Below are 144,179 nucleotides of genomic sequence, written 5' to 3'. Positions count from 1 at the left end.
ACAGTGGGATTGTTTGGGCATTATTTTTTCTTATTTTAAGATGAAGAAGCCTAGGCTTAAAGGGATAAAATCACTTGTCCAAGTTCCCAAAACTAGCAAAAACAAAGTCAGCATTCAAAAATAGATCGGCTAATTCCAAGTACCTTATTCTTTGGACAAATGTGCCTGAGATTATTGGAAAGACTTCTGATGCATTGTTGCATCAAATTAGACATTTGTAGCTTCCAATCTGAATTCTGTGAGGAATTTGGGGTCAAAGTTTGTGCTTGTTTTAGGTATTTTTTCTAAAGTTTTATCTTCTGACATAATTCTTTATTTCTCTTTATTTTTGACTATTTGGATAATATATTTTATTCTTCGCCAATGTATTTTAACCTTATATAATTTTTATTGCATCCTGTATCAAATTTTATAAATCTAATATTGGTCAGTAAATATTTGTCTTAAATTTTGTTCTCACAAGCCATATATAATAATTTATGATCTCTTTTTTTTTACTACCCATAATAGATCAGTATTGACAAAGATAACTCTTGATTTCAAACCAAATGAAACCTTAAAATAAATTAATTTTCTTTATATTTTATAATACATTAAACATTTTGGGGACATTTAAAGAAAATCACAATTTTTTCTAGGAATATTTTATTCCTCTTATACAATATGTGTTTCACGAATCTCAAAGTAACATAATATTTTGCTTCCTTTTATATCACATTATACAGTAACTGATTAGAAATATGAATACTAAAAATTTACCTATTTACCAGTGTTAACCATAATGGATTTTCCCCATTTCACATTGTAAAGAGATTTATGCTGTGAGAAAGAAATGCTTCAATGCAGTATGACTCTATTTCTCTTAAAGAGTCAAACTTAAATGTGCAGTCAGAAAAAAAAAAAAAAAAGAAACTGTAGTTATCAGCAAAGCCAAAACCATTCAGAGTTCACCCGTTTTTACATAATAATTGGAGTCATGACCTTAGCATAGAATAAGAGATAAATATATTGACTTTCATCCATAGAAAATGCTGGCTTCTAATATAGAATATTTCTAAGTAAGTATTGGCTATCTTTAAACGCTTGCCTTTCTCTATCAGTGACATTAGCCCTGCTAGAAGTCTTCCCTAATGTGGTCTAATTGACAGTCTGAATGTGAGGCCGAGACACCTCACCGCCCCTTATGCTAACCATCCGGGCCTCTGTCCCTGGACAGAGAACAGTTGACGGTTTCAATTATGCCAGGGTCAGAAGTTCATTGGCTCGTTACTTTTCAAATGCTCATGATCATATTTCCAAAAGTTCATTTTTATCATTTCATATGGAATGTCATCACTTACATAAAAGTAAGGCAAGAGAGTACTCGGTCTTTTTATGAAGCTAAAAATCTCCATAGAAACCATGAATTTGATGGATTTAAGCATCTGGAAATGCAGGAATCATGTGTTATCATCTGATATTTGAGGAAGCCCATATAGAGTTATATTTGAATAGGAAAACATATTTTAGCAGAAGTACATTCTTTTTTTTAAAGATTTTATTTATTTATTCATGAGACAGAGAGAGAGAGAGAGAGAGGCAGAGACACAGGCAGAGGGAGAAGCAGGCTCCATGCAGGAAGCTCGGCGAGGGACTCGATCCCGGGTCTCCAGGATCAGACCCTGGACTCAGCTCTAAACCACTGAGCCACCCGGGCTGCCTGAAGTACATTTATTTTTAAAGTTTCCATCTCATTTGTGTATCTATGGATACAAAAAGTAATGTTTAATAAGGTAGCTTTTTAAATGGTGACAAAATAATTTTAGATTTACAGAAATAAAGATGCTTTAAATATTTTTATATTTGTAGATATATATAAATTAAGTTCTAAAATGAAAAATTTAAGCAGAAAGTTTGAAAAGTCTGTAAGAAATATTTTTCAAAAGCCATAATATGTTCCTTATACTTTACCTTTTTTGTTCAATTATATTGGCAATCATTATTAAAAAAAAATAAGTATTGGTTTCCTTAGTTATTGCTGGTAGATGGTAGAAGAAATAGCAAGTCTGTAAATGGTGAGGGAAGTGGATTACTTATTTTGTATGATGAATTCTTTATAAAACACAAATTGAGTAGCTTCTAGTTGAACATATATTACAGTCTAAATTTAGAGTGCCATCTAGTGATGAATAAAAGTTTCATCATTAAAGAATTCAAGAAATATTAATGTTTGGATAATGTTAACTTCAACGTAGAATAGATTCATTCCATTGTTAATATGGTCAATATGATTAAGACTCTTCAGTATGAATCTAGCAGACAACACGATAATTTAAGAAACTTTATAAGAACTTTCAAACTTGAAAAGATTTAGAACTCTTTCCACATGTCTAAACTTAGTAACAGAAAAGTTATTTTTATGTAAATAAAAACTAAATAAGATACACCAACATTTGCCTTAAAACGTTTGCTGTTAATTAACACTAACTGACCATATTCAGGGTCTTTTTGGTACACAAATGGTCCTCAACAAATTCTTTTTTGATGGATTAAATCATAACAAATGAACAAATATTTCAAAACACATTGTTTAAAATGTCAGTTTATAAAATAGTAACAACAGTTTTAAAAATACAACTCCTCTTTTACAAAATTTGACAGCTTTGTATATTTTCTCCTTATTTTGAGTGACTAAGTACTTTTTCTAGGGTATGAAAATATGCATTGTCTTTGAGATTAAATATTAATAATTCTTGAAAAGAAAAACAGGGTAAACAAATAAAGAGGGTTAGCAAGAAAAGAAATAAAGGAAGAAAGAATGAAAAAAGAAAGATAGAAATGAGAACAAAAGAAAGATCAAGGAAGAGAGAGCAGGAAAAGACGAGGAGGGGAAGACAACTTTATCATGCTATGTGCCAGCTATTGTAACAAATGCTATATCACATATCACTCCGTTTCTTTCCACATCACAAAACTCATTTAAGTATGAAGGCAACTAAAATGTAGTCAGGTCAAGTAACTTTTTCACCTGCTTTACATGTTTATTTATTTCATTTAATTTTATTGTTCTTTGAAAATAAGGGTTGCATAATGCCCATAGTCAAAATCTGTACCATGAATATCAGTTAAAGAATTCAAGAAATATTAATTTTGCAAGTTTTACTCATTTAGAGGTCTAGATTCAGTTCCAGATTTGCATTCCGGTCTTGAGTTTATTATTTATTTTTCATGGGATTTTACCAAAGCATTGGTAAAGGTGACAGCTTTCAACCACGTGTCCATTTGTCCACCTTAGATTTAGTTTATAATGTTAATTTAGTATTTAAGCCCATTCCCTGTGGTCTGGGTGACCCCATGTTGCTTAATTATGATTTTTGTCTGTCAACAAACAGAATGATCCTTTTGCTATAGATTAAAATAATTAAGCCAATCAAAGAAACAAAAAAGCATGTGAACCATCCTGAAAAGTGTCAGGACTGATTTTCCTTCAAGTTACTTAAAGCTCTTCTTGTCATAAATGTCCTCCCTTTAAAATCACTCTGGTTACTATACAGTGAAAAAGCAACAGGTTTCAGAGGATTTCACAGGTCTCAAAGACTCAGTGGCCCCTTAATCTAACCTGACTCAGTAACTGTATCCTAAATCAATATGCTGCCACAATCACTGATATTAATGCTCTCCTATTATGCTCATTCATGGATTCTAACCAATATTAGGAGTGATTTTTCCTCAACAGGTTACTATTTTTCAAAACAAGTAACATGGGATTCATATCCCAAATGAAAGAATAAGCTTCTCTACTATTTTTAAAGAGTTCCTTAATCTGACCAAGTTAATGAAAGAATAATATAGTTGATGCTTTAGGGGCACTTTCTTGAATGGTACTGATATGAGATCTATTTTATGCCAGAAAAATGGTTTCAACTCCTATCAGGCCAAATAGCATTGTTCTAATTTAGTATCAAACTCAGTGTGATGATATTTCTGTGGAGATTTGCCAATAACCTGCTGTCATCATAGGAGTGACTTTGGCTCAGGCATTTAGTCAGTGAGCAAGTCACAGGGGACATTCCAAAATGAGCAAGGCAGTCTCTGCCTTCAAGGATATGGAGAATTTTCTGTACAGTATTACTTTATTCATTCCACCTTGAGAAAAAGAAATAAAAAAGGAAGGTCATGCTAAACATGTTTTGTTTTAGAATGCACTGTTTTCAGGAAATAAATTAGGGAAAACTTTTTACTTGTCAGTAAAAGCTGGCCTTGAGCAAATATTCTCTAGCAAAAGTTGATATTTGTTTTTCAGTTCCCATTTCTAACTCCACTTTATTTTTGGAAATCACTGCTTCCCAATTTGTGTAACTTTGATAGAGTTGTAAATCTAGCTGCCCATCCTACATGCAGAATCCTAGGGGAGTTCCTAGAAGGTCCCTTTATCTGATCAGTTTTTCCTAATCCCTTCTTCCACTGTCAAACTATAATTCATGTTTAGTTAATTTGATGCCCTTTTTAAGGATCTTAAATTTTTACAGTGCAACCATGGACAGAGGAAAATGTCCTGAGATCATGGTTCCCAAATAAGAAACTCTGAGCAAGCTTTTGGTCTCAACTGTATTAACATGATTCCTTGCTAATCACACAGAGCCAACATGAGGATTGAGATTTGGGAATGATGTTTTGTATTTCATTATTAATCACAAATGTTCACCAGAGCCCATAAAACCTCATTTTGAATAATCTGTGGCTTGCTCATAAAGTAGCAATGCATCTTCTAAGGGAAGGGAATGGGCATTAACATAAAATAATTTCAGATAGGTAGTCTTAAGAATTTCCTGCCAAATATTTCTGACTTCCAGACTCCAGAAAGACAGTATGACTGCACTCAGTTCCTTTAGAGTTGAATGGGGCCTTGTGGCTAAATAAGACTGAGTGTGAGCAGAAGAGATAAGTGCCATTTTTGGTCAACAATATTTAACTGCTAATGCAAGATCCTTCAGGACATTCTTTGCCTCTCACACAGTAACCAGCAAAACTAAAAGTGGTAGCTATTCTGTCCCACAGTTCCTTCAGGGACTATGTTGAACAGTGATCCCTGATATTCCATGACAGGTGTATAGCCTGAACAGAAGTAAGCTTTTATCATTTTGGCTACTGAGATTTGGGGATTCATATTTCAACATCGTAACATTACATAGGATACTCTGACAAATACAATTAGCTATCTTCACTGTTCAAGTATATGTCAAGGGCTCAGCTGAGCTGGAGAGAAAGAACGGAGCTGTCAGCTATCAATTAAAATGATAAGCCAAAATGAGAGTAGTGGTCAAGCCTTTAATCACTTACTGTGATAGTATAAATAAGAAATTAAGAGAATGCACTGAGTTCCTCTGTCCCATTTTCCCTCAATTGAGGATTAGCTGGATCAACCCAGTTATGGGTATGGTATCACTGCTGAGGGAGCCTCTAACAAAAGGCTCCCAGGGTTTTATGAATCCAGGTGCCGGGGGAAAGACAGTAGATGGCTAGGAGTAGAAAAATACTGAGAATTGAGTCAGAATGGAGAAAAATGTTTTCATATTTTCCTCTCCTTCTCCCTATTAGGACGTCTCCACAAAAGTACCTGAGGAAAGCCTTGTCCAAAGGACCTAGATAAGGAGGCTTCTGAATGAAGGCAATTGGATGAGGAAGGTGGTATGCCTAAGAGCAAGGCCTGCCTGGTGGTTCTGAGCCCCTTACTAAAATTCCTTTAGAGACTGCAATATAAAACACAAATTGAGTAGCTTCTAGTTGAACATATATTACAGTCTAAATTTAGAGGGCACTTGCTGTGCACTAAGTATGTTGTCACGAGGGCAGATTTCCTGTATGAAGCTGTCAGATAAAGACTTTGTAATTTCCTGTGGTCAAGCCTGAAACATCACACATGATTTTTTTGTCCAGGAGCTGGACGCCATACTGTAGACTCAGAACATCAAGAATATATCTGCTTTGACACTAGAGGTAGAAGATTGCTGGTGATTGATTGATTGGTTGATTTTTTTTTTTATTGGTTTCTTTCAGTTATCTATGATTGCAAAACAAACTGTCCCAGAACCTAGTGGCTTAAGCAACTATTTTTATTTGTTCACAATTGTAGGATAAGCAAATTAGAAAGGGCTAAGTTGAGCTCTTTTGGTATCATATGGACAGCTGTGACAGGTTGCCCTTCTAAGAAGCCTCTTCATTCGTTTATCTGTGGCCTCAGTATTTGTTAGTCTCTCTCTTTCTCTTTCTCTGAGTCTCTTTCCACAGTTAATCCCATGGTTTTATGGAATCTCATCTTCCAGAGTCTTTCCATGTGACTAGGGTTTCTCACAAATAAATTGTTCCAGGGTACATTACATTTCTTCTATGGTGGCTGGCTTCCAAGAGGCAGGAAGTAGGAGCTAACAGGTCAGATAAGGAGCACACCTAGATAGCACCACATCACTCCTGCCTTGTTTTGTTTTGTTTTGTTTTGTTTTTTTGTTTTGTTAGTGAGGTCATAAAACCCACTCAGTTTTAAGTGAGTAGGGAATTAAATTCTACTTCTTGCTGGAAGAGTGGCAAATCACACTGAAGTAGCACATATGGAATGGGAGATATTGTTGTGGTTATCTTTGGAAAACAAATCTGCCATATAGCCCATGTTGGTAAGTTTAGGAAGACTGGAATACAAACTAGCTCAAAGAACTTCTGTAGCAAGGTATTTATATGTCCTAAGGGTAAAGAATATATACAAATTACTTCAATGCAACATATACAGGTATGTTATGCAAGAAGGAAGAGGATAAAATATTTATTGTAAAAGGACAATATTTATTTCTAAGGAAGGCTTTATATTAGATTTTATTGCTGCTGTAAGAAATTTTCACAACCTTAGTGACCTAGAGGCCAATGCCTATTTTTTTTTATCTTACAGATCTGTAGGTCTGAAATACTAGTGGGTTTAGCTGGTTTCTCTGCTCCATGTCTTAAAACGTCAAAATCAAGGTAATCAAAGGTCTGGGTTTAGTGAAGGATTCTTTTCAAGCTCATTCATGTTGTTGACTGAATTAAGTTTTTTGGAGTTGGTCAGACTGAAGTCCCTGTTTCTTTGTTGGCTGTTAGTTGGGGGCCATTTTTTGATCCTAGAGGCTTCTCTTACTCCTTATGCTTTCCATGTGGATGCCTCCAGCAACAGAGTTGAGTCATTGTTATGCTACCAATGCCGCTTTTTTATTCTGTGTCATAGCTCTCTAAATTCAGGTGGAATGTGTTTAGCTTCTAAGGGCTCATGTGAATATAGTGCACCCACCCAGATAATCCAGAATAATCTCACTATTGTATCATTTGCAAATTTAACCACATTTTTAATACCCCTTTTAGCATGTAACATAACACAGACTGCAGAAATTGGGGCATGAGCATATTTAGAGGGATTTTCCGTCTACTACAGATTAACAAAAAATCTATTTTTTGACAGATGAAGAGGATATTTCAGAGCCACAGAAGGTGAAGATACAGCAGAATGTGGACTGTCTTGAATTTATGCTAAAAAGTTTAAATCTGCTTCTACTCGAGTTAATATCAGTAATACTGGGGGAGACAATAATACAATCTTTGTGTTTTTAAGAGGTAGATTTGGTGCAGATGTGAAAGAATCTTTAGATGCAGGTAGCTGGTTCAAGGTTTTTAAATTCCAGGAAGAGACAATAATGTTCTATATTGTGGCTTACTCATAGGACTGAGAATAGAAAAAGAATTTCAAGGGAGGGTTAGGAATGAAAGTATTTTGCAATCAGCATTTTCTCTTATAAAAGGGGCTTTATTGATTTTTAAAGTTTTTGTAAGTTTATTTAGAAACATGAGGGTGTTTTTTTTTTTCAAAATTGGGGAGAACATCGAAAATATTACTTTTGTTGGAAATACAATGATTTTGAGATGTGTTTACCTTAAGGAGATATTCTTGAGGTAACTAGATGTATTCACAGGTTAAGAATTCAAGAGAGATAAGAATATACAGACTGTTTTCTTTTAAATAATAGAAATAATAATTATGTTGATATTTGGTGGACCCATGTTTTCTAAAAGTCTATAAGGAAAATTTAGGAAACATCATGTATCTTGTTTTAGTCCGTTTGGGCTGCTATAAGAAAAAAATCACAGACTAGGCAGTTTATAAACATCAGAAATTTATTTCTCAGTTCTAGAGGCTAGGAAGTCCATGATTAGGGTGGCAGCATGATCTGGTGAGAGTCCTTTCCCTAATTTCACTGTGACCTCACAAGATGGAAGAAGCAAGGAAGAATTGTGGAATCTTTTTTTTTTTTTTTAAGCACTTATCCCTTATGAGTACTCCACTGTTGTGATTTAATTACTTCCCAATGGACTCCATCACTTTAGGATTTCAACTTATGAATTTTGAGGGGACACAAACATTCAAATCATACTACACCTTTTTCCCTAACATGCCCTAAGTGGCATGCTAAGTACTTTTCCTTATAATAATTGTTTTGATTTGGTTTGGTTGGTTTTAATAATGCTTGAACAAAAACATGTCTTGAAGTTTTTATAATTTATCTTTTTGGCATTTAAAGCTCCATCTTAATTGACAAGATTTTGACTATGAAATCGAAAATGTCCCTAGATGACTTATTTTGCTGCATAAAAGAAACTTGTTGTTTATTAGAATTGATCCCCAAATGGAATGAATAATGTTAAAATGCCTACGTGGGATAAGGTTAGATCTTCAGTACAGTTTGGGAGGTAAGTAAAATATCAAGAATTAAAATAAACTTTGATATTTATACTTAGTAACACACACAAACACACACACACGGACATGCTACTATTTGAATTTCAAATTGTGAAGAGGTAATGAAAAGTCACAGAATTAATGGTACAAATACAGTTATGTGGACAATAAAATTTTGCAGTGGTAAAATTCTTTTAACCCTTATTGCCTATCAAACTGTTCTCTGACATCACAGTTACTCAGCATAAATGCTCAAAAATAAATGTTCTAACCCAGGCTATTGAACTTATGTAACTAATAATGTTTCCATGTCCCATTACTCTGCTTGTCTGTTTCCACATTTGTGTAACAATTATGGGTTAGTTAAGCTTTTCTACAAGACTTTCTCTTTGAGAAGAGTATAATGCATAAAAAAATGATCTATGTCTAAGACTTAATATATAGTATGTATATAATATATATTTCATATTATATATTTTTTTTCTTGAACAACGTGGGTTTAAACTGCACGGTCCACTTATAAGTGATTTTTTAAAATATGGTATAGTTCTATAAATGAATTTTCTCTTCCTTAGTTTTTTTTAAACATAGCATTTTCTTTTCTCTAGCTTGTTTCATAAGAATATAGTATATAATTCCTATAACATACAAAATATATGTTAATTGACTGTTAATGTTATCATTAAAGCTTTTGGCTAATAAGAGACTATTAGTAGTTAAGTTTCAGGAGAGTTAAAAGTTATACAGGAATTTTTGACTATAGGGAGTGTTATATGTATCTATCTACCTATCTACCTAGCTACCTACCTATCATCTATCTCTCACCAATCTATATAAAGCAAGATTTGAGCCATTATTGGACAATTTTACCCTAGAAAACAGATAAAATATAACTATCATGGGAATTTTTTCATAGTGGGGACATTTGATTTTCTTTATTCCTGTTTAGTTTGGTAAATTCTCACATTATTTGAACATATTTGCTTTCTTTCTGATTTTTGGATGTTTTTGTTTTAGAAAATTACTATTTTGCCATGTGAAAAATTTCAGAAGAAATATTATGAAGCTTATAAACAACATTAAGTTACTTTATATACTTGCAAGTGTCTGAAAGTTAAATTAGTATTTACAAAATTGGGACTGAATAGATAAAGCCATTAGGGACCCAGAAAAAAAATAATGTGGGCATAAGCCCATCATTATTGATAATAGTCCTTGTTAAATGTCTCTAAATCTTAAGAGTCCCTGGAACAGACCTTCGATTTGGTCTACACCTGGGTTTTTTCATAAAAATACTGTAATATGTGAATATTGACTAATAGCAATGTGCTGGACACATTGTATGATTTTCTTATTTCTGATATTCACATAATGCTGCCTAATTTTGATAGGTTTTCAATTATTGACCAAATATAGACTGATTGAAAATACACCTTCAAAATTTTCCTACATTTTATTCTACAACATTAGGCTTTACTTTTACTTTTTGCCTCATTCTCTGAAAAAAGGGGGGAATAAAAATCAGATGACTTCTATCTCATAATAAAGGGGATTTTCCAACAAAAAGATCTAAAATTTATAAATATTTATACACTCAACAGAGCAGCACCCAAATACATGAAACAATTAATTAAAAAACATAAAGGAATTTAATTTATAATAACAATTCTAATAGAGGACTTTAATATCCCACTTACAGCAATGGAAAGGTCATCTAGATAGAAAATAAACAAGAAAACAATGGCTTTGAATGACACATTGGACCAGATGGACTTAACAGATACATTCAGAACATTCCATCCTAAAACAGTAGAATACACATTCTTTTCAAGTGCACATGGGATATTCTTCAGAGTATCACATATTAGCTCACAAATCAGAACTTAACAAATACAAAAAGACTGAAAGCATACCATGCAATAAATATGAAACTAAAATTCAACCACAAGAAAAAATTTAGGAAGACTACAAATACATGGAGATTAAATAGCATGGTACTAAATGATGGAAGACCTCAAATACATGGAGATTAAATAGCATGGTACTAAACAATGGATGGGTGAACCAGGAAATCAAAGTTGAAATTTAAAAAAAAAAAAAAGGAAACAAATGAAGATGGTCCAGAACTTTTGGGATGCAACAAAAGTGGTCCCAAGAAAGAAGTATATACACTACGGGTCTATCTCAAGCAAGAATATCTCAAAAAATTGTTTTAAAAATCTCAAATAAAAAGTCTAATCTTAAAATAGTTAGAAAAGGAATAACAAATGAAGCCTAAAGCCAGCAGAAGGAAGGGGATAAAGATTAGAGTAGAAATAAATAATACAGAAACTAAAACACAAAAACAAAAATTTTAAAAAAACCAATAGAACAGATCAATGAAACCTGAAACTCATTCTTTGAAAAAATTAGTAAAATTGATAAGCCTCTATCCAGACTTATCAAAAAGAAAAGAAAAGGGACCTAATTAAATAAAAATCACAAATGAGAGGATAAATAGCAACCAACACCACAGAAATGCAAGCAATTATAAGAGAATATTATGAAAAACTATATGCCAACAAATTGGACAACTAGAATAAATGGATAAATTCCTAGAACATATAAATTATCAAAACTGAAACAAGGAGAAATGGAAAACTCTAACAGACCAATGACCAGCAAAGAAATTGAATTATTAATCAAAACTCTCCTAATAAGCAAAAGACTAGAGTCAGATGGCCTCACGGGCAAATTCTACAACACATTTAAGGAAGAGTTAATACTTATTCTTTTCAAACTAATCCAAAAAATAGAAAAGGAAGGAAAACTTCCAAACTCATTCTATCAGGCTAGCATTACCCTGATACCAAAACCAGATAAAGACTCCACTAAAAGGAGAATTACAGACCAATATCCAGGATGAACATGGATGCAATAATTCTCAAAAAAACACTAGCAAACCAAATCCAACAATACATTAAAAAAAGTATCACTCACTGAAATCAAAGGGATTTATTCCTGGGTTGCAAGTATGCTTCAGTATTCATAAGTCAATCAACATGATGCACCACATTAATAAAAGAAAAATATAAGAACTATGTAATCATTTCAATAGATGCAGAAAAAAGCAGTTGATAAAGTACAACATTCCATCATGAAAAAATCCCTCAATACTGGAGGAGAGGTGAGTAGGGGAATGGAATAATTGGGTGATGGGCATTAAGGAAGGCACTTGATGTAATGAGCACTTGGTTTTATATGCAACTGATGAATCACTATATTCTACCCCTGAAACTAATAATACACTATATGTTAACCGAATTGATTTAAATTTAAAATAAATAAATAAAACAAAACAAAGTAAGTTTAGAGGGAGCATTCTTCCACACAATAAAGGCAATATATGAAAAACCCACAACTAATATCATCCTTAATGGGAAAAACTGAGAGCTTTTCTACTATAATCAGGAACAAGACAAGGATGTCCACTCTCACCACTGTTATTTAACATAGTACTAGAAGTACTAGCCACAGCAATCAGACAACAAAAAGAAATGAAAAGCATCCAAATCAGCAAAGAAGTCAATCTTCCATTATTTGCAGCTTATATTGATAGTCTGTATAGAAAACCCAAAAGACTCCACTAAAAAATTGCTAAAACTGATACCCAAATTCAGTGAAGGGTCAAGATATAAAATCAATGTAAAGAGATCTTTTGCACCATAATGAAGCAAGAGAAAGAGAAATCAAGGACTCAATCTTATTTATAATTGTACCAGAAACCATAAGATGCCTAGGAACAAACCTAACCAAAGAAGTGAAAGATCTGTAGTATGAAAACTATAAATAATCACTGATGAGGGGCACCTCAGTGGCTCAATCAGTTGAACATCAGACTTTGGTTTCTGCTCAGGTCATGAGCTCAGGGTTGTGAGAAGCAGCTCTGTGTCGGGTTCTGGCAGTAACAAGGAGTCTGTTTAGAGATTCTCTCCCTCTAAGTTGGCCACCCCCCTTTTCTTTTTCTCTAAAATGTAATTAATTAATTAATTACTTACTAAGTAAGTAAATAAATAATCTTTAAAAAAGAACACTAATGAAAGAAATTGAAGATGACACAAAGAAGTGGAAAGACATCCCATGCTCATGGATTGGAAGAGCAAATATTGTTAAAATATCTATAATCCCCAAAGCAATCTACACATTTAATGCAATCCGTATCAAAACACCACCAGAATTTTTCACAGAGCTAGAAAACAACAATCCTAAAATTTGTATGAAACCACAAAAGACCCTGAATAACCAAAGCAACCTTGAAAAAGAAAAGCACAGCTGGAGGCATCACAATTCCAGACTTCAAGTCATATTACAAATCTGTAGTAATCAAAACATTATACTATGGCACTATAATAGATATACAGATCAATAGAACAGAATAGAAAACCCAGATATGAACTCACAGTTATATGGTTAATTAATATTTGACAAGGCAGGAAAGACTATCCAGTGGGTAAAAGACAGTGTCTTCAACCAATGGCATTGGGAAAACTGCTTAGTCACAGGCAAAAGAATGAAACTGGACCACTTTCTTATGCCATACACAAAAATAAATTCAAAGTAGATTAAAGACCTAAATCTGAGACATGAAACCATTCAAATCCTAGGGAACATAGGCAACAACCTCTTTGGCATTGGCCATAGCAACTTCTTACTAGATATGACTCCTGAGACAAGGGAAATAGAAACAGAAGTAAACTATTAGAGCTTCATCGAAATAAAAGGCTTCTGCAGGGTGAAGGAAACAATAAACAAAACTAAAAAACAACCTATGAGATAGAAGATATTTGCAAATATGATAAAGGGTTAGTATACAAAATATATAAAGAATTTATAAACCTCAACACCCAAAAAACAAATAATCCAGTTAAAAAATGGGCAGAAGACATGAATAAACATATTTTCAAAGAAGACATGATGATGGCCAACAGACACATGAAAAGATGCTGAACATTACTCATCATCAGGGAAATGCAAATCAAAACTACAATGAAATACCACCTTACATCTGTCAGAATGGCTAAAATTAACAACATAGGAAACAACAGGTGTTGGCAAGGATGTGGAGAAAGGGAAACCCTCCTGTACTGTTGGTGGGAATGCAAACTGGTGAAGCCACTCTGAAAAATGTTCCTCAAAAAGTTAAAAATAGAACTACACTATGACCCAGCAATTGCACTACTAGGTATTTACCTAAAGAATGCAAGAATACTAATTCAAAAAGATACATGCACCTCAATACTTACAGTAGAATTATCTACTATAGCCAAATTATAGAAAGAGCCCAAGTGTCCATCAACTGATGAATGGATAAAGAAAATGTAGCATATATATGCAACAGAATATTACTGAGCCATAAGGAGAACAAAATCTTGCTGTTTGCAACAAAATGGCTGGAGAAACTATAATATTAAGCGAAATAAGTGAGTCAAAGACAAATTACAACTGATTTCACTCATATATGGAGTTTAAGAAATAAAACAAATGAGTAAAGGGGAAAAAGAAAGAGAGAGAGAGAGGCTAAGCTATGGAAAACAAACTGATGGTTACCAGTGGAAAGGTGGGTGAGTGCATAGGTTAAATAGGTGATGGGGATTAAGGAGTATACCTGTGATGAGCACTTGTATGGAAGTGTTGAATCACTATATTATATACCTGACACTAATATGACACTGTATTTTGACTAGAATAAATATAAACTTAAAAAATACAGGTGCCTGGTAAGCACCTGGTAATCAGGTAATCCTGCTTTCGTCTCTCATTCTTTAAACTGCACTTATTCACTATTTTTATAATCTCCTGAAAAAAGAGAGGTAACAGAGACAAAAATTAGTTGCATCACACTGATGTATTCATGTCACACTTGACATGTGACAGTTTATTTGATTTACTAATGGACACAAACAATGACATCAAAATACAGAGTATAAGAATTATTGGCAATATTGGCCATTATTTATACTGAACAAAAATGTTTAGAAGTTTGGGGAAAAAATCAATATCTTACTTGGAATTCAGTGGAATACATTAAATCTCTTTTTGTTTATTTTGGCAGTAAAAGTAAATTGCAGAGTAAAGAAAAAAACCCCGCAGTCAAACACTAATCTACTTGCTATCTAAACTTATACATATGCATATACACAGGCGCACAAATCAGTCACACATGTAAGATATCTAATGATTTTCTGTTGCTTAAAAGCTAGAATCTTATTTAATTCATAGAACATTAGAGCTGGGCAAACCTTAAACATTACATCATTTGAGCCTGTCTTTTTATTGCCAAGGTCATAGAGTGAAAGTGCTTAAAATGAGAGTCAATTCGTCTTCCAAGTCCAGTTTCCATTTTGCTGTAACACTTTGTCCCATCTATCTAGAAATCCCAGAAAGAATATAATAAAAGCACATTTCTAAAACCCCGAGATCATTTTAAGGGATAATGCCTTCTTCTACCTTCATGTTCCAGAAGCTTGTTATTCGATTTTTGATCCTCAACATATTAGAGGCTTTGCTAAAGGCTCTTTCCTGTGCTGAATCATCCAATATAAAAAAGTTTCTACATTTAGTGCATGAAAAGGTGAGAATGAGTTTGGAAACTTACATGCATCTGAGGAGAGTGACAGTTATTTGTTTAATATTTTTATTATAGACAAATTTATCTTAAAGGCTTTTATTTTCTATTGGTATTCCTAGACTAGGAACTACCAGTACTAATTGCTGAATTATGTGGTATAGGAAAGCCAATGATAAACAAGAGCAGTTCCATTTAGAGTATTATACTTAAAAAAAAAGTCTGATATAAGTCCATAAGGCTTTTAAATTATTCCATGATGTATATTGAAGTTAAGAAATTTAACTATGTTAGATGAACTCCATTTTCCATCATCCTATGATTCATTATTCATTCACTCATTAGTTTATTCAACACATATTTTTGAGTGCCTTTTATGTGTATGAACTTTTTTTTTTTTTAATTTATTTATTTACGATAGTCACACTCTTGGGAGTCACACTCCCAAGAGAGAGAGAGAGAGGCAGAGACACAGGCAGAGGGAGAAGCAGGCTCCATGCACCGGGAGCCCGATGTGGGATTCGATCCCGGGTCTCCAGGATCGCGCCCTGGGCCAAAGGCAGGCACCAAACCGCTGCGCCACCCAGGGATCCCTGTGTATGAACTTTTATGAGTCATTTTATCTATTGAATAAAACAACTGAACTCTTTCTGACTGAGGATTCTTAGACACTCAAACCTGTAGTTTTCATAAACTGAACAAGAGCTATAAATCTTTAAACGAAATGTGATTTGGGTCAATTTATTTTTTTTTCCAAAAGAGTACTCCATCTGACATAGGTAAATGAGTGTCATTTCCAAGTAATTGTACTAGTTTAGGGGACACAGAGTACAGCAATTAAAAATGAAGGCTCTAGATCTAATCTGCCTGGGTTCAAGGTCCAGGTCTTCCATACACTAGCTGTGTGACCTTGGCCAAGTTACCAATTTCTTAATTCTTAGTTGCTAATATGAAGGTTAAGATCATAATATTGAGTTAATTGATATAAAGACAATCAGATAAGAACCTTGCACACATACATATTAAGGTCCAAATTAGACACAACCACATTATAAATAGAAAAGGTCTCAGGGATTTCAAGGAAGAAACCATAAAGGAAGAATTTAGGGGATCTGGGTGGCTCAGTTGGTTAAGCCTCTGACTCTTGATTTTGGCTCAAGTCATGATCTTTGGGGTTGTGAGATCAAGTCCTGTGTTGGGCTGGGCACTCAGTGTGGAGTCTGCTTAATACTCTCTTTCCTTCTGCCCTTCTCTCAATTAATTCTCTCTCTCTCTCTCTCTCTCTCTCTCTCTCTCATTTATTTTTAAATCTTTAAAAAATAATTGTAGGATTAGGGGAGAAGAAACAGACTGACTTAGCACAACATTGAAAGAGACTCACTTTGGCACATAGTAATTCTTAGCTAACTACTGTATGCTCAGAAAAAGATGTCAAGAATACAGTCAAATACTCATGTGTAAAGCACTCAGAGGAATAGAGATTGTAAGTTTAAGATGCAAAAAGAAAAATGAGAAGAAACTGTCAAAGAAGCACCAAGATAATGAGGGCAAACAAAGAGAGTACAGACAAACAAGGGTCTAGAGTTCCGCAGTGCTGATAAAACCATAGAATGATACAGTTATACAAGGATAGAAATGCTTTTCATTAAATTTAGAACCTAGGAGGCTTATAATTTCTTTACAGAGAATATTTTGAATTCAGGCACAGAGAAAGAAATTAAATTGTTGCATTTTAAAATGTCAGTAATGAGATCCAGGAAAAGACTCAAAATAAGACATTTTCTGTAATTTGAATGAAAAGTGAAGGAGAAAGAATTTGAGGGTCAGAAGCATAGAGACATGTGTTCTATATTGTTGTCCTTGTTGTTACTGAAATGGGTACATACATGACAAATTGAGAGAGGATGAGAATTTAATAGAGATAGAAGTCTTTTCATGGAGCAATGTTCATGAGGAAATGGGTAATAACACTATCAAAAGCACATGCATCTAGAATAGGCTAATGGACAGAGGGGGTGACATCCCAAAGCAGATAATTTCAAACTTCTGGATTTATTCTCTTTCATGCTTCACATAATTATTGCTTCATAGATAAAATTCAGGATGCCTAGTGGCTCAGCGGTTGAGCATCTGTCTTTGGCTAAGGTCTTGATCCCAGAGTCCCGGGATCGAGTCCGGTATCAGGCTCCTACAGGGAACTGGCTTCTCCCTCTGCCTATGTCTCTGCCTCTCTCTGTGTCTCTCATGAATAAATAAGTAAGTCTTTAAAAATAGACAAAATTCAATTCCAATGAGGCTGTAAATCCTTCAGATTCTCATTCTTCTTCTATGGAGACATTAAATGTCTTGCCCAAAGCCTTATTTGTGCTTTGGGATTTCATTTAACTTTTGAGAAAATAGTGCCCTAACCATCTAGGTAATTTTTAAAAATTGCTTCAATATAACCAGTTTTCCTCCATCTTAATGTTATGCATCACCTGATTTTTTCTTGTTTTATCTCTCCATGACAAAGAAAAAATAATTGGACATTACTAAATGCTCTAAATAAAAAGTGATAGAGACCTAAAGCAGTCCAAAGATAAACATTGAATGCATGTTCATTGGAAGTATTTTTGAAATCGTTTCCAGTAAGCAAAATGGCTAAATATTCTCTCTCTTTCTCTTTTTTTTAATTTATTTTATTTTTTTTAATTTATTTATGATAGTCACAGAGAGAGAGGGAGAGGCAGAGACACAGGAGGAGGGAGAAGCAGGCTCCATGCCGGGAGCCTGACGTGGGACTCGATCCTGGGACTCCAGGATCGCGCCCTGGGCCAAAGGCAGGCGCCAAACCGCTGCGCCACCCAGGGTTCCCTCTCTCTCTTTCTCTTAAAAACAATTCCAGAAGACAAACCATATGACAAGCCTGGAATGTCTCAAGTAACAGTCTTAGAACTTCTCTATCAACATTCAATTTAGTTAACGTACTGCTACTTGCCTTAAACTTACAATACAGGTTTCAGAGTCCATCTTCATGGGAAACCAGCTCACACTAATGGGTTCCAGCTTGATCTTTCATGAGCTCCCCCACTTTATATCCAACTGTCTTTCTTGACTTGCCTGCCCTCTCTGCTTTTATTTCCAGCATCATACTTTATTAGAAGAGTTCTAGGGACTACTTAATTAGCACCCCAAATTGCTTAAAGCTCAAGTTCCTATAACCAAAAATAAAGGAATAAATGAATGAATGAAGTCTATATGTGTATATATGCAATACAATATATATCATGCTAATTGTTTTGCTTCTCTAACAAAGCCTTGATTGATGAATCCAGTTTTTATCTCGAGCATAAATTCTCCTCTGTAATCTATACTGATACACAAACTGCCTATTGCAATAACCACTTTAAATTTACCACACTTCATTTTTTAAAATTAATTATTTTAGAGAAACAGAGTGAGTAAGCACAGAAAGGGGACCCTGAGATCACGACCTGAGCTGAAACCAAGAGTTGGTCATCCAACCAATTGAAATACCCAGGCAGCCTTATCATACTTTAAATTTATCAAACTTGAAGCAAAACTTCTGAATTCCATTCCAAAAGTACTATTTCACATACATGCTCATATGAATAAACAGATATTACAGCCTGTTCAGTTGCTCAGATTGGGAACATCTTCTATATTGCTCTTTTTCTTACATTCACTATCCACCTATGACTTTTCTAAGAAATAAAATCTGAAGCTCATTCAGTAAGTTATTTCTCTTTATATGCTAATGGAACAATATATTAATTAATGTAATCCATAAATTTTGACTACAGAATGATCTTGTTTCCAATTGTATTTTTAAAACAATAAGACATAATAGTTCTCTTTACTATTTTAAAATCTAATTGTAGAAGAAAAGATCCAAATAAGAACAACAGCAACAACTATGGATCTTTGGAAGGCTGATGATGAGTCACCTTAATTACAGATGAAGGAGAAACACAAGAAGAAAAGATGGGAAAGAAAATAAAAAGAAGAACCATATTTGGGCACATTGACATAGAGCTGAATGAAAACAGGCTGGAGATTTAGAGGAGCATATTGTGGATTTTGAGATAAATTTTAAAGAACAAATATGGTTTAGATGAAAAGAAAGAGTGGGGATAGGCATACCATTCTAAAGTCCTCAGAAAAAAAAAAGTGCAAGAATAGCAAGTACTGCCAAATGTTTGCTAGTATGCAAGGTTAAGTGATTAAGTTGATATAACAGTAAAATCAAGGTGCTAAAGAGTACTTCAGTTCACGATGACCTCTAGTTACCACCTAATTTGTCATTAAGTTGATATTATTTTAGAGGGAATTATATATTAAAGGTTATTTCATTATTTATTTTATTATTATTATTATTTTAAAGATTTTATCTATTTACTCATGAGAGACACAGAGAGAGAGGCAGAGACACAGGCAGAGGGAGAAGCAGGCTCCATGCAGGGAGCCCAACGTGGGACTCGATCCCGGGACTCCAGGATCACACCCTGGGTCGAAGGCACCCGGGCTCCCCTATTTCATTATTTATTTTAAATGAGCTTTTTAAAATCAGTATATATATATATTTTAATTTTTGACAGTACTGCTTTTCAGGATATTATGGGGTATATTACTACATTGAAGATAATGTTTACATAATCATTCCAGATAGATTCAACATGATTATTTGGTTGATATATTTTAGATGTTCAGGGAATGGATATTTAAACAAAATAGAAAAGATTTTGAAGTTTATAAATTAATAGATTAGGCCTTTGTAATCATATAAAGGATCAGCTAAACTGATAAATTGGCTGAGAAAAAAAAGTATTTATATGTAAAGTTGTTGATATTTCAGTATGTTCACTAAAGAATTATTTTTAAAAATCACAATAAAACTTTAGAAAAGCATGCTTCTATAAATTAGAAAGCTGAATACAAATAGTAAAGTATTCAAAAAAAACTTTCTTTCATGCATACAGTTTCATTGATCCAAAGTTCACAAATTTGTAAGAAAATAGCTTGAGTTTTCCTAAATCTTATATTCATATTTGATGAAAGCAAAGATTTGCGATGGTTCCATTGGAGGAAAGAGATATCAGGTAGAAGACTTCTGGGACATAACCTGAACTTCCTATGAACAAATGAAGTATTTGTATATAGTGACTTTATGATCTTAGATTTCATTAAATGCTCAGTTTTCTGACCAGAATTAGTAAGAACTTTTATTTCTATTTGAGGTTTCAAAGCTGGTTTAGTGCACCTTCACAAAAATGTCCCAAATTAAGCTAGCAAAACTGTAGATAATATATATGACTGAGTAGACAGAGCCTTCCTGGCCAGGAGAAAGCTGGGCTTTCATAAAATATATGTTGTTAAAAATCCCCCCCTAAAAAAAAAAAAAAAAATCCCCCCAAAATTACTTATTTTTTATGTATGTTTGTGAGAAATATATTATCCATTCAAAATTTTATTTGTGAATTCATGCTTGACTAAATGATTAGTAATTATTATATTTTTAGTTAATAAATTTGTTTTTATTAGTAAATGGATTTTTAAAATAGGGATGGGGTTGAGATAAGAAAGAAGATGTGCAATTTAACAATAATTTACAAGCAAATGAGCTACCATTAACAACAGAATTAGAAAAGTGCCTTAATAATCTAAATAAAATGTCAGACTACAACTTTTCATGTTAGTAATGGGGGATGGTGAGAAGGAAGAAAACAGCAGTACAGTAGTGAAAAAGAAAGATAGAAGATAGAAGACTTATACTGTTGGTACTTAATATATGCCAAATATTTTATGCATATAAATCATTTCTTATTATTTATTACATTGATCTTTAAGTGCATATGTACAGTGGGACCTCTAAGTCAGTATGGCAAGAAAGCTATATAACAGTAGAGCTTAAGTCTAAACCTTGATTTGTTTGATGGAACTGTAATATGCTGAAGGATACTCAAAGAAGACATTAAAGGATCCTTCAAAGAAAATGAAAACAGGGGTACCTGGGTGGACCAGTGGTTCAGCATCTGCCTTTGGTTCAGGGCGTGATCCCAGGGTCCTGGGATAGAGTCCTGCATCGGGCTCCCTACAGGGAGCCTGCTTCTCCCTCTGCCTATGTAACTGCCTCTCTCTCTGTGTCTCTCATGAATCAATAAATATTTTTTTTTAAAAAAGAAAATGAAAACAAAATATATTCTTAATAAATTGGGAGATCAGAACCAAAACCATAAAGAAAGAAGAACAAAAGAGCATCTTCCTTCATTTTGTCCTATGCAATATACTTACAACATATAGACTGGACTAAAAATCATTAAAATGTTAAATTTAAACTTTTGTGCATAAAACATACATATATAAAATATATGTGTGTGTATGAGACAGACTAAAGCAGGATGACTGACATTTTCAATATTTCAACATTTTCTAAACATTTGTAATGAATTTAACAACATAATATTTGCAAAAATCTTTAAACAGCAGAAATCTTTAAACTAGTGTGTTTAGTGTGTTTTCTGTTTTACTAGGCAGCTCTTTCTAAATGTGCAATTAATATGCTATTTGTATATAGCTGAATACATTATTGTGAATCCTCTCAACTAGGTACTTCATACACAACGATAAAGGCTATAAGTCCCACTCAGACACTTAAAAAAAAAATGTTTGTTCCTTCCTATATTTATCTATGGGTTCTCTTTTTCACCTGCAATATCCCCTGTGCTCTGACTGATATTTCAGCCTCACACTATTTAAAATTGCACTTTGGCAAAGGGTCAAATTTGGGAAAATTAAAAGTTGAGTAATAGTCACCTGAAGTAGTATTTCCCTTCAAAAAAATTTATGAAATTTTTATTATTGCAACTTAAACTCTTTAAATGTATGTTTCTGAATTTTTATGTAACTTTTAAGAGAGGAAAAAAGAACACATTGTTCAGATTTGGGACATGATATCACTATAGAATTACTGTAAGAAATCTGACAAAAAAAAAGAGGCTTAAATCTGAAGGTATCTCTCAAGGGAAATATATCTGAAAGAAGTTAGGCCATGACAGTATTAGCAAATTTTTGCCATTTACTGTGTTCTACTTAGCTATCCACACATTCTACATTCTTGACTCATTTTACCTTTATTTTGGAAATACAGACATGCAAACAAAGATGAGTTTGTAAATTCCTCAAATAAGTCACAAATTTAACAAATGTTGGAAATCGGATTAACATCTAACCTCTAACGTATATATACTGTAATAGTTGCCTTTCAATGGGAATATGGTCACCAAGCCTATATATAGTATTATCCAAGTTGAAGATAATACTATCTTCCTATTTCTTCATTCTCCCTACCGCCACTCTTCCCAATCCCTGTTTTCCTGTTTTTATTTTGTCTTTCCAATTCACTGTAGGTCGAACAGCAATTAAAACTGTAGTGCAGAGTTATAATCTTCTGATTTCTGCTTTTAGAGTAACTAGAACTGTGAAAGTTTCCACTCTAATGAATACTTTAGTACAAGTCATAATGAAATGGAAAATAAAAGTCCTGTAAAGATACTGATTTCTCCCAATGAACATAAATTGTGGCAGGAAATAACGGGACATTGTCATTGTCTATATTGTCAATATCTAAATGGGGAGGAGTGTTTAAGTAAAAACAAGGCCAGTCTTTGTTATGTCTTCCACATGGCAAATTGCCATTACTTTTAGGTTTTGAAGTTCAGACAGGTAACAACCTGCTCTCCATTTAGGTAATTTAGTCCTTGTAAAAGGAAGATTGGCAGAAAGGGAAGAAAGTGAAGTACTCTGTTTATCCAAAGAAAAATAGATCCTGGGCATTAAGTGCACAATCTTCTATCATGTTATCCTGACAAGACACTTTTCTTTATACATAGAAAGAATCATTTACAGGACAAAGGGTAATTGAGATATTGACCTTAACCACTCCTTGATCTTAGAAACCTGTCCACTTGGTATACAATGCCAAGGCAGCTGTTGCTACTTTATCGTCCTTCCAAAAAAAAAAAAAAAAAAAAAAAAGTCCCTTCAAATTGTCAGAGATTGAATGTCTACACAATATAACATTTATAAATACATACTTAAATTCTGAACTAGCAATGATGACTGGCTTTTAACACATTTAGCAGATGTTGGAAATGAAGTAAAAGCAACATGGGGTTGCTACTTATGAAAAAGTTTCTTAAATCATTATCAAGTGATCTCTGATTCTTTTACTGTTTTTTTTTTTTATCACAAGGTAACAAAGGAGTGCAATTCTAGCATCATGTGGAAGTCCTTAAGAATAATTTAAAGATTGTTAGCCACTATAATACCACCATATAAAATTTTGTTTGCAACCCTGGATTAAAAGAAAAACATTCTATGGTATTTAAAATAGATTGCTCCCTCATTAAGTATATATTAGCTTAGAAAGAACAAAAACATACGAATTTATTATTTAAATATTAGACATGTGTCCATTTCTAAAAGACATGGATTTAAATTTGAGTTAATAGCTTGAGAGCATTCTTTAAAAAATCAGAAAAGAAAGCTATTTATAACAAAGATAGCATTCTAAGACCTTAATTATTTATGCAATATTTACAAGAAGATCAAATAAACTGTGTGTGTGTATCTATGTTTCGGTGGGTCTGGGAAAAGTGATTAATATAACTGTGGTTGTGGCTAATAAAATGGCAAAGGAAAACTATTGATTGAGCATTTACACCATGTGCTAAGAACTTGAATGGAATTTAATGTAGTTTGTTTATCCCTATTAAATCCTCACAGAAGACCAATGGGGGACTGCTTATTACCTGACTTTTATTAATAAGAAAATTGAGTCTGAAATATTAAATATATTTTCACACTTCACAGATCACTGAAATTGAAAACAAGAGACTCTCACTTGTAAGCCTATATTTCTTCTCTGGTCATGTATTATTGTTTAAGTTATAGATCTTTCATACCACTACTTAAGTCATATTCCTACATCATTTTTTCACTGGTCCAAATATTTGAGATAATATACTGTTAAGAAAACTGATGAAATTGTATTTCAATCCCATTTCCCTTACTGTAAAATGGAAGTAATTATCCATAACCTGCCAATATCATATGTCTCTTTAACAAGAACTATGATAACAGTTTGAGAAAGTGTATTTTACAAATTCTAAAATGATAGAAAGTGCAAGATATCATATGTAAATTGTTTCTATTCATATGTTGTAATATTTGAAATTATTTTTATTCCTTAACAGAATTACACAAATGCAATGTTGTGTGACTTGTGTTCCTGATTCATATTCATTCAAATCTTCTATGAGTAAGACATTACTTACAACAGAATAATAATAAATAAAAGGTATAAAGGATAAAATGGCTATTTGGTATTATCAACAAATATTAAACATTTTGAATGTATTATTTAGAATATATATCTTTAACTTACATTCCAATATGGCAAAATCAGCATAAAGATGATGGTTTTTTTTCTGCCTTTTCCCAGTATATGAGTATTTTTAGGCATGATATTTCTCTTTACTATTAGACTTCTATGTTATTGGATATAAGGAAAGGAGTTTTATTTATTTATTTTTAGTTTATTTTTTATTTATTTGAGAGAGAGTGTGGGGGAGAGCAGAGGGAAAGAGACTCCAAAGCCAACTCCATGCTGAGAGCAGAGCCTGAGACAAGGCTCAATCTCACAATTCTGAGATCATGACCTGAACTGAAACTAGAGTCCATCACTCAACTGACTCCACCACCCAGGCACCCCTCATGAAGGTGCATTTTAAATCTTACTTTTGCAAAGGATAAAACTCAAAAGTGTTTTGTTGATAGTATTTCTTACTCTACAAAGCCAAGTAGCATATTTCAGATAGCATATGAATTTTTGGCATCCCAGCTTCACACACAGCTTGTGACTTGTACTTCATTAGCCCAATATATTTTGAATATTTATGATTTATATTTTCTTTCTTCTCAGTTTTTGACTTATGTCCTGAAAAGTTGGTAACCATGTAATAATAATAATAATAATAATAAAATGAATGGGGTTGTTTTGGGTTGCTTTATATCCATTATTTTAGGGGGAGGGGAACTATGTGTAATCAGATGATGAAGATTATTCTGTTGTGACTATATTTTATACCTGCTTAAATCTGAGTCAATTTCTATGTTTAGAGATTAAAAAAATTAATGGAGAGATGTTGGTGAAATTCTGATAGGAGATAATGGCTTATAGCTGATGGAACTAGTATGGCTGTGTATTTTGGTGTAGACCTTTATGTGGAGGGCCACAAGTGATAAAATTTTGCAAACTGTCAGAAATAAATTCATCCTTCCTATCTCTCCATAGAAGTTATCAATGTTTGAGTTCTAAGAATACTTAGAAGTTTTTGTAACATCAGTAAAAATAGGCTGTGCATGAACTGTGCATGAATGCTAATATGCTAATAATGGACATCAGCAACAAGGAGGCTTCCAAAATAACTTTGTCACCAGTAGACACAAATAAGTAGAGTCAAAATGGGTGGGGGGGGGGGGAAGAAAGCAAACATTAAAGTGACACGGTTTGTTTTGGTTTGATTTTGTTTTTGAGCATCCATGAGATATTTCATTGGGAACTCTCATAAGAATGGAAAGAACACAATGAAGGATGTGTAATTCTCAGCAATAAAGTTCCAGAGGCCACCATAATTTGGGCACAAAAAGGGCAGGACATATGGCCTGGGTTTGTAGTCATAAGCTTGGGCATTCTAGCTAAAATTGCAATGATAAAAGAAATTATTGAGGCACTATTCCTAGTATTCAACATACACTTCCTGTTTTCCATCCTGACATTAATCATGTGATAGATATTACTATCACTGTTTTACAGATGAAAAATTTGAAATTCAAAGATGTTAAATAACTTTTCCAAGGTAATATAGCAAATGGATGGTAGTCAAGATTAAAATCAGTTGCTCTTACTCTAAACATCCTTTCAGTCAGCATTGCTCTAAAATTTGGACTCAATTGGTGCATTTTAACACACGAAAAGAACTTGTTTTATACATCAGTAAATACAGACTAAAACTGACAAGATGGAGTCTGAAACTGAAATAAAGTAGAATATGAAAATAATATTTATATATATCCTCTATCATTAGAAACTATGTTCGATCAACTAAATTTAAAAAAAAAGATTTTCACTTGTAGCTGTAATCAGTTTATATTTTGTTGTCCAGAACTATATCATACTCCTACTTACAAAGGAAAAGATGTATGTGAAATGCACTTTATTCCATGTAGCCACATTGGGAACTAGTACTCTCTCCTATATATTTAGTGCAAATGAAAAGTGGCAGGGGAGAGATATATGATAGATAGATAGATAGATAGATAGATAGATAGATAGATGATAGATAGATAGATAGATAGATAGATAGATAGATAGATACTGATAGATTCAGGAGCTATGGAGTATGACTACTTAATTAAAATATAGAGTTAAAAATAAATCAATAGATTAAGCAAAAAAAGTCATTATTTTTCTCTTATTAAGTTGCACATTTTCTATTTTTCTTGTTGCTATTGTTTGCTTTTTAGTTAAATTGTTGCTTGTTTGTTTAGATTATTCACTATTGGCTGAAGTTTAAGGACTAGTATTTCATATATTGTTGAAGAGAAGATGAATTGGTACAAGCATTGTCAATAAGGGAATTTGACAGTGTATGTCAAAAGCATAATTTATTCTGCATGGAATACAATTTCCATGGGGATAGAAACCCTGGCAGTATTGTGGCAGTGATCTGAGATGAATGCCAGCTCTTAATACAGACATACACTAAATATTGTTAGAATGAATTAGCTAAATACCCCTAATTCCAGTAATTGTGATACTAGGAAAGCATTTTAAAGAATAAAGCAGCTTAAAAAAAAAAGAATAAAGCAGCTTTGCATAAAATATATGTAAAAGAGTGCTAAATTTGACCTCTCCAAAACTAAAAATGGAAACAATATAGATGTCTTAAAATACCAGAATGACTAAATTATATTTTCTTTATACAACGGGATAGTAGACATTTATTAAAAACAGTAATAATTATGAATATAGGGAAATGCTCATGATAAATGAAATAGTTGCCAAATATTATACATAATAGGAGAATAAAGTGATAACAGCACACCATTTTACTGTTAATATAAAGCAAATGTCTATTGGGTGTTAAATAATATTCTCAAATTAATTTCAGACATCTTCAAGCCTATGAGGTCACTATTACTATTAAAATGTTAATTAATTATTTTTTGTCTCACATCAGCCCTATGAGATCAATACTATTTAATTCTCCTGGAAACTGGACCACAGGAAGCTTAATGACCTTGCTCTAGAATGCACATTAAAGTCTGGCAAAGAGGGTTTGAAGCCAGGGAATCAAGCTCCTGAGCCATTCATCTTAAACCTTCTATTCTATGCCTGAAGCCATATGCATTATAACATATTTGAATTTAATTTTGTGTGCCCAATTATAATATTTATTTATTTTCTTATAGTGAACACAATCAGAAAGCTTAAATAAAGAGGAAATGAAAAATTTTAAAAAAAGGAATAACGTAACGTAAAGACATTTGGGGGAGAAGACGAATAAATTGCACAACAGATTTCAAATGTCAAGGAATCAATACAATTACTAATATTAATACAGTCTGAGGCTGAGAGTGGTGAAGTATCGAGGGCATTCTCTCAAGGAGCTGAGGAGGAACATGAGAGGAGCTGTGGAGGACCATTGCTACTTTTGTGAGCTCTTATTCTATGGTTAATGTTTCAAGCTGTGATTTCCTTGACACTGTTTTTTTCCTTTCCATAGCCCAATAAAGAGCAGCTGACAAGATCAGAACTTAATAATTTATGTTTGATTTTAATGTAATTTTAAAAATAAAGTATGTAATTCATTCAAGGGTAAAAATATTTAAAATGCCCTGGTATATAAAAATAGAGAAAATGTTGAGAAATATATTTATTATGTTCACTGAAACTTTATTTAAATGTTGCCACATCAGAATGCAAAAATATTTGATTGGATGTCCTTAATGCCCTCTGGAGTCAATTTTTAAAAATCAAATTAAATGTTCTTTATATTTTATATTTCCCTGAGTTGTCATTATATTACACTAAAATTTAATTTATAAAGATACTTTGTATATAAATATAGACAAATTTTATATAAAATGTTGCATATTAAAAATTAGAAATCTAAATAACATTTATGAATGTTTCTATTAAAAACAGATTCATTTTCAATACTGATATTTTTCAGAGTCATTTTGCAACCCAACTCAGTGTTTTGTTAATATTACATTCTTATTTAGAAATCAAATTTCAACAAAGTATACTGTATTTGGCAATAAAATACTTATGATTAAAAAAAATCAGTTGCTCTGAAATTGGGATATTATTTGTATTTATTTCAGTTGTCACAGATACACCTTATTAGAGATTCTTTCCAAATGAAATACATGGAACTGTCTTTACGTTTCATAATAATTTAAGTGACAGGGACACCTGGGTGGCTCAGTGGTTGAGTGTTTGCCTATGGCTCAGGGCATGATCCTAGAGTCCCAGGATCGAGTGCAGCATCGGGCTCCCTGCATGGAGCCTGCTTCTCTCCCTGCCTGTGTCTCTGCCTCTCTCTCTGTGTGTCTCTCATGAATAAATAAATAAAATCTTTAAAATAAATACATACATACATACATACATAATTTAAATGACAGTAAAAAGCAAAATCCTCTTAATCTGTAACTTAAATAATGTCTCAGAGTTTACATTGGATGTAACAGAAAGGCAAGGTATTTCAGCAACTGAGAGGCATTTCCAGGCTTCATATATGTACATAAATTTTATATATAATAATTATTCAGATATTAACACACACATATATGAGTGACAGAACTAAACCTGAAAATATATCTCTCTATAAATTTTACATCTACTTATCTATTATCTATGTAGATAGATAAATATATATATATATTCGTCAAAGTCTTTTAAAGTCCCTGAAAATGTTATAGTTATTTCTACTCCTCCAGTGCAATGAACAGGAAGAAAAGCCATTCTCAGCTATTAGGTGGTTGAAAAGAGCACTTTGTTCAAATCTCAGTGGGGGAATGTGAAATTCTTTAATATCTAAGTTTGTAACAGCAAAGCAGCTTCAAATCTTCACAACAGTAACTGAGAACACAGAAGTTGAGTGTCTTTGTACTCTAAAATTATCAATAACAATATAAGAAAGATTTAAAATTAAAGGAGGAATTCTTACTCTATTGAGACAGAGAATAACCTAGAATCAACATAATAAGAAAATAAATAGGCCTTTGAAAGAAAAAAAAAGTGACGTTTTTCCTGATGCTATGTAGATAGAGTTCATGTTAGAGAATTTGCATTGTGATCACAATTTTTTTAGTTTAAATTTTGCTGCAAACAGTCATATGACAAAATAAGTTAATACATAGGTTAATACAACAGTATTCCTTTATTCATTCATTACTTAAAATGTATTTAGTTGTTTACAGGATGTTACAATAGTAAAAATTCCTTTTTTGGAATACTTATAATTTGCACTTAGTGAATAAGTGCAAGTACCAATCTTCTTGATCTTGGGACATCTTTACAATTTAAAAAATATTAGAAATTAAAAATTAAGATATTTCAAAATACTTTCTTATCAATTTATTTCTTAATAATAATTACAATAAGACTCCATTATATATTAATGCATTCGATTGAAAACAATATTATCCAAAATAAGTAATGAGAAGGATAGCATTACTTTTCACCTTAATAGAAAAGAGCTGAACTCTCATTTCTATTCCTGCATTCAATCTCTTATAGTAAGTTTTTCTGCTCAAAGAATATAAAGAAAAGTTGGCCTTACACAAAAATGATGTTGGAAAATATTAGAAGTATTTTAATAATCTTTCTTCAGATAATTGTGGCTGTTTTTGATACTATATTCCAACTTGACAAGTGGTAGCTTCTTAAAGACCAATATCATGTAGAATCTGAATCCATATCAATAAATCTTTTATACTTTAGTATTGTAAAATTCATTAGCTTATCTTTGAATGGATATTTTACTTATGTATGATTTTGTATCATATTGTTCAATGAATTATACAGATCTTCCCAATATTGACACATTTTATTTTTCATATTAAAAAGAAATTATAATTGTTAATATCTCCATCCTCATCAGAAAACCTCAGTGTTGGAAAGCAAGTTTTGGCAATTCTAATAGTTGCTTGAAACTGACATCTTTTTTTTTTTTTTTTTTTTTACTGTGTGTAATGATGAAGAAAGATGACAATTGGTATAGTTTGGTGATAAGAAACCAGAAGTGTTATTCACTATTGCTTTTGCATCAACAGTATAAGGTTCATACAATTATTCCAAGATAAAAACGACAACTCAAAAAGGGTTATTCAGCACTTTGTATATTTCAATACTACTTGTGTGTTTTTTTTTTTCCATAAACATTTCCATAAACTATCTTCTATGATGGTTAAGTGCACTTATTTTGGACTAATACAGGTAAATACTTATAACCACATCTGTATATTAGTGCATTTGTAAGTCAAAAGTACATCCTGAAAATAAGATGTTAATTCAGTCTCATGTTTTCAGCTAAATCATTAATTTGAAGATTTACTCTATAGTTTAAAGATATACTGACATGCCTTTTTTTTACTTTTCATTTAGCAGGCATTCACCAATGTCAACTGCACAAAGCCTTTTCAATTTCTTAGTCATCATGGACCCTTATCCAACCAATGAAATATCAAAATTTACCAAGCAGGAGGCTATGACTTTTTCAAATGACTTTCAGCTCAATATGAGACCATGTTTACCTTTAAAATATTCAGGATTTTTTTCTTTAAACTCAGAGTTATTAAAAATAATAAACTCAGAGTTATTGGTTTCAAAATGAAGCCACATTTTTACTGACACATACTACTATTTAAAATGTCTGTGGTATACAAAACAATGAGTCAAATGATTAACATAAAGCTGAGAGAAAGATGGTCTTTGTCATATTTTCCTTTCTTAGTTACAGCTGACCCAGTTTATTTGGACTAGTTTCCTTGTTCATGAGTCAGAGTACTCACTGAAATGTCAAATTCATCTTTTTCAGCAGCTATAATCATAGATGATGAAGCTGTGGGTTGAGACAACATGTTGACTCTTCCTTTTTTAGGCCAACATTCTAGCATTAACCATAAGAAAAATATATTGTAAACAAATTTTATTTTATTTCGGAGACAAAATATTTTTATTCTAAAATACATTTCAAATGAAATTTAAGCATTTGGAAAGGTTTTTAGGTAACATTTTGAAAAAGACAAATTCAAAACAGGAATCTGAAATGTGCTTAGTCATGTTTCCACATATTTACATTTACATGGTTACTCAACTATTTTGAGAAATTTCTAGCAACTTGCGATCTGCATTCTTTGTCTCGCCTTTTTCTAATAATATTTTACTCTTTCTATACTGTCTTATTTTTGAATGATTGAGATATTTTGGTGTTATTTTACCTTCCTTCTGATTCATTTATTGTTTGTTCTATTGTAGTTTAGATATTCGAAAAGAATCACTGGACCTTTTTCCCTCACTGGACTTTCTAGCATATACTCACAAAAGGCTTTTATTTAAACCAAAGTGATGGTTGTGGCAAGAGGAAGAGAGTGCAGGCAAGCACTGAAGACTAAGAAAAAGAACTGTAGAAGCTCTCAGGAAAGTGTAGGTTTGGGCAGATGTTACAGCTAGGTTCATTAAAGCAGTTAGGGCAGCAGCAAACCATTAGTAATGAAAGTGATCATCAGGGGATGTTTGGACCTTCAGTAGCAAATCATAGATAGATCCCAATGCCCTTATCTTGGCCAATAGTTAAAAACTGGACATCCAGACATCCTCACAGTTGAAAATAAGACTTTATCAGTCCATTTGTAAATAAACTCTCTATTTGCGTATGACTTGTTTAATTTGTTAATAGCTAACCTACTTTGTCCTTTCTATCTAATAGTATATAAACAATATCATCATTCTACTCTTGAAAAAATATTTTTCTTTTTTATTATAGCCTTATCCCCCATGTGTTTGGCACCATCACTGTTTTTTTTTTTTTTGTCATAGTAATTGCGATTTCATTTAATATAATATTTGGTTAACTATTTCTACAGTATATTTTCCATTCTATGATAGGTAAGCCATTTTCAAAAAATCAATTCTTCTTGAAATTATTCTTTTCTTCATTAAAAAAATTCTCCAGAAAATGCTGTTTTCACTCCAGTTTCTGTTGTTACAGTAAATTTTGTAAGTATTTCTAGAGAAATACGACAGAATAAGACCTTTTCTACTCGACTATAAGGTATATTTATTATCTTTATGAAGGTGTGGATATAAAAAAACATATCAGATATTTCTCCTATGCTTCTGATTTGTAAAGAAAAGCATTCATTTTATGCCTGATTAAACTGCCATTTAAAAATCAAAATTGTTTTCTACTTTTTTCCTACTTGTGAGTTTACTTAAACATCTACATTCATGCTTGAAACTTTTGAAATTCTAATTCATTATAATTCCCACCTTAATTTCCATTGTTATTCCAGGTTAATGTTTGATACAACATACTTTGTTTCATCAGTTATCTGCAAATACATCAAACTTGATTATATTTATTTACCTTAGTCAACTAGCCACTACTTGTATCTTCACACTGGTCATTTGTCAGATAATGGTATAACTAAAATCATTCAGAAATACTCATGTATAATCTTCTTTACATATAGATATGGTAAATAATTTAAAATATGATTTTTCAAGATTTGCCTTAGATTTAGTAAAACAAGTGGCCACAGATGTGTGTTATTTATGAAGTGCCAAAGCATTATAATAATCTTACTTTTATCTACATTATAAGCACATATCAATAAACTATGGAGCATAGTATTACCTGAAAACATTTCCGTTAGCTTGACATGGGCAGTAGGTACTTTCATGTGAAAGCTTTCTCCTTTCTCTTAGGCAATTAAAAAAATAAATAAATGGTGGAACTGTCAGGGCATATCTTGGATGGTTTGAATAGACTTGAACATGAGATACTCTTCTAAATTTTGTGCTCAGATAAATTAAATGTCAATAATTAATTTGAGTAAAAAATTTAAAAATCAAAATCATTGTATGACCAAGATCATACAATGAGCAGTTGACTAGAACTCAGGGGAACAAAAACACAGGTTGGGCTGTAAATTAATCAAAAGGCTTATGTGACTCTAAAACGTGGAAACTAGAGAGGACCTCTCATAACATCTTTGTGAAATGTATAGGTGATGGTAGGGTAATAATAATCTAGCCTTAGTTCCTTTTAAAAATCATTGAACTCTACTAATCATAGGGCCTTTGAGCTTTTCTGGCTATAGGAATTCACTGACTAAGTAGAATATATTTAACAAATATTCACTATTTAACTATGAGCCAGATAAAATTTCATAATTAAAACTGAAGTATGTAAAATTATAAATTTATTTTTCTAAAACATTATCTCATGTTCTAATCTTCTGATTCCAGTAATGAAGTTAATCATTGAAATATATCAATGAATTGAATAATTTTTCATTCATATGTTGTTTTAGCCTAATAAATATAGGATTATATCTATCTTCTACATATTATTACCCTTGTAACTTCTAATTTCCGGGTGGCATAATGTCTTATGTAGTATCCAGATTTTGGTGGGGAATAAGTAATAGGAATTTACTTGGTCTATTCATTTGCAACTGTTTTCAGAAATACACTTTACCTCATCTTGTTATTCATCATAAGCCCCTACCTTTGTTGCATTCTGATGAGAAGTGTTTATACTCATGAAACTTCTAGTCACCTAAGTAATTTAGATTATTTCAAGCACTAAAGTATTTTTCAGGCCCTCTTGATCATTATCAGATAGTTCTTTACAAATATTCAGATCAAAGGAGGGAATAATGCAAACTGAAATTGTCTCCAAAATTCTTTTGGGGTTGTTCCTAAGACACTTAGTTGGGGAGGGTTTCTTAAGCCTTATGCTTAAGTCTTATTCTGAAGTGCTTATTCTTACCACCATTTCTGCATTAAAGCTAGTTTACCATTCTCATATAGTGGATTTCCTTATGGATTTCATTGAGTTTAACCCCATCAGAAAGGGGTTACACTATAGGTAATCTTTAACAAGATTGCAGAGTCTAGGAGGTGCAGTTATCCTCTATTCTTGTTCATACTTCTTTTCTATGGCCAAAATATTAAGCTTGGGGTCCTTCAAAGCTTAGTCCTTTATTTTTTAAATGGCAGACCCTTGAAAATTAATTCCTTCATGTTGAGGTTGTTATCTCTGCCTTAATTGTAAAAATCTAATTTGAAACACAAAGCTAATTTTTCTGTTGTCTCTCAATTCATGAAATCCTCCCTTTACCTCATATTTTGGAAGTCAGTGACTGTTGCTGAACTAATTGCAGGAAGATGAAGGGGTGGGGATAGATTTTTGTTTTAGAGGTCCAAGTTTCATCTATTTTCATAATTAAAGTATTTTAATTTTAGGTACAATAAGTTATATAATTAAGATAGGTATCTTGGATATCTGCAGTTGAGATAGGTATTCTGGATGACACTTTCAAGGAAGTTCACTTAATCCAACTTAATGAAATCTATATCTTTCCTATACTGGCAAAAACATTGGCAGCACATATTGAGGCACATTTTTCTGGACCCGACTGTGCCAGTTTGAGTAGACATGGCACACATGAGAACTCTGGCCAAATTTCCTGGGATAGCTCCAGTAGAGCTGCTGGTGCTCCAGTGGAGCTACTGGTGACCCATCCTGCTCTCTCAGATGCAGTGAGGCAAAAGGTGGTCCAAATTTTATTATAGCATATTTCTTTTTTTTTTTAATTTTTTATTTTATTTTATTTATGATAGGCACACAGTGAGAGAGAGAGAGAGAGAGAGGCAGAGACACAGGCAGAGGGAGAAGCAGGCTCCATGCACCGGGAGCCCGATGTGGGATTCGATCCCAGGTCTCCAGGATCGCGCCCTGGGCCAAAGACAGGCGCTAAACCGCTGCGCCACCCAGGGATCCCTATTATAGCATACTTCTAATTGCACAAATTTTCTTATTTTTTTCAACTTAGCATAACACATATGCAGAGAATTTTGTATATTTCAAGTGTACATATAAAAATCCAAGCGAGTAAATGAGTATATCAAAAGCTGCCTGCATACCAAAGTTAACCACTATTATGATTTCCAAAATAGTAATCCAAATGCTCTTGTTTATGTCTGAGATTTATTTGAAATTTAATTTATGTTAAATTAATTGTATTAATTAATTAATTAATTATTAATTAGGTAGTCCTTCAGATTTTTCTTCTTTAGCATTGAAAAATACTACAGAATTTACCAAAAAGAAGTTACCAGAACTAAGTGAGTTTAGCAAGTTTGTAGGACACAAGGTTAATCTACAAAAATGCCTATGTATCCACCTTCATTCTTAAAAAGTATTTTTATGGAGTATATAATTCTGACAAACACATTTTTCAGTAGTATTCTGAACCAGTGGAGAGGATCCAAATAAACTACCAAGGCAGGAAGATATGCTTTATCATTGACAATATTTAGAAATGCCAGTGCATGATAATAATAGAAGGGAAAGCTGTCTCTACTCAGTTTCATTAGATATTTAAATTAAATACAAACAGTGAACCTACCTATTGCCTATGCTTGAGACAAAACTCCCTCTTGGGTGTTCCACTGGGTTTTCCATTATTACAAGGATATCATTCAATTTATTTCCAGCTTCCAAACTTTTTGCATAAATGTCAATTGCTATTCTTAATTATAAAGTATGATTATTTCTTCTTTGAAGATAAAATAAATCATTTCCCCATATTACTGGATGCTTTATGGATCTCCCTATATATTTGTTTTTAATGTGTGTCAATTACATTTTATATTTTCATTTTTCTCAGGTTTTGTGAGGGTTTGAAAATGTACAATTGATGTATTTCATGACTTTTTCTAGGTGTTCTCATTTTTTTCTTTATTCTGGCCTACCTTCAATTTGCCAATTTTTCTTCACTTATTTAATCTGGTGTCAAATTTACACATGGAGTTTTCAGTTTTGATACTTATATTTTTCAATTGTAGAAGTTGAATATTTTTTCAGATCTGCCATATAGATTTTTCAGATCTTACCACTTCCTATTCCAACTGTAAATATTCAATCTAGTCTTTTGTTTCCTCTAACATTTAAATCTTAGTTATTTAAAAATATAAATCTGAAAATTTCTTTATTTCTTTATTTCTTTTTATGCTTTACTGTCTGTATATCTTCTTTTCCCATGCACATATACACACATAAACAAAACCCAAAATCATTACATTAAAAACTTTCTTTCAATATTTTGAGAGCATATCTATGGAGAAAGAAAATAATCATAGTTCATTTTAACTAGAGAAAACAGAAAGCTATCTTCAGAGATTCAGAATTTAATATACAACTTTTTAACAACTCTTAAAAAACTATCAGTGTTTAATTTTAATAAACGAAATATTAGAAGAAGGTTGTGGTAGATGAAACAAACAAGATTAACTGTTTCATGGTGAACTTGGAAAAGGACTTATAATTAAAGAGAGGCATAATTTGCTGAAGAGTCTTGTTTTCTTCTTAAACTTTCCCTCATGTTTCTCTCTTCACGGGACACTGAAATAAAGTCTTTTTGCCAGGATGAAGACAGTAACCCTGAAAGTGAGACTACTCTGCTTTATGGTAGTTCTTGAGCTGCCAAGTTTCAAGGTAGTCAACTGGAACAATGAGACAAACTAAAAGTAATAATCAAGCTAATATACCAATACAGTTTTTCCTTGCACCTTACCCATTGTAATGTAAAAATATCATATGTCAATAATGCCTTTAATATATCTAACCTACCAAACAACACATCTTAACATAGCCTACCTTAAACATGCTCAGAAACTTGAATTGGCCTACAGTTGTACAAATTCCTCTAACATAAAACACATTTTATAATTAACAATTCAATATCTCATGCAATATGTTAGATACTGTACTGAAAAAAAAAATACAATGGTTATCAGTGTGTTGCTTTTTTATCCTTGTGATCATGTGGCTGGGTGGCAACTGCCACTGACCACCACCAGGAGAGAGGATCATACCATATATCAGGAGCCCAGGAAAAGAGCAAAATTAAAAATTCCAATTATGATTTCTATTGAATGTGAATCACTTTTGTACCATTGTAAAACTGAAAATTCATAAATTGAATCATTATAAGTCTGTATTGCAATAGTGCAAGTAAATAAGCAAAGAGTTAAGAAAAGTGATAGCTCTTTAATTTCCATGTTTTCCCCATAGAATGACCAGGGCCAGTGAGATGACATGCAGTGCAGTTGAGAAAAACCGAGAACTGAAGAGAACTGAACAAAAGGCTACCACTGGGGATTTTTTTTTTTAAGCCTTGCAATGTAACTGAAATTTTCCTGCTTGTTTTCAGACTTTCCTAGAACTTGAGACCCCCTTTTCTTCTATTTCTATTTTTTTGGAATGGAAATGTCTATCCTATATGACTGTCCCAACAATATATTTTATAAGTATTTAGCTTGTTTTCTAATTTCACAAGTCCACAGATGATGACAAATTTTGTCCTTGGGTGGACCATTGTTAGATTCTTACCATAACTAATTTAGATGAATTTGAGTTGATTATATTTAGATAAGGTCTGAGATGTTGAGTTGACACTGAAATGGATTAATAATCATTTTAAGGATGTTGGGATGGGGTGAATTTGTTTTGCATATGGGAAAGATATTAATTTAAGGGAGGGCAGAGGGTGCACTGTTATGAGTTGAATTGTGCCCCCCAGAAAGATATATTGAAGTCCTCAGATTAAAATACACTCATGGAAAAAAAAAACAATAAATAAATAAATAAATAAATAAATAAATAAATAAAAATACACTCATGGTTAAGCAGAAAGATGTAACAATGACTCTACAAAATGATTTTTGTTCTAGGGACACCTGGATGGCTCAGTGATTTAGCACCTGCCTTTGCCTTAGGGCATGATCCTGGGGTCTCGGGATCGAGTCCTGCATCAGGTTCCCTGCATGGAGCCTGCTTCTCTCTCTGCCTGTGTCTCGGCCTCTCTCTCTCTCTCTCTCTCTCTCTCTCATGAATCTCATGAATAAAGAAATAAAATCTTTAAAAACTATATTTTTGTTTTAAATTCAATATACTTGACTATCAGGTTCAATTAATGACAATGTTTGGTTTTTAATGTAAATCAAATTGCTATAGATGCTTGTTCATATCTATTCTGTTAATAAAACAGTCTCACTTCTAGAATAACTTAATTACAATAATTTATTAAGATAATTAAATAGTACGTTTTATTAACATAACTATTCAATTTGATCACAGAAACAAAGATACATTGACTGAAATCTTAAAATTACTATAGCTAGGATCATTTCACTCAAAAGTTCTTAGGATGTATCTGGTATATGTCCCATCTGCCAAATGTATAATCCTGTCATAAAGTAGGCATAAGTAAGAACAAAAGCTTCAATGTCTATTTGATATTTACAAATGGACTTTGTGCAATAACCTCCTTCAAGTGTATATGGATATGTTTACTATTGTCTCTATATATTTTTAGATGACCATAACGCTCCCTCTGCCAAATGGTAACTGCATTAACAACTAGAAAACAAAATGAAACAAAACAAACAACAACAGTCAGCCTCCTAAACTGTACTTTCAAGTTGGTTTATTTATGACTAAGCTTTTTATCTAGAAATCAAAGTGCCTATTTTACAGGAAATGTAATCAAGTAGCTACACATGGTACTGTTCATCATTCAGAAATTCGATCATCTTTATCATCCTGTATCAGTAGCAAAAAATACAAGAACAAATAAAGTTTGGACAATTATTTGAAGGAATAGCTGCCATGACCTAAGGAAACCTTAACTTCCTCAGCTATTAAAAAATTCACTGAGTCGTTATCATTCTCTCAACTCTCATCTGATGAGGTCAGCAATTACTTGTACAAGAACTTACAACCACCTTTTAAACATTTATTTAAATATTCAAAAGTTTATAACTAATAAATTTAGGCAGATTTACCAAAGGAAAACCTCAAAAACAACATAAGGATGGTCTCACACTTCATTGGAAAAGATGGAATCAGGTCGAGCTAATCCAGTAGTTATCTTTGAATGCGCGAATTCTTGGATTTACATTTCCAAATTCACAATACATCACTCCCATGACCTGGATGTCCTTGATGCTTGCAAATGTAAAAACTGAGTCTTTGGAGATTATCTAGAAGCAGACAGCATCATAAATAATTCAACTTTTCCAAAAATTTTGATTATATAAAGAACTTTCAGACACAGATTCTGAATGCAAAAAGCCACTAATTGTTCCTTCTCCTCAATTTCTTTTTTTTTAAATCATAACTATCTTGAAGCCATTTTTTGTAGTTTAAAATTACAGATTTTTAATTATCAAGGATGATAAATTTAAGACTTTTCATTTTATTTCTAATATTTTTAAAAATAGCTAATCCCTGGTATTTGACAACACTTAACTGATAGCCTAAAGAACTAAACAGAATGATGTGAAAACTTGGAAACCTGGCCACTATGCCACTTCCCAAGTTGGGAAATTCAGATGTAGGACTTTTCTTTCCCCCATGACTAGGACTAAGAAGAGTCAATGTTGCTTAAGAAAGCACTTCAAGTTGTAGTAATAATTCTCATGTTCCTTAACATCACAATTCTATATTGTATCTTGCCCAGAGCCATAGGTACTTTTGTATAGCCACTATCTGATGAATGAGTTCATAAGAAAGAACAATCACACAGAAAACGGGTTATCTACTTAAAACTCAAATGTTTCCTGTGCTGTTAGATTTCACTGATCTTCAGACTTGGAAATCTGTATAGTGGTTAGAGTCTGGACTCTGATATTCAGCATAAGGATGCTTTCCTGAGGCAAATGATGGTAAAGAATAATGACTATAAAAGTCCCTAAAATATTAAAAATGTTTTACTATAACCCTTGAAAAACTTGCCTCCAACTATTCCTCCTCACCTAAATTTTCTTAAACTCAAGTTGATCACCCAATTAATAGCTGATAAACTACAACCACCATTTTGCTACTTTACCATCCTATCCTATAACTAATGTCACAGAGTTTCCACAAATACTGAGAATTTCTATAATGTATACTCTTGGAATAAAATTAAAATTTGGCTGATCTTGTTCCATTTGTCATATGACATAATTAAACATCTTGTTTCATTCCCTAACATTCATGCCAAAGTTGGTTTCATTTAGCAACATTTTAAAAATAGTTTATTTATTTGGAGAGCTAGGGGAGAAGAGGGAAAAGGAGGAAGAAAAATTCTCAAGCAGACACTGTACTGGGTGTGGAGCCTGAGTTGGGGCTCCATCTCTTGACTCTGAAATCATAACTGAGCCAAAACCAAGAGTCAGACACTTAACTAAGTCGCCCAGGTGCTCCTACAATATTTTAATTTAAAGCTTGAGATAATGAGTTGGCTCTTTTTTTTTCTTTCCACAATTTGTAATGAGCACTTGAGATTGTTACTAGGAAAAACAATAATAGAAAAATGAACAAGAAACATGAATATGATTTGTAGAGCAAGATAGATGTTTCATTAACAATTGTCCAAAGTAGATGGCCTAAAATAAGCAAATGTAAGATATGCATTCTGTTTCTTCAATTTTATCAAGAACATCAAACCTAAATCCAGAAAACATTGTGTGATTTGAAGTTTATCATAATAGGCCATGGAACTGGTTCTGCTTTGTGTGGGTTTGAAAAACATATATTAATTATTTATAGATCAAAACAAGGAAATAATATAATGGTGGGTGAAATTCTTATTGTAGTTATGCTTAGAGCTAAATCATAGAAAAAATTAGAGTGATGTTAATTATTATGATTTTTTTTCTTAGAAGCAATTTAAAACAGTAAGCTTTTTTAAAGAACTAAAGCTTACTTAGCTATACAGATAATTTTGGGAAAAAGTAAATGATAGGTTGGAAATATTTTAGAAGTAAATAGTTTAGGGGAAGATGATGTATACATGCTTAGGATAGCATTTCAACGAACTGGCAGTTTCCTATACTCTAAATTTGAGACATAGCAGAGATCACAAAAAAGTATTCCAGAATCGTGGCTGAGAATGTTTCCTTCCCTTTGCAAAGGGGCTTATCCCTGTTGTTAAGAAACAGTGATAAAATCAAATGAAACTAATCCTCATATTTTAGACAAGTATTTCTTGAGGTTTTGGGGTAAAGGGCAAATCCAGCCCTCATTCTCACATCATATTGAGTTATAGAAGAGTTGTTTGAAACCAAACAAGGAATCAAGTGCCATTTTGTGTGTGTATAAAATGCGTTGTCACACATATATTTTAAGTTGGGAGATGCATCCCCATTCCTTTTTTAAAGAAGATTTTATTTATTTATTCATGAGAGACACACAGAGAGAGGCAGAGACACAAGTAGAGGGAGAAGCAGGCTCCCTGCTAGGAGCCCCGTGTGGGAATCGATCTTGGGTACCGGGATCATACCCTGAGCCAAAGGTAGACGCTCAACCACGGAGCAATGCATCCCTCTATCCCCATTCCTATCATTTATGTTGCTACTTCTTAGCCTGAGAAAGCTACTTTGTTTTGTTGGCTTGTTTAAGTTAGGACTTTGTACTCTCTGCTTTATTTATTCAGGTTTAATAGCCTCAGTAAATGTCTATTTGGCCAGTATCTGTTGCTTAGATACTGTTCCATCTCTTTTCTTCCCTTTAAAACAAACCCCATTTGCTAATTTATTTTCTAGCTATCATATATGATTTAAGATAGCACATAGTTTACCTGGTGTATTTGTTAATGCACCAGCTTTTGCGAAATACTGAGGCCTTAAATCAAAACAATGAGTCTTAATCATGTGTAAGTTACACAACAATCAGCTTTAAATTTTATTTTAGTATTGTACTTACTAGCTTTGAGATCACTATCAGTGATAGGATAATCTATTTGATTTGGTTTCATCATTTATATAGTGGGAATAACTTGATATGTATGTATGCCATAATATGTTTTATAGTTTAGAAAAAATGTACAGTAACGAATACTACTGTTTAAATTTTTTACTATATGCTTTTTTGTTTTGTTTTCTTTGTTCTTGCATATACAGTTGACCTTTGAACAACATGAGAGTTAGGGGCACTGATCCCTGTGCAGTGAAAAATCCATATATAACTTGTGACACCCTAAAAACTTAACTGATAGCTTACTGTTGATCAGAAGCCTTAACAACATAAACATTCAGTTAATACATATTTTGTATCTCGTAAGTATTGTATATTGTATTCTCACCATTAAGTAAGCTAGAGAGAAGAAAATAACAAGAAAATTATAAAATATATTTACAGTACTATACCGTATCAGTTGAAAAAAAAATCCTCATATAACTGGACTCAGATAGTTCAAGCCCATTTTTGAGGGGTCAACTGTACCTATTATTCTCACTGTAATAAGCTTTTGCAACAATATAGAAAAATACTGGGTCTCTAAACCGAAAATCCATGTGTTCGGCTTTAAGTTGGTTCCAATATATCCTATATCTGGAATTATACAAGTTAGCCATATTCAGAAAATAATAAGTATGAAAATCCCCTCAAACTACTCCTTAAATAAATATGTACATTTTCACTTGGGTTTTAAGAGATTTTTGTTAATTATGATATGGTTTTTCTCTATATACACAATTTTTAATAGTATCACTTTTATATATATGTATTCACCATCTGTATTTCTTCCAGTTCCTAAAATATTTCTGACATATGTTTAAAAGTCATTATCTTCGTCACTACTTAGGGATTTAGGTCATTCTGCTTCGTTCTGCCTTTGGTGTCCTTTTACACTGAAAACTCCCACTGAAAATTTTAGGTCTTGTGGCTCTGTAAAAGTCCTATATAAATTTCATGCTGTGATATTCTTTTTAAGTTATAGCCAAAACACATGATAAAGATGGTGCAAGTAATGAGATACTTATTTATATAATAAGTATCAGTACTTAAAAAGAATAGTAAGGATAATAAAAAGAAAATATTAACCTAGATCACTTTTTAATAATGCTTTAGACAGATAACAAAGGGACAGAATATATTGTTTAATGAATAATCATAATGTGAATACTGTGTAAACACCACTCTAGTCAAGAAGTAATAAAACACCACCAGCAACTCATAGTCCTCTCCACTCACCTCATTATTTTTTTCAGTCACAAACTTAGCTATTTCCCAGAAGTCAGCACTATATTGACTTTTGTGATATTCTTATTACACTTGTCTCTTGTTTTCTCAACTATGTACACATCCTTAAAACAGTATAGTTTAATATTATCTGTTGTTGGACATTTTACATGTAAAATCCATGCTATACTTAGTGTTTTTCTTTGTTCTTTCACAAAGAACATTTCTTTGTTTCTTCACATATTTTTTAAGCTCTTCTAGAATCATTTTTATTAAAATATAGTCTTGCATTCTTGCTTTTAATGATCTTGCCATTTAGAATCAGTCAAAATTCATTTATTCATTTTATTGACCATTTTTTCCTCTACCATTGAGAATTCTGCTATAATCATTCCTGTGCATGCATTATGCTACCCTTGAATCTAAGTTTATTCTGAGGAGTGAAATAACTTAGTCTTAGGAAACATGTATGTCCACCTTTCCTAAATAAAACAAAACTGTTCTCCCTATACATTTCCATTAATAGTGCCTATATTTTGAACTATTTCTATTTCCTACTATTCTTGGATTAGTCAGTCTTTTATTTATTTACTTATGTGTTTGTTTGTTTGTTTGTTTTAGAGAGAGAGACAAGGCAGAGGAGCAGAGGGTAAGGAACAAGCAGGCTCTATGCTCGGTGCAGAGTCCAACATGGGTCTCGATCTCATGACCCTGAGGTCATCACTTGAGCTGAAATCAAAAATCAGATGCGTAACCAACTGAGTTACCCAAGTGCCCTTGACTAGTCAGTCTTTTAAAATTATTACCACAGTAAGTAAGTTGTATGAAAAGGAATTTTATGGTTTTCACTTGAATTTCTCTTATTACTAATTTGGTTAACTACATTTTGATATATTGGCAATTTTTTTTTTTTTACTTCAGAAATCCCGATTTAGTATTCTTCCCATTTTCCTATTAGATTGACATTATTTTTCTTAAAAATTTAGAGCAGTATATTTTCCTCATTTTTTAATAGCAAAGTGTATATACCATAAAATTTCACCATCTTAACCATTTTTAAGTGGCCTGTTTAGTGGTAGCAAGTTCATTCATATTTTTGTGTAGCCATCACCATCATCCATATCCAGAACACTTCATCTTGAAAACCTGAAGCTCTATACTCATTAAATAATAACTCAATTCTTTCCTCTCCCCAGTCACTGGCAACCACCGTTTTACTTTTTGTCTTTATGATTCTCACTACGCTAAGTAATTCATATAAGTGAAAATGTATAGCATTTGTCTTTTTCGTGACTAGCTTATTTCACTTAGCATCATGTCCTCAAGCTTTATCTCTATTATGACATATGTCAGAATTTGCTTTCTTTTTAAAGCTGAATAATATTCCACTGTATGTATGTAACACATTTTGCTTATCCATTCATCGGTTGATGGACATCTAAGTTTCTTCCACATTTTAACTATTGTGAATAATGTTGTTATGAACATAGGTCTATGAATATCTCTTCAAGACCTTGCTTTCAGTTTTTTGGTGGTATATATCCACAAGTGGAGTTTCTGCATAAATTGGTAATTATATTTTAAGTTTTATAAGGCTCTGTCATACTGTTTCCCAGAAGCTGTAACAGTTTACATTTACACCTTATTGTGTAAAAGTTCCAATTTCTCTACCTATTTACCAATATTTGTTACTTTCTTTCATTTTTCTCTTTTCTTAAACTTATGTATCTGAAATGGTATATCATTGTAGTTTTGATTTTCATTTCCCTAATGATTAATGATGTTGAACATTTTTTAATGTCCTTATTGGCCATTCACACATCTTCTTTGGAGAAATGTCTATTCAAGTCTTTTGTACATCTTTAAATCAGATTGTTAGTTTTTTTCTTGTTGGTTGTTACTGGGTTTTAGGAATCATATATATATTTTGGCAGGAGTTGCAATGAATATGTAGATCACTTTGTGAAGATTAGAAGTTTCAAAAAAATTAAGTCTTCCAATCTATTAATATGAGATGTCTTTCCATTTATTTATGTCTTCCTTAATTTCTTTCAGCAGTTTTGTAGTTTTCATTGTACAAGTCTTTCATCCTCTAAATTTTTTAAAAGATTTTATTTATTTATCCATGAGAGACACAGAGAGAGAGAGGCAGAGACACAAGTAGAGGAAGGAGCAGGCTACATGAAGGAAGCCTGATTCAGGACTCAATCCAGGGACTCTGGGATCATGCTCTGAGACAAAGGCAGACGCCCAACTGCTGAGCCACCAAGGCATCCCTCATCTTCTCAATTAAATTAAATTCTGAGTATTTTATTTCATTATTTTGGTGTTATTGTAAGTGGAATTGTTTTCTTAATTTCCTTTGGGATTATTCATTGTTAGCATATAAAAATAAAAATGATTTTTTATATGTTTTGTATCCTGCTACTTTCCTGAGTTTGTGGAATTTGGGGGGTTTTCTATATATAAGATTATATCATCTGTGAATAGATTTGATTTTACTTCTTTATTTCCAAATTGGATGTCTTTTATTTCATTTTCTTGTTTAACTGCTTTGGCTAGAACTTCCTATGTTGAATAGTGGTGGTAAAAGCAGGTATCCTGTCCTTGTTCCTTATCTTAGAGGAACAGGTTTCAGGCCTTACCCATTAGGTATGATCTTTGCTGGTGTGATTTTTCTTCTTTTCTTTTTAATATATGGTTTTTATTATGTTGAGGTAGTTTCTTCTATTCCTAGGTTTTTGAGCACTTTTATCATTAAAAGGTACTGAATTTTCTTTTTTTAACTTTTGTGTTTTAGCTTTACCATTGTCACTTTCTTTTCTTTTCTTTCTTTCTATCTCTTTCGAGAGAGAGAGAGAGAGAGAGAGAGAAAGAGAGAGAGGAGAGCAAGGGGCAGAAGGAGAGGGAGAGAGAGAATCTCAAGCAGACTCCCTGCTATGCATGGAGCCCAATGCAAGCCTTGATCTCATGACCGTGAGATCATTACCTGAGCCAAAAGCAAGAGTTAGCCACTTAACCTGATAAGCCACCCAAGTGCTCGTGGGTGTTGAATTTTCTTGAATGCTTATTTTCATTGATTGAGATGATCGTGCTTTTTTTTTTTTTTTGCTTTATTATGTTTCCTCTATGTGATGCAGTACATCACATTGATCATTTTCATATGTTTTTTTTAAAGAACCTCCACATGCAGTTAAGTTCTTTTTTTTATTTTTTTTTTATTGATTTATGATAGTCACACAGAGAGAGAGAGAGGCAGAGACATAGGCAGAGGGAGAAGCAGGCTCCATGCACTGGGAGCCTGACGTGGGATTCGATCCCGAGTCTCCAGGATCGTGCCCTGGGCCAAAGGCAGGCGCCAAACTGCTGAGCCACCCAGGGATCCCTCATTTTATATGCTGAATTGTCCTTGCATTCTTAGGATAAATCCCACCTGGTCGTGGGGTATTATTCTTAATATATTAGTGATTTTTACTGCTAGTATTTTGTTGAGGATTTTTGCTTTATTTATTTATTTACTTACTCATTATAAGGTATATCAGTCTATCAGTCCATAGTTTTCTTTTCTTGTAGTGTCTTTGTCTGGCTTTGGTATAAGAGTAATGATTTCCTCAAAGAATGAATTAGGAAGTAGTCTTTCATTTTAAATTTGTTGAAATACTTGAAAATAATTGGAGTTAGTTCTTTTTAAGATGTTTAGTAGAATTCACCAATGAAGTGATAAGTCCCAGAACTTTACTTTGTTGGGAGATTTTTGATTACTCATTTAATCTCCTTATTAGTTATAAATCTATTCAAATTTTCCATTTTATCATATTTCAGTCTTAGATGAAATGAACAAATTCCTAGAAACACAAAACTAAGTTACCCATTGGTTGACATATATATTTTTTTAATTTTTATTCAAATTCTAGTTAGTTAACATACAGTGCAATATTGGTCTGGGAAGTAGAATTCAATGATTCCTAACTTACATACAATACCCAGTGCTCCATAATATCCATCACCCATCTAGCCCATCTGCCAGCCACATCCCTCCATCACCCCTCAGATATACATTTTTTTAGAACACTGCCTTATAATTGTTCATTAATTATTCACAGTATTCCTTGTTACTTTCATAGAATAGTAATGACACTTCTTTTCTGATTTAAGGAATTTGAGTCTTTTTTTTTCTCAATCCATCAAGCTAATGGTTCATCAGTTTTTTTATCTTTTCAAAGAATCAACTTTTGTTTTCATTGATTATAGTTTTTCTAGCCTCTATTGTACATATTTCTGCTCTAATCCTTATCACTTCCTTTCTTCTGCTAGTTTTGGGTTTCATTTTTCTCTTCTTTTTTTAGTTCTTTAAATTGTACAGGCAGGTGGTTGACTTGATATTTTTCTTGTCTTTTGATGCAAGTGTTCATAGCTTGTATCTTCCCGTTAGTGCTGCTTTCTATCCCATATGTTTTGGAATGTTCTATTTTTTCACTCATTTCTATCTTCTCATTTCTCTTGAGATTTCTAATTTGATCCATTGATTCTTTAAGATGTGTTGTTTAATTTCTACGTATTTGTGCATTTTCCAGTTTTCCTTATATTATTTTAATCCCTTCTGCTATTTTATTTTCCTTTACAAATTTCTAATTTCATCTGTTGTGCTTGGAGAAAATACCTTTTAAAAATATTTTATTTATTTATTCATTCATGAGAGACACAGAAAGAGGGAGAGAGGCAGAGACACAGGCAGAAGGAAAAGAAGGCTCCATGCAGGGAGCCTGACATGGGACTCAGTCCTGGACTCCAGGATCACACCCTGAGCCGGAGGCATGCACTAAACTGCTGAGCCACCCAGGGATCCCCAGATACTTTGTATGATATCTAAATTTGTAAGTTATTGAGTCCTAATCTGTGGCCCAACAGATGATCTACCCTGGAAAATATTCCTTGTGCACTTTGAGAAAAGTGTGCATTCCATTGTTGTTAGGTAGTGTGTCCTGTATATACCTTCTAGATGTACTTTTTCATAGTGTTATTCAAGTACTCTATTTTACTATTTTTTTTTTGGTCTGGTTGTTAGAAGATGGAGTATCGAAATCTTCAACTATTTTTGTAGAACTGTCTATTTTTCTTCTGATTCTGTCAATTTTTGCTTCATATGTTTTAATAATCTGTTTTTAGGTATGTAAATATTTATATTTTCCTGCTGTTGAAGTTTTATTAATATATACTGTCTATCTTTGTGTCTTGTAAATTTTTTTGATTTAAAGTCTATTATTCCAGATATTATCATAAATGTTCTTATTTTCTTCTGATTATTATTTTCCTAGAACATATTTTTCTATGCTTTTACTTTCAGCCATTTATGTCTTTGGATCTAATGTGAGTCTCTTATAAACACTATATGGTTGAATTTTTATTTCTGTATTCTTCCAACTATGTCTTTTCATTGGAGAGTTTAAATCATTTACATTTAAGTAATTGCTGATAAGGAGGAGCTTAATTCTCTCATTTAGCCATTTATTTTTCTGTGCCTCATAGTTGTTATCCTTCATTTCCTGCAATGCTGTCTTGTGTGTAGCTAATTTTTGGTAGTGAAAGTTTCTAATTGCCTTCTCATTTCCTCATGTATATCCTCATGTATATATTCTATACTTATGAAATTTGAGTTATCACAGGAATTGCATATAACATCTTAAATCCATAAAATTCTAATTGAATATATACCAGATTAATTTCAATTATTTACAAAACTCTGCCTCTTTACATATCCTCACCAACCTCTTTCACATACCAATATTATCACATTTTAGATTATTTTCCTTCCTCCCTTGGTATTAACCAGCCCTGGCAACTGTCTCTCTTCTTATAAAATAATTGTGTGCAGTATAGAAATACAGTTCAGGAATAATTTTCTTTCAATATACTAAATATATTCCACTCTCTTTTCTCTCTCTTTTGTTATAGAGAAGTCAATGTAGAAGGTAGCTGATATTCCTGAAATAGTTTTTTTTTTTAAATCCTTCTAAGATATTCGTTGTGTTCTTCTTTTCGATCTTCAGATCACTTGCACTCTGAAAATGATATTCATCTTATTGGAAAAGTCACCTAACAATAAGCTGATAGCCAAGCTATTTGATGGAAATTCCATACTTCTCACCACTTCATCACCAGCAGACAATTGGTATTGTTAAATGTTGGAATAACTTCTTTATGAGTTAATTTAAAGAGATTTCTCCTTACCACTTCTTGTTTCTCAAACTAGAGCAGTTTGGTCATTGAATACAGCTCTTTTCAGAAAGAAATCATCTTCTTTCAGCAAGAGATGAATGAATAGATTCTACCCCACTCATTTTATTTCTGAAGATGATGCATATTTCTTTCACTACCAGTAACCTTAGGCCAGCCTGGTTGATACATTCTCTGTGTGATAATATAGTCAGAAGGGGGGAAATGTGGTTCAAAGTTACTTCCAATTAAGTTTTATGAAAATGCATTGTCTGTCTTGCACCTGAATCTTTTGACTGCAAGATCTATTTGCTAACAGTTTATTGGGGGGAAAATAAATCATAGCAATCAGAATGATTTTGAGATAATAAAGGAAACACAGTCTGGCATTTGGGGAAGGAATAAAATCAACCTGTTTGGTAGGAAGAAGGAGAAATATTAATGGACTTTGATTTCACAACCCCCTTTGAAGATTTCTTCCAGTATGAAAATGTCCTGGCATGGTTATCCAAAACTGTTGAAAGTACCTTGAACTAACTGCTAACTCTGAACTAACAGTTGAACTAACTGCTAACTCTGCTTTCCTTTGCCAGAGGTTCTGACCACAATTTTGTCACCTTTATCCTAAATATTACTTGTCTATTGGAGACAGCAAAAGATGGTTCAAACTCCTGTATGTCCCACAATAAATACTTTAGAATATTGTCCAAACCCCATTCTTAGACATTGTATGGCATGGACAGATGCTACTTAGCAAGTTTCTTAGATAAACATGGCAGATTAGACTCAATGATATTAGTCCCTCCAAAAACAAGAATTAATTATTAAAGTTGAAACCAGGTATCATAAAGATCACTAATTGGCTAGAAAGTTATGTTGGAGGAACTGTCAATCTGTGCCCTGACTTTGAGATCATGAGTCACATGCTCTACTAAATGAACCAGTCAGGCATCCCATGCAAATTACATTTTTTATATGTATCTGATAATTCCAATATGTATGATGACTGTGTGGGTATAATCCCTCTATCTAGTTCTTTCTGCTTTTTTTGTCTTTCTATTACTTGTGTGATTAGTTATTTCTAACTATGTTAATTATTATCCTTACAAAACTGCGGGAGCTCCTAAGCAGCTGAGATGAATATGCCTTCTCTAGAGAGATCTTGTGTTCTTTTCTGCCATGTATCTATGGTACTATGATTTAGACAAGTCCTCACCAAATTCAACAGTTGAATTTCCTTGGTCCTTCCAGAATATGTCCTTAGGGTGTTAAATTGCATGTTAGTCTATATTTGTCTTTAAGTTTTTGAGCCTGGGGCTGAGGTAGATTTAATTCTAGTTCGAATTTATCCTAAGAATTCAGCCTTCTATTTAGAGAACCTATATTTGAATACATCACCTTAGAAAGCCTTATGCTTTTACTTTTTTTCTTGTTGTATCAGATCCTCAAAGGTGAGATAGGGCTCTCAGATGCCAGTAGGCTGCTCACTACTAAATTCATGCTTTTTCCTAAGTTTTTGCCTAATAATTTTTTATTATTTTATCATCTCTTTGATGCTTCAGTAAAACTAGAAAGTATTTTATCCAGCATCTTTAGTTGTTTTCAAGAAAAGAGTTAGTCTGACTAACAGTGAAGGCCACTACAAGAAAGCTTTGGTGGAAGATATTTTACTTTGGATTTGTTTTATTATTGGTTTTAGCTTATATGGCCTAGACATTTGTCACATCAGTTATTAAAACTAAGTACCTGTTTTTAATCTTTGCAAAAACTGCAAAGAAAAACAAATTTGTGCAAGAAATTCATTACATATTAAATATGAAAATGTTATTTAAATTTCTCAGTTACTCATTTATCATAAGTATATATATGTGTATATATATATATATATATATATATATATATATATATACATATGCACATGTATATAAAGCACCAAATGGAGTATACATTTTGTGAAAAGTTCTTTCATTAGCCTGGAAAAAATAATATTTGGAGCTTTACTTATTAAAACTAGTGAAATAGCATATTCACATGTAATACTAATAAAGGCAGTAAGAAATAGCAAAATACAACATGTAGAAAAAGTGTGAAAATGGAAGTCACATTTTATGAAATGGAATCTCAGCTCCATTGTATACTTAACTGAAGCTTCATTCAAGTTACATAACATTTGTACACCCATTTTTCATCTATAGAAGGACAATAATAATATATTATATAAAGGACAATAATTGTTTTATATATTATATAGATAAAATGTTGATATGGTAGACAAAAATATAAAACAGATCCTGGCACACTGCAGTCAATAGTCTGGCCATTGAGGTTGTTACAATTGCTATTTTATTATTTAGAAATGACAATGAGTTGAGAGTCATATATTTATAATTAATTTTTGTCCAAACAATGTAAACATTGTGTTCAATAATGACTCTATCTGGGAGTAAATAATAATAATAAAAAAACTGTTGTAACCAATTGCCACTGGTTCATTACTACTAAAAATTTTTAAAAATTTGTCTGATAGGGATCCCTGGGAGGTGCAGCGGTTTGGCGCCTGCCTTTGGCCCAGGGCACGATCCTGGAGACCCGGGATCGAATCCCACGTCGGGCTCCCGGTGCATGGAGCCTGCTTCTCCCTCTGCCTATATCTCTGCCTCTCTCTCTCTCTGTGACTATCATAAATAAATAAAAATAAAAAAAAAAATTTGTCTGATAATCTGGGGTGCCTGGGTGGCTCATTTATGCATCTGCCTTTGGCTCAGGTCATGATCCCAGGGTCCTGGATCGAGCCCCATCCATTGGTGCTCACTGCTCAGAGGGGAGGCTTGCTTCTCCCTGTCCCTCTGCAGCTCCCCCTGCTTGTTCTATTTCTCTCTCTCTCAAATAAATAAATAAAATCCTTGAAAAGATTTTGATTGATACTCATGCTGTGCTGATCAAAACCAGGAAAGAATTCTAATTCACATAAGCTGAAGGTGAGGGACTTATATGAGGAAACATAACAAATGGCTTCTGTTGAAAAGGAACTAATGGGAAAAGTTTCTAAAAAAATATAACAACTATCCAAAGAATACAATTTGAATATTGAACCACTTTGCAAAACTGCAAAAAAACATGATCTTACCAAAAAACAAAACAAAAAAAGGAGATAATTAAAAAGAGAATGGTCACTCCTATGAAATGAATTAATGTCCAGAAGAACATGAGGAAGATATGGTTGTCAAAAGAATTAAACAAATGAGCAATAAAAACCACACAATTCTGAAGCATGAGTTCAAAGAAATGGAAATCATGACAAAAACAAAAGTCATTTGAAGGATAAATACAAAAGATGTATTACGTGAATAAAAATAATTTCACAAGACACATAGGTATAGAGTAATACTCTACAGAAAGACTTAAATCTGGTAACTGAATGGGTTAACCAAGTCTATGGCAAAACTAATGACAAAAAAGTAAAGACACACATATGCATCCTTTGAAATTCTTAAGTGTACAGGGTAAAGTGCAAAAGGAAAAGCATTTCCCACTTTTTTTTTTTTTAAACCTTGGAACAAAAGAGAATTAGCCTTTTTTCACTTAGAATTCACATTGGTAACCATGGAAAGAGAAATCAGTGGAATGATATTTAAAGATAAAAGTAAATGATTTTCAAGTTACTGTTCATGTTAAATGATAAAACAAGGTCTTTCCAAAAATACAAGGATTCATAGCATGATTTAATACCCATGTGCCGAATCTGAGGACAGTACGTGGCATGTTATATTGAAGAAGGGTCTATTGAAGGAGTATAGACATTTTTAAGAGGGAAGAAAAAACTTACTGGATCAGGAAACAACAGTGAGTACTGACTGTAGATGATGTTTTCATATATAAATTAGAACATACACACACACACACAACATTCTCAACACAAAGAAACATAAGAGATTTTTAAAAATTAATCTAAAATGATAGCTTAAAACCTATGCTAGCCTAAGCTGTGGTTTAAATAGGGGTTACAGTAGAAAAGTAAAAGCATTCTAGACTCCCTAGCCCAGAGCCTGCCTTATAGAAAATGTCAAATAAATTACAGCTATAAAAAAAAACAATCATCCAAAAAGTTTCTCTGTGGCAATAAGAGATACTTCATGGGTAAAGTGGGTGATCAGAGAATATATTGAAGGCAGAGGGAACTCTTGTTTTTGTTTGTTTGTTTTTACTTTGTGAGAAGTGGTCTCTACTGCTGTATATATGTTGCCTGGCATGGAGAATATCTGATCTTTAAGCTAATTTTCATTGGGATTCTAATTTAATATCAGTATTGAATTTGATGATTTAAAATGCTAACATCCATCAAGAGCAACAAGAGATGGATGTATCAATAGACAGTGGAGAGTCTGAATCCCAAAAATTCATTTTCAAGTTGTTTTTGTGTGGATTCATAAATACATCTTTGTAAATCAGTTTGCTAAATATAGCACTGACCAACACTGTATATTAATTGTAAGATATATTTTACGTATTTACACATATATACACATATATACGTACATATATACACATACAACATATGTTTTACATGTAATGTACATATTACTTACATAATATATATAACTCTATTGATTTTAAATATATATTTAATTTTTGCAGCTTTAATTCCCATGGTAAGAGTTTCATTATTGTAAATTCAATTTTTTCCAGCTTGGAGGTTAGAAAAATCCTGATAGATACATATATATGTTTATAGTATGGATCAATGTCAAAATTATAGAACTAAGTTTCTGATAATATTCAGTAAGTATTGGTTGGTAAACAAATGTCATCCTGAATAATATGCTATGCCCACTAAGTGTGTCATTTTTCACAAAATAATGTGAGCAAACTAACATTAAGGATAGTCATAATAAAGAGGAAAAAGGCAGAAAACAAAACTGACTTTTGTATGATTTAATTCAGAAATAGAGATTCAATAATAAATAATCAAACCAATATCTCTGAATAACTGCAATTCAGACACATTGCCACTAAAAATATCCCAGCTTCATCTTTATATTCTTATACCCAGAATTAAGCTAAAGTTTCTTTTCCCCTGTGGCCACTTTAGAGAAGAGCAGAGGAATCTTGTGACATACTAAGTGTCTCTTGAAAAGTCAGGATGTTTAATTAATTGATTTAATTTATTCTGTGATTCCTTTGAGTCCATTTTGATTAGGGATGAATATAAATAAATTATAATGAAAAGCAGATTCAGCTTGTTAACTCCAAATATATGTCTTGTGTTATTGGCGGAAAAGATGGAGCTGTGAATTAAAGGTAGGATTGAAAAATGTGCATTACGTGACCTGGAAGGCAACACTAATCAATCATTGGGCTTGTTTTCAATGAACATAAAAGACCCCAAATGATTCTCAAGATAGTGATTTTGGAGATCTCTATCAATTGACAAAAGATAACATGAGATTAACCTATTCACCATCATGATAACAGGTATTAATGGGTTTTTGATTTGGCATCATATTTAAAATCAATGCCATTCGTTTTTATTAGTTTGTTTTGCTTTTAAATTTCAAGAATTTAAAAGCGATGTAGATATTTATTTGTCTCATATAAAGCAAGTCTTAGTGCTTTTAAGTTCCATGGTCCCTTATCACAGGTATGTTATTTCCCATTCCAAACATCAAATTCTAAACATTCAATAAAACTCATTTTTAGAATGAGCTTCCCTTAAGAAAGATCTTCAGGTGCCTACTCTGTTCTATTGTGGTAGTACCAACCATTCAACATAAAAATAATTTATTCCTTCATGTTCCAAAATGTACCTATATTGTACTTATGGGAGATTATTTGTATGTATGTATGTTCATGTATGTATGCATTTGCCCCTACCGACATATATCCAATCTTAGAGATGACACATTTTGGAAAAAAATTCATATTTTTTAATTTATATATCAAGTGACCCTATAAACATCATTCATATATCAAGGAAGTGACCATATCAAATGCCTTTCATAGAAAAGATGTTTACTTATATTAAATTAATAGTATAGGAACTCTTGAAAGGAGTTTCGTCTGTTGATCTATGATGTATTTATATTATATTTGAAAAAAACATCATCAACATTTCATACCTAATGGACCCAGACAATGAAGAATATTTCAAATAAAAGAGAGTCAAATTTAAATATTTGAACATTTTCTGGCAAAATGGCCTTGGAATTATGCCTCAATTGAAAACTTTACATTACTTTAACTCAAAACATTACTTAACAAAAAAATTACTTAGAGGCAATATCTAGAAGAATATCTGAGCAGTTTAGAAAGAACAATTACTGAAAAATGCTTTTGTATCAGAGTTAGGAATTAAAGAGATTACAAGTATATGCCTTAATTGTTATGTAAGGATATTATCTTATTTTGGTTTTTTTTCCTTCTTTCCTTTCTTTCCTTTTTCTGTGGCTATATATCTATGGTTTGGTTTCTGACAAATATTCACGTTTTTAATAAAAAAGATGATTGCCCCGTGGAAATCTGACATTATATTTTCATCCTGTGAATAATATATTTTTAAAAAATAAAGCCTTCATAATTGTTACCTTTTCCTATAAATATAAAACCTCCGTGGCACCAATAAAATTGTATTACAAATATTATTATGCACATCACTTATTCTTTTAGGAAAAGGATATATAGTTCTCTGGTTTCCAAATCAGTCTCATCTCACCTGACCCTATTACAAACTCAGTGCAACAGATCTAAGCATAAAGAGCTGAAACATTCACATTGCTTTGGAAAGAATATATGCCCACATGGGGACAGAATAAGTGAGGTTTTTATAGCTCCAAATATGTTTTCTTATTGAATTTGCACCTGCTTAAAGCTCAGCCAAATTATGGTACATAGGCCAGTTCTATTTTCCATTTTCTTTGTGAATTAAAAGTAAAATAAATGTGCAATTGAGCTTAGACAGCAGATGGTCTGCAATAGGTATAAACATATTGTACCATATGTCTGAATGGCACTTTCAGAAAGTACTTGGCACTGCTAAAATATTTCATTTTCAATAGACATATGAATATACATATACTACTACAATTAAAGATAAAGTGACTGATTCACTCCTTACCATTTGGGAGAAGTATAGCTTGGGAATAGATTGTGTACTCCATCTGGAAAACAGCAGTTTCTTTTGCTGACCCCTGATGAGAGAGAGAAAAGCAAAGACAATGTACAGTGGTAAGTCTGTGGAGACTTTTTGTTTCTTTGATAGTCCACAAACAAGTACGTGCAAGGGAGGTTCTCTCTAGTTTTGAAAGTGTCTCTGGAGTACCTGGATATCCTGGGAAGAAAGCTGAATGTACCTGAAGCTCTTCTTTTTCTCTCTTCTGATTATCACCTATCCATGTGCAGATATTTTTTCTTTCCAATTTTCATTGCAAAAAGTAAGAATAAGGAAATTTTGAAGTGACAAAATCACTTCAGTTTAGTTAAACACTTTAACAGAGAGGAAAAACCAAAGTTCAAGAATATTATCTGCCTTGACTCAAAGGTCAATTTATTTCAGCCAAGCTGATGAAGGTTTTAAATCTCAAATTCAGAATGACACATATATTGTGCATACATTTTTAAAAGATACATAAAACATATACTACCTCTATATTAAGGAGTGTTTTTTTTTTTTCTTTTAGATGATAAACAAATGCACAGATATAGATTTATTCCTTCTGTGATTTTCCCCTTGGTGACTTTAACCAAGAGATTGGCCTCAGATGTCATCTCTATGCAATCCCCTATGAGCCAGACTAAATCTCCAACCAATGGTTACACATTCACATTCTAATAGCACATCTCACTAAGCTAATATGAAAACATCTCATTTTAACTACCAGGATTTTCTGATGACCCTTATTTCAATCTAGGCTTCTACAATATAGATTTTGGCTGTAATATGTGCATGAGTCATCAAAAAAAACTAGTCATTTTTGTCACTTACCTCTTTTCCAATTACCCATTCAATTTCTGGATAATTCCTTTGATATTATTGTAATGCCTTTCTAATGTTCATTTCCTTGGCACTCACACAGTGTTAGTTTCTGGCATTGCTTTAAACTTTTTACTTTATAATACAGAAATAACTAATTAATTTCCTAAATGTTTAATAATAATTTTACATATTGTGTTTTTTTTCAGGTTTAAATTTTGCCTCTGAATTTCATAAATAACAAAAGTAAATAAATCTGATTTAAAATATAAAAAATTAAAAGAGAATATGTGATTGCTTATTGTATATTTCTTTTTTTTTAAGATTTATTTATTTGAAAGACAGAGGGAGCACAGGCGGGAAGGAGGGAACAGAAGGAGAGGGAGAAAATTCTTCACTGAGCAGGGAGTTTGACATGGGACTCAATCCCAGGACACTGGGATCATGACCTGAGTTGAAGGCAGATGCTTAACCAATTGAGCCACCTAGGCACTCCTTGTACGTTTTTCAGGCATTTTAAAACTACATTTTCCAGGGATATTATTGTTCAAGATGGCAACATAGGGTAATTCTAAGTTCACCACCTCCCACTGACATAATCAATCTGCAGTTCAATATAGAATAGTTTCCTCTGGAAAAAAAAACAAAAAAAACAAAAACAACAACAACGACAAAAAAAGCTAAAAATTGCCTGAATGACTCCTATGCATTAAGCCAATGAGAGAAGGCCCATTGCAAAAAAAAAAAAAAAAATGTGGAAGCTGGGACACAATCCTGCCATAATCTCCAACCCCAACACAGCAACCCACAATCAGGAGGGAACTCCAAACCTGTAGGTTTTCACTGAAGAGCAAAGAATTTGAACTTCACATCAGGCACCCTAATTTTGAAGACCTGCACTTGAGAGGTGAGCTCACCAAACACCTAGGTTCAAAAACTAATGGGGCTGGAGTCCACACCACAGACTCCAACAACTTGAGAAACAACTCTTCAAGGGCTGTAAGCTCAGATTCACCTGCCAGGGTGCAGTGCCCAGACAGAAGATGGATACTTTATGTGAATGAGACTTATTTGCTAATCTTAAAGGATTGGCCTGAGAGGCAAGCATCTAATTTAACATACATCTAGAGGCTGGTGGGCCCATCATCAAGCTTTCCCTTGCCTTGCTACAGCTTGCTGGTATTTCTCAGAAAGAAGCTTACACAGTCATCCGGGGCCCCAATTTTAGCAATTACCACCAGGGGTCACCCCAGATCTCCGGGCTTTTGTAACCAGAGGGGTTCATGGTGAGATCCCAGAGGATTATTTGTATTGCATACTTTAAAGACTGTTGTCTGAAGGGCTAGCTTCCAATCAGCCCTATACTAGACGTTGACTAGACACTCCCTTTTGGGATACTAATATGTGGTGGCACATCCTCAACTCCTAGGAACCATTAAAAGTAAAATTGGCTGCTTGGACAATCACAAAGGTTTGAGAGACAGCCAAGAGTGAGGGCAGGTAAAGTTCATCTCCTACATGAGGCCACTCCTGTAAGTCTAGGAGAGGTGACTGTTTTATATAATCTTTAAAAACAGAGGGCCGGGCAGCCCCGGTGGCACAGCGGTTTGGCGCCGCCTGCAGCCCGGGGTGTGATCCTGAAGACCCGGGATCGAGTCCCGCGTCGGGCTCCCTGCATGGAGCCTGCTTCTCCCTCTGCCTGTGTCTCTGCCTCTCTCTCTCTCTCTCTGTCTCTCTCATAAATAAATAAATAAAATCTTTAAAAAAAAATTTTTTTAAATAAGAAAAAATAAAAATAAAAAATAAAAACAGAGGGCCAATCAAGACAATGAAATAGAGGACTATATCCCAAACAAAATAACACGATTAAACATCAAACTATTTTTTTGGTAGAACTAAATAGGATCAGGCAATAAATATGCATTCTGTGATTATCTTAACTCAATTAAAACTACACCACAGAGATATTTACACACCACAGATATTACATCACCACAGAGATATTTAAATTATATATTTGCGGTATTGGCAACACACAATTTAGTGACAAGAATATTTGAAAGATATAATACAGCACTACTTTTCTTTTCCACTGAATAAAAATAATTCAACAGGTGGTGATTCTGGCTATGGTTGGATAGCTACTGTTAGACCACTTTTCCCATAGATTAAAAAAAGTATTTATTTTGGTAAACAAAAATGTACCTGAAGGCATTAAGCATAACTAAAAGCACATAGATACTAGTGAATGAAAATCAAACTTGGAAGAAAAGATGGCACTAAGCAGAGTTCCCTCTTTAATAGACATTTTCTTGAAGCTGAACCCCAGGCTTTTCCAGCAGGTAAAGTTCAAACTCTATTAGAAAAGTCAATTTAAGTGGTAGATAATATGACTGATTGTCTAGAAAATAAGACAAGCAATAAAGACTGATCTGAAATGACCCAGTTAGGGAATCCACAAAGAAATAAAATTATAAGAAAGGAATTAAATTACTACAATTCTAGCATTGAAAAAAAAATATCTAAAAGATAAAATAATCTTCAGTGGATAGACTTGCAAATGAATGAAAATAGCAAAATAGGATTCATTGAACTAAATAAAGATCAATGATAATAATTCTTTCTGAAAAGCAGAGGGAAAAAGATATTTTGAAAAACTAAAAACTAAATACAGGCTTTTTAAAAAAATGAGATAATATAGTATGGACTGAATTGTGTTCCCTAAAACCATATGTTAAAGTCCTAACAAATAGATCAGTGGCAAGAAAATCTTTAAATCGTTGGAGCTTGACCACCTGGATTTTTAATTCATATATTACCTCAAAATAAATTTGAGATAAATAATATACATGAACACAAATTTTTAAAACTATAACTTTCTAGAAAGAAATAAAAGAAAATATGTCTACAGGTTTGGAGAATCAAAGGTTTCTTTGATAGATCCAGAAACAATTGCTTTAAAAAATATTGCAAATAATAAAAAAATTCTGTTTATCAAATTCAACATTAAAGAAATAAATGGGAAAGGCTTATTCCTAGAGAAAATATTTGTGATATAAATCTGGAAAAAGACTTGAACAAAAAGGTTTACAACAAACTGCTACAACTCAAAAATAAAATGACATACAATCCTATAAAAATGAACAAAAGATTAGAACAGATACTTTACAAAGAAAGATCAACACACGGCAAAATATACAGGGTAGGGGCAGAAAGAAAAGTATTCGAGGCATTAATCCTAATGGAAATATCAACTATAAAGATGGAATGTCACATCTCACTCACTAGATTGCTAAAATTCAAGATATTGGTGAAACCCAAAGTTGTTGAGAATGTAGAGAAAGTGAAATGTTTATGTATTCTTGTACATGGTACTTTTATTTGTGAATATAAAATGGTATACTCACTTAAAAAAACTCTCAAAATTTCTTATAAAACTAAATATACATCTATTCTATTGCCCCTAAATTATACTTGTGATTATTGACACATGTGAAATAAAAATGCATGTCTGTTAAAACATTTCTATAAGAATTGCACTGTTATTTTATTTATAATAATTCAATACTGGAGGAGATAAAGAGTACAATTATCATGATGAGCAATGAGTAATGTATAGAATTGTTGAATCACTACATTGTACATCTGAAACTAATTCCACGCTATATGTTAATTATACCGGAATTGAAATAAAAAATATTAAAAATCTTAAAAAGAACAATAATTCAATAATGAAAGTAGCTCAAGTGTTCCTCAGTAAGAGAATGGCTAAACAAACTGTGATATATTCATGCAGTTAAATAATATAAGCAATAAAACAAACTCCTGAGGGCAGCCTGGGTGGCTCGGCGGTTTAGCGCCTGCCTTCAGCTCAGTGTGTGATCCTGGAGACCCAGGATCGAGTCCCGCATCAGGCTCCCTGTATGGAGCCTGCTTCTCTCTGTGCCTGTGTCTCTGCCTCTCTTTCTCTGTGTCTCTCATGAAAAAATAAATAAAATCTTAAAAAAAACCCTCCTGAAACATGTGACAACATGGATAAATCACAGATTTTTATTTTACTGAATGAAAGTGTACTTACAAAAAGAAGTGTATGCTTCTATTCATGAAATATTTGTCTTTGAGGGCATAAGGAAATGGATAGACTGGGAATGAGCATGAAACAACCCTCAGAGGTGACGACAGTGTCTTCTATCTTGACAAGAATTTGGATTTACACAAATGTATGCATTAATTAGAACTCACAGAATGGTACCCTTAAGATTTTTGTCTTTTATTGTTGGTAATTTGACTCCAAAAAAAAAAAAAAAGAAGAAGTATTGAAAGTACCACAACCAATATGCAAACTAGTTGAAGATGTCCATGCTGAGATATTTAGAAGATGAAACTATTTAATGCAACTAAAGTTGAGAAGCACTACAAGATAATAACATGGACTGAGGAATAGATGGAGAGATAAAAGATGGATAGCATGTGATAAAAAAAAATAAGTACCCATGTAAGAGAAAAACTCTAAAATTCTAACAAAGGACATAATACAAAACCTGAATAAATTCCATTTTCATTGATAGGGTGATCTTATATAAATCAGCCTAAGATGGCCCTTGTATATTGCCTCCCTAGTTTTTCCTTTCTTCATAACAAGCCAAGAACTGTTAGCCCAAAAGCCACGAATGCCCATTTCAAATTTTTACAGATCCTTTCACTTTAAAGACAACACAAACGAGTATATTTTTAGTCTTTTAGGGACTGTGTGTGTTTTGCATACCCCTTGACAATATGCCCAATACCTACTACTGATAAGCTGGAAACTTGTATTTATAAGACCCTAAGCCACCATATGGAACTCTGACCTAAAGGCTCCTTACTTTGGTGCTGAGTGACATCACCTAGACACCTAATTCCTGTCCTCTCCTACTGAATGGTGGCTCCCTGGCCTAATACTCTGGACAGCCTCATTCTATGACAGAAATGCTTTCTCCTGCCACTATGTCCAAGTTCTACTTGAAGTCTTTTGTGTTACCAACTCTAGTGGTCATATATATTTTCCTTGATCAGCCCTCAAATCCTGTGAATCTCCTACATATTATTAATATTACAAAATAAAATGTCTTCTTCCCTTAATAAATCAAAAGTCAAAGCAATTATGATTGAACTTTAAACAGGAGTTTTCTGTATCAGGACAAAATAATTCTTAACTCTGTTTAGAAAAACATTTAAGTACAGTTAGGAAAACTTAGAAAATGTTGAACAATAGTGACCCCTGCCAAATCAGTTAATAGCTACTTACTTTCTGAAGCTTTCTTTTAGATTTAGTTCATTTCTTCAAAAGTTTTTTTATTCTATTTGAAAGTATCCTGGAATTTCTGAGTAGTGAATCTGAAAGACAGCAACTTTTACAAAGCTATAGACATATATTTAATTTCACATGTTACCTTTTAGGTGGCAATTTCAAGAAAATCCATATATCTGTCTACATATTACTGGGATACTGGGACACATTTTTCCCAAGGGCCTTTCCAGCCTATGGTACCTTTCGTATGTACCATTATATGATGAAAATGGCTATCTATTTTAGTGTATTAAACTAAACTGTTCAGGGATGCCTGGGTGGCTCAGTGGTTGGGCACCTGCCTTCGGCTCAGGTCATGATTCTTGGATTGGGGTCCTGCATCTGGCTCCTTACGAGGAGCTTGCTTCTCCCTCTGCCTATGTCTCTGCCTCTCTCTCTCTCTCTGTCTTTCATGAATAAATAAATAAATAAATCTTTAAAAAATTAAATATAAACTGTCCAGAAGACCTATCTAATCCTCGAATATTTCTATGCACTCATTTCTTTTTTTTAAGTTTTTCTGTATGCACTCATTTATTGATCTTAATGTTTTAGTCTTCATTTCTCTCATATATACATAACATTTCTAAAGTATTTTCCAATTTCAACTAAAACTACTAATAAAGCTATACCTGTGATTGATAAAGCAGAACCATTCTCTTTGTATATGGATTGCAGGAGTATTTTTCCCCCAGAATAGTAGAAAATTTCAGCTCTTATTGAAAGAAAGATTTTAGGGGCATCTGTGTGATTCAGTCAGTTAAGCATCTAACTCTTGATTTGGGCTTAGGTCATGTTCTCAGGCTCCTGCGATTGAGCCCTGCCTTGGGTTCCACACTCGGTGGGTAGTCAGCTTGAGATTCTCTCCCTGTGTCCCTCCCCCACTCAGGTGTGCTCCCTCTCTCTCTCTCAAATAAAAAATTAATTAAATCTAAAAAAAAATTTTAGTATTCCTATATCAATCACTACAATAGAGTGGGTAATTGTGATAGCATTCCTGTATCAATTACTATAAGGGAGTGGATAATTGTTACAAGTTGTAGATCACTGTAAGAGCACATATTTTGATTTAACAAATTCTTAGTAAAAAACATTCAATGCCTTCTCCATCTCTATAATTACTTTTGTCTTGTAAGTAAACCTATATCCTAGATTTCTGTAAACAAAGAACCTTTTTTTTTCATTAGTTATAAATCTGTTCATGAAAGATGTGAGTGAACTTCAGGGTATGTAATTCAATAACTCAACGATCTCAACAAATGTCATAGAAAACCCAGCCTCTTTCAGACTTTGCTTGGCCAACCACAGTGTGTGCTGACCACAATTTCAGGCTGGCTTCTTATTCACATAAAGATGGCTGAGATCCACATCTGGGGTAAGGTGATAATTCATTCTTACTCAGCAAAACTGAGAGATTGAGTTTTTTGTGGGTTTATTTATTTATTTATTTATTTATTTATTTATTTATTTATATTTTATTTATTTTTTCATGATAGACAGAGAGAGAGAGAGGCAGAGACACAGGCAGAGGGAGAAGCAGGCTCCATGCAGGGAGCCTGATGTGGGACTCGATCCCAGGACTTCAGGATCATGCCCTGGGCTGAAGGCAGGCGCTAAACCACTGAGCCACCCAGGGATCCCTGAGAGATTGAGTTTTTATAGATTTCCTTTAATAACTAAAACATTCCATTTTCAGAAGTCCTCACTAGACTTTCTTTGACTCATTGTTTGAGACTTTTCTTGGGGGGTGCACCTCTTAAAATAATAGTTTTAGATAAATCAGGTGTGTGTATTAGATGTCAGGAGTAAATCAATGCTTTAATAGATATCATAAAAAATATTTATGGTAATGATGTTCATTTGTCTTTCTAGCAAAGCAGACATGGAACAATGCCTTGTCTTAATTTCCTTAAACTCTAGAGCCTTAGTCATTGCATATAAATAATATCCCTTAATTTACTTTCAAAAGTAATTTGTACACATTTTGACAGTGAAAAATCTGCCTTTTTCTAAAATTTGTGGTATTATTTATAACACTATTCAGAAAGAGTCTAGAAGCAAGTGTTTACTTAGTTGTGCAAACCTTAAATGAAATAGGAACAGATTTTTATCAAATTCTACTTGAATCTGTCAGGAACTTGTATAGTTCAATGAGATATAAAAATAATATGGGATTTAGTAATAAATCTGAGATCAGTTAACTGCATGACCTTAAATTTTAGTTGTTATCTAACCTGTGCAAATCTGTTTTTCTCGCATATTTGAGGTTTCACTATAAATTTTGTTTCAGGTCTAAAATTCTGATTTTCTAAACACATACTTCTCCCTGGCTTTGTCTAGACACAGAAAAACACAGTCTTTTTGGATATCCAGTGCCACTATTAATTGGAGTACAGAGTCCAGGCTACACTTTAGAAATATCTTCATTTAAAATACACATTATCTTGGCAGCCCAGGTGGCTCAGCGGTTTAGTGCCGCCTTTTACCCAAAGCATGATCCTGGAGACCTGGGATTAAGTCCCACATCAGGCTCCCTGCATGGAGCCTGCTTCTCCCTCTACCTGTGTCTCTGTCTCTCTTTCTCTCTGTGTCTCTCCTGAATGAATGAATGAATGAATGAATGAATGAATAAATAAATAAATAAATAAATAAATAAAAACTTAAAAAAAATAAATGTTATCTACTATACTAGAGCCTAGGAGACCCATACAAGAAAAACTTCCAATTGCAGGAAAACACACATGATTCTTTCATGATTTGCTATTAGGCAAATCCATAGCAAAATTTAAAACAAAAACACCTAAAACCTGAGTACTATAGAAACACATAGACTATGAGTTTTAAATTGCTGATATCAAATTGTTGATTCTGATATTCTCATCATATGAGAATACTCTGCCCTTCATAAAGAACTTGTACATGTTTGTTTTATTTTGTGCATCTTAAATTTATGATTTATGAAATGTAAATGTTGTTATTTTATCTATTTCTATATGTAAGAAATGATTTTGAGATTGATGAAGTGAATAAATAACCTCCTCCCAATGAGTGATAGAGTTAAGACATTAACTGTTTCACTTTTAACTCTGATTTTTAATCTATTTATTCACTAAATGTGACTGGGTTTATTTATTGGTTTCTTTTTCTAATCATGTAAGTGAAATCTACAGTGTTCTTAATTCAGTAATGGAGAATATGCAGATCTATCTGATCATTTGTAAACAACACAACTAATGCCTACAGTAACTTTGAGATATTTATATGCAAAATATTGTTTTCACATTCTGTATATGACTGAAAAAGTATTGCATTTATTAGAAAAATTCAGCAGAATAAAGGGGAAAGGAGAGATAATAAGTGGGAAATATCAGTGAGGGTGACAGAACATGAGAGACTCCTAACTCTGGGAAACAAACAAGGGGTAGTGGAAAGGGAGGTGGGTAGGGGTTGGGGTGACTGGGTAATGGGCACTGAGGGTGGCACCTGACGGGATGAGCACTGGGTGATATGCTATCTGTTGGCAAATTAAACTCCAATAAAAAAAAAAGAAAACAAAAGAAAAGAAAAAGAAAAATTCAGCAGAACAGAAAGTGAGTGTAGAAAACCAGACTTAAACAAAAAAAAAAAAAAAAGAAAACCAGACTTAATCATACTTTGATAAAATAACCACTGTTATTAGTAAGTATTTTGAACAGCTTTCAAAATGGGATTTGTGGTAGTTGAGAAAGTTCTTTATCACAAAGTATTGAAGAGAGATGAAAATACACAGTTCCCATTTTATAGACATGGCCACCAAAACATATGTTCTTGAATGTCTGAACAAAATATTAATATAATCCAAGATTTAGAGTGGGGAAGAAAAGGTAGAAATGATAACTCGTGGCTGAGAATTGAAAAGCAAAATAAGCTAAATCATAATATGTCTTGAATAAAAGATCTACTTGTTATTGGGGGTGCAAAAGTAGTAAATGGTTTCATTATATACCTAACCCAGATCCCCTAGCTGTTAACACGTCATTTGCCATGTCAGTACCAATATATCTCTGTTACCCTATCATTTATCTATACTTTTGGTTTCTTTCCTCATTGAAAGTTGTTTGACATGATAATCTATTAGCCTGGATAAGTTAGTGTCTATTACCTATAAACAAGGATATCTCTCATATAACAAGTGTACAAACTTTAAAATTAAGAAACTAATATCAATACACTACTAGTAACAACCCCAAGGCCCCTTTAAGTTTTACCAATTGTTCAATTAAGTCCTCCATGGCAAGGGATCTAGCATTACACTGCATATTACATTTACTTGTCAACTCACTTCCGTCCCATTCAATCTGGAACAGTTTTGTAGTCTTTACATTCACAATCTTGATTTTGTTTTTTAGTACTACAGGGAATTATTTTATAAGATACCGCTTCAATTTGAGTTGATATATCATCACGGTTACAATCTACTTAGCTCTTTCAACAGGGATATCAGAGATGTGATGCATTATCTAATTCCATCAGGTCAGTTGGTGCATGATAAAAATATCTGGAGGTTTCGTCATTCCTTTTTTTTTCTTTTTTAAATTATGAGTATTTTATGAAGAGATGCTTCATGACTAAAGATTTACCATGTTTTTATCCACTACTTTCTGCATTCATTGATATTGGTCTGTATCAGTTATTGCCAGGAGAGTTACCAAATGGTGATTGTCTAATTTGATGGATTGTTCTGCATTTATTAATTGCCATGTAACTGTAAAGAAATGTTCTCTTCTACATATTTATTTATGTAGGTATCTATTTGTGAATTCTTATTTAAGCCATAGGTAATAATCTGTTACTATATTTTTGTATGTGTGTGCTTGCTTTTTGCTACCACAGATTTGCCCAGGGGAGCCACTTAAAGTTAGATCTCTTGCCCTTTTGGCAGGTCTCTTTAAGTCTTTGAGCATTTGCTTGTTTTCTGATAATAGAAAAATATTCCAAGCTCATATTATTCTTTGTTTTTCTCAGGTTTTGGTTGGCCATGTCTGTCTCTCTATATATGTGTACATACATACATATATATATTTTAAAGTTTGTACACATACATATATATAGTTTAAAGTTTATATATATAATGTTTTACATATACATATGTATTCATTATAGTAGGGAAAGATATTTAGAAACATTTCTATGTAATGTAAGATCTGAGAACTAGGTTTGTTCATTATTACTGGAGCGTCACTGTTTCTAGGCTTTCTCAGTGGATAGACAAAGGAAATCTATGAAGGGATACATATGCACAAACACCTATGTTTCCTTCTATATTTATCCTTATATACTAAAAACTGTTAGTTCACAAGAGACAACCAAGAGTTCTCACTTCACCAAAATTCCTATTTTATCCCAACACAAGATAGTTCATTTTCTTTGACCTTTCCCCTCTTTATACCTTCCTTCTCTGACAGTGGAAAGCCTCACTTAATTTTAATTCAAAATTTTTAACTTTTTGCTCAATCTCTATTTCCCAATTTTGCCAGGGTTAGTTCTTCACTCAGCCCTAATAATCAGGCTGCCATTTACTTGATTGTCAGTAAAGCTGCTGGGCCCTAAACATTGTTGGACTATGGCCTCACAGCTCTTGAGTCAGAAGGCCACCTCTAAAACATACCGTGGGATGCAAGGGACTATAATGACTTTTTGCTTCACTCTTTTTAAGTTTTTTGTAGCTATTAATTTTGATATTATTGTCCTTAACGTTTGCTTCATTTTGCTGTGATGTAGTACTTTTATAGATAACAATCAGAAAATTTGCTAGCAAAGAAGAAAGTGCCATCACTGATAACATATAACATATTCTATAGGAAGTTGGAATATGTTGATTTATTGAAATAATGTTTATATATATAAAGATATATTTTATAAATGAAATATTACATATAGTTATATAAGTATACATAGTTCTGAAAGTATATTTCTATATATATTTTGTATACATATATGTATGCATATATTTTATATAGGAACATATAATACAGTATATGTTTATATACATATATATAGAGAGAAAAAGACATATACATCATCTTCTAATTACCCACATCTGTGCTAATGTTTAAGCAAACAAAGGCAAGAGAAATGTAGCAGAAATGAAATTTCCTCACAACTTTTAGCCCACTGATAAATACCTGAGACATGCAGAGCATGACATTCCTCAAGGAACTCATGGCTGCCTTAATGTCGATCTTTTGCTATAGACTAAAAACAACCTTATCTTGACAATAGGCATCTCAGGGATCCTATAACTCTTCTTTAACTTGCAGAAATCCCTTTAGAGACTTAGGTTATCTCTAAACCTACCCCTCAAACTTAAAAATTACATAATCAGTCAATTCTCATAAACAGGGTAGCTCTTTCTGCCCACAGGTCCTGTTCCCATGCTATAATAAAAACACCTTTTTGCACCCAAAATGTCTTAAGAATTCTTTCTTGATCCTTGGCCTTGATAATCCCACATTACTAATACTTATAAAAAGACACATATCTTGCTTAATAATCAAAGAGCTAAGAGCAATCTCCTTAGATTTCAATATAAATATCATACTCTTAACTACTGCCCTATAATGTTTGAAAGTTTATGTATTTATAAATGATCTTTTTATAATATTTATTTTGATAATAATGAAGTTTTGGAATATAGGTGAGGTCCGGAGCTGAGGACCAAGAATGAATTCTTGAGACGTCTTTGGTGCAAAATGGTGGTTTTATTAAAGCACAGGCACAGTGCCCATGGGCTTGAAGAGCTGCTGCTCCAGGCCTGTGAGGGGTGACTGATTCTATACTTGCAGAGTTGGGGGAGATTTCAAAAGGATTTTCATATGCTATGGAGGACCTACAAGACACTGAAGGCCTTGCCATTGTTAAGTTAAAGATTGATTTTCCTTCTAGCAAGGCATTAGCATAAAGAAATTGGAAACTTCCTGAAGAATGTCACACATATCACACCCTGGGTGGGGGTTTGCGGGGATATCAGCTATGCTTTGTGCAGTTAGCCCTGTTTCCTCATCAATATTATTTATAATAGGGCGCCTGGGTGGCTTAGTGGTTGAGCATCTGCCTTCAGCTAAGGGCGTGATCCTGGAGTCCTGGGATCAAGTCCCACATTGGGCCCCTGCGTGGAGCCTGCTTCTTCCTCTGCTTGTGTCTCTCTCTCTCTCTCTCAATCTCTCTCTCTCTCTCTCTCTCTCTCTGTGTGTGTCTTGCATGAATAAATAAATAAAATCTTTAAAATAAACAAATAAAATATGTTTCTAATATTTATATTATAGTATAGATAATGATATTTATACCTTAATGTGCCTAAATTAATTCCTGGAATTGCTTTAAAACTGCAGTGAAGTAGAATTACTTCACTATTCAAAATATATTTGATTTTTAATGTGTTTGGTAAACAAAGGGACAAAATAAGAACAGAATTACTGTCTACTGTTGAGACAAACTAAAAAAAATAATTACAATAATGATAATAATAATCATTATAAAAATTTTAAATAAACAGGCTGTGTATTTGGTTGTTAATGGAAATGACCATGCTTATCTTTAGAAGAAATCTACTTAGAACCATTGTGTAGGAACACATAAGAATAGCTTATTGCTTTCCTGATTGTTCATTTCCTCTTTGAATAGGCACAGAATTGTTACCAATATAGAGCTCTGTCTTTGAAGATAATTTTAATCACCAATCACACATATAGTTTGCAAATTACCCTGAAGTACAATTCTACAATACATAAGAATTTAATAGGACTCACTAAGGCAGGTCCTTAGTGTCAGCTAAAATACAATACTTTCAGATGAAATTACTTTTTAAGCCATAGTTGAGGAAAGGCTAAGCAATTTTCTACAAACAATTATTATTGACTACTCTGATGGTAGCATGATGTTAAAAAGAAATTTATTACTCTATTTTAGGTTTCTGAATTTTTATTTTATAGTCTAACACCATGGCTATATCTGATTTCTATTAAGCTGGGAGATGAAGGGAATTGCATGTTTTCAGAGACCATTAAATAGGACTTTAGATTTTGTTGTTAATTCAGGCTTGATGTATTGCAATATGTATACTATGAATGGGAATTTATTTAGAATGTTTATTACACTTTGCTGTATCTTGTTTTTAATTTGGAGGAATTATGTTTTTTCTACTAATAATATTATGTAATTATGTAGTTTCTCATGTTAATGAAATGATAAATAAATGTCATTAAAAGAACTAGATATTATGGTCTATTATGCTCATAGATTTTTGAAATTTGTTGTTTGAAGACCAAATAGTGATCTGAAATTTTATAGCAGTTATTATAAATTATATTTTATAAAACATAAGTATAAAGTGATGGGGGAACACAGGGCTAGCTGAGGACAAGGCACAAGCCCAGGGCAGAACATTGACAAGTCCTTGAAACAGGCAAAGAGATATTCCTTTATGGACTCAACTGCCTCAATGTTCACACTTGGCTAAGGGCAAAAGGCAATCTTAGCCCGACCCCCAGGATCTTGTAAGTCCACTTTAACATATAAAAATTCCTTTAGAAATTTCCCTTTATCTCTAAACCTCCAAGATACATGTTGGCAATTATCCTCCAAGCACATGGCCCACCAATATACAACTGTAGGGTCTCATGACTCAGGTTTTATTAGACGGTAATAAGTGACATCTTCCCAACAACAGCTAGCCCCCTCAAGGTCCTGGAAACCTTCCGTCCAAAATTCCTTAGAGAGTTTGCTATCCTCAACCCCTCCCAACTCCCAGGTATATAATCAGCCGTCCCTCATGGGCCTGGGGCAGCAGCTCTTCCTGCCCAGGAGTCCTGTCCTCATGCTTTAATAAAACCACCATTTTGCACCAAAGACATCTCAAGAATTCTTTCTTGGTCATCGGCTCTGGACATCACCTATAATTCCAAAACTTCATCATATAATACATTTATTCCAAGGCATGTAATAAAATATAGTAATAACCAGGAATAATACTAGCAAATCAATAGATGAGTATCAGTTATTGATATTAATAATATGCCAGCCACTGTTCTAGCCCATTTTATAAGTATTTTGCTCATTTTGCAGAAAAGGAATCTTAGGCATACAGTTGGTAAATAACTTGTCTAAGGTCATACAACTAGATATAGTGGGGCTGTGATTCAAAAACAATGTGTTAACACAAATAAACATTATTGAATATATAGTTGTTTAGCACTTAACAAAGAAAGGTATATTTTTATATAATACAGTTATTCCTCAGATAATGTTTATGTTTTTGTTCTAGGTGGAAATTACATTCCTAAATTTTTTTGTTCCACTTAAAAGGACTTATTCTGATTAAATATATATATATATATATATCATATATTTATATATATATAATACATATATATATATCAGTTACCTATTGTAGTTTTGAAAATATTACCACAAATTTAGTGGCTTAAAGTAATGCAAATTTACTTTTATTTTCTTTCATATTTACCTTATAGTAATGGAGGACAAAAATCTTAAATAGTTTTCATTGCACTAAACTCTAAGGCTGTGTTCTTTTGATAGGCTCTAGGAGAGACTCTGCTCCCTTGGTCTTACTGGCTTCTAGAAGCTCACTCCCTCCCTTGGTTCATGGCCCTTTCCTCCACCTTCAGGTTAGAAATTATATCATTTGAACCTCTGCTTCCATTGTCCTATCCCATTCTCTAACTCTGACCCTCTTGATTCCATTTCAATAGGACCTTATGGGTACACTGAGCTCACCTAATTATCTAGGATAATCTCCCCATTATTCATGATTTATGTGCAAAGCCCCTTACTTGCATTAGTGGGAAGTCAAAGGTGATATCATTGCAATGTTGCAATGTACTGACTCAAAATAAAAACCCATAAATATAAAAAAATAAAAAATAAAAAATAAAAATAAAAATAAAAAATAAAACAAAATAAAAAAACCCATAAATATCATTGATGGAATTGATATACTTTCTAAATGTTCTAAGATTACAAATACATTTTTGGAAAATGTGATTCAAGCAAATTATAAAAATGTATTTTTTTCTAAAAGAATAACAGAAAAATAACTTTATTCTCTTAGAAATTTTGGTTGTTCTTATAGAACTTAAAAATGCAATTTTCCTATGGAGTATATTAGAAGTTTTAAGAATCACCAAATATAAACCAAACTTCCCAAAGAACACAGGATGACTCCCTGACCAATGAGTCAAGGAAGAATGAAAGGAGAGGGAATCATTAAAGGATTATTTAGTGTGAAAAACCTAAAGAAGTCCTGTATCTTACATTATGTGTCCATCCCCATTCAGGGAGGTAAGATGGCTGAAGATTTTCACAACTTCTGATATTAAGCATATACCTATTGAAGAGATTGATACATAGAGCTAATTCATATGCATAAAGCCCTATAATATAATCTGATTTCAAGGAAGAATCAACCAGATAAGGTTATCCTATATCTCATAGTTATTATTTTTCTCATTATAGACAATTAAACTTCAGTTCTGGTTTACAAGTCAATTATTTTTGAGGTTATTGGTGTGAGGTCATGCATAGGTGATATAGTCATTATCAATGTGTTTTGAAATTCAAGTCTTTAAGTTTACAACCCTGAAAGCCAGACTTTAAAATTTGTGAATTCATGATGGTAACACTTTGATTATTGTCTAGGAGATGATTTCTTCTGACATCATCTTTATTTTACCAGATATCTTTTATCAAATGTATATAACCTTTATGCATCATAAGTGGCAAAAATATATTTACATTAAATCTAGTGATCTCCCTTATTTACTTGTTGTTGTTGTTCAAAGGTTCATGCTATTATGAGGTAATGAGTTTAGGAAGAGTTTAGGAAGCAGGATGGAAGGGATAGGATTGTTTCAACTTTATATTTTCTGTTTTGATTATTTTGAGTTCTTTATACTTAGTTCTTTTTATTTGTAATAAAACTTTCTATAATCTCTTAACATTGCAAGTAGCTTTAAACCTAGTCTCATGCTAAACTAGAAGTTTCGTGGCAGAGGCATTATATCTGACTTTTGCTCATCATTGTGTATCTACATTTTTCTGGCTGGAAAGTAGCTGCTCAATTTATACATGCTGAATAATATATATTAAATTAAATATATAATTTTTTTTTAATTTTATTTATTTATGATAGTCACACAGAGAGAGAGGCAGAGACACAGGCAGAGACACAGGCAGAGGGAGAAGCAGGCTCCATGCACCGGGAGCCTGACGTGGGATTCGATCCCGGGTCTCCAGGATCGCGCCCTGGGCCAAAGGCAGGCGCTAAACCGCTGTGCCACCCAGGGATCCCTTAAATTAAATATATAATTAATATTAAATTCTTATTTGTTATTTGCTAATTCATACATCAATATTCACTATTCATTGACTTATTCATTTTGGTATACACATACATCTACATACACATACATCTACATACACATACATCTACATACACATACGTATGAATAAAAATGATTAAAAGGGAGTGTTTTCAATTGCAAATCATTTCTCAGGAGAAAGACTTCTTTGGGGACAGATAAATAATGCATTTGCAAATTTAAATGAATCCCTTATTCTCTTCATCATTTAAAATCCACCTAAATCTTCATTTCTAAGTTATATATAAATCTTCACATTAGTTTTGGAGTCTTTTGTGTTACATACAAATGTAAGGTGTTTATATCAATTTGAGGGTCTTCAGTGCACTGCCAGTAGCATTAGGCTTCAAAGATTAGCAGCTTTTATGCTTTTCACTTAGTGAAATAAGAAATGGATTTCTTTTTAAGCTTCTATTTATATGTCCTTGAACTAAAAGCCTTCAAATTTTGTTTAGGCACAAAACACAAATTTTGTTTTGATCAGTTTCATTTTCTTTATTAGGATATTTTAGAAAGTGTGGTCTATAGCTTATTTTTCAGAATTTTAACACTTTTATGCAATTTATCTGGCAACAAAGATTTTTGACTTTATGATCAATTATATGTTGATCCTTTAGGATTTACCTCAGGTGAAAATAAGAACACATGATTCAATAAAAAGTAGCAATGGGACATTAAAGTTTTCTTAGTCTTGCAGCATTTATCAAAACAGCTTTGTTTTGTTTTTAGAGAGAGACAGCACGTGTAAGTGGGGAGGTGTACAGACGGAGAGGAAGAGAAAGAATACCCAGCAGCCAAGCAGGCTCTGCCCTGAGCACAATGGAGTGGGAGGTCTTGATCTCAAGATCCTGAGATCATGTGCTGAGCAGAAATTAAGAGTCCAACACTTAACCAACTGAGCTACCCAGGCATCACTATCAAATAGTTTTAACAAGATGTCATATAAAGAACATTTGCATTGACCTGATTTCTATTCCCTTCTTATCTATTAAACTGCAGATCCATTTTTCTCTTTGTGCCTAGATATGCTCTATATTCCAATTCAAAATTTTACTGGAGTTTGGATATTTTAATCTCTATAGCAAAGACTGATGCTATACCAGTACACTGCCTTCAAGTTGTCAATAAAGCTGGGTGCTGATAGCATTCAGATACCACACACAGATATAGAAAACCAATAAACTCTATTTATTATATTGTACTCAGGGATAGTATCATTACAAAGTAATGTGATATAATGATCTCTTTAATATCTGTGCATTTTAATGAGACAAGAGTCCATCAGAATTCTAGAGGCTAACACAGACAACAATCTTTTTGGACTTGGCCACAGCAATTTCTTGCAAGACACATCCTGATGGCAAGGGAAACAGAAGCAAAAATGAATTATTGAGACTTCATCAAGATGAAAAGCTTCTGCACAGCAAAAGAAACAGTCAACAAAACCAAAAGACAACCTACAGAATGGAAGAAGATATTTGCAAATGACATATCAGATAAAGGGCTAGTATCTAAGATCTATAAAGAACTTAATCAAACTCAACACCGAAGAAACAGATAATCCAGTCAAGAAATGGGCAGAAGATATGAACAGTCATTTCAACAAAGAAGACATACACATGGCCAATAAACATATGCAAAAATATTCCACATCACTTGCCATCAGGGAAATGCATATCAAAACCACAATGAGATACCACTTTACACTGGTGAGAATGGCTAAAATTAACAAGACAGTAAACAACAAATACTGGCGATGATGTGGAGAAAGGGAAACCCTCTTGCACTGTTTGTGGGAATGCAAGCTGGTACAGCCAGTTTGGAAAACAGTATGGAATTTAAAAATAGAGCTACCCTATGACCTAGCAATTGCCCTACTGGGTATTTACCCCAAAGATACAGATGTAGTGAAATGATGGGAGACCTGAAACCCAGTGTTCATAGCAGCAATGTCCACAATAGCCAAATTGCGGAAGGAGCCATGATGTCCTTTGGCAGATATATGGATAAAGAAGATATATATATACAAACGTGTACATTTAATAGTATATATATACACTTACATTTAATAGTATATATATATATATATATATACATTTAATTATATACACACACACACACACACACACACACAGTGGAATATTACTCAGCCATTAGAAGAGACGAATACCCACCATTTGCTTCTATGTGGATGGAACTGAAGGGTATTATGCTGAGCAAAATAAGTCAGTCAGGGAAGGACAATCATCATATGGTTTCACTCATATGTGGAACATAAGAAATAGAAAAAGGGACTATAAGGGAAAGGAGAGAAACTGAGTAGGGAAACATTAGAGAGGAAGACAAACCATGAGAGACTCCTAAATCTGAGTAACAAAGGGATGGAGAAGGGGAGAGGAGTGGGAGGATGGGTAACTGGGTGACAGGCACTAAGGAGGGCACTTGATGGGATGAGTAATGGGTGTTACACTATACATTGGCAAATTGAGTTTAAATAAAATATTAAAAATAAATAAATACATGTGAGAAAATCCTAAAAAGAATCTATGCACTTTATATGTTTGTTTTTTAAAGTGCTTACACTATACATTGGCAAATTGAATTGAAATAAAATATTAAAAATAAATAAATACATGTGAGAAAATCCTAAAAAGAATCTATGCACTTTATATGTTTGTTTTTTAAAGTGCTTATACTATACATTGGCAAATTGAATTGAAATAAAATATTAAAAATAAATAAATACATGTGAGAAAATCCTAAAAAGAATCTATGCACTTTATATGTTTGTTTTTTAAAGTGCAATCACCAGTTTAGCACAAAAGTTTTCAATGCCAGTAATATTAATTTTAATATCTTCATGGGTAAAATAAAAATAATTATAAACAATAATTCATGTAGGTTATAAAGGAAATTATAAATTAATGTTATCAAAATAAATTATTTTAAAGATTTTTATAATTTGAAGTTTGATGTAAAGATATTTGTCCTGTACTTCTATAGTAATGTTAACATTCAAATATTTTATTTTTCACTTAATAGAAACTATTAAAGTACATATTTATATGTTAAGTCACATTTAATGAGCAGATTTTATTGAATCTTAAAATGCTAGGAAAATTAATTATGCTTATAACATAGAGTTATATATTGCATACTAGATATGCACATCAGATAATATAATACAAGTAATGCAAAATGCAACTAACAAAATGTTCTATAGAGGTATGTTTTACATTAATATTTGTGAGAAATCACTTCTATTTTACTCCCATCAGAACATAATGAGATTTAAAACATGGGTGTATTGGAAATGTTATCTTCTAGCTATCTAGCTAGAGATAGCTAATTATTGTTATAGTAGTGCTAAAATTCATACAAATATAGGCAATTTGAAAAAAAAACAGTAAAATATTTTAAGGAAACAAAAACTCCAAAGAATTACAGTGATTAAAGAAAACCCCACACAACTTAAAGCAGTTATTATTTTGAAAACATTTAGAATACTTGAGAGAGTCATTGAAAGAAGACAAAAGAATTCTCAACAACTACTTGATCATGAGTCAATAAAGCACCAGGAAATCTGGCTTTATTGTATGCTGTTTCCCACTAACAAAAGCAATTTGTAGGCTGGGAATGAGTTGTGGTGCATTGGCTGCCTAAACAAATTGCAGAGGCAATAATCTGAGGCTCACATTTGAAGATATTGGCGCTTTTTCTGAAGTTAAGTGCAGTGAAGCCTATTACATTTGTGTCTTATTAACCAGCTTCAAATAGGGCTATGAAGCACTTTGTTCTCACTTTACGGGAAGCCCTAGAGACATTCTTTTGCTACTAAAAGATTTGTCTTTGCCACATTGTTTGGTAAATTTCCATTTACTACAATGAATGAAATAAGGGGGATTTGAAGTGTGTTTAAAAGGAAAGAAAGCAATTGTGTAGTGTTTTATTTCCCTAATCGGACAATGAGAAATGGCTCAAAACATAAATGTTACACATCTATTTGTCCCTGGGGATTCGAGGATTAAGAATGGACAGTTAGGATTAAAAATAAAATCTCTGCAAGTCAAATGCAATTTTTCTGTTAAAGAATTTGATTCTAGTTGGATAGACAAAAGTTAAAAGATGAAATGGCCATATCACTGTAATGATTGTCTATAATACAGTGTAGAAATATATTTAAAATTTTGCAATTTTGAAGAAAATATTTGATTGATTCTTTTGAATAAACGTTGAAAGTATCTGTTTCATTGCCCCCTCAGAACATAAACACTACATTGGAAAAGTAATAAGTGTAATTAACCGAAGTTTGGAAAACAAAAATCTAATTTTATGAGTTGTTTTAGGCTTCATGAGGTTACTAATAAAGTATTTAAGGCACCCACGTAAGTTTCCTTTTCAATGGGGACACATTAATGTATCCAAGAAATTGATGAATTTTTAGAACAAAATTTTAGGCAGAAACTTCAAACTCAACAAGTCCTTGAATATAACCTAGAATGAATTATTCACTTTTTTTGAGTCTCAGAAATTCTTATGGATTAAGTAGCCATGATCCTTGTGTTAGAGAACTTCTAATAGAGTTAAAATATAGAATATTACATTATATAGCACGTATATCTTGTAGAATTTATCTCTAGGGAAGATAATCAATGATGTCCTGTTCTTTATCTCTGCACTATGATGTACCTAGACTCATGATATTTCCGCAGCATGCTTTATTCATTTTTCATCCTTACCATTAACAAATAAATTTTCATTAATTATGCCCTGAATGAATCAGTGAGTAAATGCTTTGGATGAATGAGTGATTAAAAATAAAATCTCTTTGATCTTTATAATAGAACATGAAAGACTTTAGAAATAATTGGTGTAGTAATTATTACATTTATGTTTGCTTCCATTAATCTTTCAAACAACAACAAAAATCCAGCTGGGATCAGGCATCATAAACTACATTTTGTGTTAAACATGTTTATATCTCTATAGGCATTCCATAATGCTTGCAAAAATGAAGAAACAAAATAAAACAAAAAGACAGCCATTATTTGTTGTTTCTATGTTCCAAAAAATGAAAACTACTGATTTAACCAAGCCTCCTCATTTAGCAGCTGAAGCTGTTTAGGTCAAGAGACATTAAATCCCCTTGCTTTTTTTCATACAGGTAATTAAAGGCAGAGCCAGAAACTTGTCCCCAGCCTTCTGGAATCTAATCTGGTGCATTATCCTTTAGAGTGCTCTACGTCCCTATTTGGACCATTCTTCTCAGTGAGAGCAAATACAAAGCTGAAGAATGAATTGGACTAGGTGGGTTGATTGTCAGAGTTTCAGTGAATAACCCAGGGGTTCAAAGCTTTCAGAACAGTTCTGGTGAACGTTCTTTGAAAGTTAATGACATGTTGTTTTGTTCCCTTATAAATTATTGAAATGCCAGCATACAATAGTCAAGAGCTTAGTCACAAAAGCATAATGTAGACATAGTTACAATGAAGCAACACAATTATAACTAAGGGCTTAGTGTGACCAGTTTAAAAAGCAATACATAGCAAAAGTGGCAATACTGAGATTTTATTTTCAAATTTCTAAGTATTATAAAAGGGGAAAAGAAACAACTTCAGAAAAAATGGGAAAGAAAACAAGTGTAACTTTGTAAGTAAAAGACTATTTCAAGGATCAAATGGTAAAAACAACTGAAATAAAGATTTTTGATAGAATTTGCATTATTTTCTGCAGCACAAAAAGCTAAATAAAAAGTTGTTTATATCCTCAAAGAGTTTACTATTCAGAGGAGACAATAAATGCATGATAATGTTTAACATATTGTCAAATTATTTTATGTTTGGTAACCATCTAAGTGTTTTGTAAATATTGTTAACTTTTAATCTCTACAATAGCCTAATGAGCTGCTATTATTATCTTCAGTCTTACATGAGGAATCTGACAGAGTCTAAATAAATTGTTCAGTGTCATAGGTAACTATTGATTTTGATAAGGTTCAAAGTGGTCCGTCTGGCTTCAGAGAATTACTGCTTAAACATTACTGTCTACTGCCTCTTAACCACTCAGTTAAGGTATAAAACTGACATAATACAAACTACTATACAATACAGTCCCCCTTATCCATGGGAGATATGTTCTAAGATCCCCAGTGGGTGCCTGAAACTACAGATAGTATCAAACCTTTTATATACTCTATTTTCTCTTATACATGCATATCTATGATAGTTTAATTCATAAGTTAAGCACATAAGATATTAACAATGATAACTACTAATAAAATAAGATGCTTATAATAAAATATTGTAGTAAAAGTTATGTGAATGTGGTCTTTCCCTCTCTCTCAAAATAACTTACTGTACTATACTCTTCCTTCTTATTATGATGATGTGAAATGATAAAAGGCCTATGTGATGAGATAAAGTAAGGCAAATTACATGGGCATTGATTGTGACATAGCATGAAGCTACTATTGCTCTTCTGACTACATATCAGAAGGAAGATCATCTGATGCTCTTTGACCATGGTTGATCATGGGTAACCAAGACCATGGATGGGCAACTGAAAACATGGAAAGTAAAACCACAGATAAGGGGGTGACTACAGTAAACAAATAGAAATAAAATAGTAAAGGAACATAGGAAAGAATCAGTATTTTCAACTGGGAATAGTGAAAGTTTAACTAAATTAGTGGCATATAAAATTAGCTTAGGAAATCGACAGAAAAGAGAAAAAGAAAAAAAAATGACTGCACTAACAAAAACACAACAAACTATTCATAAAATGTCTCAATCCATATCGATTCTTTTCTAAAATTAACATTAATTTTCACCTGATAATTCTTTTTTTAAAGATATTTATTTATTCATGAGAGACACACAGAGAGAGGCAGAGGCATAGACAGAGGGAGAAGCAGGCTCCTCATAGGGAGCCCAATGCGGGACTAAATCCCCAGACCGGAACCACGCCCTGAGCCGAAGGCTGATGCTCAACTGCTGAGCCACCCAGGCATCCCTCACCTGCTAATTCTTCTTATCTATCACCTACAAGATTCCATATAACTACCTAATTATTCATTTATGTACTCAGCCCAAATATGGACAGTTTATAGTATGCTCCAAATCCCATTTCTAAGTGAATAGGAAACAGAATTCAAGATGTAGTCTTTGCCAATATGGAGCAAACAGTACTGTGTGGAATGCAGATACATAAAAGCTTATCTGTAATTTTTATATTATTTGGTAGAAGTAAGCCAGAGAATTAGGAAGACTCAAACCAAGTCTACTAAGTTTCAGGAAATATTTCTGTAGAAAAAGATGCTGAAGGAGTACTGGAAGATAAGTAGGAGTGAAAGAGTAGATGAAAACAAACATTCAAAAATAATTTTCTAGGTGAAGTGAACAAATATAAGGAGTAAGGGAGGAGAGAAATATCATACATCATTTTCTAAATTATATGAAATATTACCAAAACATTCCACACTCTAGCTGTTTGTGGGACAAAGCTTTTACAGAATATAGGCTTAAGTTCTACCACTAATTTGGTCTTTTACCTGCTAATTTTTCTTATCTACAATCCGTAGTAAAACATGAACTATACAAGAAACATCAACATAGCCCAGAACAGACTACCATATTCCATTTTGAAAATATCTAAGAGCCTGCAAATCTGTACAAATGAGGCACCATGATTCATTTTGGTGAATGACAATATGTAACTGTAAATTCATCATATAACCATCCTAAAACATATATTTTGCTAAACAGAGAGGAACAAAATCAAAAGTAGAACGTGTGTATATCAAGGAAAGAATAACTCATGGGAGACCATGTGCTTCTCACCATAGCCAAGGTAGTCTTACAATCTGATTAAATGTTTCAGGTTACATATGGAATGTGGTTTACAATAGAAATTCCAAAAAAAAAAAAAAAAAAAAAACAATGAAAAGTGAAACAGTATTGTGAAAAATGCTTTGCTAAGATTGTGCTGTGGCCTCTTCTCACAAAACATTCCTCAATTCATGCGGAAAGAGAAAGTTGCTCACTTTTCCATACTCTCTTAACACTCTGTACAAGTGACAATTACAGGTGTTAGTAAATTTTATTTTATTTTATTATTTTTTTTTTGTTTTTTTTTGTTAGTAAATTTTATCACAAATTCCATGTTTATTCTTTTCCTTATTCACTAGGCTTTTAACTAATTCAACAAATGATGCATTAATTAATTCAGTAACTAATAATTGGGAAAATTGAATTGCAAACATTTTAGGAACCCATTCATATGCATTATTTGTTTTTATATTATATACATCATTATCTTGGGAATGACTCATTTGGAAGATGAAAACTAACTCAAACATATTGTATAAAATATTTTAAGTAAATCATTTATAAATACTGAGAAGAAGTTTGAAGGAAAGAAACAGTCTAGTGAAATTTCATCTCTGGGATCCAGTCTTTTTGGTATTTTATTTTCAAATTAAGTAATAGCTATTTTCATTTACTTTTTCAAATGAACTAAAGTATAATTAAGATGGGGTGCTTGGGTGGCTCAGTTGGTTAAGTGTCCTACTCTTGATTCCAGCTCAGGTCATGATCTCAGGGTCGTGAGATTGAGCCCCAGATCAGGCTCTGCACTGGGCATGGAGCCTGCTGAAGATTCTCTCTCTCTCTCTCTCTCTCTCTCTCTCTCTCTCTCTCCCTTTGCCCCACACACCTGGTGCAGGCTTGCTCTCTATCTAAAAAAAAAAAAAAATATATATATATATATATATATAACAAATTATGTATAACACAATCATATAGTAGTAATTTATTTTAAATTATATGCTAATGCATATTTTATTGTGGTTATTTTAATTTAGATATTCCATCATATTCCAATAAGACACCTAAAGTGGCACCTGCTAATATATATTATCACCCTACATGTTTTTCAGGGCACCTGGGTGGTTCAGTAGTTGAACGTCTGCCTTTGGCTCTGGTCATGGTCCCGCGGTCCTGGGACTGAGTTCTCTCTCTGCCTACGTCTCTGCCTCTCTCTTTGTGTCTCATGAATAAATAAAATCTTTTAAAAAAATGACTTTTTTTTCATAACTAATAAGTTCCTCAACAAAGAGGCCTTTCCATTGGAAGTCTCAAGGTTCTAGATTTGACTGCCAAAGCTCTGTTATTACAGAGTATATATTCTGGTTCAGAATCATGACTGTCAATAATCAAGCTCTTGTCATTCAGTTTCAAATCTACCCCTTTATATTCCACTTTAAAATGCTTAGACTAGAATACCTCAAACCATATTTTTTCTTTGTCAACTCACTTCTATTATTTTCTGCCAAATAAGTTCACTATCAAATGTAGGAAGGGCAAGAGATAGATTTACTTTTTTCTTCCTCTCTGATTGCTATTCCTGTTGTGCTCTGTACCATTGGCTCTTCACCTTTGGAGCAATATTTGGTTCTATTTACCAGCTTCCTTTAGCACTCAAAAGCAATCTTGTTACACTTTCTCAGAACTACCATTACTGGGATCCCTGGGTAGGGCAGCGGTTTGGCGCCTGCCTTTGGCCCAGGGCGCGATCCTAGAGACCGGGGATCAAATCCCACATCAGGCTCCCGGTGCATGGAGCCTGCTTCTCCCTCTGCCTGTGTCTCTGCCTCTCTCTCTCTCTCTCTCTCTCTCTCTCTGTGACTATCATAAATAAATAAAAATTAAAAAAAAAAAAAAAAGAACTACCATTACTAGTCAGACACTGATTCCTGATCAGAGCCTGGTTCTGCAAGGTCTCTGCTTACCATTCCTGAGATAACCAGCACCAGCTAGGAAGCACCAACTCCTAGAGGTCTGCCCCTAGGTTGATAAGGGCTCCTCCTTTGAGTGTTTAATCTTAATAATCCAAATATTATTTCATTTTACTTGAGTGCTTTCATTTTGCTTTTCAAGATATTCCAAAACTATGTAAACAATATACTATATTAAATCTCCTCTGTTGAAATATTTACTAAAGTTTCACATACCATGATTAGGTAATAATTGGTATTAGATTCAGAATGTAATATTAGAAATGGTCCCAAGAAAACAGAATCTATACATATGATTATGGAATTGCTTAGTTATACTTTCTCTTGAAGGTAGTCCCTTGATATAAAAGTCCCTTGATAATGAAAAATAAAATATTGATAGACTGTCTTGAGGGTAGTATTCATTAAATTAATACCTTGATTGACTATGAAGTAATGATTATTGAAACAAATACTTTGGGAGAAGATGCAAAATGCTGTTGTACATAACCATTATTCATGTAATGATAACTATAGGATCTATGAGGCAAAATGTTTGATTGTGAATGAATGAAAGAGCTTATGTAAAAAAAAAAAACAAAAAAAAACAAACCATCTTACAGTTCAGAGAGCTATAATGGCAGACCTAAAAGAATTACCTAATCATCACTCATAGATGTAAGACAGAACTCACTGAATATCAGACCCCAAATGTAATTATATAGTTTTTAGAATTGCAGCATGTGATGAATTCATAGATTCATTCAGTCTCAGGTGAAGCATTGATTTTGAAAGAGTAGAATCCTAAGATTATAGACGTAAAGGTAAAGTGAGATGAAGTTGAGAATATTAAGTCAACAAATCTCTCTGAACCTTCTTGTTAGGGGAAGGATATCTGCTCTAACAAGACCTATGCTCTCCAATATCTAAGAACACAAGTTTTGCCTTCCTTAAAGTTGTTCCTTTATTAATCTCATCCTGCAAAGAGGACCTGCAAAGGGCTATTTTTTCCTGCCTAAACACATCTCAACCTCTTACTATATCTTCTAGTACAATAAATACAGTAATATATCAGAGAGCTAAGTGCATTCATTATCTGACTCAGTAGATAGGCCATTCTGCAAAATAATTCTAACATTAGTTTATTTTATATCATCAAATACATGAGGATATGTTTTGGAATTCTAACAGTGGTAGGTGTGAGGAATGGAATAAAACAGTGTAGTAAGCCAAATTTATATAAGAAGGCTTATCAGATATGAATTTAAAATGTTAGTTTGCACAGAAATATTGGCTGTAAGGTTTTACTTGATTGTTTGACTGAGACTTGGACCTGTGGTGGCTTATATTTAATGATATTGGGAGGCTAATACTCCCCTGGTATAATATAGGGAAAATGATTCAAAGCTTTAAGGTAGTCAGAAATTTTGTAGTGCATTTATCTGTCATATATTATGTCTTTCCATTCACTCATTCTATTCTCCAATTAAAGGACTGAGGTGGTATACTCTGCACCAAGGCACCTAGAACTACGTTTGTGAGGAGATTTGCCAGCATACTAGAAATCTCCATGGTAGCTGTCCTCTAGCTGGGTATGGTGATGGGAGATCCTATTCTCAAAATGGAATTCAGGATTGCAAAAGCACCAGAGATAGTACCTCAGAATAATTAAGTTGAATGGCAGCACTTAGTGGTAACACATAAGGTGGACATAATTTTCCTAATAAGCAGTAAAGACAAATTAATAAACATCCATGACAATGAAAGGTAATATCACATCTCTGAAGCGATTAAAATGCTTAGTCACTAACAAATACTTGAAAATTCTAGATTAGTGATTCCTAAGATATGTCAATTTAACTCACTCGTTTGACCTATGCAGAGGCAGATGGATCTTAGAAAAATATTGTGATTTTCAGTTATTTTTATATGCATGTTTGCTAGGAGAAATCTATAGAAGTGTTGATTAAGGAAATGCTTTATTGTTTTTCTCAATGTATAAGGTCCACCAAAGACTGTTATTGTCTGACAGGTATAACAGTACACCTTCAAAGTCTTTTTAAATGACTATATCAACTTTCTTGCTTTTGCCATAACCTAGTCTGAAGACATCTTGATAGTATTGAAAAACTACAGAAAAATTTACAGTTTACCTGCATTAGTGAGACTTCACTTACTAAATATAATGTGCAGGAAGTAGCATTGGTCATAAAGTGCTTGGTAAAAAAAATGTGAGCCAGAGATTGGAGTCAAATCCCACAAAAATAGTCTTCCCATCTCATTAAATGTTTTGGGTATCCACCAGTCTAGAACATGTAAACATAACCCATCCAGTAGCACTTTGCATCATTTACTTCAAAAACAATATTCTATACATATTTTATGTAACAACTAAGACTGCCAATATTGAGTGAGGCCAAGAGAAAGAGAAAGCTCTTTAGCAAGTCCAGTCTGCAATAAAAGCTACAGTGTCATATGAACTTTCTACATATCAGTTCCATTGGCATGTAAAGTGTCTATGGCAAAAAAGTATGCTCTATAAAATATTTGGCAAGACAGAACAGCGAGAACTTCTGGAAGTGTTTTGAAGCAGCACTTTGCCCTCTCCTGCATATAACATTTTTTCATTTCCATATGTGAAATACTTTCTGGTGTGCTACTAAGCCCTCTATAAATTACAAATGGTCACAAGACATTACCTGACAATTTGGACTGCTTGTCTTCTGACCTACCAAATCATAAGGCAGGGCATGCAAAAAAGCCATCAGTCATCCCATGTAAATGATGCATTCAAGATCAGGTTCCAGCAGTAAATAAGGCACAGGGAAGCTCAATGAGCAGGTGACTCAAATTCTTTTATTACCTTCTATCAAAACATGACCACTCCTCCTCTTATGGTCTCTTTCAGAGTTCCTTTCGACAAATTGACTGAGAAGTAAGTATCTTAGGACTTTTGTCCATATAATGTATTCAAACATAAAGAGACTACTACAGTCAAAGAACCTTGATCAAAAGTGTGTCTTTGAAAGACACTGATTAATGGAACTCATCTCAATATGCAATATGTTTTGTATTTACTCTGGATGGAGAAATAGACATATAGATCTATTTTAACTTATGGGAAGTAGTGAATAATTTGACTATATGATCATAAAATTGGAACATTAGTAAAAAACAAATTAGAGAATTCGTGACAATGAGTTTAGAGGGAAATATCAATAGATATATTGAAATGAGAAGAATATGAAGATATGTGCCTACCATTGAATGCATACCTGAAAAAAAGTTTTATCTAATTCAGAGACTTTCAGTCATCAGTTGGACAACATGACCTCTTTTTTTGGATATCAGTCAGCCCCTTTCTTCAGCTGCCTTGATTCTTGCTCAGGTCAGCATATTTACAGGCTGGCCATGGTAAAAGGATGAAGGCCCTGCATTGGGCTAAACAATGTAATTTCTTTACTAAGACTCATTTTGCTACTTTCAATGCTGAGTGCCTAACTTTCTAACATAGAACCATTCACAAGGATGATTTCATTGGATCTCATCTCATGGTGGGGTCAGTGATTTGTTCTCACTAGTACAGAAAGATACTCATGAATTTGCCTTTCCTGCACATAATGTATTTATTACCATCTATGAACTTGATTCTAAAAAAAGGATTTTTTTTTGCAGCAAACACATGTCAGAATCGGTATATGTCACAGAATTAACAGGATTTCCCACATAGTCTATTATCCCAAGAACCTGCCTTGATAGAAAAGAGGAATGGCCTACTGCAAGCTCAGCTATAGTACTGGTTGATAGATAATACCATGAAAGTTTATTGTTTTATCTTACTGAATGTGATCTATGCTTTAAGATAAATATCAAAATATTGGCCATATTTTTCCATTGTCAGAAAATATAGATCCTTTAATCAAGGAATAACATAAGGGTAGTAGATCAAATTAATAACACTTTAGTTTTCCACTACTGTGATAACAAAGTGTCACAAATATTCACTTAGAACAAATTTATTGTCTAAGACTTTTGTCAAACAGAAGTCTGATGGGCTTGGCTGGTTTCTTGGCTTAGCATCTAATACGACTGAAATCAGTGTCAGAAGTTGCAATCTTTTTAGAGGATCTGGAGTCAAATCTAATTCCAAGCACGTGCAGACTTTTTTGGTCAGAATTCAGTTCCATCTGGTTGTAGAACTAAGGTCTCCATTTGCTTGCTGGACATTGGCCAGGATTTCTTCCCTTCTTCTACAAGGAGTATCCTGTCTCATGATACTCATCTTCCATCTCAAAACCAACAATGTGCCTTGTATTCTCATTCCTATCTCTCTGACTTTCTGCTTCATTTCTCCTATGCTATTTCTTCTTTCCTGCTTTATCCTTAGCCACACATCTGTGAATGACACTTATACATTTATTTCCTGTTTTCAGTGGCTCATGGTAATACACTGAGACCACTTGGATAATTTAAAATAATGCCATCTTGAAGTCAACTGATTAGTAATCTTATTCTATCACCAAAGTCCCTTCACATAAGTACCTTGGTTAATATTTGTTGAAAATTTGGGGATGAGCATCTTGGTAGGGACAATTTTAGAATTCTGCCTGCCAAACTATTACACCTACTAATTCATTTAGAAAGCTTTTCCAGGACCAAAAATGTTGGTTCTGTTCTTTCCACCTGGGCACAGAAAAATGGCCCATTGAATTGAGATTGAAATCACTGCTTGGCCAATTTGATACCTAATTCTACTGATAGACAAACAACAAAATAGTTATGAGATGATGTGATTGATTATGATATGTATGAGGTGTGTTGCTGATAAACATTGGAGATAAAGAGAAGTGTGCTTAGAATGTATAGATTTATCTGAGGTGTCACTTAGTGCTTCTTTTTTAAAAGATTTATTTATTTGAGGGAGAGAGTGAGTAGGGGAAGGGGTAGAGGGAGAGGGAGAGAGAGAGATAAAGAGAGAAGCCGGCTCCCAGCTAAGTGTGTGTGTGGAGCCTGACACAGGGCTTGATCTCACCACCCCGAGATCATGACCTGAGCTAGGGTATTACTTAGTACTTCTGTGTCTAATAGTAAACATAGAAAGCTATAGCAATCAACAAACCAGACAACTAAAGTTTAGACCTTTCAGAAATGAAATTTGGAGTTACTCCATAAGATAAAGAGCTCCAACTTGCTTGGAACAATGAACTGGTATTTGAAAAATGATTTGAAAATATCAACTGTGGACTTATATTTAAAGGGAAAAAAATACTGTAGCAGGTCTTCTTGTTACACACACACACACACACACACAAACAGGTAAATAAACTATCAGATGTCTTTGTTTCTGCCTCCCACTTTTATCATTGTATAAAAGGGAAGTTGTCTGTTAGTGGTTAACTTTACATGTGGCCTTTAGATTAGAATAAATTCATGTGGGGGCTGTAACACCATTAGTGGACTCTTGAAATCAGAGATGGATGATATATTTGCTGAGGATTAAGTGAATCTTAACACCTTTTACTCTTTTTTGGAGAGAGGGTAATAACTTTTCTGCTTGCATGAAAAATAATTGCATCTTGTTAGGCAAATGGATAAAATTACAATCATTATTGCATGGAAGTTCATTATAATAAGTGTATTGTGGATACAACATACCAGGGGATGAGATATGTTGATTATTAAATGATCATCTTTCTGTTGCAGCACACAATTTCCTCTCCAGTTTCTTCAGCACTAGCCAAATCACATCCTGTGCTGAGCAGTCTAGGCCTCATTTCCATGCAGTCCATTTTTCCAGTTCTTAAGGCACTGCCAATAACCAGTGTCTTCTTAGAAGTTCTTTCTGCCTCTTCCATTTTTTTTTTTTATCTGTCAGCTTTTGGGGTAGTGAGTTGATGCCTGCAGTTACAATATCTATGTTACTTCAGTGCTTTTGTCCCCCCAGTTCTCTAATACTTGTGAAAATAATTCCACATATTGAATTCTCTGCTGAAATACACAGTATGGTTTCTGTTTTACTGAAAGTAGTCCTTCTGAAAAGGGGCGGGGGGAGATACACAGGTAAAACAATATAAACACAAAAGAGTAAGGCAAGAGAAAATGAATATGGAGAGAGAGATAGAGACAGAGAAAAGAAGGCAGAAAGTAAATTAGGAGAAAGGAAGGATCCCAGGAGTGGGACACCAGAGTAAAAATGTAACAAACGAAAATAATTGAGTAAGAGATCCAGGAGAAGAAACTTTCACAAGGAGGGAGCCATAAGTGTAAAGCAATCTAAGCAAAATGCAATTGGCATTAAAACAAGCTGTGAGGCACTTAAATGGAGACTAATAAAGTAAAAATTGTAGAAGAAGATAATACTTAAAATATGAAAGAAAAGATCATCAGATAATCCTTGGAGGCTATCATAAGACATATGTCTTTTATCCAGATTGATAAATCTTGGGGGGAGGGGGTATACACACATACATGAAGAAAAGTGGCTCTAAATTTAATAATATGAAAGTCTATTTTGTTCTAAATTTAATGAAAATATATACACAATGCAGACAATTTAACTTATTTATTATGATTATTGGTTACTCTGACATTCCAATCTTATTTTTGTGTCTATCAACTGTTTGATTTATTATCAACTCAATCTAACAAAAGTAAAATATATATTAAGGAAACAAACCATTTTCTAAGTACAATTTTTTTAACCTAGATTGAGGAACAAAATAGATGCTCACTAAGTTTTTATTTGATTTAAATTTCAATTTTTAGGATTTAAATTCATATCTAGCATTTTTAAATGTATTTTAATTCTAAATAGGAAGGTAAATATGATTACTATGTATTCAATAAGGGACCTGAATTATAGTTGAGGAAAGTAATAATATATAACTCAAAACTTGAATTTCCTACCATCTAGATCAGACCTTTGCTCAAAAATCAGAAGCAAGGGAATACAATCCACTTTCTTATGACAGAAATACTTGAACAAGTAATATCTGTTCCAGTGGGGGACATAATAGCCTAGTGTGATACTGATAAATGTTATGATTATTTTACCATCAGCTTAGTAAAGACATATGATTTTCGGCATGGAGCACAACGCAGTGTAATACACACTGCAAAACTGAGTCGATACGATGATTTGCGCATTGGGAGAGCTGTTATGGAAATGCATAATTCCCCATTCAAAGTTCTGATCCTAAATACTGTTGAAATCCAGATGGCTGATTTAAAACTTACCAGAAAGGAGAACTGTGGAATGTCCCTAAAGTATTGGAATGTAATTGAAATATCATCTGACTTTTCATTTGCAAGGTAAGAAGTGCTTCATGGCATCCTTTTTATTTTTATGAAACAAGACCAAAAAGCATTTCTTACTGGGACCAGAAGGCTTAGTTATGAGATAGAACTTTTAAAGCAATAATACTCAAATTGAGAAATAGTTTTCCAGACAAGAGAAGAAGAATAAAATATAACATAAAAGAGGATTGGAAACCTCTGGCAAAATAAATAAGTTTCTTCCACTGTGCAGAGAACCTGTTCAGTGAAATTTATTTCTCTGGTGTGTACTAAATACGTATAATTTTATAGCATATATGACATACTGCTTCACTGTATCAGTGCAATCATTGCATTTTTGAGTGGCAAATTGAAAAAAATATAGATTAATAATAAGATTAACAGAAGCAGAGAAGGGAGCAAAAAATTAATGGAGAGAAAACAAAAGTTTTTACTCATTTTAACAGCTATTGATAGAGTTCTCATAGTTCTCATTTGCTTCTAAAACTGAAGAGACCCATTCTCAGAAGTTCACTAGAACCACCGGCAGTAATCTCTATTATTCTGGGTCCCATCAGAGGAATCAGACCACACTGATTATTTTAACAGGTAGATTCATCAGAAAAATGCGGTTATTGTATAGTAGACAACTACAAAAAATACAAGTGAAAACCAAAGTGACAGAGATATGAATTATAGAGAGCAACCCTACACCTAGTGCTGGAGAAACAAAGAAGATTGGGTGCCACTGTCAGATCTCAGAAGGTTGGAGATGAGGGGCCAACAGAGCTGAGACCTCCACCTCTGAAGAAGAATCTGCCTAGTTGGTGTTGGTATTAAAGTAAAAAGTGCCATGAACCTAATTCTGGAAAGGTGAGAGCAAGCTAAAAAACACAGCAATGGCTGTTGGTAGGGTGAGTTCACACTGGGACAATGCTGTTAGGAACGGCAGTAAAAGAAAAAGGAGCAAGTACCTTCTTCCATATTTTGCTTGCCAGTTTCCTTGTAACACTTGTTACTGACAGAAACAAACCTAAAAGAGAGTCAGGTGGTCATGAAGAAATGCAGTTTGCAGAATTATAGTCCTACCATAAGACAGTAGAGAAGGGTGGATTTTGATCCAAAGGGAGACAAACTTTAATAACTCATTGAATTCTTTGAATATTTATTCACTAAACATCTATATAGTATTAACTATTTTAACAATACAATGGCAAAAGGTATGTTGAAAGTACATTTCATCTTCTTTAAATACATATATATATATATATATATATATATATATATATATATATATATTCATTCTTAGTATTGATACCTATAACTTTCTAGGGTTAGAATTGCCACCAAATAAAAGAAAGCTATTCCTTTCCTGGACTGAAAATGTTCTTGCTGCAAACTAATGCATCTCCTATTTACAGTCATAGACATTTTGTTGTCATTTTTTATCCTAATTTTCCTGAATTAACTGTATTACCATTTGCCCACACTTTCCTCCTAAAGTAAGACCTAAGAAAAACTGGAAAAGTTCATTTAACACATATATTAACTTTTTATATATGGCATATTAAAGAGAGTGCTTTTAAAAGACTTTAAGAAAAGGAAAAGAAAAAAATGAAGTAGATACAATAGCTTCCCTAGTGCAACTTGATCTAATATGTATAATAGGAATAGATTAGTGGTTTGAGACTACACCAAGTCTTTTAAAATTGTTGTAGTACTCTGGTAGTAGTGAGTTTCCAAGTTCTTAAAAAAAGGAAAGATAAGGAGAAGCATCCAAGTCTGGGAGATATTTATCTTTTACCATGAATGAGATTTAATCTAAATATAGGATATATAACATCCAATAGAACTATATAGGAAACTGATAACTTTTAGAAAATGATCTAGAAATATATCCCTGCTTGTGATCATAAATTTAAATGATCAAGATATCAAATTAGGCATTTACAGATAAAACATAATAGATTAGCATACTAAGCCTGTGACAAATGAGCATAATTGTCAATTTGAGTACATAAGACCACAGTTTTTTGGAGATTCATTTCCCAGAGACCAATTCAAGTAGAATATGGAGGAGGATGATTAATCAAGTTAGAAGTTTCCTGTCTCCAGATAATCTCAATTTTTTTTTAATTTTTATTTACTTATGATAGTCACAGAGAGAGAGAGAGAGAGAGGCAGAGACACAGGCAGAGGGAGAAGCAGGCTCCATGAACCGGGAGCCCGACGTGGGATTCTATCCCGGGTCTCCAGGATCGCGCCCTGGGCCGAAGGCAGGTGCTAAACCGCTGTGCCACCAGGGATCTCCCAGATAATCTCAATTTTGATGTTTTTTTTTTTTTTTTTTTTTTTTGATAATTAAAAAGAAGGAATTCTGGTAATATGGGAAATTTAAGATTACTACCATGCACTTCTTGCTAGGGAGGCCATCATTTTCAGGGATAGATTCCATGTCTACTTTTTAAAAAAGAACGAGGAGGAGGAAATTTAAAAAAGAGGTTTTTTTTTTTATCTGTCATGTAGACCTCCCCACCAATTAGAAAATTTGCTTGGAACATTTGTGATTTCCACTATTTCCAAAAGAAGAACATTATTGGTGATACAAAGTTTTCTCCTTCTATAATGGTTGATATTAAGTGTCCTCTTACCTGGGCCATGATGCCCAGATATTTGGTCAAACATTATTCTGAATATTTCTGTACACATGTTTTTGGATGAGATTTACAACTAATTTAGTGAAATTTCAGTAAAGCAGATTGCTTCCATAATGCATATAGGCCTCATTCAATCAACTAAAGTTCTTAGTAGAACAATTGACTCACTTCTCAGCCAGAGGGAATTCTAACACCAGACTGCCTTCAGGCCTAATCCGAATAACTGGCTCTTCTTGATTCTCCAGCATACTACTTCTGGATTTGCACTACAATTCTTTCCAAAGCCTCCAGAGTGCCAGCTTTATGCATCAGATTTTGAACTTGTCAAGCCTCCACAATCGTGAGACAATTTTTTAGACATGCACACATGCACACACACACACAACCTCTGCAGATCTCTTATTTGTTCTGTTTCCCTGAAGAACACTGACTAATAACAACCAATGAATAATTCCATTATTTATCTAATTTGCCATGAGTAGGGGAATTTGTAGTCTTTTTCTTTTCTCCTTTTTTCACAACACAGCCAATTAAAATCATGTTATTCCCTATATCTCCTGAAAATCAATGCAAATAATTCAGTTCTTTATATCTCCTCTGCTTTTATTCATATTTTCTCACACTTCTAAATCTTGGTGTGTGCCCTTCCCCTTGTTTGGAATGCCCTTCACAAACTTACTGTCCTAGTTCACTGCTATTTATTCTTCAAATATCCATTCAGATATAACTTTCTTGGAAAAACATCTCCTCATAATCCAGATGCTACTGTTTCATTTTGTTTTACCACTCCTCTTATTTGTCCACTGTTACTTGTTTGATCAGTTGTCTGTGTCTCAGCTCTTCTGTAGTTTGTTGAATGGCTGGAATTCTGTAATGCGTCTCTGAATTATCAGGTTTGACCCAGTATCTGTGACATATCAGAGATTCATTCAAAGATTGCTTGATCATTGTCTGGAAAGAACTAGGGGATAGTTCATGGCTGAACTGTTGAATACAAAGGTAGATAAGAAAGGACATCTAGGTAATTTGAATGTTATTTGAATTGATCTCTGTGCAATCTTAAAATTACATAGTAGTTAGCAGTTTGTTAAATGGATCCTACAGATTTAAAACTGCAGATTCCAGTTCCAACACTGCAGATTGAGCTTCCAATGTTTCAATTTCCTTCTATTGTAAATTGGGGTAATAATAATAATATGAAACTTATGTTTTTTTTTTTTGAAACTTATGTTTTAAGAGATACGTACACTTGAAAACATATCTGCAGCATGTACCCAAAGGCTAGCATATTATAAATGGTAAAAAAAAAAAAAAAAAAGATTAACTAAAATGCATTCAATTTAAGTATTATTATAGAAGTCTTTTGTTTTCTTTTAGTGCATTTTACTACAAATATGATATAAAATTGAATCTAGATGAATCTAGACATCTTATTACTTTAGTTATACATCTCTTCTCCCATTCCTGTCTCCATCTTTCTAGCGTTAGCTATCCTGGAAACATTATTTCTCTACTACATCATGGTGTTTCTGCATTTCTGCATTTACTTACAATTTTCACTAAAGGAAACACTCTTCTTATTTCAATTTTCTCTTGACTAACTGGATTTCCTTGTGAATGTCTACCCTAAATTCTAAGGCAGTCGATGTATTTCTATTTTATTATAAAGAATAGTTTAAAGATTGTGATTCCTGCTAGAATTAAGCTTTATGAAGGCAAGGTTGTATATTTTTTTAACATGGAAATGCAGCATTTCACACTCTTCATAATATATAGTATATATTAATTAAATATTTTTAAACAAATACATAAATATTTCACTCATCTAAACAATGATCTCTTGTGTATAGATAACAGAGTTTAATGAATGTGAAAATGAGATATTCTTTTCCTTCCTTTTTTTATGAGTGGAAAGCAATATAAACAAGGTGTTTGATACATTTTAGACCCAAAATATCTCCATTCTTTAGATTTAAAAAAAAAGGCATATGAAGGAACATAATTTGATCAGCTTTATTTGGAAATATTTTAATTCTGTCATTAATGTCTTATCTTAAGGGAAAAAAAAAGATGTTATTAGCCTACTGCATTAACATACCTACCAATGAATTTAGTTTAAAAAATGAAAAAAAAAAGATATAATGAAAAAAAAAGATATAATGAGAAATGGAGTTTCTTTTTACTATTATAAAAAAGGCATCTGCCTCATCATCATATATCTAGGCTCATCCAAGAAATAACCATCGTTACTTCACTCTCTTACTGTTTTTCCAAATGTCCTAACATCTTCAGCTGTATTTTAGTAGCATATGGATCCAAGAATTCTCTGCAGTTGTCAAGTCAGATGCCAGCTCACTAGCATCTTCAAATTATGTGTCTGTATTTACCCACCCAAATGTATGTGCAAACCAGTACCTCAATATCTGAGAAAACATTTATAGCATTCCCATTATTTATCATATCAAAATACTTTAAAAAGTTTTTACACTTTTTTCCCAAATATTTTATTTATTTATTTGAGAGAGAGCATGAGCAGGAGAGAGGAAAAGAGAGAGGTAGAAGCAGGCTCCTCTCTGAACAGTAAGCCTGATAGGGGACTTGACCCCAGGACCCTGGGATCATGACCTAAGCCAACCTTTACCAGTTGAGCCTCCCAGGTGCCCCAAGTTTTCACACTTTTTAATGACTTTAGTAAAATTTCAAGTACATCAGAGAAAAAAATTATTAAATGAAATAAAATATTAGCACAAAACTAAGCTACAGTTTTATGTAGCAAGTAATTAAAATAATATAGTCTACTGCTGAATATATATGTATTTGAATATATGATTTGAATATTCTATATTAGCATAAGAATTTAAAACAATAGATCTAAATGCTGCACCCTTCATAGGTCTAAATATCATCAATCTTTTTTTTCCCCTTTACTTTCAGTTTTTAAAATAACATTGATTTTATAAGTGGTAAAGATTAAGAAATATGAAATGAGAGTTTGTTACAACAGTAAAAATTGGAAATTTAAAGCATTAATTTATATCTTATGACAAGTACTCAAATTTTCATATGTATAAGCATATTATGCAAAAGAGGATATATATATGTACATACAAATAGTGTGTGTGTGTACATATGTGTGTGCACACATGCCAAACATACCTAGGAATAGATGAACATTTGCAGAGGTAAAAATGAGTAGAATTAAAGGAGAGAAAAAAAATATGACTCATGTATGCTGAGGTCCTCTGAGTCATGTCATGAAATGGGACACTGAAAAAACATAGGTGACTTAAGCTATCAAGCCAACTGGCTGAAGTCTAAATGAAGAACAGAAACATTCACAAGCATTTTAATTTAGTCAAAATGTCAAAAATCAAAGGATATAAGCTGTTATCTGCAACTGAAGTGGTGAATATGACCACTGATGGTGTACGTCTAGAAATATGTATTATTTTTAGTGCATTGGTTATAATTTTATTCATTTCCACTTCATTCAATAATGGTTTAAAAATAAGCCAGTGCAAAAATGATTTATTATAGGATATTGGCAAAGATGCAAAGAAAGGGGGAAACTCTTGCCCTGTTGGAAGGAATGCAAACTGGTATAGCACCTCTGGAAAATAGTATGGAGGTTTCCCAAAATGTTAAAAATAGAATTATCCTATGATCCAGCAATTGTACTACTAGGTATTTACCCAAAGGATACAAAAATACAGATTTGAAGGGATATATGCACTACAATGTTTATAGCAGCATTATCAACAACAGCCAAACTATGGAGAGAGCTCAAAAGTCCATTAACTAATGAATGGATAAAAAAGATGTGGTGCATAGATACAATGGAATATTACTCAACCATCAAAAAGAATGAGATCTTGCCATTTGCAACAACATGGATAGAGCTAGAGAATATTATGGTAACTGAAATAATTCAATCAGGGAGAGACAAATACCTTATGATCTCATTCATATGTGGAATTTAAGAAAGAAAACAGATAAACATATGGGAAGGGGGGAAGAAAAAAAAGAGAGAAGAAAACAAGCCATAAAAGACTCTTAGCCATAGAGAACAAATCATCATCATTATCATCATCATCATCATCATCATCACCTCTAGAGTAAGCTTTCTCAGCCTTGGCTATCTTTGTGTTTTGGCCTGAATAATGCTTTTTAGAGGGGAGGGTGGTTGGCTATTTTTTTATTGTTTAATATTTAAACAAACATTTAAATATTGCTGCTAAATGATAGTATGCATAAATGCTGTGACAGCAAATAGAATGTTCACTCATCTCTGCCTGAGTGGGTCAGGAAAAAAGACAGAGATTTGAATTGATAAGTAGAATATCAAGATCAAATTATCAGTGACCCATTCATTTATCCACATTAAACATAGCCTTGTTGCCTAATAACAGAACATTTTCCTTAATTAATAAAATATGCCAATAGGCATTGCACCAAAGAAGAGCAAATAGTCTGAACTCAATTGCTTTACACAGATTCCCCAATATCAAAATAAATTGATAAAACAGTTAATGATCAAGACACAATAGAAAGCCTTTTTACCAAACTTTGGCCACTTTCTCTTGCTTCTGAAAACATGCTTACTAATTTGTATACAAAGGTGAACTGGTAATGAACACTTCCCCTAGAGAGTCTGAATGCCTCTCTGCTCTGCCTTCCTTTCCAGCTAATCAGAGTACTTAGGTGAGGTGATTGTTTTTTCTGCTGTTTCTGTGATGCTTGTTATTACAATCATGTAAATTTTCTCATAAGCTAGTTATATATCCACATGAAAGGCAAATAATTTCATGTATAAAAACTTTGGAAGAATAAGATAAATGGAAACTTCTAAAGCATCTTAGTAGACATGCATGGATGAGGTGACTATGAGATTGGTAAAGAGTGAAAGTCTAATAGGATTCTAGGTTCCGGTTGTTTTAAAATTGATTCATATATACAAGGGAATATTATTCAGCCATAAAAAATGAAATCTTGTCATTTGCTACGATACAGCTGCAGCTAGAGAGGAGAAATGCTAAGTGAAATATGTCAGAGAAAAATGCATACCATATGATTTCACTCATATGTGGAATTTAAGAAGTAAATAAGCAAAGGGGAAAAATAAGAGAGACAAAGCAAGAAACACACTCTCAATTATAGAGAACAAACTGATGGTTATCAGAGGAGAAGGAGTGAAGAGATGAGTAATTAGGTGATGGGGATTAAGAAGTGCACTTGTAAAGAGCACCAAGTATTGTATGGAAGTGTTGAATTACTATATTGTACACCTCAAGGTAATATAACACTATATGTTATTTAATTGGAATTAAAATAAAAACCTAAACAACAAAAGGAATTGAGAAAAACATTTAAAATAAAAGTATATGTTATACATATACATATAATATAAATACTATTAAGACTAAATATTCCATTTATTATAGTTTTAAAAACGTCTTTCCTTGTATAGTGTACATCTTAGTCTTTTGGAACAATAATACCCAAGAGCCCAAGAGCTGTTGCCAATGTGTTAAATTGTCATTTTTATGTAGCTAAATGAGAAAGCTAATGACAACATATTAAATTCTTTATGTACTTAAGGTTTTATAATTTAGAAGGCTCTTATTCTGAGATAATGACTTTCCTTCTCTTTAGTGATAAATTTATATAGTAGACGTATAGTAGATTTATTTGAGATGTAGCTCTTTGTTTTGCTTCATTTAATACTTATGCTTCATATAATGTAAAAATGTCAGAATTCATATATTAGGGCTACTTTTTTATGTTTCTGTTTTATGTAATTGAAAGGTATACAGAAAACTCAGTTGGAATATTTTTCGTATTTATCTTTTAATATTGAATTTTAAAATATGATTGAAATTAAAACTAATTCTTATCAAGTAAAGTGATCAGTGACATAAAAACACACCAAATAAAGTAAGACAGATAACATAATATAGTGTTAAGATTTTATTTGCTGTTTGCAAAGTTTGGTGCCATAACTTGCCATTTTGACACAGACAAGTAGTATAAAATGAGTTTCTCTTTCAGATTTCTCATTCCCTTGGGCATAAATGAAAGGTGCATGTGTTGACTTTGATTCTTTTAAAAGAATTTGTATACAACTTTTTTCTCTATTTTTTTATTTATTTATGATAGTCAGAGAGAGAGAGAGAGAGAGAGAGAGGCAGAGACACAGGCAGAGGGAGAAGCAGGCTCCATGCACTGGGAGCCCGATGTGGGATTCGATCCGGGGTCTCCAGGATTGCGCCCTGGGCCAAAGGCAGGCGCTAAACCGCTGCACCACCCAGGAATCCCCTTTTTCTCTATTTTAAGGAACCATATTCTGTTCAAGGGAGCCACTTAAAGTTAATGAATTAATAATTGCCTAGGGGATATTAAATCCTAAAGATCATTTTTAAATGAAGGTTACATGTGGAGTAAGGTAAAAGACAAGAGAAACTAAACACAAATAGAGATTTCTTATCTTTCTGATAGTTCTTTTTCCTATTAAGAGAGAGAAACTATGCCTGGTAGGTGCCATGCAACCAGCCAGTTAGATTATTGGCATATATTATCAACCTTCAACCTCAAAAAGACCATGACAGATTGATATTATTAATCCATATTTAAAAGCTGGAGAATTTGAAACCTCAAGTGAATAACTTTCTCCTCTGTGATATAGCCAGAAAATGAAAAGGAAAAGATTCCAAGACTACAAAGCCTCAGAAAGAATGCCCGTTAAAGACACTATTCTTTATAAGTTTGTTTGCCTCAGTCTCCTATTTCAAAAGCATTTTAGAATCATCTGAATCTGAAGACAGAGAGATATGATATTTTGACATTTCTTTTTAATATATTGTATTTATTTATTATTTTTAACAAATTATTTTATTTATTATTTTTAACAAATTGTAAATGCTTCTACTCTTGCTATTACTGCCTCTACTTCAATAACAGAATAAAAAATGCAATGAACTCATAAAACTTGCGCTCATTATGATTCATGAATCACGAATATGGTTGCATTCAGTTTAGAACACCTCGTTATTTATTTCTGGACTCATTCCACATTTCAAAATTTAGAGAAACCAACATGCTCTTAATCAGTACTAATATTGCATCCATGATATCCCTTGGATTTTTCAGCTCTGTACTCTTTCTATTTATTTCTCTTTATTTTTATTTCTCATTTTTCCAGCCAAGATAATTCTTTTTATATTCCAGTTCTTTATCTTCTTGCCCATCAATCACTTATCTTTTTCCTAATTATTTTTCTGAAATATGTTAGAGTGATATTTAACAGCAATGACTTAATATTGTAATTGATATTTACAAGTTCTAGCTTAAATCTCCACTAGTTATGAACTGCAATATTGGGAAGGATGATTTAATCTATACACTAATTTCCTCCTCCACAAATGGGGTGATAAAGTCATTTATTTCAGAAGGTTGTTGTGTGAGGATTAACTTAGAACATATATTAAAGGGTTATCTGTTTGTCGCATATTACATTTAATATATATTTTCATTATATTAAATGGTTATTGAATTGTGGCACTCAATGTTTAGTATATAATATTAAATCTGTTGAAACCTGTGGTAATTTATACAACATTGCTTTGTGATAATTATAAGGCATCATATCTGCCAGGGTTTATGCAAATGACCACCCAAAGTATATGATGTAACACTGTAAGTAGTACTACTTACATGGATTATAATATGGATGGCACTCCCTGAAGTAGTATAATGCTTTGATTCCTGAACCTTGTCAGCTTGCAACAGAATAAAGCCCAAAACAGCCCAACTCAGGATCATATCTTGTCTCCAAGTCACTCATACCTAAAGTGACAGATACAGAAGCTATTTTTCAGCTTTATCCTTCTGAATTGCTTTATTCAGATACTATTTTCTCTTTCTTCCTTGCTAAAATAATCTAGATGTAGTTAAGGTATATCCAGATGGGCCCTTCCTAGGCCCAGAGGAAGAATGATGTTTGAACTAAGTAATGTTGGCAATCTTATTCTCCTTGGCCAACAATCGGTTTAAGGAGATGACAATTTGGGCCAGTTCTGGTGAATGATATATTAGGGGTATAAGGTTGGATGGCCTTATGAAAAAACAATGAGTAGAGAGATACTTCTTTTCCCTTCTTTAGATGCAGTCAGTCATGTAACAAGCAAGGGTGGACTGCAGGTGTAGTTGTAATTTTAACTGTGGTATAACAAACTGTGGATAAAAGAAGAGATTCTGGGACTGGTGAAAGGGAAATGTCTGAAACTCAAAGAGATCTTGAATAAAATTATTAAGAATTAATGGCATCTACTTCCCACTTTCTTGTTATGTTTAATTTTGGTTGGAATTTCTATTAACTGTAGGTAAAAATATTCTCATACATTTAATTAATATGACTACTTTATCTTTGTTTTTCTTTTATGCCATAGGATTTCACAAGGCAAGTGTAAACTAATTTCTTTCACCTCCACTACAATTCTGCTTAGAGACAACATATTCTCCACCTCTCTTCTTATGACTCTTTCATTTTCTTACTCTTACATATTTTCAACGTGAAAAACAAATAACTGGGCAGTCCAGGTGGCTTGGTGGTTTACGCCGCCTTTGGCCCAGGGCCTGATCCTGGAGACCCAGCACCGAGTCCCACGTTGGGCTCCCTGCATGGAGCCTGCCTCTCCCTCTGCCTGTGTCTCTGCCTCTCTCTCTCTTTCTCTCTCTCTCTCCACAGTCTCTTATGAGTAAATAAATAAAATCTTATAAAAAAGAAAAGAACTTTTAAACAATTACACGCATTTTTCTTTCTAGATTATCTCTCGTTTATTTCCTCATCTATGACATGATGATAGCATATGCCTCTGAGGTTATTGTGGAGACTGCCCAACTTAATCACAGACATATTTTAAGTCTTTAGTAAATTGTCTTCTAGTTTTCTATTTGGTGAAAAGTATATTATCTTAAAAAGATTTTTAAAATATTTATATACTCAAATTTTGACCAAAGAGCTTTCCTAAAATATAAGCACTTAGAAGTAAACAGATCTTTTATATATTATTTGACAAATGCCAACATTCTCTGACATATCTATAGTAAACGTACAGTACATTATATGGTTCAATCATTTGAAGGTAGAGAAAGTCAAAGCAACAAATATTTATAAGCTCTGACCACTTTGGGATATATAAAAAAAATTAAATTACATATCTATAGTAATAAAATGTTATAATGCTTCCTCAGTTCCAGACAAATTTCATTGTTTGTCAGAAATAACAAATTTAACCCAGAGTCTCCAGAAAACTGAGACATTTTACTCTGGTCTTCACTTGGGGGTATATTGGGTGATAACATTTTCTCACTTATAATTAATCTGTCTGTCTGTCTGTCTCTCTCTCTTCTTGAATTTTTGGATAAGAATGAACAAAATTTATGAGTTTTTCTTGTAGTAGAAAAATAATACTCTGCTTATAGAAAAAAAGCTTTTCAATATTGGCAACATAGTGATGTATTGAGAAAGCTATTCAAGTTGCTGCATGAAGATTGCTTCCTTTTCCAGCCATTCATTATTTCCCCCACCCACGACAAGATGTAAGATAGAATAATGAGATGGGGTATACATTTATAGAGTGTCTACTATGAGGCAGACATTTTACTTGGTATTCAGAGTAGCTTATCTTATGTTAAGCCTCATTCATCAACTCATTTGAATGAGCTTATTTCACTTTTACATGTGGTGTTTGAGGTTCAGAGAGGCATAAAGAATAATGATATGAATATGCAGCACAGTTTATCAAATATAACATTTGGCAATATGAAAAGTCCTTCTTTTTCTTATTTCAATCTGCTAATACTAATACTTTCATATTTCTACTTTTTCATAGCTATCTCATAGGATTTATAACATAGAGGTATACCTCAGGGATAATGCAGTTTTGATTCCAGACCACTACAATAAAGTGAATATTGAAATAATGTAAGTCAAATGAGTTTTTTGGTTTCCCAGTGTTAGCAGGCTGAAAGCAGCAACCTCCTTGTACTATCTCCATCAAATCTTTTAGGTGATCAGGTGCATTGCCAGTGAGCAGTAATATTTTTAAATGAACCTTATTTTGCTGAGTAGTAGGTCTCAACAGGCTTAAGATATTCAGTAAACCATGCTGTAAACAGATGTGCTATCATCCAGGCTTTTTTGTTCATGGTATAGAGTACAGGAAGAGTAGATTTAGCATAATTCTTAAAGTTCATAGGATTTTTGAATGGCCAATGAGCATTGGACTCAATTTAAAGTCACCAGCTGCACTGGTCCCTAACAAGAGAGTCATCAGTCCTTTGAAGTTTGAAGTCAGACATTCACTACTCATTGCTAACTATGAAGGTCTTAGATGATACAATCTTCCAAAAAAGGCTGTTTTGTCTATATTGAAAATCTGTTGTTTAGTGTATCCACTTTCATTAATTATGAGTTTTAGATCTTCTGGATAACTTCCTGCAGCTTCTACATTAGCACTTGCTGCTTCACATTGCCTTTTTATGTTACAGAGATGGCTCCTCTCTTTAAACTTCATAAAGCAACTTCTGCTAGCTTCCAACTTTCCTTCTGCAGCTTCCTTACCTCTTTCAAACTTTATAGCACTGAAGAAAGTTATGCCCTTGTTTTGGATTAGACTTTGGCTTAAGGGAATGTTGTGGCTGATTTGATCTTCTATCCAGATGACTAAAACTTTGTATCAGCAATAAAGCTCTTTTGCTTTCTTATCATGTTTGTGTTCATTGGAATAGCACCTTTAATTTCATTCAAGAAATTTCCCTTGATTCACAGGTTGCCTCTTTGGTGTAATTGGCACAGTTTTTGGCCCATCTCAGTTTTCAACATGCTTTCCTCACAAAGCTTAATCATTTCTAACTTTTGATTTAAAGTGAAAAATGAGCAACTCTTCCTTTCACTTGAACACTTAGAAGCCCCTGCAGGGTTACTAACCGGTCTAATTTTAATATTGTTGCGCCTCAGGGATTAGGGAGGCCCAAGGAGATGGACAAAGACAGGGGAATGGCAGATTGGTGTAGTCAGAAGGCACACATTAGTGATTAAGTTTACCATTTTATTTGGACATGGTCCATTTAGCCCCAGAACGAATACAACAGTAACATCAAAGATGACTGATCACAGATCCAATAACAAATACAAAATAATTTTTAAAAAGCTTGAAATATTTTGAGAATTACCAAAGTGTGACATTGAGACATCAAGGCAGCAAATTCTGTTAGAAAAATGGTACCAATAGACTTACTCTAGGCAGGGCTGCCATAAACCTTACATTTGTAAAAAAAAAAAAAAAAAAAAATGTAATTATCAGCCATGTGCACTAAAGTGAAATGCAGTAACATGAAGTATGTCTGTATTATAATTTAATTGTGGGCACCTAACTGGTACATCAAACATTAGATTCTCAGATAATTCACCTTCAAATGACCCTTGTTGTTTTAAGTTTAATGTACTATATTAATAACACTGTGTATTTACATTATGCTTGAAATTTACATTCCACTTTTATTCCTTTAACTAATTAGGATACAAAAGCTATTGTCATTTTACATATGAAAAAAATGAGATTCAGAAAGGAAATATTTTATGCTAAATTCAATTATTTAAATATGGCCTTTCTCACCCAAACAGAAATAGGTTAATAAATCATGGATGCTTCTAAACCATTTAACATATACCTATTATAGCACACTAACAGTATTATCCCAACAAAAATATATTCACTGATCACATATCTGTGATAGACCATATGTAAAACTTTCATTATGCCATTCAATCTTCATAGCAATCCTATAAGTTAAACCACTACTTTTATCATTATCATTATTATTGTCAATATTATGATCATTTATGTTGGTTCAGTAAATTGTCTCAAGAGCCAATTAGTAGCAAAGCTTGGATTCAAGCATAGCGCTTGAGTCTAGAATCTCAAATTCATAAATATTCCACTATTTTAGCACATTTTGTCATCTGGTCAGTACATTATTAACCATTTAAATACAAAGAAATATGTTTTTAATATGTATGTTTTTAAGACCTACCCTATTGCTCACATTTTGGTAAATCTTACTGTTTTAAAATAAAAATCTATAACTACATATTTTAGTAAGCTTTGCAAGGCATTGAAATTGAATGGGTAATTAAATTCAGTTATGACAAGAGTATAACCTACATGGAGTAGGAATTTTATTTGCCCTGTTTACTGTATTTCACAAGTTCAGAACAGTGAATCATATTTTTAATAATTGTTGAATAGGTGGTTATATTTTACTATAGTAGAGTGAATATAAGGATGCCATACAGACTAATAGTGAAATCATGGAGCAGAAAGAAAAACCAGATTTGGAGAAGGGAATTCAAAAGCTGGAGCAGAGAACAGAAAGGTGCAAGCTGGAAATTGCTTACTGTCAACACTGGAGATGTTGTTGGCATTGGTTGCTTCTCTTCCTTGTGAAACCTTGCTAAGTTCCACTTCTGGTTCAGAGGATTTCAAAAAGTATGAAGTAATGAGATCATAGGGTGAGACTCCAGATGGCAGAAACCATGACAACAGAAAAGCAATGAAATAGAACTTTTTGCTGACAGAAAATAAATATCTTTTTCAATAGTTGTGGGTACCAGGAATAGGTGTTGAATGATGTGGACTTTCTAATTTCTCATTGACTTTATGAAATGTAATCATTTGATAATTGGTATAACATATTGTGTGCATAATGTTTTCTTTATTTAAAAATTGTAGTATAATTGTGTTGCAAAGTTAACAAAGATTTAAGGTATTTTGAAAGCATTGGAAAACATTAGAAACCAGGTATGAATCATAGCAGAAATGCATTCATGACAAATATAGTTCATTTTTAAAAATCACAAAATAAGCTATATAAACATGGACTATGTGATAAGTTCCTGACAAATATTTCCTTCCAATTAGTGTAAGTATATCATATAGGCCAAGATACTACTTTAAAGTATAATTGGTCTCAATTTGGAATGTATCATTTTACCATTGTTCTTATTCTGAAAAGAAATAAACACTCTTTGGGAAGGATTTTTTAAATATATAAAAAAGACAATGGCACTAAATTGTTTGATTAGCTACTAATTATAACTAATGATATTTTGCTTTACAATTTATGATATCTGTCATACAATGTGCATTGCTAAAACTGGACCACTAAAAAGTCAAAATAGAGTGTGAATAAGATGCTAGCCTTTTGTCAAATTAATTTAGATGCTTTTACTGAAAATTAACATTTCAAAGGAGAAGGGAAATATCTATGATCATAATATCTTTTCATTTTTTAAACTTTATTGTGTTTTTGAAACTATAGTCATACACAGTAAAATAGATTCAGTGATAGAGCAACACTTGTTATCTGCTAAATTCAAATCATATAGTTTCATGTTTTGTATGACACTGTTGGTTGATTTAAAAAATGCATAATGATATCAATATAAAATTTTAAACACTGTATATATAGTATATGCATATGTATATATATTTAATATGTACACATAATAGATAATAAAGCATAAAATTGAAAAAAGGTAAATTATTTTTTTTGAAAATGCATAAATTAAAAAGCATCTAGGCTTATTTTATTATTCAGTTCCTTATCATCTTCCTATATTTAAACTGCTTACAGTTTATTTGATGACTAATAACTATTTTTGAATAAACTCATTTTAATTCAATTACTCAGTCAATTGAAATACCAAAAATCAACATAGCTTCAGAATTCAAATTATGTAGAGTACTTTGACAGTCATAATTATTAAAGGTGGAGGGCATATGTATTCTCTCAGCTGGTGAAGCTGACCTTTTAAATGCCTTTTTTCCAAAAAGAAACCCATGGAATCAAAACATTGTTGGCATCTTTGAGACATGCTTATGCCTTGGATATAAGTTATAAGATGGTTATATTTTTGGATCCCAGTATTTGAAATCCATCATATGACACAGTAGCTGACCAGTGGTCTGAAGGTACTATGAAATATTTGATACTGGGAAAAAATCTCCTAAGAGTAATCATTAATATGCAATTGTTTCTGTCTATTCCAAGAGTAATAAGATTGGAATTATGATGAAATGCACAATTGTCAAAGTTTGTATTTTAAGTAAAAAGGCAATGTAGAAATTTAAGTAAAGTAATAGAAAGTATTACATTTATTTCTAAATACACAATTTTTGTAACAAATTTATAAACTAGTTCAATTAAATAGTTATGACATTTTGTCATCACAATAATACAGCTGATGTCTACCATCTAAGTATAATAGAACCTTGAGAAAATCAGAACTCTCAGTTGGAGAGGCTGAAAAATCAGATAGCAACACCTATTTTACAACATAATTATATAACTTATTTAATGTCATAAAATAATCATATGAAATTGCTTACTAAATTTGAAAAGTTATTATAAAGGTATTTTACTTTTTAAATCCTTTATCCTATAATAATTGAATTTAAAGGATAATATTAGTGATTTTTAATTAATAATTATATACCTATACCTATTATTAAGTGTATATCTCAGTATTGAAAATGATATCAATATAGGTATACTCTCTCATAGGAAAAGCATACGCAATTTGGTTTCTCCTAAACCTTTGTTAGAATTTAAAAACTATATGTACTTTAAAAACTCAAGTAAATTCCTTGGGTAAAAGTATACTTGTTTTATGTATTTTTAAAGAATTTATCTATTTATTTTAGAGGAAGCAAGCACAAGCAGAGGAGGGAAGGAGCAGAGGGAGAGGGACAAGAAGACTTCATGCTGAGTGCAGAGTCCAATAGGAGTTTGATCTCATGATCCTGAGCTCATGACCTGAGTGGAGATCACCAGTCAGACGCTTAACCAACTGAGCTACCCAGGAGTCCCTTGTTTTACATTTTTTTTTAAAGATAGAACTCCTGGGGCACTGGGTAACTCTGTCAGTTAAGCCTCTGATTCTTGATTTTGGCTCAGATCATGATCCTGACAGGATCAAGAGATGGAACCCTGCCTCAGCTCCATTCTGGGGGTGGAGCCTGCTTAAGGTTCCCACTCTGCCCCTCCCTTTGCTCTGCCGAGCACTCACCTGTGTGTGTACTCTCTCTCTTAAAAAATACAAAACTATATGTTATTTTGTGCATTAAATTTACAGAGAAATGCTTCCTTCTTTGAAACTATGGGAAAATACTATGAGATATGTTATGAGCTAAGCTGGCTGTAAAAACATGGCTTATAAATGTCATGATAGGGGCAGCCCGGGTGGCTCAACGGTTTAGCACCACCTTCATCCCAGGGCATTATCCTGGATACCCGGAATCTAGTCCCATGTCAGGCTCCTTGCATGGAGCCTGCTTCTTCCTCTGCCTGTGTCTCTGCCTCTCTCTCTCTCTCTCTCTATCATGAATAAATAAATAAAATCTCAAAAAAAAAAAAATAAATGTGATGATAATGAACCATCCAGTTAACTAAAATATAGTTTCAAATCATGCCTATTTTATTTCATTTTATTACATGAAGTAGTTTCCAAATCACTAAGGCAACACACAACAAAGCATTATTTAATTGCTCTCTCTTATAATGCCATCCTGATAACAAAATTTCATTCAATAATTGAACAATCATTTTCAAGTGCCTTATGAGTACTGCAGGAAATACATAGATGAGTAGCATATGCTTCCTCAACGTCAAGGTGTTTATTAGTGAGAGAGATAATAATCAAACTTACTCTATTGCCTTGTGGAATTAAGCAAATGCTAAGAGAAATATAAAGCATCTATATAGCAGCACAGAAATGGAAGCAATTAATTTACCTTGAAGAGAAATTAGCCTGCCAGTTTCAAGATTAAAAGCTCAGTTATGAAATGAGTTAAAGAAAAACTTGGTAGGGATGCCTGGGTGGCTCAGTGGGTGAGTGTCTGCCCTCAGTGCAGGTTGTGATCCTGGGGTCTGGAGATTGAGTCTCACATCGGGCTTCCTGCATGGAGCCTGCTTTTCCCTCTGCCAATGTCTCTGCCTCTCTCTCTCTCTGTGTCTCTCATGAATAAATAAATAAAATCTTTGAAAAAAAGAAAAACTTGTAAATCTAGTAAACCTCATTAAAATCACCATTAGTGGAAGGTGCTCTTAGATCCTGATTCAAGTTATAGAACAGTTATTAACTTCATAAATGGTGTGCCTATTTTTCTTCTGTCTCCACAGGAATTTTAGCATAAACTTGAAGAAGCTCCAAGTACTACTAGCCTGATGCCATTTTAAATTAAAATTTACTGATATTTCATAAAAATATTCAATGATGAAATTATTTTTCCCCTTCCAGTTAATCATATACCTTCCATCTTTCACCTGGCTGTTAAAATGTAAGATGATACTGTATTGGAAATATACTAGATCTATTGATAAACCTATTCACTTTATCTGATCTCCTCATTTCCTGTCTTTTCCCATTGTACCTATTCCAGTTTCTAACAATGGCAGTGTCCTCTGTAAGAAGTATGTTTGGGAAAATTTCAAAAGGACAGCTTGCATATATTTTTGTTGGATGGCATTTCTGGTCAGTTAGCTGAACTAAACTTCCACCTTCATTCTATACACACACACACACACACACACACACACACACAGGAACATATGGAGATGCCAGCTCAGATGTTAGAAAAATGTCTTAGATGTTTATTTAACCACACTTGAAACCAAAACAGGAGAATAACTAACCAGAGCAGAAGACAAAAAAATAAGTTTAAGTTCAGATAGAAGAGATAGAGGTGAAACCCTCATAGTAATTAGAAGTAGATATTTCTCATAAGTAATGGGGGCTTATGGGCCTCTGGTAACTGCAGGAAGCAAAGTCAAGTTCCTATTGTTGTACTGTTTCTTTGAGTGAAGGTACCATCATTCTAGTCTGTCTGTATTTAGATGCCTGATATTCATACACAGCCTTTAGTAATCCACCATGTTGTAATCCTAATACTTGTCAAATACTCCTGGATCCTACTGCCTCCTTTCTACCCATTAGATTAGTTTATTTTTTCCCATTATTTCAATAACGTCCTGATTTGTCTTCTTTCAAGTTGGCTTCCTTCCATAGGATTCCCTGCTTGACCATAGTAATTACATTCATAAAACATAAGTCTGAATGAAATTCAATGCTCATCTCTTTTCCTTGTATTTCAAGGCTCTCCTTTAACTCTCAAGTAAATCTCATGCCTTTCAACAGACACATAACATCATTCATAATTTTATCCTTTCTTACTTCTCCAGATTTCTTACATTTCTCTTCCATTTTCTTCCCATTTTTGTCTTTATATTTTAATATTACAGTTATAATCCTCTTTTTTCTTATGTGTTCCATCCATGCAAGCTACTGTACCTCCACTACCATTAGATTGCTTTTAGCTTGTGTACTCTTGCCTCCACGTACTTCAGAATTTCTCAAGCATTTTATTTGGAGGCCTTCCTCCCTACCCAGTCAACTTGCCTTAGTGCCTCTGGAATGTACCCTTCCATTCTTTCTCCACTATGGTATGTACACCATTAAAGAATTTAGAAAAATGAATCATAGGTGACTTTTTTATGGTTTTATTTTCTATTACTATATATACTAGTGCAGTGTATATACTTCACTGATGTTTATTGAATTAGCAGATGAACTGCATTGTTGTGAGCCATATTAGAAAAGACAACTCTTTAAGATCATGAATTCATTTATTTTCTTTGGACCTTAGTTTTGTAATCCGTTAATTATAGGAGACTGAATGAACTGATCTTTAAGCTCTTTGCACAGTCCTTAAAATTCCCTACAAATTCTTCTAAGATCTGATCCTATCACTTCCCCAGCCTCATTATCTATTAATCTCTCCAATCTTTTCAGCCATACAATTTCTTTTTTGTTCCCCAAATACAGCAGGCATGCATCCCTTTTTAGGAGAGTTATATTACCTAATTTTTCAGGCCTGTATACCCTCCCTCATTTTCCCTAAGGCTAACTTCTCATTTTGTAAAAGACCTCATTGTAAGCTACAATAAAAACTAACATATTTCATAAGTTATATAGAAAATAGACTACAGTATCAGTAATAGTTCCTAGTTTTATTTTCCTTTTTCTATAACAACTTTCTCTTTATAACACCATTTTATTTACTATTTTATGTTTATTGATTATTGTCTAACATTTCTTTTTGGAATGTCAACTCCTAGAGGGCAGAAATCTTTTTTGTACAAAAGTATATTTTAAATGCATAGAAAATTTCTTATCATATCTGTAAGTATTTGTTGACATAAATACAGGTAATATTTAGTTCTATGAATAAAAATGTTAGTTCAAAATCACTGCTTTTCAAATAATATGTATATATTCTCTTTCTTGTATCTGACTTGGCTCAAGTTGTCGACTTAGAAGTGTGTTTCCCCTAAATTCTAAACATATTTTACCTATTCATTAAGTCTTTATTCTGTATCAAATCCAAATTATGATGAGAAAATTTTACTCATCTCCTTAGTTAGAAGTGATTTCTCCCTATACAAAGCTACTGGAGCATTTATTAGTATCACTTATTTGATTTTTAATAATTAAAGTAAATCTAAGTAAATTTAATAATTTTGTGTTAACAAAAGTTTACTTACTTTGAGTGATTATCAATTATCTTATAACTAAATTATAATTCTCCATGAGTAATTTATGGTTATATATGTACTGCATTGTATGTATATATACATAGTTTGCACTTCGTTTTCCACAATTAAAATCACAAAATTGACCTTAACTAAAAATGACTTTATGCATTATGTAAAAAATGATAAATTATATCCACCACTTAATTAATCCACAAGGAAGTGCTCTTTTATTATTTTTGTGGGGGTTTTTTTAGTTACCAAAAAAAATGTAATTTTGGTTTCTCTCTATGGGATGGAAAGAACAAGAAAATTATTTCTTTAAATGAGTTTGATATAATTAGGATGCTGCTAATTATATTGTATTTTAATGGCTACCAATCAAGGATCCACTAAAGCTCAGTAAGTTCATGTAGAAGGTTAATGGCTAGAGAAATTAATTCGATTTATTTCCTAATTCAAACTGAAAAGTCACATGAAGTTTTCCTGTCCTCTGTTGATTGAGGGGCAAATGCTCCAGTAACAGTTCTTACAGAATATTAATGATATAATAAAGTGAGAGCACTTTATCTCAAATTGCAACTAGAAACTTCTCATGTTTAATAATTACAATAATTTTAAAAAATAAAAATAATTTTAAGCACACTCACAGAAAGCCTTTTATTAAAATAGAGCGCTAGAGTTGTCTTAAAAACAGTATGTTCCTAACATGTTATCTACTTACTACTCCTATAAAAAAAACCTGCATTCTCTCCGGATCAAACTCAAAAATAAATCTCTTATGTATTTATTATGTTTTGTTCCAAATGGTGATCTAATCTTTTGTTTATATATTATATAAATTATTCCTCAAATCCTCATATTTTGGCATGGAGTAAGTACTGTTATCAGGATGCAATTATCAATGTGATGTGAATGGCAATCCCTCAACTTGGGTACAAGACGGCTCAGGTTATTAGTTCCACTTTTTCAAAAGAGAAAAGAGTACCTTAGAAAGAGATAAGTTTGGAAGTGTATTCAAATACAGAAGTCCAATAAGAGACAAAATTAGCACCTGAACCTAAGTCAAAACCTAAAGCAGATCAGGACACAGCGCAAATGTTTACAATGGCTTCCCATGCCAGACTAAAGGTCAGAAGCTTTCAGTGGCATATACAGTATACATAATCTATCTTAATCTATTTTCTCTTCTCCTTACCTAGCATTCTCCCTTTTAACTTCTAGAACACATTGGAATTCCTGTTTTCCCTAAAAAAAAAAAAAAAAAAAAAAATAGACAAACTGCATTTTTATGGGCCTTATCAAGGCTCTGCCTTCAAACACAAAGGTTTTCTCTCTATATATCCACATGATTTGCTTACTTCTAAATCTTTAATTAAATGGCACTTTCACTGTATCAACCCAACTTGCAACCCTAAAATTACTACCCCTTTCCTTTATTTATGTTTCTCTATAGCATGTATCACCATCTGACAAAATACGTGTTTGACCCATTAATTTGTTTACTGACTATCTCTTATCTCTGGAATATAATATACATGAGATTTTATTTTATGATGTAATTTCTTGGCTTAGAAAAGTGTTTGGAACAAGGTGATACTCAAAAATGTTTCTAAGCTAAAACTGTCCAATACTGTTAAATTATTTTCCAACGTAATTGCTCTATAGGTAAATGTCCACTGTGTGATTCTGCTTGTTTTCACATCGCAATTACCTTTGTCTTGCATTATAAATCTTGTTGCTTTCTTGGGAAATGGGCAAACAGAAACATTTACCTCATTATTACTATAAATTATAAGTTATTAATTTATGAGATACATTGAGCTGTATCCATTTTGTCTCTCTTTTGATGGTAGCTACCTTCATTTGCCCACTTTAGATTAACTTTTGTTCCTTTTATTATTGATTTCTAAGAATTCTTAATATATTTAGGAAATTGGTATTTGGGCTATGGGTTGTGTTACCCATATTCTTTCATTTCTATTTATTTTTTATCTTTGTGCATTATTTTTAATTATGCTGTCAATTTTATGTATTTTACTTTATCCTTATTCTTATTTATGATATTCTGTGCCTTGTGACCTGCTTAAGAAAGTAAAAAGAATTCCTTTAAAATTAAATCCTGAGAGAAGGGAAAGTATACTTGAAAATAAACACAAATGGATTGTACTGAACTATTTCAGTTAACTTCACAATTAAGGTAAGCATAAGAACCAAAGGCAATTTGTCAAGAAATGACTGTATTATCTGTTTACTAGAGAATAAAAAAAGACTGACACTTACAGGTTTAAAGAAAATGTCTGTCCAATTGTTTCTTAAATTTTCCTGGATCCTATTTTGTCTTCTAACAGTTTGCTGGATTGTTCACTCTAATCCATCCATTATGTTCCTTTCTTGTGTAATTTTGGTTAAAAAATTGCAAAAAATGTTTTTATCATTGAAGTGTGCATTTATTCAAATATCATGGGTTGGGTAAAGACGTTATCTGTAAATTTAAATCAGTTTAATATATTACTGGAATTTAAAATATGGGCATTTAAGGAAAATGCCTAACTTGCATTTGTGTTTCCAAGTCTCTCAACTGCTTGTCTATAGGGATAGATAAAATCTTCTGTTCTATCCTGCTTCTTGGTGATATGAGCATCTTTGGAGACCATCATGGATATAGAAGGAAGAAAATCCTAGGTTGAACATCTCTGTAAATTCATACATTTAATATCAGAGATTTGTCCAGGAGTTTGTGTTTTGTAGTGTAAGTATTAGACTTATATAGGTGAGATAAAAGGTTTTAACTGATTCAATGATTTATCCAATATGACAATGTCACAGTTTTTAAGTAGTTTGTGCTACCTCATAATTAAAAAAAAAATCCTTGCAGTATTCCCTGTTATTTAGGCTAACATTCATTAAAGTACACTAACCTAATTCGAGTATTTGAGTAAACGAGAGATTCCTTTTCTCCTACCTACATCAGAATAAAATAAACTGAGACCTATAAGATCACAAGGAGGCAGCCATGTAAAAAACTCCATTTGAGCTTGCCAAACAGTATAGGAAAAAAGGATATTAGATCTGAGAGAGAATGAATTTGACATAATGAAGCGAAAGAAAAAGGCTAGTGAGGCAGGAGAGGAGCAAATGGGATGTAGGGAGGCATGGGAGGAAAGGGTTATTACAAGAGAACAGAGTAGACAGAAGCCAGATCTTGTAGTTGTTACTTTTTAGTTTCTTCCTCTGCTTTTTGGTTTACAGCTATAAACACACTTGATAATTTTATCTTTTATGAGAACAGCAGCAATACAAATCTAATAGAATCACCAAAGGTGGACTAGAGTGAAATAGTCTATGAAAATATCCTTTAGCTCTAGATTTAATTCAACATAATAATAAAAACAGATGAATGCCATATATTTGATCAATATTTTCCTTAAATTCTGTTTATATTATTATTTGGGGTATAACGAATGAGTGTGTCCATTTATTATCAGCATGTTGTTAAAGCTGCTTGAGGATTTTAAAAATATTTATTCCAGATAACAGTAGGAACAGATAGTAGTAATTCATATAACAGGAGATTTTATGGATATTAATCTGATAAATTGTATTGCTTTGCTGTAGCACTCTGGATTTTGTGATTTAACAATACCAGGCTTTTATTGTGAAAGAGAAGTTACTATCACTTAGTGACTTTGTATAAGTTCTTAATTTCAGTTCTAATTTAAATGACTCCATTGTCCTACTACACTGGGGAGGGGGAAATAAATGAGTCACCTTGTTTAAAAATGTGGAGAAGTGTCATCTTTGATATTATTAGTCCCAGCATTGTGTTAGGCAAGCTGATTTTATGTGCTGGAGCAAAACCCATGGCTCATAAACTCAACAGAGGTGAGTGAGTTATGATGGTCTTGGAAATACGTTAATGAAATTCTGCAAACATCAGTATGGTACATTAGTCTTCATCACATTTGGCTTTATTAAACACACAGATAGATGGGAAGCTGTCATGTATGCCAATTGTTTTCCTTTTTCAAAATGACCTAAGGAAATACAAAAGTGTTTCTATTTTTTTCAGCTATTTTAAAATCATGTACAAATGATAAAATTTCATAGTTTGGTGATTTAAAGAATGAGACAGTTTAGGATTTTGTCATCATCATGATTTAATATTCATCAGTGATCCATAATACATTGGACACCACAAAAAAAAAAAAAAGGACACTGCAAAGACACAGTCTGTGCCCTTAATTTATGTTTGCTTATTTTCTCTAAAGACTAGAGAAAATATAATGTTTGCTTCAGGGTACATGGTTGAAAGCTGAAGTTTTCCATCAGAACCAATGGGGCTTATACCATAGGAAGGACTAAGTTGGTCTGTTCATTTCAAGACAAAATAGACATTAAAATGAAAGTTATACCAAATAATAATAAAAATTCAAATGTTGAGCTCATTGAAGAAAATTTTGCTCTATCAACCTAATTGTATGTTCAGTTTTTGAGTTTAAATTAAAAAAGCAATTTACAATCGGGATTTCCTTTTTCTACTTGGGGTAATATATAATAGATCATGTGATTAATTTAGATTTTGGAATTGAAAAGTGGCAGTCACCTTCAAAATGTGATGTAACATATATCCTAATATGATATCAACTATATTCGGAATGCATAATTCAGCCTTAGGACATTCCTTTGATATATTCTTTATACTATTGTCAAAGTAAAATAACTCAAACACCAAACTCATTCTTCTTTCAAATACAGTTCACATTTCTCCAAATATCCCCTCTCCTATAGCCACATTCTGTTAATATACATAATATTTATAACTAATATATTTAATTTGCTTCTAATATCATCTATCACCCTGATATGTAATATACTTATATAATGCCATTCTTTCTGCACTTATCCATGATCCCTTTGTATATGGTAAGGTAAAGATTATGTTACATAGCAGAACATTACACAAGTTCTCCAGGGGAAGAATTCCTTTTCAGTTGTTTTTATTCATTTTTTTGTGATGATAATAATGATGATGATTACTCTTATTTTTTTAATTTTATTTAAATGCAATTTACCAACATATATATAATATTTTTTTAATTTTTATTTATTTATGATAGTCACAGAGAGAGAAAGAGAGGCAGAGACACAGGCAGAGATAAGCAGGCAGAGAGAAACAGGCTCCATGCACCGGGAGCCCGATGCGGGAATCGATACCGGGTCTCCAGGATCGCGCCCTGGGCCAAAGGCAGGCGCCAAACTGCTGCACCACCCAGGGATCCCGCAACATATATATATATATATATATATATATATATATATATATATATATATATAAATAAATAATCTTCTCTATCCATTTATCTGTCAAAGGACATCGTGGCTCCTTCCATAGTTTGGCTCTTGTGGACATTGCTGCTATGAACATTGGGGTGCAGTGTCCCATCATTTCACTACATCTGTATCTTTGGGGTAAATACCCAGTAGGGCAATTGCTGGGTCATAGTGTAGCTTTATTTTTAACTTCTTGAGGAACCTCCACACTGTTTTCCAGAGTGGCTGTACCAGCTGGCATTCCCACCAACAGTGCAAGAGGATTCCCCTTTCTTCACATCCTCACCAATATTTGTTGTTTACCGTCTTGTTAATTTTAGCCATTCTCACCAGTGTAAAGTGCAATCTCATTGTGGTTTTGATCTGTATTTCCCTGATGGCAAATGATGTGGAACATTTTTTCATGTGCTTGTTGGCCATATGTAGGTTTTCTTTGGAGAAATGTCTATTCATGTCTTCTGCCCATTTCTTGCTTGTTTCTTGGGTGTTCAGTTTGGTAAGTTCTTTATACATCTTGGATACTAGCCCTTTATCTGATATGTCATTTGCAAATATCTTCTCCTATTCTGTTTGTTGTCTTTTAGTTTTGTTGGCTATTTTCTTTGCTGTGCAGAAGCTTTTTACCTTGATGAAGTATCAATAGTTCATTTTTACTTTGTTTCCCTTGCCTTCGTAGGTATGTCTTGCAAGAAGTTGCTCTGGCCAAGTCAAAAAAAAAGGTTGATGCCTATATTCTCCTCTAGGATTTTCATGGATTCATAAGTGTTCTGTAGTTTCTAGAGTACAGATCCTTTACCTATTTGGTTAGATTTATTCCTATACGTATCTTGTGCTTTTGGTGCAATTGTAAATGGAATTGAGTCCTTAGTTTCTCTTTCTTCAGTCTCATTGTTAGTGTATAGAAATGCAACTGATTTCTGTGCATTGATTTTATATCTTGCCACATTGCTAAATCGCTGTATGAGTTCTAGCAATCTTGGGGTGAAATCTTTTGGGTTTTCTATATACAGATCATGTCATATGCAAAGAGGGAGAGTTTGACTTCTTTGCCAATTTGAACTTCTTTTCTTTCTTTCTTTTTCTTTTTTGTCTGATTGCTGAGGCTAAGACTTCTAGTACTATACTGAACAACAGTGGTGAGAGTGGGCATCCCTGTCATGTTCCTGACGTTAGGGGAAAAGCTGTCAGTTTTTCTCCATTGAGAACAAACGATACTTACTGTAAGCTTTTCATACATGGCTTTTATGGTATTGAGATATGTTTCCTCTACTCCTACACTTTGAAGAGTTTTAATCAGGAATGGATGCCATATTTTGTCAATGCTTTCTCTCCATCTATTGAGAGGATCATATGGTTCTTGTCTTTTATTTTTTTAAAAGATTTTGCTTATTTATTCATAGAGACACAAAGAGAGAGGCAGAGACACAGGCAGAGAGAGAAGCAGGCCCCATACAGGAAGCCTGACGTGGGACTCGATCCTGGGTCTCCAGGATCACACCCCAGGTTGCCGGTGGCGCTAAACCGCCGCTACAGAGCTGCCTGGTTCTTGTCTTTTAGTAATGTGATCTATCATGATGATTGTTTATGAATGTTGAATCACCCTTGCATCCCAGGAATAAATCCCACTTTGTCGTGAATAATCCTTTTAATGTACTGTTGGATCCTATTGGCTAGTGTCTTGTTGAGAATTTTGGCATCCATGTTTATTAAGGATATTGGTCTGTAATTATCCTTTTTGGTGGGGTCTTTGTCTGGTTTTGGGATCAAGATAATGTTGGCCTAATAGAACGAGTTTGGAAGTGTCCTTTCCATTTCTGCCCTTCGAAAAAGCTTTAGTAGAGTAGGTATTATTTCTTCTTTAAACATTTGGTAGAATTCCCCTGGGAAGTCATTTGGTCATGATGACTTAATTTTTGGTAGTTCTTATTCCTGGTCATAGTGCAATACTGTACATTTTCTAGGCACTCAGTGTTATTAGGTGGATATATAAATATATACTATCTATGCAATTTTTTGTATATATATACAGTTATATATACACACTATGTAAATACATGTATTTATATATTTATATGTATAAATAATGACTTTATAATATCCATAAATCCAGAATATCATATTTCACAAGGTCAATTGTAGAAATAAAAATTTGAGATGTTGAAGCTTATAAGACAAAATAATGCAAGTTTTACTATACTTATAAAGGAAACTAAGGTATATATATGAAAATGTAATCTTGTGTTGCTAGATGAAGATATGAGAAACATATTTTTCTATATGGTAAATTTATAAATATGAGTGTGCATACCAGAGATTTTGAATTTGATATGCTGCCACAAATGTGGTAGTGATTGCTCAGTAAAAGTTGACTATAACCTGACTCAGTGGGGTTCTACACAAAATGAAGTTGAAATATCAAAAATTCCTTGCTGAATTGGAAAGGTGATTCCAAGTATATTGGAGATGGGAATGTTGGGAGGGATTTTATATTGCCTGTTGTGCTCATCTACCATGTAGATATGTTCCCAAATGAGGTAAAAAAAAAAAATCTTTTCAACAGGCATTGGGAAATTCTTTAATGAGGAGAGTGCAAGCATCTTATAAGAATATTCTTTGGGCTGTTTTCTAGAGACCAGAGATGTGGGTGGTAAATGCTGTTAATGAAACATTCTACTTGGTTTCAGTTAGATAGTAAGATGCCAGTGTGACAGAATTCTAGTACCAGTTCTAAACTGCCCCACAGTTACTAGGTGGCACCTCTAATCAGAATAGCATGATTTGCAAAACTACTTAGTAGTAACTAATAATCAGTTCCTGTGAGAAATACAATTGGGTGCGACTTGTATAATTATACAATTAGGACTGCATGACTTAACACAAAACAAAACCCACAGGTCTGGTTAAAAAAAAAAAAAAGTGCCCTAACTTGAATCACTATGACAACAAAATCTCTACCCTTGACTCATCTTCCAGCTGAATTAATTCATACCCTATAAGCATCCATAGAGTATTCTTAAGTAAAAAGTACACTATGACAGTATGCACACCCGTTAAAAATCATCATTCTAACTTTTCCTAACATATATTTTATTTGACAAGGTAACTCTGTAGTTGGTAAAGTAAGTTAATACTCATTTTTCATGTATAATTGTATAATTTTCCTGTGTTATATTCATTATTAGAATTTAGAATGGCACTGCTGTCATGATGGTGGCTTATCATTTTCCTGTTACAAGTATGTTTGCTCATGTTTGTCTTATCAGTCCTTTATTAGGTAGTAGAAGTCTAGTCAGTATTGCATATCTAATATCCCCTTTGGAGTTCCTACAAGACCCAGGGGCAGGTTTTTCAGCACTGTCAATCATTTGACCACAAGAAGTCTAATTTAAAGTTGCCATGGAGGTCCTCGGGCTTAAAATCCTTCACTAGGTTGGCAAATAACTGCTCTAAGCCTAATACATTCTTTTTGCAAAGTGTCCAGTACCTATCAAAAGTATCAATCTTATTGTACAATAATTGTAATTTTTGTTGTTTTATACTGATAGAACATTGAATCAATTCCCCAATGTTCTCCTCTCTTCCTATATTTCATTTCAATTAATAGTAGCATAATGCTAAGTAATAATGGCATAACAATTTCCAGAAGTTACTCAAACACCATCATCAGTGGGTTCATTATGATTTTAAGTTAGGTAGGAATCTAATTCTGAAATCCCATCCCGAGAGCTTGTTTTCTGAAACAGCCCCTACTAGCAGTTTTTCTGAGCTTGAATTCCAAAACAAACAAACAAACAAACAAACCAAAACCTTACACACAGACTAAATGTCAAGACTTTTTTTTTTTTTGAAAGTACAATCCTAAGGGAATAAGAGTAAAACAGTGGGGACTTGAGACAGAAAAAGATAGGAAGAAATGTACAATGGAGCATTACACCCCTGGTTATTACTTGACATTAAGCCCTAAAGAAACACAGCTGTTTACATAGCAGATACTTTTATATGATTATATGGGCTGGCCCAATGGAAAAATTGCCATGAGTAGTTAGGTAAAAAGGAGAAGAAAAAATGATCAGCCTATTCTGTCATTCCTTGTTTGATTCCATTCAGACAAGAAGCTTCATTACCTGAGGCTGACCAGCCTCACAAGCTAGTGGTTCTGTTTTTATCCAGTATGGCCTATTACACCACTGAGCAGGAATCTAATTTCTAGCATGGCTGTATAATAGACCAAGTAATACAAACGTTAAGTGTATTTGTGGGGACTAACTTCCTGGTTGGAGTTAGTGTGGGGACAAAAAACAGCACTGTTAAAATTCTTCATATGATCAAAAATAAAATCTGATCTCAGCATTACACCACCCACAAAATCATTTCTCGACAGTTTAAAAGTAAAAATATACAAAATACAGTATAAAACATTTTGAAGAAAATTCAGAACATCTTCATGTCCTTGGTAGAGGAGTTTACTATTTTATTATTTTAAATTTTTTTAATTTTATTTATTTATTTATTCATGAGAGACACAGAGAGAAGGCAGAAACATAAGCAGAAGGATAAGCAGTCTCCATGCAGAGAACCCAATGTGGGACTTGATCCTGGAACTCCAGGATCATGCCCTGAGCCAAAGGCAGACGCTCAACCACTGAGCCACTCAGGCATCCCTAGAGGTTTACTATTTTAACAAAACAGAGAGTTGAAATGATAATAAAACATTGAAATAAAATTTTAACTACATTAAATTTAAGAACATTTCTTGTTCAGAAGATACCATTAAATGTGTGTAAAGAAAGCCACAAATTGGGAGAAAATATCTGGAAAACATTTAGGTCACAAAATAATAGCAATAGGCTACATGTGGTATCCTGAAGAATAAAGGAAAAAAATGCAAACAAATATATAGGTAGATAGACAAAATCATAGACCATTATTAGAAAGAATAAGAATCATGTTGGCATATTAGTAACCAGTAACACTCTATATAATATTAGTAATTAAACTACAATGATATATCATTTGATACTGATTGAACTGGCAAAAAAAAATACAAGTGTAAAATTATATAACATCAGAGAAAATGTGAAGTAAAAATCCTTTGGTAAACTGGAGCACCTGGGTGGCTCAGTCAGTTAGGCATCTGAGTCTTGACTTGCTTAGGTCATGATCTCAGGATCTTGAGGTTGAACCCCTGAAGGGCTCCATCCTGTGTGGAGCCTGCTTAGGATTCTCTCTCTCCCTCTTCTTTTGCCCTTTTCCTATTCCCACTCAGGTGTAAGTGCAAGCTCTTTCTCTCTCTCTCCCTTTAAAAAGTAATCCCTAGTGAACTTAGTGAACTTTGAGGATAAAGAAAACACCCTTAACATTAAAAAAAATTTAATAACACACCTACATCAAACATTTTAAGTGATGGAGAAATGGTATCTATATTCTCTAAGATGGACATAAGACAGTGAGGCCTATCATCTCTCATTCTTTACAGGGCACTGTGCATTCTAACCAGAACTGTAAGAATAAAAAAAAGGAAGAGATTTTAAGATAGAAATGAATGTAACTCTTATTTATAGACAAAATGATAAAAAGATTTTATCTCATTCTAATTTAAAAAAGATTAGAAATAAGATCATCAAGATTCTGAGTATGAAAACTGTTTCACAGAAACAAATTGGATTTGTTTTCAAGAACAACAATCAACTAAAAGAGTTACTAATACATAAGACAATTTATAGTGTCAACAAAGACTATAAATTACACAGTAATATATTTAATGCATATTAGCATTAAAAGAATGTTAAAATTTTTCTGAAAGTCATAAATGATATTCAGAATAAATGGAGATATTAAGCACACTATTGAATGGTGAAGGCAATATTATTAGGATATCAATTTCAAAATTATCTATAAATTTAATATATATGATATATATCTAAGCAATTTTAAAAGTAAATCAAAGGAAGAATTTTAAAGAAATCCAGACATATTAAAGCATTTTTTAAGAGGGCAAATCTACCAATGGGAATAAATAGGAAATTCAGATATCTATTTATATATCTTTATCTATATATCTATCTAATTTATTCCCAGATAAACATGGGTAAAACAAATCAATATGTGACAAACTATTTAATCTAGCAGATCAAGCAAAATGGCTCACTCTCTTGAAAATAATAAAAGGAGATCTCAGCATCATCTACAGAGGTGGACTTCAGATTCATCTAGCTTAAATGTGAGTAAATAAATGAGATGAAATAATTACAGAGAAATATAAATCCTATATGTTGCACTTAGGAAAGGATTTTTGAAATAGCAAAGTACATTATATCCATAATGTTTTCAAAGATAAAATACTGGATAATATTTATTGTGGAGCTGAAGAAAATTCTGCACTCCTGGTAGAAATTTGGCTGCTGCAGTAATTATGGCAAGTAGCTTACTGTAATAAATCAAAATACATTCTATGATTTGGCAATCCCTTGCCAGAGTATACAGCCTAGAGAAATTTTCACACAATCCTGGAAGATGAAATGTGCCTGAGTTCATTTCAGTATTCTTGTGGTAATGATGTTTGGAAAGTGTTTAAATTTTTATTTCTGAAAAAGGAGATTAATAGTGGATACACCTCATGGAATAAAATGCAGCAGTCAGAATAAAGAAATTAGTATTTGAACACCTTTAAATGTAAACAGATGAGAAGAACCATGTTTTATATTGCTTAGCCATTTATGCATTTTTAAAATTACATCCTCCAAAAATCAAAGATATATGTATAATTCGAGGGTATATACTAAATATATTGGAGTACCTATGAGCCGATGGGGATAAGGCTGAGAAAGGGTAGGAAAGATGGAATATATGAATACAATAAAGAATAAATGAAACAAAGAAAGGACAGAGAAGAGTATACTATCATTGAGTTGTATTTCTAACTCAATTCTCCACACAGAAGTTGAATAAAACAAAAAAGAAAATAAAAATACAATAGGTCAGGAAAGCTAATATAACTAGGTTATAGGTGATCAAGAGGGTTGCAACTGTATCATACAATTATTAATGATATGCACATTTCCTATTTAGTTTGGAGTACACAGCTGCACATATCACAGTATCTAGATATTAGTGAGGTTGGGCTCAGCAGTATATTCTCTCCCTTGCCTGATGTTTTCAAAATATGATAATTCTGGCATTTATTAAGTTGGAGATTCAGTTTTCAAGTAGTTTATCTAAAACTTACAATAAGTAAGAAAACACATAAGAAATAAATGCGAAGAGTAAAATCTATCATGCTTTATTTAAAAGATTTAAATTGTTAGCTGATAAAGATAGTTACTAGTCATTATGTTAAGTGAAATAAGTCAAAGAAAAGACATACACAAATATTTTCATTCCTATGTGTAATTTAAGAAACAAAACAAATGATCATATGGGGGAAAAGAAAACCAAGAAATAAGACTCTTAACTATAGAAAACAAACTGATGGTTACCAGGGGGCACTGGGGTGGGGAGATGGGTGAAATAGGTGATGGGGCTTAAAGGAGGGCATTGATTCAACAAATCCTTTCTGAATGCTTACTGTGTGCAGACACTGTTCTATATGATGAGAAGCAGTGATATTGAGTGAACACAAGAAAAGTGGAGGGCTTATGCAAGAGAGTGATGATAATAATGGCTCATGGAACAACCTATAAACAAGGAGAGAGAAATCACCAGAGGAATGAGGGGCTTCAAAATGTAGTAGCAACAGGGGTTTTAAACCTGAATAGGATCAAAACAGTTTAGTGTTAGAGGATTCAAAGTATTACACTGAAGAGGTAGGAAGTTGGAGAGTGAAATGTTTGAAAATGGGATAATAAATGTGGTGTAGTTTTTGGCATCAGCAAGTTTCCAAATCTTATTTTAGAGATGCAGCTTCTGTACTGACTCCATCATTAGCTATCATCTCCTCTCATTATCAGAAATTTGGGGGATAAATACAAGTTGAATAGAAAGTTAAGTGTATTTGTCTATAAATTCAGAGTGAAGTTCTGGTTTTGAGAGACATACTTCTGAATTCTCAGTTTAAACACAGAACTTAACAGCCTGGGATGGACGAAAGGACTGTGGAGTGAAAGCAGACAGATATGAAAAGAGGTTTAAGGACTGGTACAAACAATGTGTGAAAGTAAGTCATGGAACAGTCCTCGGAGACAAATCATGTTTAGTGATGGAGTGTTGGGCTGGGAATCAAGTGAAGAATATGTATAAAGAAGGAGGTAGACAGACATTTCAAATGCTACTCATAGTTCAACACCCGAAGATTCATTTCTGGATTTGTTAATGTGAGTGTTGTCACTGACCTCAATTACAAATTATAGTGTGGTTGAGTTTTGGACAAAATTCTAATTGGAGTGGTAACAAGAAAAAAAAAATTATAAGAAATACTGAAATACTGATGATTTCAAATAGTTCTCCCTTTCTTCCTTCCTTCTACTTTCCTTCCCTTCCCTTTTATTTTCTTCTCTTTCAGAGTATCTTGACCCAGTTTCAAAGTTACTGAACTCAAAGTACTCAACTATCTTGAGCTCCTGAGTAAATCTATGCCCCAACAACTTCTGTTTTCTATCTCTCACACTCTGCAACCACTATGCATCTACCCTAATCATCCTAGAGCCAGATGCCATACAATTAAGGGCAGCCTCTCAATTTCTCAGAATTCACTGAACTATTCGAATTAGTTAATCCACAGGGAGCCCACAAAACCTAGCTGACCCCAACTCACTTGTTATACATAAACTGTCCCTGCAGCTTTAGCTTATTGCCATCCTATCTGTCCTGAGGTACAAACTCCTCTGTGGCCCTGAGTAGCAGCCTTCTCTCTTTTAGAGTTGCAAGTAACAAGAGTTATGTCTTTCCTCTGAGTGTCATTTGTCTCTGTACTGTCTTACCATCAAAAGAATCTTGAAACCATAAAACAAGTCTCTTGAGAACTTTTGCTATGGGGAAAAGGATTGGGGTGATAAGATTTGAGGGCAAAGCTTTTTTTTTTTCCTCTCTTTATTAACTTTGGCAGAGACTGTAGGATATTTGGATGTTGATGAGAATAAGTTTACATAGAAGGAAGCATTGTTGATTCAAGAGAAAAGATGAGACCATTTTAGGACCAAAGATTTTTGAATAGGTTATCCATGCTGGTTGATAGATGTGATGGTGAGAGCAAAGAAAATTCACAATTAAATTGTAAATTCTAAAGTAGAAACAAAAAATGGATATTTGGTGACAGTAATATTAAGCTTATGCTACAATATCAATGCATACTGGCTCCTAAGAGAGTACATTTCAATGAAACACAGTTAAAACTTCAAAACACTAATGTGTTGTGCTATGGATCAAGGAGTTTCCTCTAGGGTATGAAAACTTGGCTTCTTTTCACTACATTAAAAAAAAAATCATGCTGCAAGAACTGCTGAGTTCTGCATTTCTCCATGGAAATTAACCAATTTAAACAAAAAGCAGTGAAATGTGATTCACTCACTTACAATTAAGACTAGCTCAGTATATTCAGCATCAAGGTACAATTTTTTTTTTTTTTTTGGACTACCATTGTCTCCAGAGTATTCAGCAGCAGTATAAAGGGTCAGGCTTAATAAATTATTAAATATCCTACTGGGAACCTGCTGCCTAACCTATAACTTTTCTGAGTAGTATTGCAACAATGAGAAATGTGTGGGTGTTTGATTTTATGCATATGTTTGCAGCTTTTCCAGTTTTAAAGAACCTGGGTTAAAAATTGTGCCTAATATTTATTCATAGTAAATTTTTCTTTAGTTCAGTAAAGTACATTTCAATTGCCAACCTCAGATTTTGATTTTGCATACTTTTTATGCCTTTAGTATTTTCTTTTGGTGTGAAGCCTATGAATATGCTTTTGAACTCTTTCTAACCAAAGCAGTTTTATCTTCTTGATAGCTATTTTTAATAAAAGAATACTCTAAAATAATTATCTCTAATGAATATAGATGATTTTAAAAGTTTGCAATATTCAGAGTTCTGACATAAGAATTATCATTTTGTTTTAATTTATTAACAGATGATTTGAATGACACAAATAGTTCCCATTAAGAATATAAAATATTTTGTGGATTTTTCAAGTATTTTGATATTCTAATATTACCTTTAGTATTCCTTTTTAATTTTTAATTATCATTTAGTACCTAGTAAACTGAATCATTAATTCCATCTTTCCAACTGTATAAGAAAAATCAAACAGAAACATTAGAATTTCTGAAAAATGAGGTTTCTTGAGATGTTTTTTTTGTTGTTGATATGAATACATCCTGTATATAGTGAAAATTAAGTTAACTACATATGTGAAAACACCTTATAGTCTTGTAATGTCAGTGATTTGATTACAATGATAAAGTAAAAACGAAACATAATTTGGGGGGATATTTGTGATAGTAGATTCCATTTTGGATATTCACTCCAAAATCTACTATATTCACTAAATAATATATGCTAATGTAGGTTTTTATGTAATAGTGGAAATCCATATAAATATATTTTATGTGTTTCTCTTTTAGAACATAAACTTGCAGGGGTGCCTCGGTGGTACAGGCGATTGAGCCTCCAGCTCTTGGTTTCAGCTCAGGTCATGACCTCAGGGTCATGAAGACTGAGCCCTGTGTTGGGCTCAGCACAGAGTTATACTTAGATTCTCACTGCCTCTCCCTCTGCCTCTCCCCCTTCTGCTTACACTCTTTCTCAAATAAATAAATAAATAAACATTAAAAAAAATATATATAAACTTTCTGGGATGCCTAGGTGGCTCAGCAGTTTGGCACCCGCCTTCGGCCCAGGGCATGATCCTGGAGACCCAGGATCAAGTCCCACGTCAGGCTCCCTGCATGGAGCCTGCATCTCTCTGCCTGTGTCTCTCATTAATAAATAAATCTTTAAAAAATAAAAATAAAAAATACATAAACTTTCAAAGATTTCAATGTTTCAGCTTAGATATTTATTGTAGAGACTGGTAAATGAGAAATTTAAAAAAAAGTATTTAATCAGAATTTGGAACTATTCTATTTGCTTTTCAGTTTTACTAAAGTCAGGTTTTTATTTGTTTATTTTTATTTTTTTAAAGTCAGATTTTTAATTTAATATTTACTTCCTAAAATACCTAGCCCTATAATAAATTATCTCCAACATATATTAGGAATGATTTTTGAGTTAAAGATCTTTAGTTTAAGAAAAAGAAGAAATTGTTACAAATAATAATTATTTTATTTACCATTCAATTCCATTAATAGAACACTGAGGATAACATTATATTTTTGGTATAATCACTTGAATTACAGAGTAGTATAAACTTGGTGAAAAAATGATAAGCAAAGAAGATTGACTAAGTACAAGATCAAACCTGATTTGTTGTCAATGAGAACCCAGAATTTTGACCACTGTGACGGAACAAACTACATGTTATAGACTCTAAATGCATAAGAGCATTTAGCATAACATTAGCATATGCTTTCTTAAATATACTTTCCTTAATAAAACATATTCTTACTAATAGACCAGGTATACTCAACAATGATATTGACAGTGAAAATTTAGAATAATATGGCACAAGGATATTGTTATGGTTTCATTTATTTTGGGGGAACAGAAGGGGAAGTTTGAATTTATATATTACCTAGAATATTTATGTATATTATCTAAGTGATTCTTCTAACAATTTTTATACCCTTTTTAATAGGGGATACATGGTCTTAGTATCAGAATATGATATAGAGCTTCAACCCATCTGACCAGTACCAAAGTTGTCTTCCTAACATAGTCTGCTGCTCAAGATACTTATTAGGTATAACTTTATTTGGATGTATCTTAAACCTGATTTCCCCAAACTCTAAAGATTTATTTAGAAATTTGGAGTTAGTGTATGCAATTCTCCCTTAGCATCTTTTATGAGAAGTAGCCTTACTAATATAAAAGTATGAATAATTTGATAAAATGTATACTTTGGAAAAAGTAATCAAACAAATGACCTGAGGAATTTTCTTTCATAATTTCCTGTTTATTAGTATTCAAAATATATTTAATCTAGTGTCACAGATACTTCCTAAGCTAATTTAATTTCTCTTTTTTGCTGTATTAGTCATTGTGTTGATTGTATATCATATTACTAATAAGATGAATAAAAATAACTATTATTTCTATATCTCTATTCCTAGGAGATATAAAAGACAACAGAATACAAAGCAGAAAAATCTATATGGAGAAATATAACTCAAATTTATACAAAAATAAAAGAATTTTATTTCTATAGATGAATAAACTTCTAAGAATATAATTTTATATGATAAATTTTATATGATAGATTATAATCAAGTTATTACAAACCTGTGCTTCGTGCATGAATGAGGACAGTGTGGTTGAAATTATCTTTGAGACTGACAAAAACTTACTATGGATATGTACATCTATCAATAGGATAACATCTGAGATGTGGCTTGTGAGCAACAAGATTTTTAAAATGCCAAACACATACAAAATTGATAAATGCATATGCCAATGGTTTAGGATTTTTTGCCTAAGTGCGTGGACAGAAGACTAGAAAAAGCCCCGGAGGTTCAGCTCTATTGTTATATTATTCTAATTTATGTTTCCTTGGCATATTTATTATTATTTATCAGTTCCTACTTTTCTCTAACCAGATTAAAATGCATTCAGCTTTACAATCTAGTTAATAAACACAGCAAGGTGTAGAAATAGAAAGAGATCAGATTTATATTTTCTCCAGGTGGCTGCTCAAAATTATTCCTCCTGATAATGCTTTTGACATTCTCTCTAATTCCTGACTTAATAAACTTTGATTTATTCTTTGAGTGTAACATCACTTTTTTTTTCTCTCAGTGTTCCTATAAAAACATGGTTGTATCCAATGCAGTAATAACTTACCAAGTTTCAAAGCAAAGAGTTATCATGCCAAGGAATAAATGGGAATAAAAGAAAGCTTGCCAGGCAAGTGCCATAGATTATGGAGGGGAAGGTTTGTTTCCAGGAAGAGATGACAGGTCTTCTCAACTGCAAGCTTTGGGTCAGACTCTACAGTGATTTAGTTCAAGAGCAGTGAGCTAAAGCAGAAAAGGCCAAGCAAGTCCTATAAATCTTGACAGGCAGAATGACAAATGTTATAGCAGTCAGGTAATGCACGTTTCAGGACATGTAAAGTAAGTTTGAAGTACTTGTATCTCTGAGAAGAAACCCTGATTCTGAACTGTGGTCACAGCAAGAAAATTTTTGTTTTATATTGTTTTCTTGGAGTGGAGATCTGATATAAGTCAGATCACAAAGTGAAAGGTGGAATAAAAATTTGATGAGCATGATGACTCTGCTGAAGGTTTTGCAAATAAGCAATGCAATAAAGATCTATGAGACTTTACACAAGATCAGGAACACAAGAGGATAGAAAGAGATCTGAATTCCTTGCATTGGCCCACATAAAGATGTGCCAGAAATTTAATGTTTCAATGCAACTCACAGGAAATGAGAAATGTATGCAATCGTTTGAGCTTAGTGTCGAGCTTATACCATTAATTTTGATACGTGGCTGTGTTGGGGGCACTTCACAGCATAAGCAGTCCAACCATTCCAATGAAGAGATCCCTTGCTTTGCCATACTTATACATTATGTCATATTCTCATTATACATACAGATACATCTATCTATCTATCTATCTATCTATCTATCTATCTATCTATCATCTTCTATCTCCGGGCTTATACCACAGATGGTGTTTGCTTGCCTTGGGGCTTAAATTCCAACCGTCTTTTCTTGGAATGGATTCAGAAATCTATTACTGCCAAGAAGTCTTTAAATAATAATTCACACTTTAAAATTCTAAAAATGGAATAATACAAAATTATCCAGAATATATGGATATATGTTTATATAATATACATATAATCCACAGAAAACATTTTTTTCATGTATTGTCTTCTCATTAAACCTTATGGAAAAAATTTAAAAATATTGACTTTGGATCTAGATTAGGTATGTCTTCCTGCTCCACTACTCACTACCTTTATAATTCTGTACAAGTTACTAAAACTTTGTTCTTGTTTTCCCATGTAAAATGGAAATGAAAATTGTTCCTATTACATTGGATTGCAATAAAGATTAAACAAATAAATGTAAAACATAGTATTGTATATGATTACATGGTATTATGATATCCATACATACATATACAAGCATATACATATATATGTATAACTTAATATATGCAACAATGTATATGATGTGATTTAAATATAAAAAGTACAGTTAGGAAAGTGTGAATGGTTGCTAATTTTTGTGTTAGAAATGTGGGGACATGTGGATGGCTTAGTAAGTTAAGCCTCTGACTCGATCTCAGCTCAGGTCTTGATCCCAGGGTTGTGAGTTACAGCCTTGCACTGAGCCCCATGTGTGAAGTCTACTTAAAAAAAAAAAAAAAGAAAGAAAAGAAAAGAAAAGAAGAAAAGAAAAGAAAAGAAAAGAAAAAAAGAAAGAAATGTGGAGAACATGAATAAATGCTTATGTTTTCAAAAACTAACAAAGTGTGTGCCTGTGATTGAAAGAAATGAGAGTGGAGGAAGGACAAGGATAGAATCTAAACTATTTTAATGAATCTTGCTTTATAATTTTAATATGAAATATGTACACTTCATAGTTTAAAAGCAAAATTTCATTTAAAACATTTACAAATCTATTGGCACATGTTAAGTGTTCAATATGCTGCCCTGATGACAATGGTAACAAAGATGATTATGCTAAATATTTTTTAATTTTTATTTTTATTATTTCATTTTTATGCTAAATATTTTTAAAAGCCTGGGAATATCATCAAGTAAAAAATCCAAATGAGTCCTCTCTCAAGAAGTGTGAAACACTGAGAACACAATTTAAATGAGACAAATATCAAAAAATGGGACTGGGATGGTATTATTTTAATTGTGATGATACCTTCATATGACTTCTGATCAAACTTAACATCTTAAACATAAGCATTTAGTATACTTCCCCATTAGAATAAAAAACAAGTCTACATAAAACTATTAGTATAAATAAGAAGGGACAGAAGACAGCAGCATTGGGAGGTTTTCAATATATTTATAAAAGACATATTTATGCAAGTATTTTAAATAATAATACACTGAATACTAAGTGCTTGCTTACAGAAAAAAGTGCTTATTTTCTGTTATAACGTCACCATAAAGACTAAGATCTTTTAGACAATGAAACATGCTGCAAACAGGGTGCAAGTTTTTCATTGCAATCTTTTAATAACTTACTATTAGCAGAGGGATAAAGGAGAGGATATAATAATAGATCATATTCAAAAAAATCTAGATAGAAAAAGGAAAAATCAAGAATAAAAGTGAGATTGTAATTCTTTTTAGAAAAATTATAAGATAACAATGAAAAGCAATCCTCATTCTTAGACAAAATGTTTCTCAACCTGGGTTTTAATCTAGAGAGACACTGATTCCAGTGTGGAAATATATTTTCTGTTGTGTAAAATCTCCAAAATATATCTGTTGTTCTCCCCTTTACAGGAAGTTATTAGAAGATGCATTCCAACAAAATAGAGTGGTCAAAAATACTGAGATAACAAGATCAAGGAAACATGAGCTAGAGCACTGATGGGTTGAATGGAGTTTCCAGGATGGTGGCAAAAGGATTCCCTACAATAGTGAACCTGGAGTGAACTCAGCCCCAATAATAAGAAGCCAGAGGAAAAACATTGTGAGACTGTTGAACAGTTTTGAAAAAAAGTGGCATAAATGTAATAAGAAGTCAATTATTCTGGGATGTCTGGGTGGCTTAGCAGTTGAGCATCTGCCTTTGGCTCCCATCATGATCCTGGGGTCCGGAGATTGGGTCCCACATCAGGCTTCCTGCATGGAGCCTGTCTCTCTCTCTGCCTATGTCTCTGCCTCTGTGTGTGTGTGTGTGTGTGTGTGTGTGTCTCAAGAATAAATAAATAAAATATTTTAAAAAATAAAAAAAATAAGTCAGTTATTCTTTTTTTAAGGAAAACAAAAAGACAAACAAGAAAAAATATAATTTGGTTTATAGATTTATTGGCAACCAATATTTATATTAATTGTATGCTGATGTATTTAACATAAAATATATGATTTAACATAAAAAGGTATTCTTCATTTGGAGAAAGAAATGCTAAAGAGTTCATGTGTGGGGAAAGTAATATTCTCTGCAAGGTAAATAAATAGTCATCCTATTTATTAGAAAATCTTAAGATATATCTGGAATTGTGAATCAAGAGATAGCAATATCAATATTATTTGTAAAATATAAAGATAAATGAGAGGAAAAATGTCAGAAATTGTTCACTCTAGTGCAGAGAACTGAAATTTAAGTTCTTAATCTTTTATTTTGAGGAAATTTAGTTGAGTTGAGATCTATATCCCCCCCAACCATATAGTTGTATTATTTTGGTGAAAAGTATAAATTTATTTTAAAAAATGATTGAAGATAAGTGAAAGTTGACAAGTAAACACTTTTAATATTTTCTAAATTTTTCATAAGACAGCTTAAATTTTAAAGTACCATATTTATATTGTAACAAAAGAGTATACAAATGTAAAATAAAAAACAAGCCACATGAAGCAGTTATTCTATGGATTTCATCCCAGAGAACCATTTTTATAATAAATCATGTTTCTTACACAGGTTGCAGAAAACTGTAGAAAAGATAAATCATTTTAACAGTTTAAGGCAAAAACAGATTTAAAAAAAAAAGCCTAAAAAATTAAAATTGAGCTTATAGAAGAGACTTCTAAAACCACAGCACAGTAATCGTCATAAGCATAGCCATCTGGAAGCTGCAGTCTCAGGAAGCTGCTCCCACCCAGAACAAGCAGCACATACCCTGATTAGGAACAGAGAAGTCTGATCCTCAAACCACATCCTTGAGTGGATAGCTGCAGAATTGTGCTGCCTCTTCCATAATCAGTGGCAGCAAAATGGTCAGCTTGGACCTGATGTCAGCTATTCACATCACCACTATCCAGTCCTGAACCAAATTCACACCAGAGTGCATCTGATTGGAAGAATGCAAATTACCCCTAGAAGCCTAACTGCAAGGAAGTTTGAGAAAATGGTTTTTGCTTTTCCACCAGAACAATAGAGAAAGAATAGTTGAAGGTCTTATGCAAGTCAATGTCATGTACAAATCTCCTATTCCGTGAGAATGAGTATGTACTAGTCTTCCACTTGACTTTTTCACTACAAAGTCTTAACCTTGTAGCCTACCACATATCTCATATATAAATTTAAAACAGTTTATGAAATGATTGTCCTTTATATAAACTAATATTTTTGTTTCTCTTGTTATTTCAGATGACACTGCAGCCAATACCCTGTGTGTCATATACAAGCACACCCTTATTTTTCTAGAGAACCTCCTCAGAATAGCATTGCTGTTTAGAAATGCACATATTTACCTCAAATCAATAAAGCTGCTTTAACTCTCAAGAGTTGTACAAAATACATTTAACTCAAAAAAAGTGTATTTTAAAATCATTGAAAAATAAAGTAAGAATTTTACATTTATAACTTTAATTTGCCTAGTTCTGATTACATGTAAAGATTGAAAATCTTTTGATATGTTTATTGGTAAAGTGACCAATATTTTTATTTTTCCCTGTAGTGCTTTGCTAATTATTAATAATTGGCATTTTGATGTATTTATATCTAATCTATTTTCCCATTAAACACTCTAGTTTTTATTTTCAGATGTGCTTTTATTTAGGGTCCATCAATTTATTGTATGTGTTATAAATATTTTCTCCCAAATGATATATTTTACATTAAACCTTGATATGAAATATTTTTATTTCTTTTCTATTCAAGCTTTTATTTGGTTTAGCCAGTGCTGTAGGTTTTATTTTTTCTTTTAGAGTTTCTAAGTTAAGTTATATATAATGTATTACCCTTTAAAAGTCTTTCTTTATATCTTGAAGCTAAGTTATGGATACATACATAACAAAACTGAGGAAACTGTCTCAACATACACATCTCTCTCAGGAAACTACATCTTGTAGCCAGTATGTTATACAATCACCTGAAAGTGCAAACACTACCTGAAGATTCTTAGCATGTTCTTGGGTTGAGAAGGAGAGGGAAAGATGGCTGGGGAGGATTTGTTGTCAAAGGGGAAGCAGGAGAGGGAGGGAGAGAAGCAGAAGGAGGGGAAGGAAGATGGCAAGAGGAAAAGGAATGAGGGAAGAGAAAAGAGGAAGAGGAAGGAGGAGGAAAAGGAAATGGAGAAAAAAACAAACTGGAGAGAGAGCTTGGTTTCCTGATGGATTACAAATTCCTTACAGAGCAAAGCTCCTGCCAAGGAAAGGAGCTTACCAGAAACCCAGGTTTGTGGAGTGTCCTGCAAGCTCTGAATATTAAAATTCAAATAGTTTAAAGTACATTGGATTTCTTTTGGGACTGGTAATTACTGTATATACTCTTTCTAAACTTTAGTGTCTGGAAAGGAGGAAGAACAGTGATGGGCTTTCTAAATTTCTAATTTCCAACTCTTTACGTTCTTCCTTGCTTCCAAACACATGGCGTCTCATCCTTGACCTGATCAAGGCATTGTCTTTTTCTGAGCATTGGATGAGTATCAAGGATGGGAAATGTTTGGGGTAAAGAGGAAGGAAAGATACTTACAGCTATATACGGTAGCCTCTCTGGTGTCTTTTAAGGAGAGATCTTTACAAATATGTGCGAATTAATCAAGAACAGTAAGGCCTAATTGTTCCTTTCCAAAGATATTCTTCTGCTTTTATTCCAATCATCCTTGTTAAAACGCTTCATCATTTATACCTGATTTCAAGTGTTTTCAATCATGCTCCACAGGCTTTGCCTCTTAACCATAATTATGCTTAGGTTTCTTGCATCTTAAATTATATAGCTATCATTTAGATTTTGATTTCTATCAGACTGCTCTCTATATATTTGAGCTAAACATGAGGTTGAATCTAAATAGCCATACTGTAAAAATGCATGTAAATATATCTTCTTAAAGTATTAAAGATTTGAAAAGGCATAACGGATATAGTAGTTCAAAGATGTTTGAGGATATAAAGAGACAAAAAAGTAAAAGTCACTTACAGCCTAACAGCAATGGTATTATTAAGCAAACTTCAACTTTGGTTTCTTATGGTGTAGGAGACAGAAGACAAAGTACAGAGTCCAAATAAGATTAAGACTCAACAGAGTCAGCAAAAATGACAGACAAAATACCTCTGAACATTTTTTCCTCCATAAAAGCAAAAACAAAAATGGCAAAAAATGTCAGAATTAACTCTTTTCAAAACTGGAAATTACCCAAAGGTTTGCTGCAATCCAAGAGAAGTTTTATCAAGAAAAAAAAAAAAAAAACTGCTAAGTCTCTGTAAGAACAAATAGTTTCATGGTGTTTTAACTTACCTTATTCTACCAGCCTCAACTACAGCAAAAAAACCACAACATTTTGGCAAAAACTGGAGTTGGCATATTAGGTTGGGGCTCTATCTTTACTCATTATCAGAGAAATGTTATTATCTGACCAGTTTGTTGGTTCCCTGAAAGACCCTACATTCATCTAGGAAGATTGGCTTTATTTGTTCTGACTGTAAGCTCACCCAGTGTGAAGAATCTTTTCCCTAGGGAGATTTATCAAAATTAAAAATTATTGTTAACATTGCAGCTGCTTGAGGTAGTGGATAACATTTGGAGCTATAAACAAAAATGCAGAAAATAACAAGTCTTGGCAAGAATGTGGAAAAATTGGAACCCTAATCCATTGGTGGTCAGAATTTCAAATGCAGTGACTGTGGAAACCACTTTGTCAGTTCTTCAAAAATAAATAAATAAATAAAACATCAGCAAACTTACAGGAATACAAATTAATACAATAACTCAAAAAGTAATTTCACATTATCTAATAATGCTAAAGATCTTTATATCTAACTCCACGATCTGTAATAGTGGCCTACAATATTCACTCACATATCTACTGAAAGAGTTTTGCAAATTTTATACATATTTTTACACTAGTGTCTCAAATTTTCATAGTAAGTATACCTAGTTTTAAAAGATAAAATTCATAAAAAAGATAAAATTCTTCTCATTTATACACACTGACCATTTATAATAAAATCATTGAACGCTTTTAAGAAGGGAGATTTAATGTTGTTTTGTTTATCTTTGAGTTAAGCCTTCATTAAATCACTCTGTTGCATGGAATAATTGAACCATCTGAAGCAGTGTGAAGAGTATTCTGTTATGTCACCATCATTTAACATTAGGAGAGTTGACATTTGCTTACATGAATTGTATTCCCGACTTAAAGTTTCAGAATATGAGGACATTATTTTTTCATTTTTCTCATACCTTTTAAAAGTACATTAAAATTAATTAATTTGATAAATTAATTAAATGAACAGAAAATAAACTTTATTCATAATTATTTGGAAATAAGCTATTCCAAACTTACGTTTGCCTGTCAAGTAGAGGAACTGATGCATGTTGACTTAGGTATAAATTTGCCTACATTCATCAATACCATACATATTTGATTTTCTTTTCTTTGATTTTCATTCCATTAAAATTCCTTTGGTAGTGTTATTCAAAGAGACCAAATATACTTTCTATAAATCTGAAAATTGTCCATCAAAGAGTATCTCAATGTATTTTATTAGAAAATATCTGAAGGCAATTTATGTTTAATTGTTGGAATGTATTATTAAGCCTGTAGTGTGTCTCAACCAAACAGCCACATAGGGGAGCTCTAACCTAGTAAAAGAATAAATCACCTGCTAAACAGGACACCATAACAGTATTTTTCTTCCTTCACAATAGATTAGGAGAGTTTTAGCCATTTCTACATTATTCTAATTATAAATATATTTTTTTGCCTCTCAGAAATATTTTTGTCTGAAGATTGCATACGTCACATTCAAAATAAATTACAGCAAAGGGCAGTTTTTTTTTTTTTTTTTTCTTTTCCAACTAACCAGTGTCACACTCTATATTAGCATGGAATTACTTGCAATGGCTAGAGATTTAACTTCAAAGCAATTGTGCTTAATGAAAATGACTGTGAATTCAAGCAGCTGCATTGATAGTCCTCAGTAACTGATGAAAGGGAGGGCCTGCAAATTGCTTAAAGATGAAAGTCACAGAGCATATCTTTAATAATGCATATTTAATTACTTTGGTAAAAATGACTATTTTTTTAACTTTTTGTTCTATATGGAGTATGTATATTAACAATTCCTGATAGTGTGGTAATTTTAAGTAATCTAAGACATTTGTTGTTGTATTATAAAATGAAATTTAAAGTGAGAGACTTAACATCATTATATATTTATTTTAAATGACTGAAAATTATCTTTTAGTAGCATAGAACTCTAACAATTTAGTATTTGTTAGTTTTAACTCATTTCATTCCATTAACATTTCTAAATGATTTCGGCAAAAAGTAGATTAAAAAGAGGCTATTGATGTAATGAGCACTGGTATCATATAAGATAGATAATCACTGACCTCCTCTGAAACCAAAATACATTATATGTTAATAAATTGAATTTTTAAAAAAGTAAATATTGAATTAAAAAGATAAAATAAAAATAGGTCATTGGGGATTACTTTCTGAATCCCCAGAAACTCCTGTGGAGTTTCTGAAGTGTAAGAAACTCCACAGACCCTCTCTCAAGAAAATCAACCATAACTGGTGAAAATCACTTTATTTATTTATTTATTTATTTATTTATTTATTTATTTATTTGAAAATTACTTTTTTAAAGTACTTCTTAAGGGTTTTTGAAACTGTCCTAACATCATACAACAACTATTCAAAACAAATATAGTAAAACTTGATAAGAACAGTGAATCTGTGGCATTTAGTCTATAGCCAACCCCATATCCTGAATCATCATAAATGAAACTTCAGTAGGCTGGGAAAATGTGGCTTCTCCTTGTCTCAGCTTCTGTTCAAAGGTTACAGTACCCAATGGGTAGGGGAATTACCACTATGATTTCTTATAACCCCAACTCTGTGTTTCAAAAGCTAATTCCAGGTGAGTGAGGTCAAAGGGCTGGGGGTTCCCTTCCACCCAGCTCTCACTTGCAGGGCTTTACTTAAGGTATAGCATGCCAAAAAACATTGGGGTTCACTCCAATTTCCATTGCTCACTAATAGGGTGGGGTTACAGGCCTATACATCAGATGCTACAAATAAACAAAAAACAACAAGCCCCAAAGAGAGGGAACATTAGTGTCCAGTTTGTTATATAATCTAACTTGTCTAGGCTTTGACATCAACAAAACTTAGGACACACAAAGAGAGGAAAGTGACAATATGCAGGAAAAAAGCAGGCAAAAAAAAAAAAAAAAAGGATAAAAAAGGAAAGAAAGAAAGGAAAGAAAGAAGAAAGAAAGAAAGAAAGAAAGAAAGAAAGAAAGAAAGGGAAAGAAAGAAAAGAAAAAAGAAAAGAAAAGAGAGAAGAAAAGAAAAAAAGAAAAAAGAAAAGAAAAAAAAAGAAAAGAAAAAGAAAATAGTAAAAGGAAACTTCCTTGGAGACAGTTGATATATATGTGGGACTCAGGAGACAATGACTTATAAGCAAGTATATTTAAAGAACTAAAGGAAATCATGCATAAAGAAGTAGCGGAAGGCATGATGCCAATGTATTACCAAATACTGAATATTTTTAAAAATGAAAGTTATAAAGTTTAATACTAGAATAACAAAAAATATACTACTAGAGAGATATTAAAAGTAGATTTGAAGAATCCTTGAGCTTGATGATAAATGATAGAAATTATGCAAGCTATATAGCAGAGACAAAGGAATATAGAAAATGAATAGACTTAAAAAATGAGGACAATGTTAACCACACAAACATATGAATAAAATGAGTACCAGGAGAAAAGAGAGAAAGGTACAGAAAAATATTTGAAGAATTGCTGACAACTCTCAAAGCAGATGAATAACACACATTTTCTAAGAAGCTGAGTGATCCAAATATCAGGTAAACAATGAAAACAGATCCATATCCAGACACATTATATTAAAAAAAAATTATCAAGCACATTTACAAAATAGAAAATCCTGAAGCAGCAAAAGAAAAGTGACTCATCACACACAGTGGAACCCTAGTAAGATAAACAGCTGACTTGTGAGAAACTGCTGAGGCCAGAATGCAATGGGATGATATATTTAAAGTGACAACAGGAAGGAAGAAAACGACACATGAAAATTGTCAACTAAGAATCCTATATCCAGCAATGTATCTTTCACAAATGTGAAAAGATAAAGACATTCAAAAATAATAAAAAATTATTACTAGCATACCCACCTTATAAGAAATACAAAAATAAATCCTTCTAATTGAAAATAAGTAAAATAAATAAATAAATAAATAAATAACCCAAAATAGTAATCTAAGCACATGCAAACAGAGCAGAAAAGAAAAATCTGTAATTGTAAAGGACAATAAAATGCATGTATTCATTATTTTATTAATCAAGATAAAAAGCAATTTTACAGCAATATTAATATAACTAGATTTGGGCCCTTTAACAGATAGAAAAGTAGCATCTTTGATAACAAATGGGGCAGAAAGGAGAAGTAAGAGCTAAGTTGTGGAGAAAAAAAAGAAAAATGCAGATAGTAACTCCAATTCACAGGAACAAATGTGAAGTAGAATGGTAAATAAGAATGTTAATATAGGGCAGCCCCAGTGGCGCAGCGGCTTGGCACCGCCTGCAGCCCGGGGTGTGATCTGGAGACCCGGGATCGAGTCCCACATCGGGCTTCCTGCATGGAGCCTGCTTCTCCCTCTGCCTGTGTCTCTGCCTCTCTCTTCACTCTCTCTGAATGAATAAATAAATAAATCTTAAAAAAAAAAGAATGTTAATATAATAAATTCTATAAAACATTATATGCTTTAGTTTCTTCATTTTAATTAAAACACACGAAGGTATATAAAGTAATAATTATAAAAATGTATTGGTTGGTTTATACTATATTTAGATGATTTTTTTTAGAATGCTCAAAAAGGGGAAGAGAAAATATAGCAACATGAGTAATAGTTATCTATCTGCTGGGATACAGTTACTATACCTCTGAAGTAGTTTGGTGAAGTTAAGCACATGGTAAGACCTAGAACCCATTTAAGAAAATAACTCAGGAATATAGTGAAAATTCCTAAGGGAATTAAAATATTAAACTAGAAAATATTTACTCAATGTAAAGGAAAGGAGTAGAACTAGCTGGAGAACCAAAAAAACACAAAGCATATAGAAAATAAACAGTAAATTGGCAGATATAAATCAAAGTATTCCTATGATAACATTCAAAGTGAATGGATTCAAAAATTCAAACAAATGAGAGGGATTGTCTGAATTTTTTTGTTTTTAAATACTAGATGCTAAAAAAGCACTAGAAGCTCTCTACTGGTGATATGCTTTAAATAAAAAGAAATAAATAATTTGGAAGTAAAATGATGGAAAATATGTATCATGCAACCAGTAACCATAATAAAGCTGCAATAGCTATCCTAATATTAGGCAAAAAAAAAAATATATATATATATATATGTATATATATATATTTATATATTTTAGGCAAAAGATTTTAAAGCAAAAAACAATTACTAGAGATAAACATAATGATGAAAAAGAGTAAATCCATAAGAAATATATAACAATTATGCGCATATATACACCTAGAAAGAGATTTCACAAATGGGGGGAAAATGAAAGAATTGAAGGGAGAAATTAGCAATTCAAAAGTAATGGTGTAGACTTCAGCATCTCATGCTAAGTTATGAGTAGAGAAAATTGGCATAGGATCAAAAAGGAAATTGAAGATCAGAACAACATTTAAACTTTAAAAAAATATTTATTTATTAATGAGAGACACAGAGAGAGAGAAAAAGAGAGGCAGAGACACAGGCAGAGGAAGAAGAAGGCTCCATACAGGGAGCCTGACATGGGACTCAGTCCCAGGTCTCCAGGATCAGACCCTGGCTGAAGGCGATGCTAAACCAGTGAGCCACCCAGGCTGCCCCAGAACAACATTTAAAAAAACCAATGAGACCTACAGACATCTGTATAACATGCTACCCAACAAAAATAGAATACCAATTCTCCAGTACACGTTTAATATTCTCCAGAATAGATCACATGCTAGGCCATAAAATAAGCATCAGTGAATTTAAAAGGATTTAAATCCTTAAAGAGTTTTCTCTAATCCTAATGAAATGAAATTAGAATTTCATTTTCTTTGTAACAGAAGGAAGTTTGAAAAATTCACAAATCAGTTTAAATTAACACAAGCTGGTAAATAACCAATGGGTCAAAGAAGAAATCACAAGGAAACTAGAAGTACTTTGAGGTGAACAAAAATGAAAAGACAACATAACAAAATTTAAGGGATAAAACTAAATCTGTATCCAGGAAAAAATTTATAAATTTAATGTACATTTAAAAATGCTCATATTAAAAAGAAGAATGATAGTGAGTATAGTTAAGAATACTGGATTGTGTACTTGAAATTTCCTGAGAGGTCTTTTTTTTTTTTTTTTTTTTTTTAATTTCAGTATGGCTAATACACAATGTCACATTAGTTTCAGGTGTACAACATGGTAATTCAATATCTCTATATATTATGCAATGTTCATCACAAGGGCAACTACCATCCATCACCATAAAACACTATTATAATATCATTAACTATATTTCCTATGTGGTGCTTTTTATTACTATGACCTCTTCATTATGTATCTGGAAAACTGTGTCTACTACTCCCCTTCACACATTTTGCCCATCCTCCT

The sequence above is a fragment of the Canis aureus genome, chromosome 17 (genome assembly GCF_053574225.1).
Source record: "Canis aureus isolate CA01 chromosome 17, VMU_Caureus_v.1.0, whole genome shotgun sequence".
Classification (NCBI taxonomy): Eukaryota; Metazoa; Chordata; class Mammalia; order Carnivora; family Canidae; genus Canis; species Canis aureus.
The sequence above is the reverse complement of the archived record's forward strand: the minus strand, read 5'-3'. Positions refer to the sequence as shown.